Source organism: Phacochoerus africanus, chromosome 1 (assembly GCF_016906955.1).
Source record: "Phacochoerus africanus isolate WHEZ1 chromosome 1, ROS_Pafr_v1, whole genome shotgun sequence".
NCBI lineage: Eukaryota > Metazoa > Chordata > Mammalia > Artiodactyla > Suidae > Phacochoerus > Phacochoerus africanus.
In genome coordinates this window covers 11,852,274-11,996,452 of record NC_062544.1, presented here as the reverse complement: position 1 = coordinate 11,996,452, position 144,179 = coordinate 11,852,274, and positions in this window count along the sequence as shown.

Sequence of the window (144,179 nt, the reverse complement as noted above, 5' to 3'; positions counted from 1 at the left end):
AGCCACAGCAATGAGGGATCCAAGCCACATCTATGACCTGCACCACAGCTCATGGCAATGCTGGATCCTTAACCCACTGAGTGAGGTGAGGGATCAAACCTGCATCATCACAGAGACAACACTGGGTCCTTAACCCGCTGAGCCACAGCAGAAAATTCCCCCACCTCAACTATTGATTCCATCTATGTGACCTTGAGAAAGCTTTTTCACCTCACAAGCCTCAGTTCCTGATCTGTAAAACCCAAGAAATATTGCCCACTTCTTGGAGCTATTGCCAGGGTCAAATGTTCAAATACTCTTAGCACAGTTCCTCCCTGTCACTAAGAAAAAAAAACTATCTTAACAGTGCCATTAATAAAGTTTACAGTTCCTTCCATCAAACGATGAATGGATAAAGATATGGTACATATACACGATTGAATATTACATAGCCATTAAAAAAGAATGAAATAATGCCATTAGCAGGAACATGAATGGACCTAGAGATTATCATACTAAGTGGAGTAAGCCAGAGAGAGGAAGACAAATATTTTATGATATTGTTAATATGTGTAATCTAATAAATGATACAAATGAACTTATTTACAAAAGAGAAACAGACTCGCAGACATAGAAAACAGATTTATGGCTACCAAAGGCAAAAGGGAGGGGATAAATTAAGAGTTTGGGATTAAAATATGAATGCTAATATATATAAAATAGATAACCAAAAAGGACTTAACTGCATGGGCACAGGGAACAATATTCAATATCTTATAAGAACCCATAATGGAAAAAAAATCTAAAAAAGAATGTATATATATGTATGTATAACTGAATCACTTTGCACTACACCTGAAGCTAACATGACATTGTAAATCAACTGTATTTCAATAAAAATTAAAATCTCAGCAATCAGACAAAAAAAGTTTATGATTCCATATAACTAGAAGTGCGATGATGCCTTTCCTACTGAAAACCGTAACGGAAAGCTTCCTGGCAAAATGTTGGCAATACTAAAGATTTGGCCTTGAACATCAATGTGTTTCTAGGTTTGGTTGGTTTATTACCACATTTTTTAATTATCACTGTTCTTACCAAAATGCAGATCTGAGTAGTTCCAAGCATGTGTTGACAGCACAAAGGCTTGGCCTCAATCTGACTGATGTGAAAAGTCTGAGTGCCAACAGTAGAGCAGGTTAGACTGAAGCTCCCACGTGGCATCCAAGCCCAGTCCCTCTCTAGCATAACCCTGCATCACTGTGATACAGGAAAGATGTTACCAGAATCCAGGTTCTTGTTCATGCAGCCAAAGAATGAACTTCACAAACACACAGGCGGCAGGCAAGCAAAAGTCTTGGAAAACAAACAGCCCCGGCACAGACAGAGGGAGGGGGAAGAAGAGTCCCCCCACTTCCTGTTGTTCTATGGAGGTTTTTATTTCTTAAGGACAGGGGGTACCAACCTGGAGTCCAGACATCATTCCTTTTCCCATTGGCCTTGTCCAGTCACCTACATCAGGCCTTATTCAGTAGGGTTCTTAGAGATGGATATGCCTGATAGGTTTGATGGCTACTTTATTCTTCTCTTCCCTAGACTGGGAGTCACCATTTCTCATTCCTTCCCTATCCATCAAGGGGTGAGTTCGAGATTAACTGGGATCCACCTAGATGTAAAGCAGATGTACTATCTATAGAAAACAAGGCCTGAGAATGTTATTTCCTAGAACTCCCACATCATAGACATTCATCAACAACTATTTCAAAGAATACACGGAAGCCCATGTTTCTGCACCAACTGCCTAAATCATTATTCATTACTCTTCCTCAATTGCCTTTAAGGAGATCTCCTGAGAAACTTACACTTTAGCCACACATTAAGTCATGGCTGTTCTTTCTCAAGGATCATCCACCATCATTTGGATTCTGTCCAAATCATCAGGAGAAAACATGTTTCATCACCCATAGCTCTGCAGCTTAATAGTAATTCCGGCAAATATCAGGCCTAAACAGCATCTGCTTGGCCAGAAATCTTTGTTTTCCACCCAACAGTACGAAACCCCCAAGGTAGCTTGGAGTGGAATGTGATGCTATCATAGGAGTCAGGAAAATTGAGTAATTGTAGCTGCAGGTACAGTGGCTCCTTTTTGACTTGTTTGTTTGCTGCAAGGCAGCATCCTCAAAAGGAGTCTGTACTTGGTTGCAGGAAAACACATAGATCATTGCAATCTCTGAAACTCAGCAGCTCCCAGTGTCTTACACTAGGCGATTTAATGCACAATTGTACCCCATCTGGTGGCACCCTGTCTTGCGAGTTTCCAAGTAGAGTGGAAGGAACACCAGACTGAGAATTAGGAAACCGTGTCCCAGCCCCAGTTCTGTCACTAATGCTCATGGGCACATCCAGCAGCTATAGAGGAGCCACATGGACCACTTTTCAAGAAGGGATTTGCCACTCAACTGCAAGAAGTCAAGTTGTCTGACAGCCTGGAACTGCAGCATCTGCAGAATCTGCCTCAAGCTTTTGATGCTTTTCCCAGGCAGTCGCCGGCCAATGACTAAGCATGGTGAGAACACAAGGGCTTCGTCATTTTGACTCTACACAGAAATCCTCTAATGGGCAATCTGTGCACTGGAGCTCCCCACCTTAGCCTGATAGACACTGTGGTCTAAGGCTCTCACTCCCCCCAAATCCCACTTCCTCCCCTCTTCTTTTCCTCAGTGTCAGATGGACATCACAATCTGAAGCATTCCCTGATCATTCTGCTTTCTTCCCTTTCATCTTTCAAAAGGGTTACCCACCGCTTGTGCTCTGAACTCGGTCTCAGTAACTCCCTCCCGAGACACCCAGCTGGCATGGGATTACCTTTTCTAAATCTGCGCTGAATTTTCTTTTAGGCAGGTATAATCATAATAATAATCAAGAGGAGCAGTGAAGAGGAGAGGAGAAAGAGGAGGAGACATTTTTGCAGGATAGCGTCTTGAGATACAAACAGAGTCCTCTTCCCCCAATTTCCCCATACGCTCTGAGCACCCCTCCACCATCAACATTTACTCCAAGGAATTCTTCATGTTAGGGCATGGCTGATAGAAAAACAGACAAACTACTGGAGTTTCTAAGGCACACATTTAAGTCATAAGAGCGAGGCTTTTTGATGTTAACACATCTAAGCCCTGAAGCACTAAGGACAAAGCTTGTGTTTTAAAAGAGAGAGGGAGAAATTTTAAAGAGAAATGGCTATACCTAGTGATCCTCTAAATAAGGATCAAGGAGACTGAAGAAAGACGGAAGAGGAGGAGGCTATGGGGAGGGGGAGGTCAGTAGAACTTGGAATAGAAGAAACAGAAGAGCCACAGAAAGGTGAGTCAGCATCGTTGCTGTCATTGACTTGCATCTTGGAACTTCCCCTCCAGAAGACCTGCACCTCCTCCCATTCCTTGGGTCTCCGACCCACTGACTTCCCTGTCTCCGTCTGAGTGAGCCCCTCTGGAGCCAACACCATGCGACTGAGTCACCCTTGCTCTGGAGGACCTCCTACTGACCCTAGTCAGCAAGAGTGTCACCTCTCTGGGACCTGAGCTTTTACTCCATCTCCACTCAACTTCCCCTATGTGGACCCCCTCTTTCTCAACAGCGTGAGGTGCTCATCATCAGCCTACAGCTAAAAGGGCAAACCCCAAATATCTGGAGGAAGGGTGCTACATGGTGGTGTGGGAGGAAAAGGACCCCCCCCACACCCCAACTTAAGACAATGGTTAAGCAGAAATAGTAATAATTAACTATTTTATATAGCTCAAGACACCTAAATATATCAAATATCTACCTGGCTCTGTGAGCTGTTCTTTCCAGACATAATGCCCATGAGTCCTCACCACAAGTCCATGAGGTAGACTTGGCAGTACGAGGCCCATTTTACAGACAAGGGAACTGAGGCTCGGCAACTTGCCCACACTCACTTAGCTCTAAGTTGAAATAGCAGGGTTGCACTTAAGGTAGTTCCCTCCAAATCCGTGACATCACACTCCTTGAGGAAAATAAGCGTCTTCAACTATCCTAGCTCCTCCTTCTCTCACATGAAACTCAGCCTAGAGCTAGAAAGTCGAAGATTCTTAAGTATTTTTACTTTGACCAACCAATTTGGGTATTTTCCCCTCCAAGTAGGGGAAGGAAAAAAAAAAAAAAAAACCTGCTTACAATGTGTATCTCCATTTTCTCTATAGCAGTAGAGCTCCTGGTGCAGCCGCCAGGGAGGAGGTGGGAGGCAGTGAATGTACATCCTCAGAAGAGATCATATTTCAGTCTCTTCATTTCCTTTGACAGGAGAAATACTGATTAAAATCAGCTGCACATGTCACGAAAGGGTAACCGGGTTCTTCATTTTTCTCTGTGCAGAGGCAGCCCCAACTGTACTTCAGGAGATAACTCTTCATGCATAAAATTACTAATAGACACCATCTATCTGATGAATGTCTTCTCCTTAATAATTTATATCACTTGATCTATTTTCAAAGGTTAGTCTTACATTAAAATTACAATTCTGAATAGGTCAGCCTGTTATTTAAGGATAAATTATTTCACCCCTTCATGTTAGTGTTGTGTTTAGTTAATGATGAGGTTTTTATTTCTAGCCCCCAATGAAACCATGAAAGAAATTGCTTGTTTGACCTCACTGCTCTCACCCTGAATCTTATGCCTTGATTCACACTGACTCACTGTCAGTAACAAGCCTACCTGTTTCCAGACACTATGTTCCTATTCTCAGTCTCTTGTTACTTTTCTACACTTCTCTTCCTTCTTTATCTGGTCCCCTCTCCCCACTTTCCCTTGTCACCACACCACCCCACCCTTCCAACCCAGGAACAACCTGTTTTCAGGCCCTCTCACTGGACACACAGCCCTAGGTTGTCCCATTACTGGTCCACCCCATTCTGAAGAGGTAATAAACATGATTCACACAGCTTTTCCCAGACTTTCACTCATCACTCACTTAGCAAAGAGGGGAGAGACTCTGCAGTCAGTGGAAAGAAGACAAGAGAGAAGTTCGTCTGAGTCCCCTAAGACCTCACCCAGTCAGTGAACCACATCCAGTTCCCATGTTCTCAGGGCGATGGATAGAACACAGGCTTTGAAGTCCAATAGGGCCTGGGTTTGAATCCAATATTCCTTATCACTCAGCAATTCGGGGCAATAAACTTTGAGAGTAGGTTTCTTCTTTCATGAAACAAACATAGCCATACCTTACTCGGGATCATTTTAAGAGGTAACGAGTTAAAACAGGAAAAATATCCCCTATAATGCAAATATAATAGGATGCAGTTAAATGTTCGTTGAATGAACCATTCTGAGTAGAAGATCAATCAATAAATGACCATAACACAAATTGTTTCCCAGTGAAAAATTTGGTTGAGAAGACTGGGAGTGACAGGTTGAAGGACAGTAAGTTGCTTGTGTTGACGAGTGGTTATGAGCACAGTTCCTTCAGATCTGGCTCCAGAACCTGACCCTACCAGTAACCAGCTTCGCTACTTCTGAGAAGTCGCCTAACACTCAGTTTTCTAATCTGTCAACGTGATTAAGTCTCACATCATGGGGTCTGTGGAGGCTTAAATGACAAAGTGCCTATAAAAGACTTGGCATAGTGCCTGTTGTGGAATTAGCCCTTTCCACATGGAAGGTATCACTGCTAAGATGAATAGAAGTCCAACGGAATGAGAGGTCTCAGTGGCATCTACCTCAAGGCGCGCGTGTAGAGGTTGACTCAGAAAATGCTTTGTAACCAGAAGTACGTCAAGACAGAGGGGATTTTTTTATTACTATTATTACTAGGAAGAATAATAAACTGAAGAGATGACTTTATTGGAATAAGCACAAACTCCATGAGATCGCTCTTCAACTGACAAGTGTACACGCATGTAAATGCTCAAGAAAAGTATAGGACTGGCTTAAAGGATAATTTCTGTTGTTGCTCTGAGTGTACCAAGTCATCAAGTGTGGATGTTTGAAAGAGAGGCTGAAGTAACGCGTGGAGAACTTAATTGATACTCTCAAGTCGTTGATTGTAAATATGCTCAGGAGGTAGATAAGTTCACACTGTTTTATGGGAGGAAGGTATTTTTATTGGTAATTTCATGTAATTGTGAAATTGGAAGGATCACTGGACCGGAGATTTTCTATGGATGCAGCAGGGAGGGTTTCCTGCTTCCCAACCTTGAAGAGACCCCCTGGGAGCCACTGGCCATGACCTTCCATTTTCTGGGTGAAGAATTTTCTCTGAAGGAACCAAGAGAAGGAAACAGAGAAAGTTCTTCCAAAAGAAACAGGGCCTGTGAGTTGTTTCCCCAAGCTTGTTCCCATATTCCCAGGAGTACCCATTACCATAAGCCTGTGTTCCTTAGGGTTCTTTCAGCTACTGGCATCAGAAATCCCATAGGCACCCATGCTTGGGGACGTGGTAACTGTACTGAGTCCTCAAAACTGAAAGTACCCAAAACAGGACACCTTCAAGAACCAAGAGGCTGGCCTCCTCCTCCTCAAGCACGTGTTCCACCCTGGTGCTCCTTCCCTCTCTCCCACTGGTTTCCCAGTCTCTCCTCTACTTGTACAGCTGCTCCATCCTCTCTTGGGAGAAGGGCCTCTCTGCTCCTTCACAGAGGTGGCAGGGCGCAATTGCACCCAGCTCCTAAGTTTGACCTCCATTCAAACAATGAGCAGATACCTGGCTCCATGGTGAGGCACCATTGGGTCAGATGTACATTATCTTTGTCTGTTGGGACACATGGTGACAACATGGGTGCCAGAGGCTTCTGAGGCAGACTTCAGAGAAAGGTCTTAGGCTGAACCCATACCTAATAGGTACCCATGACACTGAGGTATGACAGATAAGACTTTGTGTGTGTGTGTGTGTGTGTCTCTTTAGGGCTGTATGAGTAGCATATGGAAGTTCCCAGGCTAGGAGTCAAATTGGAGCTGTAGCTGCTAGCCTACACCATAGCCACAGCAACACAGGATCCAAGCTGCATCTGCAACTCACACCACAGTTCACAGCAACCTTAACCCACTGAGCAAGAAGAGAGATCCTTAACCCATTGAGCAAGGAGAGGGATCGAACCCACATCCTCATGGATACTAGTTGGGTTCATTACCACTGAGCCACAGTGGGAACTCCTGAGATAGGACATTTTTAATTTCTAGAGAAGAGGATCAGTTCTTGTCTAAGTAGCTTAACAAATGTAGAAAACACTTAGCCATGGCTTCCTCCTTCCTCAGTCTTAATGGTGCTAAGAGGTATGCACTCTTCTCCAACCCAAGACCATTTCCATGTGTGGTCAGAGCGGTCAGGGAGGCAAAGGTGGAAATGGCCCCTCAGTTTTGGCTCTGCTAATGACTCAGTTTGGCATCCTTCCTTTTCATGTTGAATAAGACAAGTCCCTTACAGAGCTTATTAGAGTGGAGGTGGAAATACTCATTTGATGTCAGTGTGGGCTTGTGATTTCAGCTTTGCTCCAAAGCCAAAGATAAAAACCCAAGGATCTTACTATGGCTTCAGTTACATCCACAGAACACAAAACAAAGTGGAGTCCATGTCAACTGCATTGCTGGTGAATTTTTATAATGACCCCTTCCTTCAAAAGCACTGTTTTTATTCAATATTCTGTGATGGTCTATATGCAAAAAGAATCTGAAAAAAAATGGATATGTGTATATGTATAAATGAATCACTGTTGTAAAGCAGAAATTTACCCAATGTAAATCAACTATACTTCAATAAGACTAAAAAAATGAAAAAAGTGCATTGGTTTTAAAGTATTATCTCATAATCCATTTGGTTTCACAAGCCAAAGGCTATTTCTCCCCATGCTACCAGTGGCAAAATTGAGGCCCAGAAGGATGGCGTGGTTTACCAAAGTCAACTGACTAGTAAATGGCAGAGCTGATAAGAAAGCTCACATCTTTTCATTTATAACCCCACTGCCTCTTTGCTATGTTGCTTTGCTTCCCTATAGGCAAGCTATTTATTATTTTTTCCCTTTGCCCCTCCAGACCTACTGTCCATCTCTCTCCATCCCACCTTGTGCCTTGGGAGGATATCACTTGAATTGGCCTCTAGCTACTAGTGAGTGAAGTCAATGGGAGACACCAGCAAGAAATCAGAGCATGAGGTCAGGAGTGCATTTTCTGGATTCCTTCCAGCAGGATCTCCCTATCAAAGGCCACAACACCTATTGGACAGCCCCTACTTCCTCCAGGTCCCAGGAACTCCTTCCTGCCCTTGACCTTTCAGGGCTAAGGGTAGTACTATCTCCGGAAGCCCAGGTGCTACACCATCCTTGTTGGTTCCCCTTAACCACTGCCCCCCCACCAACTATTTAACTCTCCTGAACTATGCTGTTCTCAAGACCTTATCCTTTTTCTGCCAGAACTGCGACTGATCGGCCTACTAAGAGCGGGCCTTAATCACCTGATTACTGTGTGATTGAGGCTCATGTAGATATTGCTTCATTGTCTAAATAACAACCTTTGAGAGGGATAGACTTTACTGTCTTCTACTTGCCACTCACCTCCCACAGATACTCTTTGGATTTTAGTCAGAGTCCAAGAGTTTTTCTACACTGTTTAGGCTTCTCTCCGTCCATATGAAAGGCAATGTGTCCCTTGCTGGTCTGAGTCTTAAGCAGGCCATCTGGGTGGCTGGAAGCCATTGCCATGGGTCCCACCTTGCATGTGTGCAATTCTTTCCATTCCTTCACACAGACAGCTCAGAGGAAGAGACGATATTGAAAAGACTTGCCTGTCTTGGGGGAAATATGGGGGGAATGACTAAGACTGAGAGAAAAGAAGACACAAAAAGGAAGAGACCTTAATAAACCATACGTAGAATGACAGAACTGCACAACCACAAGAGACGCCCCTGTCCATACCGCCTGCGGATAGGTGGCAATTGTACCCAAACTTCAGCCAGCTGTTTATTTTCTGAAATATTTTTTTCCACAGAAGGCTAAATACAGAGAGTGGTTTATTTAAAAGTTGAGTGTGTTGAAACACCAATGTAAAGAACTTTTAAATGGGTCACCATATTCCTCTCTCTTCACCCAGATATACATACATAATAAGTCAACATTCCCCATGCAAATGACTCTATATTGCTATTTTGGAGTTTACTGATCCCTGTCAGCCAACTGTGCTCAAAACACTAGCAACAGTCATTCCCCAAATGACAAATTTACTCCATCAGAGCAGCTTTTCTATGTCTCCTGACTGCCCCAGGATCTAGCAGAGGGCCTGGCACACAGCAGGCATTCATGTAAATGTTTTTAGATTAAAAACTGAATGACGGTAGGATTTCAGAAAGTGCCAGAACAGTCGCATTGTGTTAGAGAAGAGAGAAAGACGAGGCCGGCTCCGTGAGAGAAGGATGAGCAGCCTACTGCCATCAGACTGTTTCTGGCCTCCCATCTCCCCCTCCCGCTCTTCAGATACCAGGGGTCAGAGCTGCCTTCTCTGAAGTTGCTACTTTCTCCCAGAGTCGCCCAACCCTGGCTGCTTCCCCAATTCTAGCTATAAATGAGCATCGACACAGGCAGTTCAACTCAAGGTGTGTCTGCCCTTACTGAGAAATGCTTAACAATGAAAGAAAACTAGTGTCCAATTTTTCCCTGAGGAGGGCACAGCATGGAACAGGCTGAGAGGCTGGCTCCCGCTGGATTCCATCCCTTTACACCAAGAAGCCACAAACCTGAAGGGCTGGAATCAAAGACAGTCAGCACCTGACTTCTTCCTGGGTGACTGAGAGACTCAAAAATAGTTTGCAGTCACTGTTTCGAGTCTCCACAAGGAATTCAGCATGCTCTCTGGAAAGCAGGGCGGCCCAGGGCATTCTTTTCTGTTGCCACACAATGTCTTATTTTCTCTGGTGCAGCAAAGGGAAAGTGCCGCCCCCATCACACCCTGCCAGCACCACCCCCGTGCCCCCAGGAGAAATCTTAGGCATTGTCACACCACAGAATCCCTCCTTATGCCTGACACTTCTTAATCCTCCAAGTCTGGAGATGTTACCTCAAGTGAATTCAAGACACATTTTCTGAGTTCAAGAGCTAAGGCCTACAGAACGTTTTAAGAGAAACAAATTTGGCTGTGGTAGGGCTCAGAGGGGGCTGGCTCAAAAGAGGCCTCAAGGACATATTAGTTATTTTGAATTAAAGTTACTTAAAGAACCAATGGACAAGGACACTCAGACCTTCCCTTCTGTCTCCTTGAAAGCACCAAATTCATCTCTCGTGGGAAAGGTTCACTCCCTGCATCTGGAGGTAAAAGGAAATCCTTATCACCAGAAATGGGGAATTCTGACCAGAAGCCTGTATCAGGAAACCTTGAAACCTTCTTTAATTCACTAACCCAAGCCCATGTTCTGCTTGGATTCTTCAATGATCGAGTGCTCAAAACCTGCATTTCAGTGGATAAGCAATGAGGTCCTAATGTATAGCACAGGGAATTATATCCAGTCTCTCGTGATAGAACATAATGGATGATAATATGAAAATATATATATATAGGTCCGACTGGGTAACTTTGCTGTAAAGCAGGAACTGACACAGCATTGTAAGTTAAATATCTTTTTAAAAAAATTTTTGGAGTTCCCATTGTGGTGCAGCAGAAATGTATCTGACTAGTAACCATGAGGTTGCTGGTTCAAGCCCTGGCCTCACTCAGTGCGTTAAGGATCTGGCATTGCCATGAGCTGTGGTGTAGGTCGCAGATGCAGCTCGGACGCTGCATTACTGTGGCTGTGGCAGAGGCCAGCAGCTCTAGCTCCGATTCAAACCCTAGCCTGGGAACCTCTGTATGCCACCGGTGTGGCCCTAAAAGGGAAAAAAAAATTTTTTTTAAAGGCAAGGATAACCATGGTAACTGGGGTGGTTGGTCTTGGTTTTGAATATGAGATTATTTGCCAAAAAAAAAAAAAAAAAAAAACCCGCAAAAACAAATTTCCTTGTCCTGTCAATTCCTCACAAAATTTGTTTTATAGTATGAAAGCTGCCTGCTTTGGCCATTTCTTAGGTCCCATTTCTATGAGACCTTCATGCACATGAATTAAAACGTGTTTTTCTCCTGTTTGTCTGTCTTGTGTGAATTTTATTATTAGTCTAACCACAAGATTTCAAGAGGAGTAGAGGGGGAAATTTCCTTAAGGAACTGACAAGCTAACATTTGATTTCCATTTGCTTGTTTATTTTCCCAACTAAAACGATGGAGGTGGCTTACAAAATGCAAATGCCATGATGAAGGAAAATCAAACTTAGAGTAAGTTAGTGAAGAAACCAGGAAAGAAATGAGGACAAGAAGCATAAGGTGAAGCTAGGAATGAAGTCAGCACCCAAATTACAGGCTGTAAGATCCTGTATATGTGCTAGGTGTGACCCCAAGTTGACTGTAAGATTTCTAGCAGATAAGATATATAATCTATTCAAGGAGACAAGCCAGGTCTCCAAGGAACTACTAAGATAAAAGGTATGAGCTCTGGGGTCGGATCACCTGGATTCTAAATCCTAGTTCCCAAGTATGTAATCTAAGGGAAATCACTCGATTTTTTCTTTTTTCTCTTTTTAGGGCTGTACCCACAGCATGTGGAGGCTCCCAGGCTAGGGGTCTAACTGGAGCTGTAGCTACTGGCCTACGCCACAGCCACAGCAATGTCAGATCCAAGCCACATCTGTAGCACACACCACACTCACAGCAACGCTGGATCCTTAAACCACTGAGTAAGGCCAGGGATCAAACCTGTGTCTTCATAGTTACTGCTCAGATTTGTTTCCACTGAGCCACAACAGGAACTCCCTCAATTTGTCTCCATTGCAGTTTATATGTAAACCAGGAATAACAGTCCCTATTCCACAGGGTTGTGAGGAATCAGAGAATTTATGTCTGTAGGAAGGGAAAGCACCCATTATACAGTAAGTGCTCCATGAGTGTTGGCATGTTCAAGACAGAATATGACAAATGTTGTACAACAGAAGTTGAAGTTCATGACTATGATAACCCAGAGGGTAAAGAGTGACTTGGGCTGGGGGTAAAGGAGGGACACAGATTGAGCGTCACTTTGTCATGGTGGCAGTAACCAAATGAAATGGAAGAAAGATCGTGGCTGGAAGACTGAAGGAAAAGGAAAGAGTTTAAGCAAAAGTACTAGTACAAGTGTTAAAATGGAAAAGGGCAGCAGGTGCTCAAGGACCATTAAGCATTAGAGAATCCAGAAATGAAATAGCTTTCTACCATCCCTGTATTAGTCAGGAAACTTGTGATGGCAGGTGACAGAACCCCAGTGTCAACAAGCTCAAGCAAACAAGAAAGGCGGGTTGTAAGATTTCCTCACATAAGCTCAGGGGCAGCTTCAGACACACCTGGATCCAGGGCCTCTAAAAACATATTATTGGAATTCGGTTTCTCTCCCTTCAGCTTTACTCTCCTCCATGTGGAATTCCTTCTGAGGAAGAAAAACTACCCAGAAGGTGCACATTTTCTCTTTCTTTTTCCCACAGTATATGGAAGTTCCCAGGCTAGGGGTTGAATCAGAGCTATAGCTTCTGGCCTACACCATAGCCACAGCCACTCTGGATCCGAGCCATGACTGCAACCTACAACACAGCTCATGGCAACTCCAGATCCTTAACCCACTGGGCAAGGCCAGGGATCACACCTGCATCCTCACAGATGTTAGTCAGATTTGTTCCGGCTGAGCCATGACGGGAACTCCCAAGGCGCACGTTTTCATCGACCCATTCTCAGGTCATTGGAAATGCCTGTAGATCCATTTCTTCAGAGCTAAGTGAGGAATTTGGGAGTATTCACCAAATGCTTCTCTGTGTTCTCTTTCTGGGCACAATGAACTGTTGTACTTCCCCAGCCCCCTGTGAAGGAGGTGGGTGTGAGACTGGCAATAGCCAAGGAAATAGGAGTGGATGTGACCTTTTCCACCTCAGGTGGGAGCTTGAAGAGACAGCCACATGGCCTCCCTTACTCTGGGTCACCAGTGCGCAGAACTCCCGAGGGGGCCTTCTGTGAACAGGCAACACAAGTGGGAAACAGGTTTTTGTTGCATTAAGTCACAGAATTTTGGGACTTGTTGGTTACCACTGCATAACCTCGCCTATCCTAATGAATACAGAAAAAATCTCCAGTGGGATCTGTATTTCTAGAGAAACAGAATATATACTGTGTGTGTGTGTATGTGTGTGTGTAAAGAGAAACAGAAATTTTTAGGAATTGGTTCCCATGATTTGCAGACTGGCAAGTCTGAAAATCTTCAGGATGAGCCAGCAGTCTGGAGACCCTTGAAAGCCAAGGGTCATTCCCACGACGGTGTCAAGTCCAAAGGCCAACCGCTGGCAGAATTCTTTCTAGCTCAGGAGAGATTAATTTTGTTTTATTAAGGCTTTCAATTGACTCAGTGAAGTTCACCTACACATTATGAAGGTCTTTACTGAAAAGTCCACTGATTTAAATGTCAACCATGTTCAAAAAACATCCTCACAGAAATATCCAAAATAATGCCTCCCCAAATATCTGAGTACTGTGGCCCATAAAATTAACCACCACAGGATCCGATCCACCAAATTGAAGGGAGTGTTTTTAAAGTCTTTGCAGGTACTTCGCGATAAAAACCTAAATAAAAGCTTCCGTCTCCTCTGTCAGATCATCCCCTTCAAATTCTCTAGTCTAGAGAAAAAGCCTGTAAGTCTCACTTTCAATGTTGGTTCACTTGGCAACTTAGGCATCAGATTCTGCTTGTGCCATCCTGGTTCAAGTCTCTGTGCCTCCCCTAAGCCAGGTCTCCTAAAACACCTCTAGGCTCCTTCATTTCCTCCTTGGCTTCCACAGATCCAGGTCTCAGTACCACATGGCCTGCCGCACAAAGCAGGCAAAAAATAGTGAACCTGGGGCCAGATAGATTCATACATGTTCCCAGGAGCTCGTTACCCTGACTCTTTTTATCAAAGCTTCCTTTAAACTGTGAGTCACTGGCAGATTTGGTTCTTTAAGGCTCCTCCCTTTTCATATTTGAATAGAGGCAAATTTTCAGCACTTCTGTGGCTCTACCCAGGAAAATAGCCTCAAGGTGTTTGTAAAAATAAACTGGTATTAGGCCTAGGTCAGGCGCCCAAGACACAAACAGGCCATGCAAATGGCCAGTACTTCCTGTCTAGCAGGGAGAATCCTCACCAAAATTCTAAGGTAGGCAGCATTACCTTTGCTCACCCGAAGCCTCAGCTTCCTGAGCTCCTCCCTTCTCTGCAGGTGCTGCCTCCCTGCACTACTGATGCTGCTCTCTGGCAATGCAAACCCCCACTTCCACCACAGGTAATCTTCTTTTTGCCTTTCAATACATTCATCACCTCAGCCCTTCTACCAGGTGGCTGGCAAACAAGAGCGTGGTTTGACCAATTCATTCCCATGACAGCGTTAATACTGATAAGAGGTTGTACAGACAAATCAATAGTGTACAGCATCACTTATAGGTGGAATCTAAATAATACAACAAACTAGTGACTCTACACAAAAGAAGCAGGCTTACAGAGAACAAACTAGCAGTTACCTAGTGGGAAGAGGGAAGGGGGGAGGAGCAATACAGGGGTAGGGTATTAAGAGATGCAAGCTATCAGGTATAAAATAAGCTATAAGACTTTATAGTACAACACGGGGAATATAGCCAATATTTTGTAACTCTGAACAGAGTATAACCTTTAAAAATTGTGAATGACTATTGTAGACCTATAACATGTTATATAACAACTATACTTCAACTTTAAAAATAAAATAAAAATAATGCTCAAGGAGAGAGAGAAAAAAAAAAGAGCTTCACTGTAAACTTTCTCAAAGGCATTTGAAAGTTAAAAGAGGGTTCTTTTAGGTGTCAATCCTTACAAAACTAAGCTCAAAATTGTGATGTGCTTTTCATTCCCCTCTGAGTAGCTCCCCTGCCACTGTTAACAAAGCCCAGGATAGTCCGTGATTTTCTAAGCCAAACCTTAACCAGCCAATACAAATGCATGAATACAGCTTTGTGCTTTTAGATAATTACGACTCCAGAGAACCTGAATTCCCCACCACCACCCCCCTATCCCCAACCCCCAACCCCAGTCTTCCACTCAGACTGTCTTCAGGCTAAAAAGCAATGGGACATCATTTGCTCTTTCCTAAGCTTGAGGAGTAGACTCGGCTTGTAAGCACAAATTACACCACCACCTGGTGAGCATGATTAAAGTGATGGCAATGACGCATTGGCAACAGAGGCAGGAGCACTAACTCGGCCCAAATGGCACTGTCCCCTCAAAACTCCTGCATTTACCTTAAATGTACAGGAATCCAAAGCAAATGATGACCATCCAAAAAGAGAGGTAGTTCAACAAGAACTCTGGCTGCCATATGGTACAAATCCAAGAGATCTCATTCACAAATAGCGAAGGAAATGGTCTGCCCCCTGCCCGGCCCCGGAGTTGTGCAACACAGCAATGCTGTCAGTAAGACACAGCAGAGTTAACAGGCTCTTTCAAAATCTCGCAACCAGTTCTATCCATGCTGCTGGACAGTCAACCTGCCCTGGGGGGTTCATGGAGATCCTTTTGAACTTCAAAAGCTTTGATAGATTTCTAGGGTGTAGCACTAACCAGGAGTGGACATGAAGCTTCCACATAGGTCCTAGTCTAGGAAGAGAGGAGCACTCCACGACATATCCTGATGTTCGATACCCTTAGTACCTACTAGGAATCATATCGATCTTAGTCAACATACTGTTTGGCTCTATGACATCTGCCCCTTAGGGTTAATCAGTATCCCGTGGCAAAGGTTTTGGTTGGAAGACCTAAAACTATTTCCACGTGGCTTAGCACATATTTCCTATAAGTTTCTACAATTTTTTTTATATTCACCATTTCTCAGCAATTCATGGTTTTCCCTAGCAAAGGGAGCTTTACCATCTAATTTTCCACTCTGTGTTCACGACACCATTTTCCTAAGGTATACTAGCCAAGCCTTCTGCTCTGTCTTTCCCAATCATCTTGTCAAGTCTGTCAATTCTACTTCTGCAAGTTTACTGTCACCTGTCTCCACTTCCACACCTCTAGGCATCACCTGCCTCTTACCTGCAAACTCTCCCTTCTCCAATCCTTCCAAAACACTGTTTCTTCCTTAAAATGGAGCCTCACTTCTACTGCTCTGTTCAAATACCCTCAACGGTAAGTAAGCACAACTCTTCATTCTGGCACAAAAGAATCTCTACAGCATGGCATCGGTTGTTTCATCATCCATCACCCCTTCCAGCCACTTTTTCTCAAAATATGGTCTGTGCCCTATTGTTCAGTCCCAAAGATGCCCCCATGGACTATGAACTGATCTAAAAATTTTAAGCGCTAATTTTGATCAATTCCATCGATGAGTGTTGTAACTATGACTCAACATTTCTATTGGAATCCATTAAGTAGGTAAGAGGACCAAGAGAAGCTATAAAGCAATAGCACTGGAAATTTTCTTAAGGATTCTAATTCAGTATGCCATTAATTCCTTGGCTGCTATGTAGCACCATAAAGCAACTGCATACGTGAACATATGGATAAATGGAATTCCCACGAATAGGTGTGGGTGGGATGGGTGGGCCGTGAGGTATGTTGATAAATGGTTCCCAGTTTTCAACAAAGTGTAAGAAACACTGTTCTAGGAATACTTTACTTTCTAATCTAACTAATACACTGTTCTCTCAACAAGTCTGTTTGCTTTCCTGACTCCCTTCTCTCTCGTTAAGAAAGCCTTCCCATAGCTGACATTGTAAATACACCTTCTCATGGGCCCATTTCAGAAACTCCCAGCCCCATCCAATCTGATGCTAAAGTCTCTTTTGAACCCCAGGTGGTCCTTGCACAGCTCCTATTAAAACAACTCACTCTATCATGCCTTTCCATTATTCATGTCCTTATATTGACACTTCTACTAGAATGCAGTCTCCTTGAAGGTAAGCATTGTGCTTAACATATATGCATCTATAAAAACCTAGCACAATGCCTTACACATAATAACCACCCCACATTTTCTCTCCCCCGCACCCCCCCCGCCCCCGCCACACACACACACACACACACACACACACACGCACGCACACCGCTAGTCACAAGGATATAATCTAAAATGAGTTTTCCTTGGGGTAGTAAAAGAATTTTTTGTAGTCAAAGAACTTTACAGCATAAATGGAACTGTCTAACTGTTCAATCCCCAAAGGTAGTTATCACATATGTAATTCCATTATAAAATTAGCAGTGGACAGGATAAAACATTTTAGGAAGGAAATGGCAAAGATGTCCAAGCCTGGGGCCTACTGAGAATTATAGTATCAAAAACCTTTTACTTCATTTTCCTGAATCTAGAAACATCTCCACAATTGGTCCTGTACCGACCCAGAATCAATCCCTCTGCCACACTTAGCTCTTTCACCTTCTCTCTCCCCATCTCCCTTCTTCTTTCTCCCCATCTCTCTTCACTGGCCCCAACACACACACACACATTTCTGCATGACCAGTTTAGGGAGCTCCCTCAACGTTTTTCTATTTGCCTGTGCCTTTAAAATGTCTTATAGATTTGAACCACAAAAATTACTATTTTATAATGGGCCACCATCTAAAACTCATTTCTAAGTTCTAGCAGGCAGCTGGGGCATAATAAAAAGAGTACCAGCCATGTAGTCTCGTTACCAGGGTTTCAAGTTCCACCCCTGCCTCTTTCTAGTAGCCTACCTTGGAAATCTCAGTGTCTCATCCTAAAGAGAGGATAAAAAGCAATCGCCCTACACTTCCGAGGCTTTTTCTAAGCATTCCATGCAATAACAAGTATGGGAAACCTATGTATGTGATCAGGTACTCAGGAATTATTTCTGCTCCATTACCTGAGAGAAGTTAACATAAACCCTAGGTATTTCATCTGATTTTCACTCAAGTGCAAAATATGTCTAGTTTTAGTCTGTAATGTGACTTCATATCTGCAAGGCAGCATGGCTGAGAGTCTGGACTACAAACTTAATCAGTGAGCAGAGGAAAAACAAAAAACACAGGATTTGTGGATATTTTTCTAACACTGAAAAATGACACCTTCAAGTCTGCAAGGACACATTTCTGGTTCCGATAGTCGGGGCATGGCTGCCCCAGTTACTCAATCTCCTGTCACGTGCACAGGAGGTGCTAAGGCTCCAGCTGAGATGAAGAGTCCCCCCTGAATTCACAGCCAGCTTACATAAGCTTCTGCTCTCTGGGAGTTCAGTCCTGGAAAGCAGTCCAAGAACTCCCAAGGCATTTCTGCCAGCATCACTGCTATTCCCTACCAAGGAGCAGGTGAGGAGTGAAATGGCAAACATTTCCCACCTCAAGAGTCAGGTGGCTAAAGCAACTACAAAACAGGGAGTCCCCACTGTCACATAGTGGAAATGAATCCGACTAGTATCCATGAGGACAAGGGTTTGATCCCTGGACTCTCTCAGTGGGTTAAGGATCCAAAAAGAAGAAAAAAAAAGGCAGCTATAAACAGACCTGGAGACGTGGCCGGTTCCCCAGACCCTAAGTACTTCAGGCCTGGTAAACTGGCTCCACGCTGCAGAACGTGATGTCAACGTAGATGCAGTTCTGAACAAGCCCATTATTTTCTCCCAGAGAAGAAGAGAAGGGTCGAAGTAGACAGACCCTCTCCAGTAATCTCACCAACATAATTTGGGTGGGGAGGTAAGAGCCACTCATTCACTTACGCATTCATTCTGTCAGTCAGTCAACAATTATCTATTAAGCCCTTATTAATGCCCTACTAGGAATTCTTTCAGGTAAGGCAAACAAACTGGACAAGAACGCCAGAGACTTTTCTTTCTACTGTGTGGTACAGGATGGGGAGAGTGCTGAGACACAGAAGGGAGATGAATCAGTGAAGTAATAAAAGGAGGTGATTCTGGACAATGACAAGTGTCATTAAAGATGATACACAGGGTAACAGGATAGAGATTGCAGAGTGGACGGGGGAACGGTTTTAGTTTGAGGATAAAGGGAAGCCTCTCCAAAGAGGTGACATCTGAGCTACGAATTAGAAGGATCCACTTGTGCTAAGTTCTAGGGAAAAAGCTTGATGGACAGAAGGGGGGACGTGCCCTGTGAGAAAGCCCACCCCTCCCTCTGAAGAGCTGGTTTGACTCATAGTGTTTCAGGGTGGAGTTTCCATACACAGCTCTTTGAGACTTAAGGAAGCATGGTGCTAAAGAAGCATCCTCGGAGTTCCAGTTGTGGCGCAGTGGTTAACGAATCCGACTAGGAACCATGAGGTTGCGAGGTCGGTCCCTGCCCTTGCTCAGTGGGTTAACGATCCGGCATTGCCGTGAGCTGTGGTGTAGGTTGCAGACGCGGCTCGGATCCCGCGTTGCTGTGGCTCTGGCGTAGGCCGGTGGCTACAGCTCCGATTCAACCCCTAGCCTGGGAACCTCCATATGCCGAGGGAGCGGCCCAAGAAATAGCAACAACAACAACAACAACAACAACAAAAGACAAAAAAAAAAAAGAAGAAGCATCCTCTTCCAACCCTCTGGAGGCACTGCTGCGGCAGCTCCACAGCAGATCTGGAGCCTCATTTTCCTCCTCCACTTGGCACGCACCTTCATCTTTCAGTGTCATATCACAGAAAAAGCATGTTAGAAGAGTAAGAGAGAGAATACCCTATGTGTGCATATATATGTAAATGTACATACACCCAAACACAGTAATTTAGCTTCTAGGCAAGTCTGTACAAGTTTGGAGTGGGCCTTCGCAATTTTGTGGAGGGAACCTAGATGGAAAAAATCAGGCAAATAGAGGACTATAGTGCCTGTTGATGATCTTGGCGCCTTTGATCCTCACCCACTACCTCACACCTCCCCCAGGTTTGGACAAGGATTTGTGTCTGAACCCCTCTAGAGCAGGCAGAAGCTGGGAGAGGCGTTTTAAGAGGTACCTGGAGCTGGGACTGAGGGGTCAGGCAACAATACACAGCTTAGCAAGGAACAGGACATTGTGGGCAGGGGACACGATCAGCTTACATCCAGTGAGAATTTGCACCTTTAGTATCTCAATAGAAAGCCTCTTCTTCAGGGGCATCTGTTTAATGCGGGCCTCCCCGCAATGCAGTGTCCACAAGGCTGGGGCTTTTGGATGTCAACCAGAAGATTGTCTGAAATATAACAGATTCACAAGGAACTTTTGGCGAATTTGCCCCAATCTTACAAAGGTCACTGGCAGTCATGGCAAAAGATGGACATCCCCAAGCAGTGTCAAGACAAGAGCACATGGGAAAGGGTTATTTACAAGCATGTCAGGCACTCCTTCATACACCCAGAACTACACAGAGGACAACTATCCAAGTTAGGACAGTGGCAAGAGGCAAGGCAAGGTAATAATCACCATTAGTCAGTTACCCTTGTGCCGCAGATGAAGCAGCCTAGAGATGCAAACAATGCAAGTTCATGTGGAATTTTAGGTGCTTGGGAAGGCCATCTCAATTTCTAGGGTTGAATTATGAGATGACTTGAAACTGTAAGGAAAATTGTTCTATTTGAATATACACTCTAAACTTATTCTCAGTTAGACATGGTATTCAAAGCCAAAGCTCAGCTAAGAACCTGACTCTAACTACCTTAATTTCTTCAATAGTTGCTACTGGGCTCACAACCCTACTAGGAAATGCCAATGATACTAACATCCATGTTTTACTCAACTCCGATGACTTGAGCTGTAGCTCTGTGGTCCCTGCTGAGAAGATAGTTTTTTTGTTTTGTTTTGTTTTTCCCTTTGGACAAGGCAAATTCGCCACTGCCTATGGCTTTGCCTAGGTTGTCAGGTTGGATGTCCTTAGGAGATCCTCCAGTGGAATTTTGACCTTGGTCACTGTCAGGAACCAACCATTTTCCTTCCATCTCAAGTACGATTTTCTTCTTAATTTACAGTAAACCCTCTGAGTGCTTAACCAGACAAAGGTGAGCCCTTCTGTGGTCCAAGTACCAACTTACATTTGCTGGAAGACCAAATGTGTACAAACTTCAACTGGGAGTGTTTACCCAGGACTTCAAAGTTCCCAAGTTTTAGAAGCCGTTGTTATATTAATAATGTAAGCTTCAGGCATACAGAAGGGGATCGAGGCCCCACCAAAGAAGAAGCAGATATTCAGTACTTCCTCTGATGATGAGTTCCTTGGTCAGCCAATGTTGCCAGTGCCCACCTGTGCTCCTGCTGCATCTCACATACACTTAGACGAATCATTATAATAAAATGGTGCTAGTAGTACAATCCTCTATCCATCTTCAAAAGCTGACTCCACCCCTGATCATCTATTTGGCCAAGCTTCTTGACTTTGCCTCAGTTTCTTCACCAGAAAGTCAATGTAAGGATGCCTGCCTACCAGAGTGGGAGAATAGATGATAAAATGAGATAATGGAAATCCCTTAGCAGTGTCTTGCATTCAGCAGGGACTCTATAAACATCAGCAAATTAAGAGGGACCTAAGAGAGTGCTGTAAAATTCCTTCCCACAGTCAGAGTCAAGATGACTGTGGAGGCAAGCAACATGCCAGGTATAAACCCCTGGTGATTCCAAGGAATAGCTGAGCAGGGTTTGTGGCTGAGAGTCAGCCAGGGATGCTCTGGTTCTCACTAAGGAGAGGACCCCATGAGTGCCATAGGCTGAAGGATCTGGGGACACAAGATCACCCAAGAATCAGGAAATCTGAGACCCATAACAGCAGTCACAAATCCACAAGCTAGTTTCCTCCTTGGACCTAGCCAGGGCTCAGAGGGAACACATCTCCACTTCTCCAGCTACCAAAAAAGGTCAAAGAAGCTGCCCTGTCCAAGGCCTCCTGCATGAAGATTTCTGAGTCCCCTTTCCTCAAAGACGCCTGCTCCTCCTGGTTGCCCTGATTCCTGGTATCTCTAGTTCACAGCCAACTCAGAGTTGAGCATGGGGCTTACGGCCATGAGTTCTGGAAATTGCACAGCCAGCTCAAGTCCCAGATGTGCTGCCTTCTAGCGCAGGGCCCCAGACAAGTCACCTACCTTTCCTGGACCTTGGCTCTTCACCTATCTGTAACAAGGAGAAAACAGCTAGCATCGACATCCTAGGGTGCTAAAAAGATTAAACAAGATCAAGATGAGAAAGCCCTTAGCTTTCTATGGAAACGAGCAACCGTCACCCTGGTTACTGCTGCTCCTTGAATCTGCTTAGGGCCAGAGTGCAGGGGAAGGGGCCAGAGTTCGCCCACCCTCAGCGGCCCAAGTGGTCAGTGTGAACTGGACCAGGCAAAACCTCCAAAAGCACTCTTCTGGCCGTATTCAGCGAGACAAACAGGGAAAGGCCCCTATGCCTGCCAAAACTTGGCCTGGTAAATAATTGATGTCCTGCCGTGTGTTCTTTTATTCAGAAACGCCTTTGAAGTCCGCCCTCGCCCTTGCTGCAGGGCTCGGGATCGTGGGGGAGGCAGGCCAGTAGGAGGGAAGGGAAGGAGGCACCGAAGAGGAATGGGCAGTGTGTGATCTGGAAGATGGAAAACCTAAAGCCATTTGGGGTATTTGTTCAGGTCTGGAGTCATTAACTGTAACTTTTAATCAAGCAGGATTCTTAGCAGCCAAGCACCAAAAAGGGAAGATGGGGAAGAATACAAAAGCAATTCCTAGTAACAGCTGTGGGTGCTAGACCGACAGCTCCCTCCTGGGGAGGTGACAGTTGGTGAAAACACTGAGCAGCAGGCATGAGTTTACCTGGGCAAGAGCAGCCAGCCGGGCCTCGCAGGGACTAATTATGAAAATATGATTACCATGGATTAGTAATCTTGTCAATCAGAGCCACATGCCAGGGAGCACCTGGCAGAGGGTGAAAATGCCACAGGACAGAGAATTTGATGTTGATGGGGGATTTTTTTTTTTTTTTTGGAGTGGGTTTATAAAACATTCCTTCCCAGGAGGGAGGGCTGGGCCCTTCAAGTCCAGGGATGAAAACGTGCAGAGGATGACCTAACAGGCATGCAGGATTCAGGATTCATGACTCGACAGTCCTAGCATGTCAAAATTGGAAATTCTGGATGACATCCTCTTATTGCCATCCATGAGAACAGGCTCACAGTTTGCTCCCTGTTTTGCCTAAGCCTGGAAGGAAATGAGTATTGTCTTCCCGTGCTCATCAAGGAAAGGTAAATAGAGGCTAAGAAATTATATTGGCAGAAAATACTAACCACAGCTACCTTTCCTGGGCACACAGAAATGCATCTGGCCAGGTGCCCAGCAGTTTAGTCTTTGTCTCATTTACTGCTTACAGAACCTTGTGAGCTAAGCATTATTTCTCTCCTAAAACACCAGAAGCTCAGGTGTTGTGACTTGGCCCATGCCATATCACATGAAAAAAATAGATCTCTGAACTCCAGGACTTATTCTCCCAGTCTCCAGCTTCTACTGCCTATTGCAAAAGGGAACCAAAAACCAAATCTCCTCCATCTCCCTTTCCTGTAGCTGTCAAAGCATCCTCCATGTCACAGTGACAGCCAGGACAAAAGGGAGGCAGCAGCAACTAGAGGACCAGACACTCAACTGGGCATCAGAGGACCGATGTTTCTCAACTCAACTACGAGCTACCCCTAACAGAGTACTTACTGAGCCCTGTCATTGTATTCAATGCTTTGATTACTTTAGATAGTTAACCTTCAAAGTAAAGGTACCAAGGAAGTATCGATCTATATCATAGATGAGCAAATGGTGTCTTAGAAAAGTTGGGCAATGGTCCATATGCTCAAGAGGTGGTAAGAGGTAGAGAAGAAACTCTAAACAGGTTGTTCTGATACCCAGGCTTGGTTTCCTATGACTACTCTCTTTGCGAGAGGCATGTGAGTATTTTAAATCCTCATCAACCTTCTCCATATCCTGTATGCACAGCACTGAGCTAGAGACTGATCAATTTTTCCCCCTGCAGAAACAAGATAACATTTGTCAAGTCATTGTACTGAGTCATCACCAGGAAAAGTGACCTGCAGTGGCAGGAGATAAAATTCTATCCAGACTCATAGAATTGTTATTACTGAGGAAAATTCTAGAGTGACCCAAATTTAATTCATATTTGACCATGCAAAAAGAAAACAGATCTGCCCCTTTCTGGCTTATGGTTGTTAGAGATGAAGAAATGGAAGCATGCTCAGCTTGATGTACAAAAGAGAATGTCTCACAATGTATATTGTATGTTGTAATCATTACGACTTCAAATGTACACTAAAAAGAAAAACTGAAAGACTTTTGTAACACTGCAATTGCAAAAAAAAAAAAAAATTAACACATCGATGGCATGGGGATTGGGCTGCAACCTCCACCATACTCCACTCTATTAAAGCACTTGCTGTCCACTACTGTTTCTATTTATATGGTTTACAGTTTTCTACCACTCATCTGTGAGTTAAGGCTCAATAAATCACTTCTTGTGCTTCTCCACATCCCTCAGCACTGAGCAGAGAGCCTGATGGGGTGCCAAGCAGATACTCACTTGGCCCAGTGTTGTTTTATGGGTTCCCTCTAGCTAGTCTAGTGGAGACAGAGAGAGAAACTGCAGGATCACTTCACTTCCTTTTAAAGCTTACCATCTTACCATCCTGGGAGAAATCCACATAAGTGATGTATACAAGGCATTCACTCGTCTGGTTTGCATTCTTCCCACTGTCCTAAAAGAAACCAACCTCTAAAATAAATCCTTTTTAATTAAAAATGAAGGAACCACGTGCAAACCGGCCTTTTGCAGGGACAGATGATGATGATGTCAGAGACCCAACAGGTTCATGAGCCACCCTGAGAAAGGATTCGTACATCAAGTACACAAAGAAACAGAAGCACATCCCTGCAACATGGACAGATGCCCCCATTTCAAGGATACCACCATCCTATCCCACCCCACCCCCTAGGACACTGCAAGCAGCCAAGACTGAAGGAGAGCTCCTAGAAGGGGCTGAGGAATGCATCTCCAACGCTGTGAGTGATAAGCATGTGAATCCCAGCAAATAGAGGTGGAGTCCGTTGGCAGACTCTAGAGAAACAGAAAATTCTGTCTCTCCAAAACAGCCTTTTTTTCAGTGTCTTCACAGAGAGTAGCAGCTGGTTGGTCTTGAATACATGATGCCCATTATGAGCCTCACTATTTCTGTACCTCCTCCTAAGCCTACAGAGTAAAATCACAGTGTTTCAGGGGAAGGAAGGGAAAAAAGAAAATCCTTCAGAGAACTGAATCATCCTTTGAAATATGCTAGTCATTCCTTATCCAGACAGTACCTTAAAAAACAAGGGTGTTTCAAGAGAAAACGCTCTTCCGATTTTGGGAGGAAAACCACTTTGTACTTTTAGGTCAAAGGAAAAGACCTATTGAGTTTTCCTAGTGGTGCCTAAAGCACTCTCTACTTTCCCTCCTGGGGGAGGTCTCATGGCTCCACACCATGCCTTCAAGGCTCTGCCTAACAGCATCCTCATCCATTGGCATCTTCCCCTCATAGTTCTCACAATGCGCAAGCCATCCCCTTCCATCTCTCCCAAGCATGCCAGGTGCAGTCTTGCCATCATGCCTCTATTTGGGCCATTAGCGTCACCTGGACTCCTCTCCAATCCAGGAAAATCTCAGCTATCGCTCAAAAGTACATCAAGTGTTTCCTCCCCCAAGAAGTTTTCCCAGATGTCTCACTCTATCCAGCTATACACTTTCCTTCCACCCCAAGTTCTTCTTTAGGCCCTTTATCTAATGGTGGGCTCCCCTGTGATTTAATGGTTCCCTATGTCCATGTATTTGATCAATCTAAACAAATAAGGAAATCAATAGCTACTGAGCACTTTATATATTTTAAGGCATTAAGCTAAACCCTTTATAAACACTTATCATATTTATTGCTTAAAACCCGGCCATGTGGTAGAAACTACTATTATCCCCATGTTACAGATAAGGAAAACTGAGGCACATTAAAGTTAAGTATCTTGTGGAGTTCCCATTGTAGCTCAATGGGTTAAGAACCCGACTAGTATCCATGAGGATGCAGGCTTCCCTCTGTGGGTTAACAACCAGTGTTGCTATGAGCTCCAGTGTAGGTTGCAGATGCGGCTCACATCCCATGTTGCTGTGGCTGTGGTGTAGGCTGGCAGCTGCAGCTCCAATTCAACCCTTAGCCTAGAAAACTTCCATATGCCATAGGGGTATGGCCCTAAGAAAAATGAAAATAAAAATAATAAAATTAAGTTAAATATCTTGCTCGATATCATACCACTGGGCATGAGTCCAGGTCTACTCGACTCCAGATCCTGCAACTTTAACCTTCAAAGTAACCACAGCCTAAGAATTTCTCAGATCTCACAAAACCTTATACTAATGTGTTTTTCATTATTTTCAGTTAGAGAAGCTAGTATGACCAGAATTTGAATCAGGACTTCTCAATGTTATTCACTTGAGCATTTTTCCATGTGCTAGGTACTAGGGATAAGATGATGAACAAGACACAGCCCCTGTCCTTAAGAAGCTTACAGTCACAGCATAAGGGCCCAGTAACTATTGGAATTGGATTACCACCAACACAAACCAATGCTTGGTGGCCTCAACCAGGTATTCAGGCAATGGCCACTTAGCTCAAAGAAGAATTAAGCTGTGGGGAGAAGACTGGACTGATACATAAGAGGTTTCCCCAGAGTGTCAGTGATTTGCTATGCCATCTAGCAAGCAATACTTCATCTGTCTGCACACAGATAAAATTGAGAACCTGAGCCCTATCTATGAATTCACAACCTGGCCCATCATGAGCATCCCCTGCTCACTGACTATTATTGACTGCCCAACAAGTACCTGGTTGAGCATGAAATGGACCAGAACCCTGTGGGGTTCTCCCAAGTACAACTCCATTCTGTGTTCCTCAGTTTCTTTGCAGGAAATAGGCTTCATTCAGCCTCCTTGACCTTCCCTGAGTAGCAAAAGGCAGATTCAGACAGTTGTGTAAGTTGTATATCTGGGAAGGGAGCAGATGCAGAGACAAGGGAAGAGCAGTCAAGAAACAATAGCGCAAAGCTGGGGCAGGGTCCTGGTTCCTCCTCAAGGAATATGCATAGCAGTGTCTTTGAGTTTTTCTGCGGTAACTAAGGCCCCCACCCAGGTGGAGGCCGGTAAATTTAGGCCGAGCACAGGATTCCTGGAGCAGGGCCCTGTTACCTCACCACCAACAAATCAAAAAAGAGTCTACACACAGCAGAAGACAACAAGGATAATGACCTCCTCCCCAAACGATTCTTCCTTTTTAGGGTCTAGTAGGATTTTGGAGTTGGATTTTGGATACAAGTCTGCCATCTCCCCAGGGGCCAGCTTCCTGAATAAAGCATCCTTTCCCTACTGGCACTTGTCTCTGAAGTATTGGCTTTCAAGCAGCATGGAGCCAAACCTAAGTTCGGTAACAAATTCATTAGGGAATCAATGGCTGATCACTTGGCTGATCTACTAGGAGATCTGGAACAACCCAGACGGAAGCAGGCTCTCCTCAACTACTGCCCTTTAAAGATGTATAGTCGATCCTTGTTATTTGTGAATTCCACATTTGTCAATTTGCCTACTCACTAAAATCTTGTAACCTCTCAAATCAATACTCATGGTGCTTTGCAGTCATTCATAGACATGCTTAGAGTGGCCTGAAAAAATTTAGTTGCCCAAGATATATGTCCAACATGAGGCCACACAAGGAAAGGCTCTGATTTCTCAGTTCAGCTCTCATACTAGACGTAAGTATCCTTTTTGCAGTCTACTTAATGCCACAATATTTGCATTTTTGCACTCTTTGTTGGTGATTTCACTATTTAAAATAGTCCCTGAGCCTAGTGCTAGGGCTGAAGTGCTGTTCAGCATTCCTAAACACAAAGCTGATATGTCCTAGAGATAACAGGTTTCATTAACATATGAATTATGTTAACTCATGGCTATTGGCCATGAGTTCAATGTTAATGATTCAACATGACATCAGGGATCTTGAAACAAAACCACACATTATATAAGTTTACCTGTTGACGAGATAATGAAAACGCTCTAACTAGAAGCTCACAGGATCCTCACCGCTAAATTCCCCTAGAAGCAATGGCTCAGTATTCTCTAATTCTGTGTCCAAAGCAATTTTATGGAATGTAACTATTCCCATAATGAGAATGAACAGTATTTCCCGTGACCATGAAAAAAAAGAAGTCTTTATAGAGGTCTCTAAACCAGTTCTCAAAGAGTTAAGAGAGACTATTAAAAGTGCGTTGGACAATTTGAAGTCTGACAGTTGGACAAAGTCACCACTAAAGACTGAGACTAAGGATGGGATGGGAGATTATTGCTTTCCAAAACAAACCATTATGCATTACTGGATTTTTCTAAACCATAGTTTGCTTAAACCATCACTATAAATCTATAGGGGGGAAGGAAAAAAATTAATTCATCACTTAAATATCTTTTCACCCCTGCCCTTTGAGTTCCAAGAAACATAAATCATTTTAATCCTGATTAAGAGACACTGTTCACTTCAGTTTCTTGATCTATAAAATGAGAAAGATAATAGTACCTCTCTTATGGTTCCTATATGCACTAAATGAAGTCATGTATATGAAGGAATTAGCACCATCCTATTAGGATGTAAGCCAGAGCTGTGAGGAAGGCACAGTGTAAGCTGAACAGGATGGGGTAGGAGGACCATTGTCTCTGAAGGCTTAACTCTGGGCAGAACCTCTCAGGCCATCAAAGTATGTTCCCAGCTGACTCCACTGATATCCTCCTCATGGCAGCTTTTTGGTTTGGGTTATCATCTTTGATTTTTCTGAAGTCCTTATCTGCATCAATCCATTATAACCAGAAGATAATGTTTAGGAGCATGAGATGTGAGCTCACTCAGATCTGGGTTTGTATTCTGACTCAAACATTTACTAGCTGTGTGATCTGGTGCAAGTTTGTCAACCTCTCTGAGCCTCAGGGTCCTCAACTCCCTGAAGCCCAGTGTCTTCATCGGGAATAGAAGGATAGCATATGCCTTAAATTTTTCATTTAATCTTCCTAAGAGTTTATTAGTCAAGATCTTCTGAGAAGCAGATGACAAGTCATAATTAAATGAGTAAAGAATTTATACTAATGGAGAATACTGTCAACTAGGCAAAGAGTTTCTGTTTGAAATGATGGAAAAACTGGAAATAGTGACAATGGATGTACAACACTGTGAATATAATTAATGCCATAGCATCATGCACTTTAAAATGTTTCAGCGGCAAATTTTATGTTATATATTTTACCACAATTTGTAAGAAATGAACTTACGAGGGGAAGCACCTATACAACAAAATGGGAAGGGACTTGCAAGAGGCTGGGAGAACCATCAGACTACAACGCAGGTAGGACTTCAAGTGAAGAAAAGAAAGGAAGATTGGCTGGAAAGGCCTTAGACTATAGCGCACTTCTAAGAAGAGCTCTTAAGACCAGTAGTGGGCCTCCTAAGAACCCTTGCAATGCCTCAGCCAGTTGGGAGCAGCCCATGGGAAGCATGTTGTTGGCACGAAGTCATTGATGATTTCAGAGCGCAGCAGCTAGGGCCATTAGTTATTCATGTCTTCTGTTCCTACAGATCTGCGAGGCACACTCTCATGGCTGGACTATCACCAGGATCCTCCATGTCAAGGTACTTACCATGAAAAGACAGCGGAGAGTAAAAGCAGTGGTAATTTCTATACTGATCATCAATATCATTGTCAATTATCATCTTGACCTTTATCTCACTAAAGTTTCTTGAAAGTAACATGCAACCAATTCAAATTAAATCACTTCCAACATTTTGTGCCAGTTGTAGTAAGGCTTATTGATTGTGATACTCATTGTATGGCATTGTAAACATTAGAATTATTAAACCTCTCTATTTCTTACAGGTGCAGGAAGATGATGAGGTGAAACTCAAAAATGACACACGTCAAGAATTATGAATGAAATTAAGCCTTAGACTTCAAATCTGGCAGTCTTCAATCACTTTATAAGCCCAGTATTGGCCTCCACTGTTTCAGGTGTGTCACATCTATCACTTAGCATCTGCCTAAACCACTTCACCACCTGCAATCCAAGTAACCAGGTGAGAGATAGGTCAGTGTGGACTTTCTGATATCAAAGGTGAACCAATTGGCACAGTATTGTAAATCAACTACATTTTAATAAAAAATTTTTAATTTTTTAAAAAATGAATCAGGAAGCAGTTTCAAAGTAAGTAATCCCATTCTCTTATTCACAGCGGCAAAATTATAACCCCACAATTTCCCATTTAGACACCTGGGGTGGTTCCTTTGCCCTGAAGACTATACATGTTTCATTAGAGTATTCCCTTAAGAAAGAAGAATATGACACTCAATCAAATATAATGGGAAAAAATCATTTATCTGTCTTACCATAAGGATAACTTAGTCAATTTTGTGGAAAAGTCAGGGTGGTTGACTGAGAAAGGTATTCAGAGAAACATATGTTTAGACAGAAATTCCACTTTTGCAACTATTGTCTTTAATTAAGCAGAATCCTGTATCTTTTACCTATACCTTTAGCAGAGATATGAATTGGTAGGGTAGCAGCAAACTCTTAAAGGTGGGTGTCCCTTTCCACTATTATGCTTTGCCTAGTAAGGGCTGCTGCTTATCTACCCACTATGACTCTTCCTTGTGAAATACCCATCTCCCTGACCGAAGAGATTAGGCACATGATGCCTGATTGGCCCAGGCCAGAGTCACATGACTCAAGCAAGCCAATGAGAGTTCTTCCTTGTTTATCTACTGAAGGGAAGAAGCTAGGACCCAAGGTCTTCCCTCTTCTGTCCATAGTGACCAACCTTGGATAATTTAAGTCTGAACTTTCCTTTATCACATGAAGAAAAATCATAGTGGTAGAGGATCAAAAAACAAAGAAGGAGAGATAGAGAATAAATTTTTTAAAAATAAAGATCAATCCTGATGATACTTCAAACATGACAGTTCATTCTGAAGTCACCTCTACTGTCCTCCCCCTTTTCTAACACCAAAAGATAAGCTGTATCACATAGGATGTCAAGAACCCAAAAGAAAAAGAGCAGCAGCCAGATAAAATTTCTGAAGACAAATGACCTTGAATTAGGTGAAAAGGTCACATTAACAGAGTATTTTTTTTAATATTTCCTAATAATTGCCCCTCTGCTGACAATAGCATTTGTGCTGATACAGTAAAGGGAACTGAAGCACCTCAAGAACATGAAAAACTGAGCCATCTGGAAGATGACAAACTATCTTAAACTTGGTCAGTACTTATTCCTTTGAGTTGAACTCAGAGATGGAACATTACCCTTGATTCAAGTGGGCACAATGAAAACAATTAAGTTTCTTAAAGAGTTTGCAAACCATATGGTTCTGAGGGAAGTCACAGTTATTAAGAGAGCCCATGATCAACATTTTTGGTCTTAAGAAGCTATTGATTCCAGAATTACTAGAACCAAGATTTAAGATAACAAGCCATAACTGGAGATTCAAATGGAGGGTTTCAATGACACAACTACTGCTCAGTTCTTCCTTTTGGAGACAGCAGTTGGCAACCACTTTCCACTTCAGATGGCAGGTCCAGGGTGATTAAAAAGATTTTCATCTGTCCAAGTAGGAAAGGAAACAAAATCTTAGCAGCTGGCTATCTTCCTTCTCACCCCCAAGCAGGATATGTCTAGGAAAACAGGTACAAAGAAGAGCAGGACTATACCACACTGAGCCCTTGGATGCAGATAACCTGATGGCTCTGGGTACAAGTGCAGCTAAGAAGACTGCTTGCTGATGCCATAGTGTGTCCCATTTTCTGGATTGTAAAAGGTCACTGCTGACTGGTTACACTGAGTGATGACATCTAATACAAAAAGGAACTCCAAATATAGAGCATGGATCTCATCTAGAAAATGTGGGTTAGACAGGACACTGTCAAATAATTATAGGAACCAAGAGATTTGGTCTAGTCGTTGGACACAAACCCCATGCTGTTCTCAATTCCAACCGTAGCGCTGCTATTTATCACCACAAAGCCATTATTTCAACTACTCACTTACCTTACAGATAATTGGCTGCAGAATGAAATGATGAAATGTCCCAATTTTCATAGTTACCCAGAATAAAAATATTTCCACTGGCACAAATTTGAGACGTATCATTCCTTAGAGACTATTCAGATATACAAGGCTCATGAAGAGCCCCTCTTCTTTAAACCACTGCCGCTTTCCCTGCTCTCTGAGAAGAACACTGCAGGAAAGATACGAAACCCAGCTGGCTGTATCTACCGCTAGTGCCATCGCAGCTGGGTCCTCACTGCTCTTGGAAATGCATTCACCAGCAGACCACATGGGCCTTTGCCTTGACTCCCAACTGTAGTTCCAACTGCAGTTCTTCTAAACCATGCACATCTATTTGAAGTATGCAGTATGGCTCTACCACTTTATTTTGAGCACAAGTCCCTCCTTCTGAGCTCTTAAAATGTAGGGTGCCTACTCTGAGTTTCCTTATCTCACATTTGTCCCCACTTTTCTGAATGCCACAACCCCACCCACCTCCATGAGATAGTCAACATAATAGTCTCTTAACTACACTCTTTTCAAACTCTTCCTTCTCCCAATCCATTCTGAATACACCCTTCCACGTTAATATTACTGTAGCACATTTCTGACCATTTCTCAAACATACACCATCGTTTTCATGGGGTCCTCATTACCTAATGTGTTTCTTAGTCTGGCTCTAAGGCCTCAACCAGAATCAGATCCCACTCTTCTAGGCATATTCCACTCACACCTTGGGCTTCCTTGCCTCTGCACCATTGCTTCAGCCATTTTTGCCACCTCAAACATTCTCTACTCATAGCCAGACATTCCAATTCTTCCCACCACCTCAGGCCCAAACCATGAACAGCTGACTACATGAAATATTCTGCTGATTACAGCTCTCACCATTTCACATCTGGAGATCTTGGTATCATTGTCCATTCGTATATAAACAAATAATTACTGAGAGGCATCCATATGCCAGGTACCATGTTAAGCACTATGTGGGATGGACAGTAAATAGATAAGAAGGAGTAAGTAAGACTAAGCACAGGCTGTTATGTGATCCACATATATGAGCCCATCAAGTCTTGATGGGGGTCAAGATTTCCGGGAGAAAGTAGAATATATGCATCTAAGTTGAGCCCTTTAGGAGAAGAGAGAATTAGCCAAATTAAGCAGAGAAATAGAGGACCAGATTTTAGCACAGAGAATGGCATGCTCAAGGAACTGCATGTGGTTTAATATAGCTGGGGCAGGGGATTAAAAGAGGTGCTGGAGTGATGAGAGAAAAGGCTGGGAACGCAAACAGATCAGCTAACTAAACTGAAGTTTGTGGACCATATACAAGAGCCAGGACTTGACCCTAGGACAGGGGAACTAATGAGGAACTGTAGAGCTATACATGATGCTATTTGCAAATGGCAAAACTTTCTGCAAAAGGATGTGAACTCCTCAGTCAAGCTGTGGTAATAACGTAGATGGAAGATAAATGATAGAAGATTCCATGATGATAGAACAAATTCTTTTGAGGGCTATTAAGGAGATGCAATCAACATGATTAGCCACTGATTATGTGAAGGTCGGAAATCTGAGTCAAGGATGATGGTCAGGTTTCTGGCTTGGACAACAATTTGGATGGGAGTACCATTTACTGAAATGAGGCAAACTGGCAGAGAAGCAGTTTGCAATGAATTGAATATGAAATGCCTGTGAGATTTTTCAAGGAATGATATCCAATTTGCCAAGATCTAGGTAAAAAGGTCTGGAGATGAAGAAAATGAACTGAGCTTAAGTTTTCCATTTGAGTATCATCATCCTTGGGTAAACAAAGTGCTGGCATGGTAAATAGATTAAATCAACCCAGAAAAAGTATATAGTATGAGGTCAAGGAGGCCCATGATGAATACAAATAGCTGAAGGATACACAGGGGATTCAGAAAGAAGACAAGAAAGAAGAAGGCTAAGATATAGAAGGAACACTCAGAATTTCAAGGAGAGACTGATAAGTCAAATAAAACAAGGCAGGCAATCACATCCTTTGGATTGCCTGATGACCACAGAGAAGGTCTTTTCTATGGCTTGGTGAGATCAGATGCCAGTTATGCTATGGTGATGCTTATCACCTAAGTCAGTCTATGTACCTCTGGGCATTCCTTCAAGATGCCCAACTCTGACCCAGGATCTGTAGGAGGTCAACCTGTGTACCTTACACAGCACCTCATATACAAGAAGGCATTCAATAAAAACTTATACGTAATAAATGTACATTGGTGTTCCAACTTTTCAAAAACTTCATTTGGAAGCACAGTAAAAGCGACTTGAAAAAGAAGAGAGAAAAAGATGCTCACAGCTGCTCCCTGACCTTGTGTAGCATTGGTCTATCCACTCTCCCTCATTTCCAGGCATTAAATTAATCATGCCCTTTCTTCCCACCTCTACTCCTGGGTCAATGCACAAGGCATTCCTGGTCTAATTAGACTCCTAAATGTGCTCCAGAGGCTTAAGGCAGAGCCTGGACCAAGGAATCCACTGTGCCCTTTCCTCTTCTGTCAAGTTGCATTTAGTTGATGCTGAAGGGGTGGGGTGGGGGACTAAGCTGATTTTGCTTCCAATTATTTCTGCCTGGGCTGTTCTGTGACCTCTGTCAGAGGGTGACCACTTTTCACTCAGAGGACACAGAGGAAGAGGCCAAGTAACCATCATTAATTAAGCACTTACTACAAGCCAGGTATGGTGCTGACCTTCTGACAGAAGTTCTTCAAACAAATCACAGTTCCACTCAAAATCCTTACTAGCTCTACATCATCCTAAGAATAAATTTAACTTGCTTCAATTCCCTATTCAGTGCCTTTAATTCATTCAAAACAATGCCAAATAAAAACAAACAGAAAAGGATGCCTTGGGTTAAAAGACTAATATCAGATTACAAAAATGCATGTGGACTCTACAAGTATCCTATTGTTTTTACCTCTAACAAGGACCATCCTAAAAGAACACCCTTGCTAATTACTTAAGACAGCCCCGAGTTCCCATCGTGGCTCAGTGGTTAATGAATCTGACTAGGAATCATGAGGGTGCAGATTCGATCCCTGGCCTCACTCAATGGGTTAAGGATACAGCATCACCATGAGCTGCGTTGTAGGTCACAGACACAGCTCAGATCCTGCATTGCTGTAGCTGTGGCTTCGGCTGGCAGCTGTAGCTCCGATTGGACCCCTAGCCTGGAAACCACCAAGTGCCATGGGTGTGGCTGTAGAAAAGACAAAAAAAAAAAGACAGCCCCCAAATTCCCTTTTTCTGGCTTAATAAATTTACAGTTGTAAAAAGGGATTAAGATGGTGGAATAGAAGGACTAGAGCCCAACTTCTCTCATAAAAACAACAAAATTTACAACTAAATGCTGAGTAATCTTCAACCAAATCAACCAGAAACTTTCAAAAAGATATCCTACTCCAGAAGACAAAGAGGAGGCCACATCAAGAGGTAGGAGGGGCTATCATGTGATATAAGCAACCCCATACCTCCTGGGTAGGAAGTCCCACAGACTGGAAAGTATTTGTATCACAGAGACTCACCTACAGGAGTGAGAGTTCTGAGCCCCACATCAAACTCTCACATGCGGGGATCTGGCAGTAGGAAAAAGAACCCCCAGATCATCTGGCATTAAGGCCAGTGGGGCTTGTGCACAGGAGGCTCCATGGGACTGGGGGAAATGGAGACCCCATTCTTAAAAGGTACACACAAAATTTCACGTGCACTGGGTCCCAGGGGAAAGCAAAGTCTCCAGAGGAATCTGGGTCAAACCTGACTGCAGTTCTTGGAGGACATCCTGGAAAAACCGGGGTGAATGTGGCTTGTTGTGGGGGGAGGGCATTGGAAGCAAAGCTCTTGAGTATTCATCAGTGTGCCTTTCTCTGGAGGTGGCCATTTTGGGAAAATCTAGCCCCACCCATCAGCACTAAGAAGCCTCAGGTCAAAGAACAATCCAGGTGGAATCACAGCCCCGCCCCTCAGTAAACAGGCTGCCTAAAGACCACCTAGGCACACAGCTGCCTCTAATCCCATCCAGAGACAAAGACCCACCCACCAGAGGGATAGGAATCAGCTCCACCTACCAGTGAGCAGGCATCAGCCCCTCCCATCAGGAGGCCTACAGCAAGCCCCCATACCAACTTCAGCCACAAGGGGGGCAGACACCACAAGAAAAAGAGGCTACAAGTCTATTATCTGGAAAAAGGTCACCACACCAAAAACTTATAAAAATGAAAAGACAGAGAACTATTACTCAGATGAGGGAGAAAGAAAAAACCCCAGAAAATCAGCTAAGTGATCAGGAGAGTCTCAGCCTACAGGAAAAAGACTTTAGACTGTTGGTGCTGAAGATGATGCAAGACATTGGAAATAAACTGGAGGCAAAGACAGATAATTTACAGGAAACACTGACCAGAGAGATAAAAGATATAAAACTTAAACAAGAAGAGATGCAAAATACAATAACTGAAATAAAAAATTCATTTGAAGCAACCAACAGCAGAATACAGGAGGCAGAAGAACGAATAAGCGAGGTGGAGGACAGATTAGTGGAAATTACAGATGCAGAACAGAAAAGAGAAAAACGATTGAAAGCAAATGAAGAGAGTCTCAGAGAACTCTGGGACAATGTTAAACACACCAACATCTGTATTATAGGGGTGCCAGAAGGAGAAGAGAGAGAGAAGGAGACAAAAAAAATATTCCAAGAGATAATAGCTGAAAACTTCCCTAACATGGGAAAGGAACCACTCACTCAAATCCAGGAAGCACGAGTACCATATAAAATAAACCCAAGGAGGAACACCCTGAGACACATATTAATTAAACTGACCAAAATTAAAGACAAAGAGAAAATCTTGAAAGCAGCTAGGGAAAAGAAACAAATAATATACAAGGGAACCCTGATAAAGTTATCAGCAGATATTTCAGGAGAAACTCTGCAGGCCAGGCCAGAAGGGAGTGGCATGATATATTTAATGTGATGAAAGGAAAAAACCTCCAACCAAGATGACTTTACACAGCAAGTCTCTCATTCAGATTTGAAGGAGAAATCAAAAGCTTCACAGATAAGCAAAAGCTAAGAGAATTCAGCAACACTAAACAAGCTTTACAACAAATACTAAAGGAACTTGTCTAACAGCAAAGAAAAGGCTGCAACCAGAAACAAAAATACCACAAATGACAAGGCTCACCAGTGAAGGTATATAAACAGTAAAGATACGAAATCATCCACGCACAATTATGCCACAAAAAGTAGAAACTGTGAGAAGGGTACAAATGCAGGACACTGGAGATGCACTTGCAATTAAGAGACCAACAACTTAAAACAACCTCATATATATATAGACTCCTATATCAAAACTTCAGGGTAACTGCAAACCAAAAGTCTACAATTGATACACACAAAATAAGAAAAATAAACTCAAATACAATACCAAAGATAGTCATCAAAACACAAGAGGAGACAACAAGAGAAGAATGGAGGAAAAAAAAAGCAACAGGGGAGTTCCCGTCGTGGCGCAGTGGTTAACGAATCCGACTAGGAACCATGAGGTTGCGGGTTCGATCCCTGGCCTTGCTCAGTAGGCTAAGGATCTGGCGTTGCCATGAGCTGTGGTGCAAGTTGCAGACGCAGCTTGGATCCTATGTTGCTGTGGCTCTGATGTAGGCCAGCAGCTACAGCTTCGATTAGACCCCTAGCCTGGGTACCTCCATATGCTGCAGGAATGGCCCCAGAAAAGGCAAAAAGACAAAAAAAAACAACAACTCCAAAACAGTTAATAAAATGGCAATAAAACATACATATCAATAATTACCTTAAATGTGAATGGACTAAACGCCCCAACCAAAAAACATAGACTGGCTGAATGGATACAAAAACAAGACCCATATATATGCTGTCTTCGAGACCCACTTCACTTCTAGGGACACATACAAATTCAAAGTGAGAGGATGGAAGAAAATATTTCATGTGAATGGGAATCAAAAGAAAGCTGGAGTAGCAATACTCATTTAGACAAAACAGACTTTAAGATGAGAATATTTTAAGGGACAAAGAAGGACACTACATAATGATCAAAGGATCAATCCAAGAAGAAGATATAACAATTTTAAATATCTGTGCACCCAACACAGGATCACCACAATATATAAGCCAACAGCTAACAACATTAAAAGGAGAAATAAACAATAACACAGTCATAGTGTGGGATTTTAACACCCCACTTACAGCAATGGACAAATCATCCAGACAGAAAATCAGTAAGGAAACACAGGCCCTGAATGAAGCATTAGACCAGATGGACTTAATAGATATTTAAAGGACACTCCATCCAAAAGCAACAGAATACACATTCTTCTCAAGTGCACAAGGGAACATTCTCTAAGATTGATCACATCCTGGATGACAAATCAAGCCTCAGTAACTTTAAGAAAATTTAAATCATATCAAGCATCTTTTCCGACCACAAGATTATACGACTAGAAATCAACAAGAAAAAAACTGCAAAAAACACAAATGCATGGGAACTGAACAACATGCTACTAAATGACCAATGGACCACTGAAGAAATGAAAGAGGAAATTAAAAAATACCTAAATGCAAAAGACAACAAATATACAATACTCTGAAACCTATGGGATGCAGCAAAAGCCGTTCTAATAGGAAAGTTTATAGCAATACAAGCCCCCCTCAGGAAACAAGAAAAAGCCCAAATAAACAAACTTTACATCTAAATCAGCTAGAGAGAGGAGACAAGACCTAAAGTTAGCAGAAGTAAAGAAATCATAACGATCAGAGCAGAAATCAATGAAGTAGAAATAAAGAAAACCATAGTAAAGATCAATGAAACAAAAAGCTGGTTCTTTGAAAAGATCAACAAAATTGATAAACCCTTAGCCAGACTTACCAAGAAAAAAGAGAAGACTCAAAATCAATAAAATTAGAAAGGAAAAAGGAGAAGTTAAAGCAGACATCACAGAAATACAAAGGATCGTTAAGAGACTGCTACAAACAACTATATCCAATAAAATGGACAGCCTAGAAGAAATGGATAAATTCTTAGAAAAATACAATTTTCCAAGACTAAACCAAGATGAAATAGAAAAGATGAATGGACCAATCACAAGTACTGAAATTGAAGCTGTGATTAAAAAACTTCCAACAAAAAAAAGTCCAGGAGCAGATGGCTTCACAGGCAAATTCCCTCAATTGACACAGAAAAAGCCTTTGACAAAATCCAACACCCATTTCTAATAAAAACCCTTTGGAAAGTGGGCATAGAGGGAAACTACCTCAACATAATAAAGGCCATATATGACAAACCCACAGCTAACATCATTCTCAATGGTGAAAAGCTGAAAGAATTCCCACTGAGATCAGGAATAAGACAAGGATGTCCACTCTCACCACTACTACTCAACATAGTTTTGGAAGTCCTAGCCACAGCACTCAGAGAAGTAAAAGAAATAAAAGGAATCCAAATTGGAAAGGAAGAAGTAAAACGATTACTATTTGCAGATGACATGATACTATACCTAAAAAATCCTAAAGACTCTACCAGAAAACTGTCAGAGCTCACCCATGAATTTGGTAAAGTTGCAGGATACAAAATTAATACACAGAAATTGACGGCATTTCTACACACTAACAATGAAAGATCAGAAAGAGAAATTAGGGAAGCAATCCCATTTACCATCACATCCAAAAGAATAAAATACCTAGGAGTAAACCTACCTAAAGAGACAAAAGACCTGTACTTTGAAAACTATAAGACACTGATGAAAGAAATCAAAGAGGACACAAATAGATGGAAAGACATACCATGCTCATGGATTGGAAGAGTCAATATTATCAAAATGACAATACTACCCAAGGCAATTGACAGATTCAATGCAATCCCTATCAAACTACCAAGGACATTTTTCACAGAACTCAAACAAAATATTTTAAAGTTTGTTTGGAAGCACAAAATACCCAGAATAGCCAACGACATCCTGAAAAAGAAAAATGGAGCTGGAGGAATCAGGCTCCTTGACTTCAGGCTATACTACAAAGCAACAATCATCAAAACCATATGGTACTGGCACAAAGACAGAAATATAGATCACTGGAACAGGATAGAAAGCCCAGAATTAAACCCAAGCATCTACAGCCAACTCATCTATGACAAAGGAGGCAAGGATATACAATGGAGAAAGGACAGCTTCTTCAATAAGTGGTGCTGGGAAAATTGGACAGCCACATGGAAAAGGATGAAATTAGAACACTTCCTAACACCATACACAAAAATAAACTCCAAATGGATTAAAGACCTAGATATAAGACCAGATACTATAAAACTCTTAGAGGAAAACATAGGCCAAACACTCTCCAACATAAACGACAGTAACATCTTCTCAGATCCACCTATCAGAGTATTGACAGTAAAAACAAAAATAAACAAATGGGACCTAATCAAACTTAAAAGTTTCTGCACAGCAAAGGAAATCCTAAACAAAATGAAAAGACAACCCACAGAATGGGGGAAAAATCTTTGCAGATGAATTGACTGACAAGGGATTAATATCCAAAATTTATAAACCCCTTCTGCAGCTCAATACCAAAAAACAAACAACCCCATCAAAAAATGGGCAGAAGATCTAAACAGACACTTCTCCAAAGAAGACATCTGATGGCCAAAAAACACATGAAAAGATGTTCAACATCACTCATTATTAGAGAAATGCAAATCAAAACCACTATGAGGTACCACCTTACACAGGACAGAATGGCCATCATCAAAAAGTCTACAAACAATAAGTGCTGGAGAGGGTGTGGAGAAAAAGGAACACTAGTACACTGTTGGTGGGATTGTAGATTGGTGCAACCACTGTGGAAAGCAGTATGGAAATTCCTCAGAAAAGTAAAAATAGAACTACCATTTGATCCAGCAATCCCACTCCTGGGCATCTATCCAGAGAAAACCATGACTTGCAAAGACACATGTACTCCAGTGTTCACTGCAGCACTATTTGCAATAGCCAAGACATGGAAACAATCTAAATGTCCATCGACAGAGGAGTGGATAAAGAAGATGTGGTACATATACACAATGAAATATGACTCTGCCATTAAAAGGAAAGAAATACCAGCATTTTTAGCAAAGTGGATGAATCTAGAAATTATCATGCTAAGTGAAGTCAGTCAATGAGATACCAACATCGAATGCTTTCACTGACATGTGGAATCTGAAAAAAAGGACACAATGAACTTCTTTGCAGAACAGATACTGACTCACAGACTTTGAAAAACTTATGGTTTCCAAAGGAGACAGTCGGGGGATGGGGTGGGGGGATGGACAGCGGATGCGCTGGGGTTGCGGGATGGAAATCCTATACAATTGGATTGTGATGATCATTGTACAACTATAAATATAATAAATTTATTGAGTAATAAATAAATAATTTTTTAAAAAGGCTCAGAGGACAAAAAAAAAATTTACGGTTGTGGCACTACCCCTATTTTATTACTATTGAGACTCATTCTCATAAGGAACTACACAGTCTATAATACCTATCACTTCACAAAGAAGAATAATTATAAGCTTAAACACAAAAGGAAAAGCAAGTATTTAGTTGGGAATGCTGAGCATTAATGTTGTGGGGGATACTCAAAGAGCCCTCATGCCAGGGCCTTTTTATTGCATTTCACCTCCAAAATCATTCCTCATTTATCCATCTATGAGAATGATCCATGGAGCTTTTTTTTTTTAATTCCCAGCTGGCACGTTGTTATTCTTTGTCAGTAGAGGGCGCTGAAAAGACACTTGAGCAGGAAGGGGATTTTCTTCTTGGCCCAACAGTGCTTACTGGGTGGGCATCTGCAGTTCAGGTGGCTGCCCTGCCTGCTGCTCCTGCTGTGCAAGTGGCTTCTCCAGCCTCCGACTTCATGACAAGCACAGATTCTCCTATGTCCAACTCCTCCAGTGCATTCGACTGCTGGGCATTCAGCCTCCTGTAGTCCACAGCGGTCAGTAGCACCTCAGGAGGTTTTATTGCAGAATGTCTCCAGAGAGACACCTCCCTGTGACAGCTTTCTTGAACACCAGAAAATGTACAGTGTCTAACCCATTCCAGAGGGTGGATTTCTAGCAGGTTTTGCCAGCACAGCACCACCGCAACTTCTCTGCCATTCACTCAGTCACAGCCCTGTCCTCACCCACAAGGTCTGGGTCTCAGCCTGGATACCATCAGATACCCTCTCAGCCCTAGCTGTGGAAGCTACTTCTATCAACTATGTCCATCTTCTGCAGAGCTCTCTTTACTCCTACGAGGCAAACTCTCAATACCTTAAGCTCCTGTAATAATATTTCCTTGTATTCAACTTTCTTTGTTCAAACTTCTGTGTGAATGCCATCTCCTGATTGCTGACAGATACAGCACTGCATCATCAAGTACACACACACAGTGGTTCCTAAGTTGTAAAATGAGTATAAACAGCTTTAAGGCTCTCCAGAAGGGAAAAAAAATACATTAACAACAAAAAATTTTTGCTAGGCTAGGGATGATTATATTTTTATCTTCATAATAGCCCTGTGAGACAAGGATTTTATCCTCATTTTACAGAGAGGGAACTGCCAAGTGGAATGCTAAAATTATTTACCCAAGTTCCCAAAACTATAAAGTCTACTGTAAGTAGGAGCATCAGGAAGGACAGCTGTGCCAAAACCGGGAAAGTTATTTACCCAAGATTAAGGATTAGTCTGCTTTATTTTTTCCTTAGCTCCAGAAACCTCTGCATTTAACAGCTATAACACATATTCAACTCCAAGGCTTGACATTTCTTCTGCTCTTTGTGGAATGCATGGGGGTAAAACTAACTTCCAGAGACCTCAAGCTTTTGCCCCGGACATGTGGGAGACAAGCACTTCATCAATGTCTTCTACTTCCACTTCCAGAGTTCCTGCAGTGAAGGAGGCACAAAGGAGGCCAATATGTCAATCCAGCAACTTCTGTGTTTAGGTCAACTTTCAATGACTAAATGAGAAGCCAGCCTCCCCAGTGAGCACTGCTCAGCCTCCCCCACTGAGCCACAAGGGAACTCCCTAGAAAACCAGCATTTTTAATACAGGGGACAATTAGTAGCTTCCAGCCCAACTGTGTCCCTCAAAAACTGGGAAGATATTTACCTAATATTAAGGATCATTCTTTTTCCCTACCCTCATTCTCAAAAAATAAAAAAAAAAAAATTTTAAAAATGACACCTGCAAAGCATTTGTTGGGGAATTTTTAATAACCTCTTAAATCCCAAGTCATTATCAAGAAAAGACTTGCATCTGCAAAGACTTAAATATTGTGATCCATTCTCCTTTCTCTAGAACTCACATTAACCTCCAAAAGAGTGGTGCCAGCAAATAAATGAGGCAACACCAAACAAGAACGTTTTCAAGCAAAATTCTTGCTTGGAAAAATAGCTTAATTTTTTTTTTTTCAGTTGCTTCCCGGCTTAGAACTCTGTCTTGCTTGAATGAAGGACTGAGGTAGGCTGCCAACAAGGATTGCCCGTGCCCACTGGAGGGAGTCCAACCCCACCCACCAGCTCAAAATCTAGGTGTTTAGAGAATGGCCTTGCCTCATTGGCAAGGTGATATCTTTGCACCCAGGGCTGAGGTTCAGCCAGGACTCCCCAGACTGGCTCCTCCCATTGTTTAAACATCACAACACTTCTGTGCCAGGTCAGGAGCCCCTTCCCCAAGACCTCATCCCCTACTCTCCCACCAACTAGTAGCCAGGAAGGTAGATGCCTGACACAACCAGAAGACCTCCAAGACCCATTTCAAGCTTCTGCCTGCATCATCTCTGGCTAATCAGTGCTCCTGCCCATCAGCCCCCCACACTAGAGGATTTTGTGTGGCCCTTTCCAGAGCAGTTGAGGACATCAACAGAAGAAAGGGGCATCCCTTATGTTGGTACCTATTACTGACATCGTGGGAGACTAGCAGCTATGACCACCCACCACCAGCCTACCTGGAGCCGGACAGTATGTGTTGCTACTGGTATTAACTCTGGCCTCCGGGAGACTATCTGTAAGAGATTCTAGGTTCAACAGGGAGAAATGGAAGAGAAGGTAGGCTGGCAGAAATAGGGTGGACTGCAGATCCTGGCCAAGCACTGTGGGTTCCATCAGTAGAGTGGGATATTCTTGGCACTCCTGCAACAGGAGGAAGGCTACAGATAGCAGACACAACCTAAGGGAGCAGGTTTAGGTCAGGAGGATGCTGGGTAGAAGCCCTCTTTACATTGGCTCCATTGAATTTCACCTCCATTTAATGGGAGGACTTGTTAAAACCTTCTGAATGCTCACCTACCATGAGCATTAGTATTTTATCCATAAAAATGAGAACTATCCCAAACATGGCATGAAACAAGCTAAGTGCATAGTAACTGTATTTGACATAGAAACAAACTCAAGCACAGAAATGGGTGGTTTCTGTTTGTTTTTGTTTTGTTTTGGCCATGCCTGTGGCATGCGGAAGTTCCCAGGCCAGGGATCGAACCCACACCACAGCCATAACCAGAGCCACGGCAGTGATGACACCGTATCCTTAAGCCACTGAGCCACCAAGAAACTCTCAGGTTATTTAAATTCAAAGTTTAAACCAAGCATTCCATTAGCAGAGCTGTGTTTCCCCTCATCTGGCCTGAGGGATTAAGTTTGACCTAATCAAATATGTTATTCCAATAAACTCTGTGTGACATGTATAATAGAGATATTGAGTATCTTAAAACTTCAGATGGTATTATAAGAGCTGAGAAATCTTGAATGTGGTTGGCTCAGCAGAAGCTGAAATGATTTAACATCATGGACACCAATGAGAGAGTCATTGGAATGATTTGATGCAGTTTTCCTATGTCAGTTCATGACCCAGGCAGAGGCACTGTTCAGCTAGTGCTAGATTAAAAAGATCCCAAAATTTTCCACTATTAAAGTTAGTATGGAAATTATCAGAATATCATGAATGATTTTTACTATAAACCATCAGTTGGCAAGCAGTTTTAAAACAAGTTATTTACATTAGAAAATCGAGGGGATACAGGTTATTAATGCTATATTCTTATTGATGTATTACCACATCAGTACCTCCTTTTTTCACTTTATTACTGAATGAAACATTCTTTAACATATATAGTGCTTTATAACTTTTCATAAGTATCACACACATGATTTCATATAATCCCATAATAATGTTTTCTTTTCTCCTATCCCTGTATTGGCTCCTCCCAACTTCCCTCTCCCCACAGAAAACCACTAGTTTGTTCTCTGTGAATCTGCTTCTTTTTTGCTTTCCTCACTGGCTTGTCCTACTTTTTAGATTCCACATACAAGTGATACCCTACAGTATTTGTCTTTCTCTGACTTATTTCACTTGGCTTAATGCCCTCCAACTCCATCCACGTAACCGCAAATGGCAAAATTTCATTCTTTATGACTGAGTAGCATTCCATCAAATATGTATGTATGGATATCTCCTATCTTTAGCCAATCATCTGTTTATGGATACTTGGTTGTTTCCCTACCTTAGCAATTATAAATAATGCTGCTATGAACATTGAAGTGCATTTATCTTTTCGAATTACCGGGGTTTTTTTGTTTTTTGTTTTTTTTCCTCAGATATATACCCAGGAGTGGAATTACTGGGTTACACAGCAGTTCCATTTTCAGTTTCTTGAGAAACCTCCATGCTGTTTTCCACAGTGGCTACCAATTTACATTCCCATCAACAATATATAAGATTTCCCTTTTGTCCACATCTTTGCCAACATTTGTTATTTGTGTTTTTTGATGACAGTCATTCTATCAGATGTGAGCTGGTATTTCATGCGGTTGTGATTTGCATTTCCTTGGTGATTAGCAATGTTCAATATCTTTTCATGTGCTTTCTGGCCATCTACTTTTCTTCTTTTGAAAAATAGCCTGTTCAATAATTCTGCCCATTTCTTAACCACGTTTTTCGTTGCTGTTGAGTTGGATGAGCTGTTTATATATGTTGGCCAATACCCATGTTTTAATTCTAACCTAGTCAATGCCCCAACATCATGATCTTCATCAGTCAAATTCTCCTATGCTTGTTCACTAGCCTTCACTCTACCAGTCCCATTATTTCACTCACTTCAACCACTCAAATCATGCCTAAAGCTCTTTCCTCCAGTTTCACTTAAACTGATTATCTTCATCTTAACTGCCTGTAGTAAGTTGAACAGTGTTCCCGAAATTCTTGTCTACCAGGAACCTCAAAATGGGACCTATTTGTACAGAGGATCTGTGCAGATGTAATTAGTTAAGGCGATAATGGAGTGTATAGAGTCCTAAATCCAATGACTGTTGTCCTCTTAAGAAGAGGAAAGGACATACAAAGAAAAAGAAGCAGACACATAAGGACAGAAGCAGAGATTTGACTGATGCAGCTGTAAGTCAAGGAATGCCCCCAAGAATACCAGGAGTCACCAGAAGCTAAAAAAGAGGCCAGTGCCTCCCTCGCAAACTCCAGAGGGAACCAACTGTACCAACACCTTGATTTTGGACTTTTGAACTGTGAGAGATGAAATTTGTTGTTTTAAGCCCCCCAGTTTGTGGCAATTGTTATGGCGCACATAGGACACCAATCTACTGCCCTTAACAACTGTCCACTAGTAGTTCCCACATTTTAGTGTATTAGAATCACTTTGAAGGCTTGTTAAAACAGTAGCAGGTTCCAGCCTGAGTTTATTATTTAGTAGATCTGTGGCGGAGTGTGAGACTTGGCACATCTAACGAGGTCCCAGATGATGGTGATGCTGCTGGTCTGGGGACCACAGTGAAAACCACTGTGTCCACACTAGGCATTTTAGCATGTAATTGCATTCAGTTTAGAACTTCATCACATCATGCCTTACATCACGTTTATCATCCATTCATACATACCAGGTCTGCCCTCCCAGTAATCCTGTGAGTACCACAAAATCCATGCTTTAACCTACTTTTGCTTATCCACGGGACCTAACATTGTCTGGCACAGCACCCCATTGAATACTCCAAGTATAACAGTTGAAAGCACCAACTTTGTGCACTTAAATCTCATTTCCTCTTTGTAAAATGGGGTTAATGGTATTCAAAAGGAATGCCTATGATATTGCCTGGCTTCTAGAATGTGCACAATAAATATTAAGTACCATTACTATTTTTTTTTTCTTTTTAGGTCTGCACCTGCAGCATATGGAAGTTCCCAGGCTAGGGATCAAATCAGAGCTGCAGTTGCTGGCCCATGCCACAGCTGCAGCAACAACAGATCTAAGCCATATTTGCAAACTATGCCACAGCTTGCAGCAATGCCAGATCCTTAACCCACTGACTGAGGCCAGGGATGAAACCTGCATCCTCACAGACACTATGGCGGGTTCTTAACCCACTGAACCACACCAGGAACTCTTAAGTACTATTATTATAGTATGTTGTTCATTAATTCTGTCTAGATGTAGACAATTTTCCTGCATTATCTCAAACAAAGGATATGCCAAGGCTGAAACCTAGAATTTGTCAGAATTCTTAACCGAGACGTTATGGACTTTGTACACATGATGTAGCCAGAGGGATTGCTACTCATGGGTCATACAACACATAAGCCCCATGTACATCTCCACTGAGTCTGGAATGGCAAGGCACTGATGCTTCAAGAAGGTTGCTTAACCTATGATATACCTCAGTCACTCTTAAGAAGGACTCTAAGTTGGAGAAAAATATGCTTAAGTCAATATATGCTTGATACCAAGACAGCAAAGGCTGAATCCCTCCTCCCAGGAGGTCGGCCACTTGGATTGAGAGGTGGAAGTTAACTTAAAAATTCAAAAGTAGAACATATAGTGTAAAGTTAGAGGTCACAAAGAGATGGGTGTCTCAGACAGAATTCTAGTTCAACAACTGAAAAATGGCAGTGCAGAGGTGAAAAATACCATCAAGGTTCCCACTCAGGTGAGTCTTAGAGTGAAACAGGGTTTGGGTCAACCTCAGAGTCACTCACCAAGCCAGAGAATTCAAATAACTCAACTGCTGGGCTGGCTGTCACTTGCCCCCTGGATTGAGAGCAATACTAGTCTCAAGGAGGAAAGTCCACTGCTCTATAGGTGTAAGGCAAGACTTCTCAGTCATTTCCCAATTAAGCATCAAGTCAGCTATCGGGCACACATGGACCCTCTTCTCTGACCCAATTACCCAACCTTTTCCCAGGTCCTTCATAACAAAACCTTTCTTCATATGCCAGTTTCAGAATCTCAGAACCTCCTAATTATTCCCCCTGCACTTGCTTTATCCAAGTCTCTACTTTGGGTTCTTCTCCCAAACCCAATTCTTTCCAGATCTGCATTCCCACTATTTTGTTCCATTCCCTGGAGCTGAGTCATCACTACCTTCCAGAAGCTCTATGTCCAACTCATCCAATCTCTATCTCCTACCAATCAGAAACCTGCCTGATGCCAACTACCCACAGCAGAGATCTCTCCAGTTTCATGGTCCCTCTGGTTTCTGAGACCCAGTCTTACTCCAGTTCATCCCGCCTGGCCAACTATATTCTCAAGCCTTGTTATAAAGAGGCCAATGTTTAGGGTCTCAGTACGACAGGAAACAAAACAAGAAACAGAGTCCAAAAGACACCAGAGGTAGGATCCCAGAGGCCACGATGAACAAAGAGTATGCTGGCAAAAAGCAAGAAACAAAATGCAAAAGGAGAGTAAGAGGTGAAAAATAGAGAAGGCCCCCACCCATAACTGGAACATTTCACTATATAGCAAAGCTCACCTCAGAGTCACCAAATGTCCAGCTCCCAGAGTCAAAAGAATAAGCAAGTCTTTCTCAATCACAAGACTGCATCGAATTCTTCCCCTACCCCCAAAAAGAATGATCTACTAGCTGGGAAAGAGCTCAGAGGAAATGGAGACTTTTCTGTTGCTCTTTCAACAGGTGCCACTGAAAGAGTGACCAAGATTCATGTGACAAGGCACTATGTCACACAGCCATCACAAAGGGAGGTAGATACTGAAAAAGAGCCAATACCAACCAAAAATTTCAAAGGCAGCATGTAGCACAAAGTGAGGCCATAGGTAATCCTCTGAACTGAATTGCTTGCTTGTTTCCAGAGCCAACTGCTGTCCATTGAAGAAGGAAGATGATACAGTGGGCCCCTGTATTCATGGATACAGAACCCACAGATGTGGAACCTTCAGACACGGAGGACCAACTATTCCATGGATGTGTTGAGCATCCTCGGATTTTTTATCCATGAGGGTCCTGGAACCAGTTCCCCTATAGAGACCAAGGAACCACAATTCAAAAAGGCAAAGAGAAGACTTACACAGCAGGTATGAAGGAGATGAGACCAGGGGTCTGTTTTGTTCAGCTTTTCCTTTGAAGCCAGCAATAGAAAGGGAAGGCAGGAGTTGCGGTCATTGCTCAGGGGAAACAAATCTGATTGGCATCCATGAGGACACAGGTTCGATATCTGGCCTCGATCAGTGAGTTAGGGATCTGATGTTGCCTTGAGCTGTGGTGTAGGTCACAGACACGGCTCGGCTCTAGCATTGCTGTAGCTGCAGCATAGGCCAGTAGCTGCAGCTCTGATTGGACCCCTAGCCTGGGAACCTCCATGTGCCATGGGTGAGGCCCCCCAAAAGATAAAAGAGGAAAGCATATTTTCATCAACTTCAATATTTGTCCTAGTCCTTTCCCTCTATTTATCCTGACCCAGCTATCTTGTTCCTTCCATCATGCTCAGTAAAAAGTCATAGCAGAGAGTGAGTGAGAATCATCAGGGACAGGACACATGTCCCCTCGGGAAGGGGGGTTGGCAAGATGGCACAAAAGCTTTATAGTGATTAATGACCTTGATCACATACATGCCAAGGAGGAAGGCAGGATAAAGACTGTCAAAGTAGAAGCTCCCCCTGTGGCACAATGTGATCAGCAGCATCTCTGCAGCACCAGGACGTGGGTTCGATCCTTGGCCTGGCGCAGTGAGTTAAAGAATCGGCACTGCCGCAGCATAGGTCACAACTGTGGCATAGATTTGTTGCCTAGCCCAGAAACTCAGTAAACTGAGGCAGCCTAAAAAAAAAAAAAAGAAAAAAAAGAAAAAAAAAAGTCCAAGTAGGTATGACACAGCCTGACTCTTCTTAACCAGAGACAAAACGGCTAAAACCTCTCCCCAAGAGCCAAGGCACAATGCTGATACATACCTTGTATCAACATGGGGTGTTAGTAATGTCTCCATCAATTTAATTAGCCAGGGATTTCCACTGGTTCACTTCCTTTGCTTTCCAGTTGAGCAACTTTATAGACTATTAGGATCTCCCACACCTTGCAAGGTAAGGGGACTAGACTTTCCTTTCAGTAGAGCCCTGGGATTTCCCCAGGACTTAGATACTGTTTTAGGAAATGCCTAAAGCATGAAACATAAAACCAAAAACCAGAAAGGGAGACGACTGCAAGAAATAGTATGGAGTTCTAGTGTCAAAAATTGAAAGAATAGGAGTTCCCGTCGTGGCGCAGTGGTTAATGAATCCGACTAGGAACCATGAGGTTGCGAGGTCGGTCCCTGCCCTTGCTCAGTGGGTTAACGATCCGGCGTTGCCGTGAGCTGTGGTGTAGGTTGCAGACGCGGCTCAGATCCCAAGTTGCTGTGGCTCTGGCGTAGGCCGGTGGCTACAGCTACAGCTTCGATTCGACCCCTAGCCTGGGAACCTCCATATGCCGCGGGAGCGGCCCAAGAAATAGCAACAACAACAACAAAAAAAAAAAGACAAAAAAAAAATTTGAAAGAATAGGAACTCCTATCACGGTGCAACAGAAACAAATTTGACTAGGAACCATGAGGTTACGGGTTTGATCCCTGGCCTCATTCAGTGGGTCAAGGATCTGGTGTTGCCATGAACTGTGGTGTAGGTCACAGACATAGCTTGGATCCGGCGTTGCTGTGCCTGTGGCATAGGCCAGCAGCTGTAGCTCCAATTAAACCCCTAGCCTGGGAACCTCCATATGCCATGAATGCAGCCCTAAAAAGAAAAAAGAAAAAAGAAAAAATGGAAATAATAAGCCTTAGATTTAATATAGATGATAATATCACCATGTGACACGGTTTTCACTCTGCCTTGGTTTTCTAAGCAGTAGCTTTGGTTTATTAATTTCATATCCAGGTTGAAATTGACTGTACAATAAAAATAATCTTCTGGAGTTCCCATTGTGGCACAGTGGAAATGAATCTGACTAGGAACCATGAGGTTGCGAGTTCGATCCCCGGCCTTGCACAGTGTGTTAAAGATCCAGCATTGCCGTGAGCTGTGGTGTAGGTTGCAGACACGGCTCAGATGCTGTGTTGCTGTGGCTATGGCGTAGGCTGGCAGGTGTAGCTCAGATTTGACCCCTAGCCTGGAAACCTCCTTATGTCACAGGTGCAGCCCCAAAAAGCCAAAATAAATAAATAAAAATAAAAACAATTTTCTGTAGAAAGGTTTCTTTTTATTTTAGTAAGCTCATCTAATTCTTATAGAATATTTAAAGCCACTGTGCAGGCAGAACCATGGATATGTACTAGTCACCATCATTCACCAAAGGACCTTTAAAACACCCAATCCAACAGAAAGGCTAATTCCTGCCCACAATGTATTTAACCTGGTCTAGCTCAACTTTATTCCTACATCCTCCAATCAGTCAGGTAGTCCATGAAATTTACTAGGCACCCACCAAACTCACTGTAAAAATGATCAAAACAAATAGAGATGTGGTTCCTTCCTTCATTCATGGTCTCTACATCTTTAGAAACAATTCAGTATTTCTTAAAATGTAGAAATGAAAACAGTGCAAATGAATGAAATAGATTCAGGTGGTGTTGCATAGCTGACACATAAAGTCACTCAAGAATTACTGAATGAAAAATATGAATCAGGAGTTCCTGTCGTGGCTCAGTGGTTAACGAATCCAACTAGGAACAATGAGGTTGTGGGATCGATCCCTGGCCTCGCTCAGTGGGTTAAGGATCTGGCGTTGCGATGATCTGTGGTGTAGGTTGCAGACATGGCTTGGATCCCTTGTTGCTGTGGCTCTGGCGAAGGCCAGCAGCTACAGCTCCAATTTGACCCCTAGCCTGGGAACCTCCATATGCCACGGGTGCAGCCCTAGAAAATACAAATATATATATATATATATATATATATATATATATATATATATATGAATATATATGAATATATATGAATCAGTCCAATCAAGCTTTATTTAGTTTGAGCCCCATAGCTTAGCAGTCTCTTCCCAGCTCAAAGTGGAAAACAGCCAGGGCAAAACAGAGTGAATGAAGGTAGAATCTACAAGGTAATTGCTCCTGGCACACAATGGGCAATAAAATTCAGGAAAATGCTATACAAAGTGCCAGTCTCCACGATGTCTAGTACCCATCTGCAAGGAGGTGCATGTAAATCAGGATTTACATCAATGCACTGCTTCCTTCATTAAAAGGGTTTTCCCCCACCTCAAAGAAATTGTCATCTAACTTAATGACATGGTTGATCTGCATGCTAGCAAGGCTCCCTATATCATCAAGGATGGGTAAAAGTTTAGAGACCTCAGCCAGTCCTCACACCTAACTGGTCTCACTTTCATTACAGCTATTTTAAGAAGTCAGAACTCAGACTCTGGAGTCCAGAGAAACTGGGCTTAAATCACAGCATCATTACTACTGGGTATGTTGACTCTGGGCAATTCTCCGTGCCTCAGTCATTTGTAAAATGAGGATAATACCACCCACTTCACTGGGCCACTGTGAGGATGACATGAGAAAATGTCTCAAACATGTGACCTCAAATGTGGCATATGATCAACAATAAGGGATTGTTACTCAACCTGCTTATTCGGGTCCTTAATATACCCCTTTTCCATACAGTAGAACATTTGAAAGAAACTCAGAGGTAACAGTATCAGACGCAATTCAAAATGACTTCTTTCTCCTAATGACTTACTCCTTGATGCATGGTACAAATATACAATGAGGTACAGGGCAATGATGGCTAAACTAAAGGCTGGAATTCCTAGATTCTAGTTCTAACTTACTATAGAAACCCCCAGGGGAATTTCACTTTTTTTTTTTTAAATCTTTTTAGGGCCACACCCATAGCACATGGAAGTTCCCAGGCCAGGGGTCAAATCTGAGCTGCAGCTACTGGCCTATGACACAACCACAGCAACACCAGATATGATCCGTGTGTGAAAACTATACCACAGCTCACAGCAATGCCAGATCCTTAACCCACTGAGCAGGGCCAGGGGTTGAAGCCATGTCCTCATGGATACTAATTGGGTTTGTCACTACTACGCCAAGACAGGAACTCCTGCCCTGGGGCAATTTTAATTTCTTGAGCCGTAATCTCCTGTGTCTTAAAGTAAGGTACTAAAACAGAGGGATAATGCTTCAATAAGAATATTATTCTGCTACATATGCCACTGCCATTGCATTCAAGAAAACTATGTCCATCAAAGCATTTGTTATTACCCACAGCACATGAATACAGATGTAGCTGTGCAAGGAGGAGCCCCCAGGTAAACATATGAGCTGCAGGGGCATTCGTGCCCTCTCTGGCTTATGGACACCCATTATCAAGTTCCTTCTGCTAGTGCCACACAGCACTGGACAGCTTCCGCTGCAACTTCCCTCTACATACCTAAGCCAAATAGGGGAAGAGCGGTGAAAGCAATTCCGAGGTTGTGTCACTTCTGATCAGCTCTCCCAGCTGCTTCCAGGAACCCACTCCATTAGCTTTATCCATTGTGGAAAAAGCTATTTATCCTCCAATCCTTGACCAAAGAGCCCTTTCAGGTGGGTACTCTCTTTTTTTTTTTTTTTGAATCATGTTTCTTCTAATTGGTTGTGAGGTCCACCTTCTCTGTATGCCATGAAATCGTCTCCCTTGCTCTTTTCTTCCTAGATTTCCATACTTGTATATATATTTTTAATTTTAACCTTTTTTTTATTTCCCCAAAACAATTTTTTTTTTCTACTGCACAGCATGGTGACCCAGTTACACATACATGTACACATTCTATTTTCTCGCATTATCAGGCTCCATTATAAGTGACTAGACATAGTTCCCAGTGCTACATAGCAGGATCTCATTGCTAATCCATTCCAAAGGCAAGAGTTTTCATCTATTAACCCCAAGCTCCCAATCCACCCCACTCCCTCCCCCTCCCCCTCAGCAACCACAAGTCTATTCTCCAAGTCCATGATTTTCTCTTCTGTGGAATTTGTGCCATATATCAGATTCCAGATATAAGTAATATCATATGGTATTAATTTTTAAAATTAAATTAATTCTGGGGTCTGGAGAATCCTCATGGACCTCAGACACTAAGAAAGATCTTAAAATGTCAGCTGCTAAGAGAGAAAAGAGACACGCAGACAGATGGACCAATTCATCTGCAAAGATACTGATCTCAAATTGGAAACACTCACTGTGCAGGAAAGGCACGGAGACTATTCAGATAAGGAGCAGAATCCAGTTCTACCCTACAGGTAGAAGTTGGTACCCAGACACATTAGAAAGTCCAACATGTGTGTGCATAAAAAAATGGCCTGGGTTGCCTTTCTCCTTATGCCCTTTACTCCTTGCTGCACAGAACAGAGGACAAATATATTATAAGCTACAAAGGAATAATAACTAGACCATGTCTCCATAAGATGCAAAGTCTAATTCAGTAGGTTGAAGATTCTGAATTTTTAAACAAGGTCCTTAGATGTGCCAGTGCTGCCGGTTCTAAGCAAGCGATAGACACAAGCAGCTAACAAAATGGATAAGCAGTAAACAAACAACATGAGAAGCAGCTGATAGTCTTCCTTGAATCAGGCTGAAACACAAGCATGAGGAAGAATCTACAGATACATGTGATAAATACTTGTAGATTCCTACTTTGTGCCAGGCACAGAAGCTGATGAACAAGGCAGAATTGCCCCTGCCTCATGAAGATTGTGGTCTAATACCAGACTCTAATTGCAATCCACTGGTAAGCAACAGGTGAGAGAGGCAGGTTTACCCTGGTGGGAGCTCAAGTGCTCCGTGTAGAATGCCCACATCACCCAGGCCCCTCAGCAATGCCTGCAAAGCAAAGCAAAACCTCAGGGCCTCTGCTCCATCCACCTCCTCTGCCCTTCCTGTTGCCCAGGTCACATCACAATCAATGCCTTCACCAGGATGACCACAGACAACTGCTCTCTAAGCTTCTTTTCCTCCCTGTTTCCAGTTCACTTTCCCGCAACATCCAGGAGCAGTCTTTCTCTATGTACTTTTAGAACTGCACCCACGGCATATGGAGATTCCCAGACTACAGGTCGAATCAGAGCTACAGCTACTGGCCGACAACACAGCCACAGAAATGCAGGATCCAAGTCACATCTGCCATCCACACAACAGCCCACGGCAATGCTGGGTCTCTAACCCACTGAGGGAGGCCAGGGATCAAACCCGTATGCTCATGAATGCTAGTCAGATTTGCTTCCGCTGAGCCACAACAGAAACTCCAGGAGCCATCTTTTTTAAAAACATAAATAACAATTCTGCTGCTGCCCAAGATGGAATAACAGAATGGATCTCCCCTCCTACTTGAAACAAATAAAAGATGAAATATAGGAAATGATCATTAGAAAGTTGCTGAACATCAGGCAATAAAAGAATGATCCCTGGGAGGTGGAAAACAGATGTAAGGCAGCCCTGGGATTCCCCCCAGCATGCTGTCTGGAGACAGTTTCCCGAAAGCAGCTTAGAGAAGGGAACCCAGGCAGAACCCATTGGACCTGCTGAGCTCAGAGTCTGGGGAGACCGAGGCAGGTGGCGGACAGAGAGGAGAGAGCTGCACAGATGGAGAGCTTGGCTGGATACACACAGTCTGCTTTGAGCACTCAGCACAGTACTGAACAGTGACTACATGGGAGGAAACTTCCTGTGACTGAGAGGAAAAACATCCCTAAGGATGGGGTAACAGTTCCCGAGATCATCACCTGGGAACCCAAGCCCACAAAATCTGAAACTCTCAGGGTCGGGCCCAGAGAGCTGTGTTTTAACAAATGCTCCAGGTCATATTCTGGTGCACACTCAATTGTGAGAACCGCTGTCATGCTCAAACTTCAGTGTACACCGGAGCCTGTTAAAAATGGAGACTACAAGTTTCCCTCCTGGATCAGTACCTTAAGGACCCAACATTATCTCTGTGAGGATGCCGGTTCGATCCCTGGCCTTGCTCGGTGATCACAGATGTGGCTCAGATCTGGTGTTGCTACAATGGCTGTGGTGCAGGCCTCAGCTGCAGCGCCCATTCAGTCTCTAGCCTGAGAACTTCCATATGCTGCAGGTGCAGCCATAAAAAGAAAGAAAAAGAGAGAGAGAGAGAGAGAGAAAGAAATGCGGACCCATGGGCCCCAATCCCAGAGCTTCTGACTGTAGTCTGGTATTGGACCCAGATATTTGCATTTTTATAAAAACCCAGTGTGCTTTTGAAGCTCTAGGCCACATACTGAGAGCTACAACCCCAGGACCTTGCTCTCAAGTTCACTATCTGATGAAGCATTTTCAGAGTAGTATTTTTACACACAGATACAGCATCCCAAGAACTTCCCTCAGAAACACTGAATATTCTAACATCACTTTTGTGCCAGCAAGGGTCTCTGCTATCTCCAGGTGGCCTAGGTATCAGGATGGCTCTGAGGTTTATACACAGAGAAGGTCTCCCACAGCCAGGGAAGGTCAGGCCCCCTCCTGCTGCACTGCTGGCTAAGAGCCAACAGACCCATGGCCTTGCTGATGGACAGAAACTGTATTCATTTTCTCTTACTTTTTTTCTTAAGTTTTCAGCCTTTTCTCTCCTCCTCAGTTCTTTTGCTCCTTCTTTTTATCCTCTAATGATGACAATGGCTACTGTTTGTGAAGGCTCTCTTTCCATAGCTGGCCCCTTACTAAAGTTACAGATGACACTGCCGTCACCTGGGAGTTCAGCCCTACTTCACAAATAAGGTGGGGGTAGTGGAAACCAACCTGCACAGGGTCACACAACTAGTGACTGGCATCAGTCATCTCGATCCTAAAGCTCCTGACCCTGCAGCCTATACTTTTGTTCCCCCTCTTCTTTCAAGCCCTTCTGTCTTCTCCTCTGCCTCACTTTGTTTTTTCTTTCTCCACTCCCTCTCCTCCAGTCTTGGAATGGCACGCACTGCTATGGCTGCCAGCAAGGAGCCCAGAGTCTGCAATTACAGAGTATTTTAAACTCATATGCCTGAGACAAAGGGTACAGGCCACCCCAGGTTATGAGCAAGTGCCTGCGTCATGGACCAAGGTGGGGATCTGTGTCCTTGGGACATTTGGGAGCCACCTCAGAGACAAGGGAAAAGCCAGTCGTCAGAGATCCTGAGACTTTGCCTGGATCTTGTCTGACATGCACATCCTTCTTAAATCACCATCCCATCCACAGAAGCCTGCCCCAGAAGTCCATTTCCTGCTTGCTAACCTGCGGAATCTTGGCCTTCCAGCAGAATCTTGGCCTTTTAGCAGAGGCCCATCTGCAGGAGGAACACTTACTGGGCACCAGAGAGGATAGCGTGGGTCACAGGAGTTAGCAACAGGAGTTAAGTCCTCCCAGACAGCTCGCTCGGCCCATTTAAGGGTGACGTACACAGACATCTGGCAGAAGAGCTTTCCATCAGCTTCTGTGCCAAGAAGTCAAGGCCATGCTGAGCAGAGCATCCCTGAGCTTTCATCTGTAGCATTTCAGGTTCCTTTAAGCTTCAGTTAATGGCCAACAACTCAGCCAGCTTACTCGGCATGGTTAGAGGCCAGACGGATGCATTTAGCTACAATTCTAACAATCACTGCCCCTTGAGCAGTTAAACGTCTTCTGGGCTCTCAGTGGAGCTCTCAGACCTGACAAGAATTCTTTTTTTTCTAGGAAGCCCAAGGAGCTATGGATCAGAGACATGTTATACAGAAAGCACTCAGAATGCGTGAAAGCATACCTGTTTTTTTCTTTGTTTTTTTTCCCCAAGGAGCAAACATTAGCATATCAGAAGGGAAATGTCCACTAAATACAAAGATTTCTCTGTCAACTCAAAGCTGATTTCCAAGAGGGACAAAGCAGCAAAGCTAGGAAGTTATGAGCCTCTTCAGGACTTTAACCTGGAAAATTACTTTATAGAATCTCAGCGTGGCTAAGATAAGTACTTCCTGACCATGTGAAAGAACCCGTTAGTGTTAGCATCCTGTGAGGATCACTTCATATTCAAGACCTACCTACATACTGGAGCAAGCCATTAACTTTCCTAATCCAGGTTTCTATAGAAGAAATGATATATCTCAAAGCTTCTTATAACCATGGGAAAATGTTAACCATTTGAGTGTAAACAGTGAATGCCACTTAGATTTTCACACTATGTATTTCTTAATTAGCCCATAAGAGGGTATAGTCATGTTCTTCAGAGAAACAGAAGAGGATATATATATAAGAGAAGACTGGATTTCCTGTCATGGCTCAGAAGGTTAAGGACAAAGACATTTGGCAGAAGAGCTTTCCATCAGCTTCTGTGCCAAGAAGTCAAGGCCAAGGACACTGTGTCCCTGAGGGTGTGGGTTTGATCCCTGGCCTCACTCAGTAGGTTAAGTATCTGGCATTGCCACAAGCTGCAGCATAGGTCACAGATGTGGCTCAGATCCAGTGTTGCTTTGTCTGTGGCATAACAGGCAGCTACAACTACAAGTAGAGCCCTAGCCCAAGAACTTCCATATGCCACAATGCAGTCATAAAAAAAAAAAATCAAGCAAATAAAATTAAATTAAAAAGAAGAGATTTATTATAGGAATTGGCTCGTGCTGTTATGGAGGCTAAGCAATCCCACAATCTGCCATCCTCAGGCTGGAGAACCAAGAAGCAGTGGGTATAATTCAGTCTGAGTCTGAAGATTTGGGCATAAAGGGCCCACAGTGTGAGTCCTGGTGTGAGGCTGAAAGCCCAAAAACCAGGAGCCAGAGAACTAAAAGACAATCCCAAGAGCAAAAGATGGACATCTCAGCTCAAGAAAAGAGCAATCTCATTTGGTCTTCCCCCTCCTCTTTTTTCTGTTCAGGCCTCCATGGACTGGATGGTGCCCAGCCACAGGGATAAGGGCAATCTCCTTACTCAGTCTGCTGATTTAAATGCTCATCTCATCCAGAAACACCTTGAAGACACACTCACAAATAATGTTTTCCTAGCATCCCGGAGCTATCTGGGATCATGCAGGTTGACACCCAAAATTAACCATCACCTAAGACTTTCCTTGTTGGTCATGGTATTATCCATGACCACTACCCCAGCCAAAGAAAACATCCCTACCCATGGCCTTTGATGATGGGGCAGTCACATTTGCTATTTCTACTACCCACATCGCTATCTTCAAATGACTCTTGCTGGACCTGGATGACAGCTATGCCCCAAGGTAGTCAACACATGAACCAATTGATGGCCCTGAATTATCATGAGAATAAAACCTTCTGGCCAGAGAAAATGATCAAGCCATCAGAAGAACAAGTATCAAGAAGCAAAAAACATGAATAAAATAAGGTGGAGAAAAAAACGCATTAGACTTACAACACAAAGAGTAACGGCAGTATATACACTCAAAGAAAAAGAGCTAGAGAGAAGATCTAATTTGGGTTAGTGATGAACCTGAAGAGTACAGATCCAACAACGTCTACTGCTGACATCTCTACTAATCACCTTACTCTGGTTCCTGCCTTCAAGGAGCCCAATTACCCCATGGTTTCTTTCTTTGCACTCCTGTAAAACCCCTGTTTCCTTTATTTCCATACATCTCCCTTCCTGATCCAGGTTTATCTTGGTCTCTGCCCATTTTGTCCAAGAGAATGTAACTCATCTAACATTAAACATCTGAGTATGTGAGACCCTGGTCAGATATGAATGTTCCAGGTATTAAGAGGGGTCTAACCCCAGTAATAACTGCAGAGATACCTTAAAAGCCTAACCATTTTTCTAGGAGTCTTCACAACTTCAAGCAAGAGAAAGCATTAGCTATCCTTACCCTTCAACTTCCTCCAGGCTGCAGTTTTGGTCATGAACACTTAGAAGAGGGAAAGTACTGATTTGCATAATAGTTATACCAGAGCTTAAATGTATTCCCTTTTCTCGAGAATGCATCATGTGTCCTTTAAAAAAATAATCAAGAGAAGAGGACTTTAATGATCTTTATTTTCTCCTCTTAGTTTAATGCAGGCAGCAAGGGAGATGAGAATTCGTGGACTAAGCAATTTGCTGGAGTGGCTATTAAAGTGATGTGTGGAAGGGGCAGCAGCAAAACCTGCTTAATGCTCAAAAACACCTGCTGGGAAATATTTTTTCTGCATGGGTTGCAAACAGTATTAAAACAATTTTCTTGCCTTTAACAAAAGAGGAGGTGGAAGGGGGCAGCTATGTTTCTGTAGGCTAGCATCACTGAACAGAACTGGACAGCATTAAGAGCGAAGCAAGAGGCTGGGAGAGTACACAGGGTAGCCAGCTCTGGCTAATTCTGGACAGAGGCCTCTGCCGAGTTGACCCCTGTTCTGCAGTTCTGGAGGGAACTGCTGGCTCAGTTCACAAATTCCCACTTGGGTGCCCTCATTTCAGGGTCTTGGGGCAGGGGATTCAGAGTGTTTCTCAGTCTCAATCCCCTTTCTCAGTCTCAATCCCCTAGGACTGGTATAGCAAAGGTTTTGTTGTTGTTGTTTTTGTTTGTTTGTTTTGTATTTGAGTGCAGAGAGCAAAGAAAATTGGGAAAGATCAAGAGCTGGCCTTCACTTTCTGGTGGCCACCTAGGTACTCTCCACGTCCCCAGTGTCTCCCACCTCCCACAGTCCCCCATATTCGTGCCAGAAAAGTCAAAAATGAACCTGATCCTATCAGGCCAGTGTCCAACAACTTTACAGCTTCCTTTTGGCCACAGAATTAAGTCCTAACCCACAGCTCATATCACCATCATGTGAGTTCAAGCCACCAATCCATCGTCACATCTTCCACTATTTTCACACCATCCATCTATGCTCAAAATTCATGATTCATCAAGTCCTCCCTGGGGAGTCCTGTCCTCTCTGCCCTTGTTCCTGCTATTTTCTCAAGATGGCCTTTTCCTACCTAGAGGAGTCTGAATTTCAAGCCCTAGGAGGCTAAAAGAATAATGGCATCATGACATAAATAGGACATTTGGAAAGAAAAGTAACAAGTTCAGAAACACATAATGTCAAGTTTAAAGATGGCATTGGGGCTTCAAAAAAAAAGTTCAAAAGACTGAGGAAATACTTAACAGATCCAAGAAGGAGATTCAAAGCCATTGAATTAAGAGTCATTGTTTAGAAGACACTCAGCAGATAAACCATCAATTATTTTATTATGTTCACTATGAGAATAGGTGCTTTTGAGATGGTTCACCTTTCCCAACTCTTGAGATATGTTTTTCTTAAGTAAAGCTCTCCTTTCAAGTGTTTTTCCTCTCAGTTTCATCAGGACAACTTGAACTTCCAAAGAACCTAACTCATCTACCAAGTATGGAAGAAAGAGTGAGAAGAGCAGGATAGTGGTGAAATATTTCATGAATTAGGCCAACACATATTCCAACATAGACTCCTCCTTTGGAGGCACTTGTGAGGGCATCATACAGAGGGAGGCTTGCAGCTACAAGCTGGCTTTTGCTTTAAGTCTTTTCCCCAACACACACACAATGTTCTCCCTCATTGTGTTCTCCTTGCCAACAATCATACCACTGTTGTGAACTTGTACTCAACCCTGAACTTTTCCTCCTCTTTGAATTGCTATCTCAATGGAAATAAGTAAAGAAGCTAGACTGCTTTCATCAACACTTATCCAGGCTAAGAAAGATCCTTGAAGTTTTTAATTTGTGAAATACATAAAGGGGTAACATCAATCCTAATAGGCAAGAATATGCTGATGATAAATTACCCCCAAAATTTCAGTGACTCACAAGCAATATTTCTCACTCATGCTACCTATCAATGGTTGACTTCAATTTTGTTTTATATTTTATTTGGAGACTAATGGTAAGAGAGAAAACCCTATCTGAGACAATGCTAATTTCATGGCACAGGAGGGAACGTATGAACAATGAAAGGGCTCTTTAAAACTTCTGTGCCGAAGTAACATCTGTCACTTGTGCTTACAGATGACACATTTGACGTCTTTTTGCAAACCAAAAGCAAATCACATATCAGTGTGGCAGGGATATATAGCCCCTCCCTAGAGGGATAGTAAATATTATGATCAATAATAAAATCTACCGGCAAGGACAAATATCACACTCCAGAGCATGTCTTATCTCTGCATAGTTTCAGTGTATACATTTAAAGCAGTAGCCACAAACTTAAGTGCCCATAGGGGTCAGGCAGGACACACAAATGTGTGAAGGGGACAAGAGGGAAGAGAGAGGCCTGAGGCAAATAAGAGCATTCTGTGACCTAAGAGCATTCAAACGTACTTATTAAATACCCCAACAAACAATTCTGGCAGAGAAATTCAGGACTCCTGAGTGAAAGGCAATCCAATTCTGTGGAAAGAGTATATGCAGTTGGATGACAAATAAAAACATACATAATTTGATGGAACATAAATTATTGCAGGTCTGTTAGATTTTAGGCCCTAGGCTAACCACTTCAGAAGTAGTAACTTGAACCTCCATATGATACAGTGGCCTGCGCACTGACTTTTTAAGTAAAACTGACCCGAGACCTCTATCCACATCCTCTAAGAAAGCCAATGACATTCTCAAGAGTACTGCGAATCCTTATTTATGTTCTCATTCTCATTTCTGCCTAGAGCTGCTGGCCCTGAACTCTCGATCTCCTTACCATCTCATTTCCAGGGGTCTTTCTCTCTGCTCAGGATGTCAGCACCCTTCCCCTGAGTGTCTCCCCATGTGCTCACATAACATTCAAGAGAAGTTTGAATGGTGGAAGAGGAGGGTTTTATCACAGCAACAGACAGACTCTCTCCCCATAAATGCCATCTGATGGCACATTCCCTCAGCCCCTATCACCGGCCCACAACCATGCCACCCAGCCCCATGGACCTTACCTCCTATTCGTCTCTTTTCTCTACCACCCCTAAAACTATGCACTTCTTACAGAGAATGGTTCAACCATCTATTTGTGTTGCTATTGCATTCAAGTGTTGCTCTACCAGTTTCTTTTTCCAAATGCAAAACTGATGCCAACCATTGATAGACAAGTAGCAGACTAAGAAATCAAGAGTCCACACTCTCACAGCCATCATGTGATCCTTCTTCTAAACACAATTCTATACCCAAGAGAAATTCTAAGACCAGTGCTTAAAATAAAAATCCTCACTCCATATACTTACCAAAACCTTTGGAAACAGATTATCATTCTACTTTTACAAGTGAGAACTTAAGATAGAATTTAGTTTCTTTTGTTTGTTTAAATAGCCATACCTGCAGCATATGCAAGTTCCCAGGCCAGAGTCTGAATCCAAGCTGTGGCTGCTACCTACCCCAAATTCCTAACATACCCCAAATTCCTAACCCACTGTGCCAGTCTGGGGATTGAACCTGCACTTCTGCAGTGACCTGAGCTGCTGCAGTTGGATTCTTAACCCACTGCACCACAACAGGAACGCCTAGAATTTATTTTCTTGATGTTAACCACATCCACCAGCCACATCCTGGTCAGTCATTAGCCTATGGAATGGGGGGGGAGACTCATTTTTCTTGTAAGCGTAATAGCAGGAACGTAGGGAGCCAATCTTTCACTCACATTGAAATACTTGGGAGTTCCATAAGAGCTTTTTTCTTCAATTTTCCTCGAAGAAAACATTTCCCCCCTTTTTCTAAGAGTACATCATCTCTCTGAACCAATCTGAGAGAGACTCTCTAACCTTACTAAGGCACATTGATTTAGAGTCAGGTAAGTTATTCTTTTCACATCTTCACAGAAAAGCCAGCATCACTGCATCCCCACCACATGCTCTGAAAGGACAAGCAATGAGATACAGGGATGCCATGGCCATTCACAGTGGGATGATGACAGGCTGCACAAAGACTCAACACCTCTCATGGCAGAAAGCCACTTACAGACACTGAGCAGCAGGACTAGTTCCCTGGTCCAGCCCTCAGGGCAGAAACCCTGGCAGGAATCTAGCCTGACCACCATCTCATTCTGGAATCCAAGTCTACAGCTACCTTTCCCTCTATTTAGGTGATCACCTAGTTGTTCCCAAGCACTTAACCTTCTATCCACTCCTTTATTTAACAAACTTTTGTGGTGCACCTCCCATGCATAGGTTCCCTCCTCAGGACTTGGGAAACATTAGCAAAAACACAAAGATCTCTGACCTTGAGACATTGCATTCTGGTGAATGAAGACATAATAAAAAAAACATAATAAATCAATGATATGGAATGTCAGAGGATGACAAGTACTACAGAGAAAATAAATAGGTCAGGGAAAAGCTATTCTATCTTCTCTGTAGGAAAACACTAGAAGTACCTGCGTTAGCTCAGTACTGCAACCTGGGCACTACTGACATTTGGGGCTGGATGATTCTTCACTGTGGGAGTGAACCTGTATGTTGTAAGATGTTCAGCAGCGTATCTGACCTCTACCCACTAGACATCATTCTCTGAGGTGTGACAACACAGACATAATCAAATGTCCCCTGCAGAGCACAGTCACCTCCAGTTGACAACCCCTAGGTTAGAGACACATAAAGGGTCTGGTCTTTAAGCACATATTCCAAGATATGTGCAAACCCTCACATCTAAACTGACTCAACTGAGTTCTGTATCCCAGTTTTATCATTTATCATGCCATTAAGTTTAGTTCCTTAACCTCTCTGAACTTCTCTTACCTATAAAATAGGGATAACACCACTTCTCTCCAAGGTTGGTATGAAGAATTAAGTAATGCGATATTAGTAAACCACCTAGTGCACATTACCCGTGAAGAGTTAAAAAGACTTTCCAGCTCAAAAATCAAAGCTTGTTTTTTTCACCTTTTATCAACAATTGTTTTTCTTTTTTATAAAAAGCATAAATCTAGACCCTGACAGATTAAGCAATGCATCCAAAAATCAGACAGTTAGAAAATGGCAGAGTTAAGACAAAGCAAGCTTGAATCCTCAAAGTCCCAGTTTTCCATGTCTTCTCACTGACTATATCACTCCCTAATTTTAATTTGCTTGCAACCATTTAAGAGCATGCCCGCTGTGCAGAGCACAAAGCATACTAGTAAAAGAAACTATCTGGCTTATATAACAGTGCCTGGAAATTGACTGAACTCACATGTGAAATTGACTGATATACTTTGCTGTGCCTCCAAAGGAATTCCAGGAGGAAGAGCTCCCAAAGGGGCCTCAGCTTGACCACCTCCAGCACTAACAGCGCCGAAGCCCAATTCAAAGAGCATCTTGTGTGCAGCCTCTTTGTCCCACTAAAATTCACTAAGGCAGAGCTGGCAGCACAGTACCTGTCCAAGTTTCCCTTATCAAGTTTCAGAAGCTCAGATGCAAGCAGGATTCCCTAGAATTTCAGAAGCTCAGATGCAAGCAGGATTCAAACAACCACATGGCTTGAGGACGGGAAAAAAAGAGAAAGACTGGATTAAACCTTAGCCAATGGCTTTGGGCAAGTTCATGCATCCTCCCTTTGCCATTTTCACAAAACCAGAGCCTTCTCTGAACACTAATTATTTCCTGGATGACTGCTTCCCAGAGCAATAACATAAATCCATCTAACATTTAAGCAAAAAGATAGTGAGCTTGGCAGATCAGTACAGAGTATATTTGCCTCCTGAAGTGATAAGGTCACCCATTCAAGACCTGCTAGGAAATGTGAGAGGAAGCATGAAGAGCCACAACATAAGGTGGCCAAGCCTTGGACAGAATGCAGAGAAAGACTTTGCAGAAACAAAAAAAAAATGACAGCGAATCAAGCCAGAGCCTTCTACAAAAGACAGGCTTGAAATGTCCAGCTTCTACTAAGAAAAGCAAAAAGTTAAAAACAAGTCAAAATGCAGTACTGGTACTGCAGTCATAGAAGAAAGGGGATTCTTACATCTGGAACCCCCACAGAGGCAGCTCTAGATGTTCAGCATCAACAGCTCACACCTCATCAGGTGATTTTTACATGTCACCTCACAGGCTCCTGAATCTAACTTGCACCCACCCACCTTATCAGACCAAACACCCCTGTTTTCACCATTGCAATATGTCCTGGAAGCTGACCAAAATCTCACCAAGAATGCATGACAACATCTTCCCATGTTATTGATAGGAGAATCAATTGCTACCTTTTTGGAGAAGAACTGAGCAATGTCTAGCAATTTCAAATGAACATGAATTCCACTTTGATGAATTTCTCCAAAAGATACGTGCACACGTGGCCAATTGTGTGTGTATGAGTTTTGTCACTGCAGTGTTTTTTGTGATAGTCAAAAACCAAGGAAAAGTCAAAATGTGTAGCAAAAGAGATCTGATTCTAGTGTGCCAAAGAAATACGAAACATCCAGTAAGAAGAATGAAACAAGTCTACAGATAGGAGGACGATCTCCAAAATGTATTGCTAAATGGGGGTGGGGGGAAGTAAGATCCAAGACACTATTATAGCATGCTACTGCTGGTGTACAACACAACCGAAAATGGGCCATATGTATTCATACATACTTATATGTACCCATGATACACACTCTCTATGATACATCCTCTCTTATTTATGTACGTGCATATCCTACCTCTTAGAGGATACATAAAGGTATACAAGATACACAGGGTAATAATAGCTGCCTTCCAAGAATAGAAGGAGACATTTCTTTTAGTATTTTACTCCTTACAGATACCAAGATGAGAGAAATTTTTTCATGTAGATTATTATGTAGGTTTCATAAGCATGGTAGCCCATAGAGAACCTTCAGATCTACACATGCATGCAAACAACCTCCAACCCAGCTGGAGCGTGTAGCAGAGCTCAAGAAAGAACCCTGCAAATAAATATTATTAAATTGCAATCATCTGTGTATGTTAAGTGCCATCCTCACACATTAGCCACTGTCATTCTTTCTTCATTGTCAGGCATGTGAAGCCTGACACCTTCAACAGCCTTTTCAACCCCTTGAGCACACCACCGGTTTGGAAGGAAAATTCATTTTCAAATTAGCCTACCAAAATATGATTTAGAAACATAGATCCACTTACCAAGGGACAAATGCTCAAGTCAAATCCAAGTGGTTTATTGGAGCTGATGGTGTGCTTTGAAAATCAGAGGGAAGGCAAACAGAATACATTGTGTAGTGACAGGTGAAAAAGGCTTGTACATAGTTTGGGATGCAACTTTGGGTAGGCAAGCTTCCCCAGACCCCCTAGCCCACCTGACGAAGACTCCACTTCCATGCTCCCTTAGTGCCCTCCAGCACACCACTTACCATGCTGCATTACAATGGCCTGTTTACACATCTGTCTCTCACCACAGACCATGAGCTGCTCAAGTTCAGGGGCCTCGGCGTCACCGTTCCCCCAGCCGCTGACTCGGTATGTGGCAAACAAAAGATGTTTAATAAACATTTACCAAATTGACTGCAGCAGGTTCCCAGCAGCACATGCAGCACTCATCAAGCTCACCCTGGGTGCTTCTAACCTTTGTGCAATATTGAACGTTGCTACCTTTCACTGTTATGTATCTTTCCGTGTCTGATACAGGGGGCTATAAATGATAGAATGCACAGGCAGAAGTTTGAGTCATCATAGCCGTGGGACCTGAGGCAAGTTATTTCATCTCTTAGAATCAGTTTTGTTCCCCATGAAACAGAGATGTTATCATCCACCTTGCCAGATTGAGGTGCAGCGTGCGACGATGTTATGCAGCCTGCCTTGTAAGCTAAGTACGAGGTAACTGCTAGCAGTTATCTCTTTACCCTCCACATCTAAAAGGTGAGCCCCTCTAGAGCTTTGTCTTACCTTGCATCCGTCACAGGCTAACCTTACCACAGTATCTTGTACCTACTGAATGTCCAAAACTTAGAGCAAATGCAGTTTCAATACTGGGGCTGGATTTCAAACAGATTGGACTGTTCAACTAAGTGTTCCTAGGTAAGTCACCTCACCTCAGAGTCTCAGTTTCTTATCTGTAAAATGGGTATGCTAATGTTTATCTCAGGGAGTTGGAGTAAAGTGTAAGTGAGATGATACCCTTAAAGTCTGTAGATACTCACACATTTTGTTACCACAGAAAACCCTTTGCACACAGGAGCCTTGAAGACTGCACATAACTCATGTTGTTCTCAGCATTTCCCTCCAGAGTAGAAAGGCAACGTGCAAATGCTGAGATTGTTCTGCTTGCAAAATTGTACAAAGTCTATCCTGAAGGCAGCCTGACTTTGAGGGGCTGTGATCAACCCTGGATGTGAAGAATGAACTGTCTGACTGACTACATCTCTTTGCTCAAAGCAGTCTAGGAGGATAGGCCCTAGCTGGTGACCTTGGAAGGTTACACAATGACCCAGTAATCTGGGTATGGTTTTGCCCATTTTATAGATGCAAGAACTGAGGTTGAAATCGAAAAAGTGGTAGAGCTGGACTTTAGATCAAGGTCTTCTGAACAATTAGCCCAATGTTCTTTCCACTACACCATCTGCCTTAGGAGAAATAAAACAAAAATGGTGATCATAACCTTCCTGTATAATCATGATAGATGCTATGTCTCCAAGTGTAATTTCTAAGGGTTAAAAATATGACCCCCCCACACACACACAGATGTAGAATTAACATACGTCAAGGATCTATTTAACTCATTAATGAGGAAACCAGTAGGATGGCAACACTGGTCCAAAGAGCATTTGAGGAAAAGAGATTCTTATAGATGGGAAAGACATGCCAAAATAAGTTTGTTATGTGCTAGGTCTGAATCCTAAGGACAATAAAATTGTGATCTTTGTGGTAATCTGCAATGGACAGAAGATGTTTTAAATCTCCAATGGACAAAGATCTACCAATTAACATGTAACTCCACAGTGTGAGGTTCATGATAAAATGTTAAAAAAAAAAAATGGCACATGCCCTAGTACTGAATAATTCTGGAATAGTCCTGTTAAACCCTGCTCCAATATGCTCCAATCCTAAAAGGATATGTAGGCATCCTTTTCCAAGTTAGATTAATTTTTTAAACTTTTATTAAGTTCATTTACATTTTGGTAGGATTGTGTGAGCACTTTATATATATTCATATGATCTTAACCACAGCCCTGTAAGATGCTTACTATAACTGTCCCATTTTGGAGATCCCATTGTGGGTCAGCAGGTTAAGAACCCGACACAGTATCCATGAGGATGTAGGTTCTATCCCTGGCCTCCCTCAGTGGGTTAAGGATCTGGCATTGCTGCAAGCTGTGGCATTGGTCGCAGATGTGGCTTGAATCTGGCACTGCTATGGCTGTGGCCTAGGCCGGCAGCTGAGCTCTGATTTGACCCATAGCCTGGGAACTTCAATATGCCACAGATGTAGCCATAAAAAAAAATAATAATAATAATTATCCCATTTTTCAGGTTATCAAAGTGAGTCACAGATGGGTTAAGTGACTTGCCCAAGGGCCAACAACTAGTAAATGACAGAGTAGCGATTTAAACGCAGGCTGATGACCAAGTCCCCATCCTTAACTAATGTTCCATTCTGCCTTACCAAGGTAAGTAATTTGACAGTCTACAATGACAGCTGGTATTCTATTTCAATGCCACTGAACCTCTAGCACCTAGCTCAGTGTCAGACAAACACTAAGTGTCTGTTGATGTTGCTTTTTGAACTGAGAGCTAGGACAAAAGAAAGTTTTCATAGAGATCATCTATCATTAAGTGCCACTGTGTGCCAGACACTGAGCTTGGTCATGGATTGAGAATTAAGTTGAGCTACCCAGAAGCATTTAACCTAATTCAACCTAAGGGACATGGGCAAACAAAAGTGAGCAAGGACTGACAACACAACATGACGCTTGCTGTGACTGGGAGAGTACAGGGTGCTGTGGAGGACCACAATAGGTGGGCTCGTGTGGTCCAGTGCTAAAGGTCACTGGAGAATGATACTTGGTCGTCTGCGGCCATTTACGCTGAAATGGAAACATACAGTTCCTGGGGGCCCAAGATCAGTGTGCTACAGACTTTATATTCATAGACATATTGAAATGAGGAGGATGAGTGGGGAGACGATAATTGTACACCCATCACTCCAGTGGAGCTGCACCTCCTTATCAGGATACCTAACAGCTATGTGCCACGGTGGATGTTCAAATAATGCTTGACAAAGTCACCCATTCAAATGGGTGGATTGATCATGACTTTTTTTTTCCAAAACCCAAAGAATACATCAGATACAATCAATAAAATATTAGATTTAATAGAGATTCTCATACTAAGGTCAAGTACATCAGAAAGACAAACACCATATGATATCACTTATATGTGGAATCAAAAATAAGCCACAAATGAACCCTTCTACAAAGCAGAAACAGACTCATGGCCAGATAACAGCCTTGTGGCTGCCAAAGGGGAGACGGGAGTAAATGGGATGGACAGGGAGTTTGGGATTAGTAGATGCAAACTATTACATTTAAGATGAATAAGCAATGAAGTTCTGTTGCACAGCACAGGAAACTATATCCAATCTCTTGGGATAGAGCATGATTGAAGATAATATAAGAGAATGTACATATATGTACAACTGGGTAACTTTGCTGTACAGCAAAAATTGGCACAACACTGTACATCAACTATACTTCAATAAAATTTAAAAATTAAAAAAAAATACGAGGTTAATTTAAAAAAAGACATTTGAAAACATCCTGAAGCAGAAGCAAGGGTAAGTTAGCAATGGAAGTGTTGACTATTCAAGCAAAGGGCCCCACTGCTGCTCCTGACTTTTTTAAGACTCTAGAAAAAGCATCTCTGATCAAAAGGAGAATGTATTTCTCCAAGAAAGATGAAATAATCATGCTTTTAGAAGTTCTGACTCATATCACTGCCTGAGAGGGGAGCATTTTGCCAGCCATCAAGAAGAGAAGGGGTACCTAACCATGGAAGTCAGAGAGAGCTCGGCAGAGAAGTCAATGACATATTTTATTCAATTAAACCTGCTCTCTGTTGGCACAAGTCTCTGTGGACTTTAGCTAATGCAGCATGTACCAAAGGACAAGAAGCTTCTGATGCTCAGGAGTTAGCTACTGTGCCATTGCTTCCTACAACCTGCAGACACCAAGCCCAGAGGTGCCCTCCACTCTCAGAATTTACATACACACACACACAGCATCCCAAGAGCCTCCTGGCACACAGGAGGGGCACCATAAATGCTTGCCCTCCCCAGGCATGTGCCTTCTGTGGAAGAGGTGGGTTCCTTTGACCTGGAAGTTCCCCTCATAGCAGCTGGGCAGAAAGGAGCTACAGGCCACGCCTCTCAACTTAAAGAAGAGGTTTGGTTACTTTGGGCTGGCAGAAAGTCAATGGGAAGCTATGTGATTTGTGGAGCTGGCTTTATCAAGCAGAGATAGATGGCCAAGGTCAGGCTGGCCTCTGGGGTAAGAAAGGTGGCACCAGGCCAATGAGCTCTTCTGGGAGCATGGCAATTTTTAATGCAGCCGTGAGTCCTTTCTGAAAGGAATTTACTTCCAAAGCTTTGATCTTGGGTCTTTATAGCTGAGGTCCACATCTTTCCATAGTGAGAATTCCAAGTTGGCTTCTGACAGGAGGAAGTAGAGGATTTTGAGGGGTTTGTGTGTTTGTTTGTTTTGGTAATTCTTGAGGTTTAAGCTAGATGCATCTAATTCTCAAGGTGTGCTCATGCAACACGGATAGAAAGCAGCAAAAGCATGCTGAGATTTGTAAATCCCAACTGGTGTCTGCTCTTTCCAAATCAAATGGCAGCTTTCAAAATGGTTTACTGACCATTTTGAAATGGTGTATCGGCTGTGTGAGTTTGTGTTTCCAGGTTCCAGAATTTTATGTAAATGAAATACCAAAATGCCATCTAGACCAGAGGTTAACACCTGTTTCTATAACACAGTTTTATTGGAACTCAGCCATGCTCCTTCCCATCCGTGTTATCTACGGCTGCTTTCACATAAGAGCAGCACAGCAGAGTCATGTGGGAAAGGGAGTGGGATCCAAAAACCTGACTTATTCACTACCTGTGCCTGACAGAAAAATGTTGCCGACCCCCTGATCTGGACATTCAACGTATTATGCATTCTGGAATTCCCATCGTAGCTCAGTGGTAATGAACCCGACTAAAATCCATGAGGGCAAGGGTTCAATCCCTGGCCTCGCTCAGTGGGTTAAAGGATTTGGCGTTGCTATAGCTGTGGCATGTGGCTGCAGCTCATATTCAACCCCTAGCCTGGGAGCTTCCATATGCCATGGGTACAGCCCTAAATATATATTTTTTTACTTTTATTATATATACATTATATAATAATATACATACAAACATATATATGTTTCTTTTCCTTTCTTTATCAGCAGGACTTTGTAGCCTTGGCTAAAAGGAACAAATGCTGAGACCACTTGTTCACTTTTCAGACTCTAACTTTGGGTTACTGCCACCTCCCCACACAGTCATTGCATCAGTTTCTATAGTCCCAGGCTAAATGTTATTCCTCTGGTCTCTGCTCAAGTACTCCCTGTTGCCAGAAGTCATGTGCAGATGCAACACACAATGGGTAACAAGGGAAGAAGTGTTAAAAAAAAAAAAAAATCAGCATTTATCAACACCAGAAAACTGAAAAATCTACTTATCACCCAATAAATGTGGTGAGTTCTTCATTTGCTCATTTATTCTTTCAACAGCTATTTCATAAGCACCTAAAACATGCTAAGCACTGACCTAAATTCTGTTGATTCAGAAGTTAACACAATAGGTGACAACTCTACCTCCTGGGGCTTATGTTGTAATGTGAGGACAACCTGCTATGAAGGAAGACACCAGGGTGAAATTATAGAGGTTAAAGGGGAACCTATTTGGAATTCCCACTGCCTAGCACCGTACCTGGTACACAGCATGTGCCCCTCCTTTTTTAATGACTGAAAGCAAAACTGAATATTTGCAGTGCTTTATTTGCTGTCAGTGCTATGTGGACAGGTCAAGGCAACTTTTGATGTGTAGAACAGCACTGAAAGGAAGAAAAGACCGACCTACAAGGCACTCCTTTTCTCCATGGAAATTATGCAGACAAAACAACAAAACTATTCTTCAGAAGAATTTTCAATGACAAGGCATGAACTTTATGAAGATCGGTTTCAACAGACTAACCTGGAAATTGGAAATCAGAATAGTGGTTAAGAGAACAAGACCTCAAGTCAGACATCCTGAGTTCAAGACCAGATTCAAGACCAGATTCTGACAAACACTTACCACGATTTAAGCAAGTTCTTAATTTGTCCAAGCCTCAGTGCCTGATCTTTAAACCGGGTACAAAAGCATTACCTGCTTAGTGTTATTAGGAGCATTCAGTAAGTTAACCTTACGTACACCACTTAGCCCAGAGCCCTGCAAGTGCTGTGCATCCAATAAATGCATAGTCCCTTCACCCTGTGTACCTGTTTCCCTATCTGTGCAAGGAAGATAAGCACCTCAGAGAGGTGTTGGGAGGATTAAATGAATTAATCCACATAAGGCACCTCTAACAGTGAGTATCACTATTAATCTGATTCACATGCTGGTGACAGTGCAAATAAACACATCCCATTTTAAAATCAAAATTAAGGAATGTGAGTCCTGGATGTCTGAGAAAATTCTGCCAAGGAATCTCATTAGCTGAGTCAGACCCACCTAGACCACTGATTCCCTTGAAATAATTTATTTATCACTTGTGGTTGGAGGGTGGGAGGCAGGCAGAAGGGGATGAATCCAGTGTTACTCTAAATATCTCAAAGTCTGTATGCCTATGTGCATTATCACCTCCTTCGAGAGGTTTTAATTTGTTCTACTTACTTTCATTTCCAGATCACACTCTTCTTTGTATTACTATACCATTTTCTCAGTTTGTATTTTTTGAGGAGGACTACGATTAGACCAATCATAATTTGTTTGATTTCTTCACACTGTGAGTCTATTTTTGCACTAGACTCTAAGTGCCATGCGGGCAGGGACCACACCTATTCAGATTGCACTGTGTCCCCAGCAATGATGAGGTGCATTTGGATTTGGGGCTGTGTGTCTCTCATAGGTGCATAAATTATAAGGATTCAGAGAAGCAGAAGCAATAGGCAGCATGGCTAAGAGTCTTTGCCCCACATGAGTCCCCTACCCTCTGATAAGGGGTGTACACATGACCCAGGCACAACCAATCATGGTACAGGGATGGGCATATGATTGCAGTGGAGCAAATTAGTCTTTTTTCCAACTTTTCCAGCTACACCGGTTGGAGAGTATCTTTTCCTTCACGGCTACAAGCTATGAGCACGAAAGCCTGGAGCTATCTGAGTGTACATTTTCCCCTTGCATGGGAAAAACCTTACTTGTGACAGAAGCCAAGAGGACAACTCACAGAAGATGCTAAAAGGAGAAGTGAGAGGTTTAGACAGTACTAATGTTCCCCTATCTTGTCAGCAAGGCCACCTCTATACCTGCCATTCCCACAATTTATTCATGTCAATGCAAATATAGAACTGGAGAATAGCTGAAAATGATTTAAAAAACAAAAACAAAAATTTCATTTACAACTATTGCAATTGGGGAAAGAAACCTCAATACAAAACCAGAATCATTTCTGAAAACAACATGGACAAGTGGGAATTTATGCCAAGGAACAGAGTGGGGTCACTGGATGGAAAATTACTAACAGAAAACATCAGGGTTAAGGGGGAATCTAACTAAACTGACCTTACAGGATCTTTGCTGAAGACAGGCCAGGATAATCAAACATCAATCACCTGGGGAATGAGGAAGGAGGAGTAACACAATTAAGTATTAAGGGTAATGAGATACAGAGAATGGAGGACTCTTGCTAAAATTGAAGAGTTTTAGCTAAAGAAACAACCCTAGCCCCTCCACCCCTGCCCCCAGCTGAGGAGGCAGCTATGTGCCTGACAGCAGCTTTGCTCCCCCCATACCACCCTTCTTGTCATCTTGTAGCAACTACATGCCTTATGTGCTTGCTAGCAGCTCTGCTAGCAGTGCTCCAAGCATTGCTTATCGGTTTCCTTTTTGTAATCTTATTTACTCAGCTTCTTAGGCAGGAACCTGTCTGCTCTGGGAAGGGTGAGGGCGGGGCTGTTTGGGCGGGGGGGGGGGGGGGGGGGGGGGGGGGGGGACAAAAGTCTGACTTGAATTAAAGCTATCCAGAACAAAGACCTGGTGCTCAGACTCTGGAGGCAACTCCTCTGAGCCAGCACCAGGACTGAATAAACCTTGCTATTCCGCATCTCCAAGCACCATTTGTCTCTTTACGATGCCACGGTTTCTGCAAAAAAAAAAAAAATGACTTAGCAAGTGTCTTGCTAAAAGTGGATTTTAAAAAGAACTACACAGGTAGGCCTAGGAGGAAGTATAAGGAACCTCACTGAAGTTTGGTCAAGAAAAGAATCTTTGTCATTTACACAGACCAATGCATTCCCCTTTTGCTTAAGCTAGTCAAGTTCCCCTTTTGCCTTATATTCAAAAAAGTCTAAATTGCTCAAAGAAAGGACTGTCCAGAACAATAAAAATGACAATATAACCACCACTTGTTTAGAGCTTACTCTGTGTCACACAGTGTATTACATATCTTTACATGAGTCATTGCATTAAATACAATTCTGTGAGGTAGAAACTATTATTATCCCTATTTCACATAGGGGAAAGGGTACAGAGATACCAATTAATTGGCCTGATCTCAGCAGGTGGCTAATCTGAGACTCAAAACCTGTCTGACATCAAAGCCCATCACAGACATGCACCAATGCCAGTATGTCTTCAGGTACACTTCCTAGACTACCCACCTTAGGATTACCCCGAGTGCCTGTTTAAAGTGCCGATCACCAGATTTCACCCTCATCCACTGAAACTTGCGCGGGGTCAGAACTACAGTTTGATAAAGTAGTGGAGGTGTCTTGGGAGAGACTGGAACATACCACTTTCTCCTCACCATTATGCTCGTTATTCACCAGAGTAGATGCATCAGGTCAGTACCAGTATCATTTCAATCCTTCACAGTAGGAGAGACAGTATGAGGAAGAAAGAGAAGGAAGAACTATAGAACAAATGGATACGACTCAAGAAACTGCCCACCTTGCCCCTCTCCTCCACCCCCAATTACAGCCACTGGCTTCATAAGAGCATGCCAAGGGTAAGTAAGCTCTGCAGTTTGGCTTAACGAGTATCATAAATAACCCTCCCTCTTCCCCACCTTCAGCATGTATCTTAGAACTCCAAGGAGCTAAGTCATCTCTGCTTAAGTCCTTTATTTTAACAAAATTTCAGACAGATCCTCAGAAAGCACTTCACGCTCTAAGAACAATCAAGTTAGATAATAACAAGAAGTTATTAAGTGTAGGCTCCATTCCACCCTTGCTGCTTTTTTTCTGAGAAATGCTTTGCTTTTCTCACATTCGGGAAGATTTTCTCATTTTCTTTTCGCATCTCAGTTTGGCTTTTGTCCCCCAAAAGAAATGTTTTCTTGCCTCTTCCTTCATTGAATTGTGTTTTATTTATTATACTTCACCCCCCATTAAGTTTCTCCCTGGAAAGGTTTTATCTGTATGTTGCAGATTCACTCTCTCCTGACCCACCACCAGGAGATGATGGGCAGCTGTCTTCATTATTTTTCAGTTATGCTCCAGCAGCAAGAACCACATGTCCACAGAAAGGGAAAGAGGCAGGAATAATGACCATGAATGCTTAAGTTTAGTACCTGGCTCTTAGGAGCAACAAGAAATCATGCCTGGCTTCCCATTTCTATCCTAAATCTACTCCATTTCATTGTTGTTGTTGTTGTTGCTGTTGTTGTTAACAGGTCCAGAATCCATTTTTTGCAATAGCTGTGACCCCTAAAATCAACCGAGTGGACAGAAACCCTCTGAACTCAAGAAAACATAAGACCTCTAATGGGGCACATGGTGGACAAATCCCATCAGAAAAAACAATTTCACAAGTTTTTCTAAATCCAAGTATTATAATATCTCTCCCTATTTCTTCTAAATCTCATAGCTGCCACCCCCACCACCAATCACCATGGCAACCCACCCAGGGACAGGGAAGCCATTATCTCATACATAATATGCTTGGGGTCTTGCTCATCATTTATTTCATAATTGACATCACCACCAAATAAGCCTCAGCCAGACCTGTGATTTTTACCAACACCAAATAGGTACACACATCTTTTAAACTCTAAATAACCAATTTAATGTATCTTATCAGATATGCCACCCCCAAGCTTTCAGAGTACAGCACAGACGTCTTAAGACAGTCGGGGAGTTTCCATTGTAGTTCAGTAGGTTAAGAACCCAACATAATGTTTGTGAGGATACGAGTCTGATCCCTGGCCTCACTCAATGAGTTAAGGATCCAGCATTGCCACAAGCGGCGGCATAGGTTGCAGATGCTGCTCAGATCAGGCATTACTGTGGCTGTAGTGTAGACCAGCAACTGCAGCTCTGATTCAATCTCTAGCCCAGGAACTTCCATATGCCACAGGTGTGGCCTGAAAAAGAAAAAGGGGGGGGGGGAGTCAGAAATAAAAGGAAAGTCATTGTACAAATATATGGCCATTCGAGGCAATTCTGACTTGAAGAAATTATGTCAACTGCAAAGTAGACAGTGTTGGGATAAGAGGAACTGGAAAACTGTCTTCCTTTTGTTTCATCCCAGTTCTGTTTGACTATTAAATCTCTGAAATTTTGACTTATTACCCAGCAACACATTTTCCTAACTTGGACTCCTAATCCAACAAGCAAAACAGTTAAGCATGTTTTGTTATTATTGTTTTCACTAGAAATAACAAATGAGAATCACCTCCCTCAACCAATACCGTTTAGCTATTTTTGCTGAAAAGGGTGTTTAAATTACAAAAATATTAAGAAAGGCATTTTTCACATTGACTTTTCACATGTAATAGGAAAATTCTTCCCGTCCCTGGAATAGGCATGTGCTATCTTACCCCCTAATAACCCACAACCTACTAACCCTTCTGAACCCAGCTGAGGACTGTTCTCAGTATCCACGACACAAGAACTGAGTAAGAGCCTATCTCAAAAGAGAATTTGCAGTCCATTTTTGATACAGAGGTTAGCATGCAGATGTCTTACCTTGGATAAAACTCTTTCTCAGGCTAGATCTAGCTCTCGTTTTCTGCTTAGGGAAAGTAAGGTTTCTTCTTTAAAGGATGAGCCTCTCTTGCCTAGCAAGTAATCAACACAATTTTGTTTTGGATTGCTTCAGCGGCCTTGGGTCCAGATGTTCTGTGATAGACCCCACCTACTCCTTTGATTCTATCACACTGTGCAACAGATAAACACAACCTCTTATGCGTTGGGACATCCATCTATCCATCCACCTACACAGCGATCCTTCCAATCATCCAACAAACACTTCAGTACTTCCCAACATTGTGAACATGATAGCCACCTAGTGAATGATTATTTCACAGTGAAGAGAGGAAGCTGCTAGAGGTGGGAAGAGACTGGCCCTGGAAACCTGGCCATTTCTGTCTCTGCCTGGACTCCCCTCAAGGACTGAGCAATCAGTACATCAGCACACCTGTAGCCCATCAGGACACACATGCGTGCCCAAGTATCAGGTTGTGGGTTGGGAGAGAGGGAGAAAAGCTATTGCATTTGAACAAAGAACCAGGCTAAAGCACGAGGACAGAGAATTAACAAGCATAGTTCTGGCCCTCATGAGATTGACAACCAAGTAAAGACAAACCTGGAACAAATTATCTCAAGAGTAACAAGTGCTATAAAAGGGAAATTGAGTGCAAGGGGCAGGGGCTTGAAGGCAAAGCAGGAGACCCACCTAATCTGTGCTCAGTGAATTCTGGAAGTGACTCAAAACAACTGAGTCGGGATAGAGCACTACAAGGAGAGGTATATTACAGAGGTGACCCTCCACTAAGACTAGCTGTGCTATTCTCCACACCCTCCCTTTTTGAAATAGTCACACCTGACTCCTTACTCTGAGATCATTAGCCATTGGACCATTGTTGCAATATGACACTTTCCAAGTATAAGTTAACTTTCCAAATATTTCACATTTTACTTCATGTTTACATGCCATTTACATGCTATCTATTAACAAGAAAACATCACCATCCTCATTCAAAAGCTGCAGAGTACCAAGCAGTGAACGAAGGATGCTTAACACTTATCAGGTACTTAAGGATGCAATCCAGTGTGCTAAACAAGTTTAAAGGAACTGCATCTTTTGAATCCCCACAAAACTCTGTAAAATAGATACTGTGTGTTTCTCTACTTTCATATAGAACAAATTTGAAGCAGAAAGTTAACTTAAGGTTGCAAGTAGCAGAGCTCAAGTTGAATGCAGGCAGCAGAAAGCCAGAGCCCCTACTAATACCATCAGGATGTTCTGCCCCCATTATGGGAAGACCAGGAAAACCCAAGACTACAAGGAAACGTCGACAGCCAACATGAATATTCAGTTTCCAGCAAGGATACTCACTCACTAAACATTCATGACCACAAACGTTTTTTGGCCCCTACAACTAGAGTTCCACGTTGGTAATCCTGCTGGAAGATTTTTAACATGGCACCCTTGCATTCAGAAAAGTAAACAGAGATTTGCCTTCTACCAGCAGAAAGTGTAAGAAATTGATAGAGAAATGTAACAATTTGTACCTTGCTCCCTAACAAAGGAGCAAGGTGCAAGGCCAAGTAGAACCTTGGAATCACATACTCACGGTTTGGATGTGACCTCCCAGGGAATCCGAAGACATAACTTCTTCGTTCTTCTACAGCACTAGCTCTGGCAGCCAAGAGTCAAGCTTTTGTAGTGGGATTGTTCACAACCGTTCTCAAAGCTGAGTGCGAGCAGAATCACCCGGAGGGCTTATTAAACCACAAATTGCTGGGTCCTACCCCCAGAGCTTCTGATTGGTAGGTCTGAGAATTTGCATTTTCTAACGACTTCCCAGGTGATGACAATAATGATGGCCAGGGCCACACTTCCAGATCTAAAGCAAGTTCCTCATTTAAAGATGGGGAAATTGAGGCCAAGCAGGACAAAGTGCCTGGCCTAGCATCACACCGTCAGTGTCTGACATAGCCAGGAGCTAGGTATGTTGTCACTACTATTTCTCCTCCCCCTCTTTTCCCCATCTAATTCTTTCTATGTAATGTTCCTCCTTTATAACAACTGAAAGCTTGTCCATCACTAGAATAAATGTGTCGAGTTAGGAAGTGATGACATTGAAAAACAGAGTAGGACCATGCTTCCACAATACACTATCTTGAAGTCATACTTAAATACCCTTTAGTTCTTCACTCTTATATTTAACAAGCATTCTCAGGCATTCTATTCTGCCCAAGGTCAACACCAAGGAAATTAAGGGAAATCCTATTTGGAGTCAGGCATCCTAGATTTCCGTCCAAACCTTAAGACTCATGTTACTTCTCCATGTGATACTGAGTCTGTGTGTCAGAGAAAACAAGAGCCCGTGTCCAGTCATAGCTGTGCCCTGGGATGTCGCTTGCCCTCTTCTGGCCTCGGGTTATTTTTTTAACTTATAAAATGAGGAGTATAATAACCTCTAAGGTCCCTCTTAAAGTTCCATCTTTCTAAAGAGCTAAGGAGAAGTGGGAGCAATGTGCCTGAAACCAAAGGAAGGCTGAATGACAATGAATTCTGTTTAAATAGAACTTCCATTATGTGCAACCACTGGGAAAGAAACACAGTCCCGGGAGAACAATGTCATGGTGATGGTGGTGACAGAAGGCGGGGCGGGGGGGGGGGGGGGGGGGGGGGGGGAGGGACCCATTTGGGGCTGGGTCTGAGAAGATAGGGACAAATGAATCAGCACATTCACAGCACTCATTCTGTTTACCCTACTTCCCCTTCTCTCCACCGTATAAATAGATCCATGACACAAGCAAGGATTTTTTTTTAAGACCCCTTTCATTTACAATGATTTCTCATTTATGCCAGAGAGGCAAAGGATGCTTGAACACTTTTACAACAAAAGAAGACGCTGTGAAGGGACACAGTGTATTGCTCATTAAAGGAAAAGCCTCTCCCTGTGTCTCAGTAAAACATATGCCAACCAGGAATATTATGAAGCCAAATTTGTCCCCATTTAGGTAACAGGGATGAAACTGTCAAAAGATTGCAGAGCTATCATTTTGGAATTAATACCTGTCAAGGAAAAAAGGAAAGTATCGTAGGTGCATAATCTATCTGAGAGTCAAGGTCAGAAGCAAACGGGTCCTTCTTATTTTATTCATTTTTCCACAGGTACGGAAAGATTACATCTAGCAGATGGAGGCTTTCAGCATAAAATAAGCTCCTGTGGCTGCATTTCCTTGCAACAACAAGAAATATATGGCTACAGATGGCCATCTGTTCCTTAATTTTAAGGTAGAGGGCAAAGAAAGTTTTTCAATTCTAGTTTTTGGATTTTACTGAATAATCATTATTTTTAAGCACAAGCATCATTAACAACTCCCATACTGCACTGTTTGCCATCCAAGGCCTCCCATATTGTATGAGGGGTTTTGTCAAAATGATAAAACCAGATATCAACATATAACTCAACAGCCCTTTAAAAAGGCAGGGGGTGAGGGGACCATGTTTGCAAATTAGCAGAGCACACATCCCTGTCGAGAGCTCCATTTGCGTTCATCCCTTTGCCTTCCTTGCTTTTTTTTTTTTTTTTTGTCTTTTTGCTATTTCTTGGGCCGCCCCTGCGGCATATGGAGGTTCCCAGGCTAGGGGTCGAATCGGAGCCATAGCCACTGGCCTACACCAGAGCCACAGCAACACGGGATCCGAGCCGCATCTGCAACCTACACCACAGCTCACGGCAACGCCAGATCGTTAACCCACCGAGCAAGGGCAGGGACCGAACCCTCAACCTCATGGTTCCTAGTCGGATTCGTTAACCACTGCGCCACGACGGGAACTCCGCCTTCCTTGCCTTAAGTACTATGTTTGTACCAAAATGGAACAGTTTCTAGGACTGTGGGTGATGAAAAGCTGATGGGTGTTACTGTCTTTACCTGAGACTCCCAAATCACTTCCAAGGGGATGAAGGACAGAAAGTTAGGACCTGAGTCCAGAAAGATGTGCACCTTGGGATGAACTGAGCACGTTTATGTTGAGGCCCTGCAGAAACAGAGATCTTCCCATGTGGCTCCTGGGAAATGGGCCCTAATACTGTGGAGTGGATGCTCAGCACCTGTTTGGATGGCGGCGGGAACAGCACAGGAAAGTCACAGAGCTGAAGGGAGTGGTGAAAAGGCCAAAGCGCTAACCAAAGCGATCAGGGGCGACTGTACTCAGAACCGAACTCCAGCCAAGCCTCGTCTGGTAGGTCCCCCTCCTGATTTCTTCTCCATTTCCCTACAGCATATCAGGACAATCCAAGTTCCCTGAGCCACTCAGGTCCTCAGTGAAACGCTTACAAGTGAAAGACCTGAAACAGCAAAATAGGACAAACGAAAATGCCATCAAGGAGTTCCGGCTGTGGCGCAGCAGGATCGGCACATCAGAATGTGGCGGCATCTCCACAGCACGAGGACAGAGGTTCAATCCCTGACCTGGCACTGTGGGTTACAGGATCCTGCATTTCTGCTGCAACAGCATAGGTCGCAACTGTAACTGGCTCAGATATCTGATCCCTGGCCCAGGAACTCCAAATGCTTTGGGGTGGCCAAAAAAAAAAAAAATGCTGTCAATATGCATGCTGCACACTTCAGAGGATATCAAACAAGACTTAAAATACAATTCAGCTAGTTAGATGCTATGTGGGGTTTTCCAAATGCCAATTTTAGAAGCCAGGCTACACAGTAGTCATGGGAAATCCTGCTGAAGGCTGAGCACAGGGGCTACCAGGATAGACTCCCAAGTTTCTCTCCCCCCAGCCGAGAATGTCAAGGACACAACGTCCAGCACGCTGTGCAATCATCCAGCTCTTTTTAGTATTGTCACCACAAGGGAATGGACTGGGGACATGGGCAAAAACTAAAATCACTTTGTTTCATGTCTCTGATGAAGCTCTCCAAATCTGTCAACTAATGTGAAGGAACTAAACGATCTAGAGAGCAGTGAATTCTTCCTCCTGAACCAAATTAACAGATGCAAAGGACAAAAATCTTCCTTTTCACAGTGGTAAAGCTCATCCCCAGTTGCTATAAGATGTACACGTCCTAAAATACCCTCGTCTCCTTAAACGCATATTGGGACAAAGCATTTAAATGAACCGAGTCCTGGAAACGAAAGATGTGACCTTATTACTGGCTCAGAGGGAAGTCATGATGGGCTCTTGCAACTAATGGGGAGCTCACTACTTGCACCTGCTGACCTTTGCCACCACAGGCCAGTTCTGCTTTCCCTAGCTTTCTTCTCAAGTTGGGCCAAAGATCTGAACCATTGTAACTTTTTTTTTTTAAACTTAAGATACCTGGTTTTCTTTATTTTTTTAATGATTTTTATGTTTACCATTATAGTTGATTTACAGTGTTCTGTCAATTTCTATGGTTACAGCAAAGTGACCCAGTCATACATTTGTGCTCACATGATCTTCTGTCATGTTCCATCACAAGTGACTTGATACAGTTCCCTGCGTAACTTCAGAAGAGCAAGACTGACTTGCAGTAAAGCAAGCTTGGGGCTGCATAAATCATTATTTCTCACAGGGCTATCCTTTGCACCAATATTTATAACACGACTATGTCTATACTGAACTCACACCAGGCTTCAACACCAGTTCATGCAAAGTAACTATAGCCTATTACTTCTTAAAAACAAATCAATCTGTCTATAGGGGGATAAGGTTTTGTTGACTCTTACCATTTAGGGGTATTCTGGGAACCATATTTGAGGTTCTGCAACTGTGCCATTCTCTACAGCAGCAACTAGCTACAGATGGTGATTTTCATTTAAATTAATTGAAGTTAAATAAGATTTTAAATTTAGTTCCTTACTATTATATTGCTATATTTCAGATCCCCAATACCTGTGGCTAGTGGCTACCATATTAGACAGTATAGCATAGACCATTTTTATTATTTCAAAAGTTATTTTAGACAGAGCCTGCTCTATGGAAGAACTCTTTCAGGACTCTAGTTCTATTTGCCACTTAGGACTTGCTGTATAAAACCCCTAACAGAGTCTGCAAATAAAATTTGAAGACCCATAAGCTAAAATGTTGAAGGCCTTTCTGAGAGCAGTTTATCAAAGTGGTTAAAACCCCAGGTTTGGAGTTCCTATCGTGGCTCAGTGGTAATGAACCCGACTAGTATCCACTGAAGATGCCGGTTCAATCCCTGGCCTCGTTCAGTGGGTTGAGGATGCAGTGTTGCTATGAACTGTGGTGTAGTTCACAGGCACGGCTCCGATTTTGCATTGCTATGGCTGTGGCGTAGGCTGGCAGCTGTTGCTCCAATTTGACCCCTAGCCTGGGAACTTCCATATGCCACCAGTGTGGCCCTAAAAAAGCAAAAAAAACAAACAAGCAAACAAACAAAAAAAAACCACCTCAGGTTTGAGCTTCATTCAAAACCTAGTTCTTCTACCTGCTGGCTACATAATATTAGCTTGTTCCCTCATCTCTAAGCCTTGACTTCTTCACTGTCCATGGCCTAGCTACAGCCTCACCCCTGCCTTCTTCCACAGTAACAGAACCCAATATATTTCAGTAGTTAGGAGGTTGGATCCCAGTCCAGACCCCAGTGAAGTTCTGTATAATGGGCTCTTAGAGAGGAACTCTGCCGGGGAGGACTTCCCCATCCAAATCAGAGAAACACCTTGTGTCTTTGACACCTATATTTCCTTCCTGCCTGCTATGTGCACATAATACCTGACACTAGTTTATGTGAGAAAATAAACCCTTATGTTTAAGCTTCCATAAGTTTTGTTTATGGTTACCTACCTCCAAAAGCACTCCAAATTGGTATTTCATCTTCTATCAGTTAATATTAGATTTAGCTGCCTTAATTCCCCTTCTAGGTGTATAGACAGAGAAAATGAAAACACTAATTCAAAAAGACACATGTACCCTAATGTTCTTAGCAGCGTTATTTACAATATCCAAGATATGAAAGCAACCCACATGTCCATCAACAGATGAATGTATAAAAAAAGATGTAAGATAAATATATATATGTATATGTTTTAAATGGAGTGTAATCTATTAAAATACTGAATTGCTATGCTGTACACCTGTAACTAATATACTACTTTAAGTCAATTATACTTCAGATTTTTTTAAGTTAGGCAGTTTTAACCAAAGACCTAAAGTAATTAAAGTTTATTTCTACTTCAGGTGAAAGAGATCTAAAGTAGGCAATTAAGAGAAAGAACAGGAGTTCCCGTCGTGACGCAGTGGTTAACAAATCCTACTAGGAACCATGAGGTTGCAGGTTCGATCCCTGACCTTGTTCAGTGGGTTAACGATCCGGCATTGCTGTGGCTCTGACATAGGCCAGTGGCTATAACTCCCATTAGACCCCTAGCCTGGGAACCTCCATATGCCATGGGAGCGGCCCTAGAAAAGGCAAAAAAAAAAAAAAAAAAAAAAAGAGAGAGAGAGAAAGAACAGCTCCATGATCATCAGGGACTTTTGCTTCTTCTTTCTGTTCCATCATCCCAGCATTCGACTTCTATCCTCAAACTTACATCATGTTCCCAGACAGCTGCTGGAGTGCCAGCCATCACAAAGATATTCCAGAGAGCAGGACAGAGGAAAGGGGAAGGACAAATGGACACTTCTTCCATGTGAACTAAATCCACTTAAGTAGCCAGTGTTAGAAGTTCCTCACAGCTCTCTTACAGCTCATCTGTCAGAACAGCCATGAGGCAGTAGTCTTTCAGCTGGGAGTCACTGTCAGCCCAATGAAATCAGAGTTCTGCTATTTAGGAATAATAAGAGAATGATTCTTGGACGACAAATGTTGTAAGATGAAATCGGATAATACAAGTAAAGTGTTTGGCACAGTGCACGATATATGGTTAACCCTGAATCAAAGTTTGAGAATAGGGTAGGAAGGGAGTGAAATATTTTTTTACCCTCACTTTGGGGTTGTTATATAACTAGTTGGTCTTTGTTCCATTAATACAGTGTTCCCCAAATTTTATTTTTTTATTGTTTTACTGAATTGCAGTTGATTTACAATGATGTAATAGTTTCTGCTGTACAACAAAGTGATTTGGTTATACCTATACACATGTCCATTTTTTCAGATTGTTTTCCCTTATAGGTTATTACAGGATGTTGGATAGAGTTCTCTGTGCTATACAGTAGGTTCCCATTGACCATCCTTTCTATATACAATAGTGTGCATATGCCAGTCCCAAACAATATTCCCCAAACTTTAAATCACAAATATTAATCACTTGTGATTTTCTCACTTTCATACACCATTTTTGCTATTATTTAATATTTTCTCTAAATCCACTCCACTTATGAATACAATATTATATAAGCTTTGGGTATACAACGTAGTGAAATAACCTTGGCTTTTAAACTCGAATGTAAGTATGCCATTTTCATAAATAGGAAACCAATATTCTCCTAATAAAAATTATAACTGTCATAAAAATGTTCATTTGGAATATCCCCTAAAACCATCTCACGTACAACATTTTAGAAAACATTTCCCTATTGAATGCTCTGGAATAAATGACTTTTGTGATTGATTGCCTGAAGTTTGCTTTGGTCATTAATCAATCCCTGCTGCTATTTATTTGCTTCATCTAACATAAGATGGAAATTATTCCTTAAATATCTTTTGTAATTAGCAAAACTGGCATTTTCTTTAGGTTCAACCAATCTTTAATAAAAATTGATGACAAAAACAATGTGGTTATGGGACTTCACAGAAGGCTGACACATTCAGTAGCTTTTTATTTCCTTTTTTTAAGACCTAGACAGAATGCTATCAAGAAATAATTATTAAACACAGTGTCAGTGTTAAGTACATCTTCCAAATCTTCTCTTTTCCGTCTCTAATTGATCTGTATTTAACTTTCCCAGCAAACTCTGCAACCTGACCTTCACTGACCTCCAGGATGGCTCCCTGCACCCCTCCACACACTCCCCCCATCTCATCAGAGCAGGCCTGGCATTTTCAAGGTCCCTGACATTCCTTATCAGCTACTGGCATCCTGTTTCCCTCACATGTAAAACTGGCAATTTTGCCTCCTGCCCCAGTTAACCACTATGCCTGTCACAAGGATAAAAAAAGACCATGGTGGAATTCCCTGGTGGCTCAGCAAGTTAAGGATCCAGTTGTTCACCTCTGTGGCTCTGGTTACAGCTGTGGCACAGGTTTGATCCCTGGCCTCGGAAGTTCTGCATGCCATGGGCACAGCCCCCACCCCGCCAAAAAAAAAGGCCATGTTGTGAGTTATTGGCAAGGTATGAAGTGCAACATAGTGTAAGATAATATCATCCTATTAAAATAAAATAGATTAAACTGCCTTAGTGACAAAGCAGTTCTGAGCATAGGTGCCACACCCAGAGTACCTGAATAGCCACCATTCATGTGCTGTGTGACTTTGGGAAGTTACTGTACCTCTCTGTATCTCAGTTTCTTCCTTTGTAATATGACGACAATACTTAATACCAAACAGGGTATTGTGAAGATCCAATGACTTAATACGCATAAAGCCTAGGACAGTGCCTGGCATATAATGAATTCTCAGAACATGTTAACTATTACCGTTATTATTATTGTCTACAAAGAGTGGGCTCTGGAGGCAGGCAAAATTTGTTTTCAAATTCTAGCCTCATGACTCTGTAATGATATGTAAATAGGTCAAGAATCTATATGCCACATGCCTAGGAAATGGGACTCTTTTATCTAGCTCCCTGACAGATCAGCACTTTCTGCACAATCCTGATACCCTAGGGAGCAGGAAACAAGCAAACAATCCACAGAACCTCAGGAGAGTCTACCCCAGCAAACCAAGACTGACAGCTGTAATAGGGAAGAACAAAGCCGATTCCATATTAGATCTGCTCCTTTTATTTTAACCTTATTTTAACCTTCATGCTCTGTTGCCTGTGTTTAGTCATGCTCTGAACCTTTTGTAACAGAATGTTGTTGCCTATAGCTTGAAATACACAGGATAGTCTATTCTCAAGGGTCTGACCTTTAAGAGTCCATTCATATAGAGGTAAAAAGTTGCAGAACAGAGAACAATATTTGTTTTGCTGGAGGTTTACAGGAACATAGTGACCTGACCTACATGAATAGATGTAAGAGCAAAGGATTCTGATAACAAGAAGTTCGGAACAACTAACAACCTTGCCTTTAAAAGTGCTTTGTTGCAAAAAAAAAAAAAAAAAAAAGGGCATTCCCATCATGGCTCAGTGGTTAAGGAACCCCAATAGCATCCATGAGGATGTGGGTTCAATCCCTCACCTCGCTAAGTGATTGGGGATCCGGTGTTGCTGTGAGCTGTGGTGTAGGTCACAGACACAGCTTGCGTCCTGCATTGCTGTGACTGTGGTGTAGGCCAGCAGCTATAGCTCCAATTCATCCCCTAGCCTTGGGAACCTCCATATGCCATGGATGCAGCACTAAAAAAGACAAAAGACAAAAAATAAATTAAAAATAAAAGTGCTTTGCTGAAATCCTTGTGGGGAGTTCAGGGCTTTTGGGGCACAATCCACCCATCTCTTTGCACAGCCCTGTGGCAAAGGGACGTTTTGGTTTTGTTTGGCTTCACTGTACATCTGGCACATGGACTTGCATTCTTTTAACACAGTAATTTAAAATGATAACCTATATGGGAAAAGAATCTGAAAAGGAATAGATACATGTATAACTGATTTGCTTTGCTCTACACCTGAAATGAACATAACTTTATAAGTCAACTATATTCCAATTAAATTTCAAACATAAATTCAATTTCTCAGGTAAGGCTCATTTGCTTTAAATATCAATGTTCTGTCACAGATTTCCACTTCTCCTCTGCTCCTCTCCAAGATGTTGACTGGGAATACAAGAGGTGGACTGATGTGAACTTCAGGCAGAGAAATGCCTCCTTAAATTTTATGACCTAGGCACCTCACTGACCTCACTCTAGTTCCTGCCCTGGGGCGAGAGCACCCCTGGGGTCAGGTTGGCCTTTGAGTACGAGCCAGCCAGTTGGGAACCTCATAGTTGTTCTGTCCCTTGAGTGTTCTGCTACTGCGGAAGTCACTGCTGACACCTCCCACAATAAAGTCTCTCTCCTGATGACAGCCTAGAGAGGTTCTCTAGTTTTCTTGATTCTCACCCAGGCTCTTGCTATGCTGCTATATCTCAGTCACATCCTCCTTTCATTTTTTTTTCTTTTGTTGTTTTTTCTTTTTTTTTTTTGTCTTTTTGCCTTTTCTAGGGCTGCTCCCGCAGCATATGGAGGTTCCCAGGCTAGGGGTCGAATCGGAGCTGTGGCCGCAAGCCTATGCCAGAGCCACAGCAACGCGGGATCCAAGCCACATCTGTGACCTACACCACAGCTAACGGCAACGCCAGATCCTTAACCCACTGAGCAAGGCTAGGGATCGAATCCACAACCTCACGGTTCCTAGTGGGATTAATTAACCACTGAGCCACAACAGGAATTCCTTGCATCCTCCTTTCAAAGCCCAGAAGAAGGTAGCCAATGCACATTCTCTGTAGCACAGAACTTTGCCCTTAGATCATCAAGGTTCACCCTCAGGCGTATGCACAACTACTGCGGAAGCAGGGGCGGAGAAGAAGAGCCCTCCACACCACAAGGACACTGAAGCTGAATGAGAAAAGCCTAACACTGACCTTCTCTTCACCCAACCATGCCAGGACACCAAGTCTCCTTTGATGCGACTGTCCCCAGTTTGGAGCAGGGAAGACTAGAGGCAAGAGCTCTTCCCAGACCTCCAAATGTGGCTCGAGTCCAAAGCCCATGACCTTGTCACTCCTCAACTAACCCCACCATCCCCTCTCGCTCCATCCCAAACTCCACAAAGGGAGATCAGAGTCCACATGCCCAGCCCCGTCAGCCTTGCACTTCTCCCCACACAAGCCCTGGCTAGAGGAACAGGTTCTTACCTTTCTCATCAGACTTGCCCATACCCTCCCTGGGCAGGATGCCAAAGAGCCTTGGCAACAGGTGAAAGAGGTGTCTTCTCCAACTATGGAAGAAATGATTTAAATCTTCCAAGTTTTCCTCTGGATATGCTAAAAATGATAAAAAATTAAATGTCCTACCCTCCTCCCTTTTCCTCAGCCTACATTCCCTATTTGTAGAACCTGACTTTTAATCTTACTATCTTGTCCCTAGATCATATACTGAAAGTCAGAAGCTGATTAGCTTATTATCTTTGCATTTCTGCTATAAGGTTCCTGATATCTCTCCCTCCCATCTGAAGTAAATGAATGACTAGAGGCTAACTGGGTGTCAGTCAAGTATATGAAAGAGCAAAAGAAGGAAGCATATTCAATAGTTTTTCAAAACATTACTCCTGTAGCATTTATCACCTTGGGCAAGTTTCATATTTTTTTCTTTTTATTGTTTTATTGGAGGATAGTTGACAGACAATATTATATTTGTTTACAACATGGTGAGTCAACATTTATACACATTAGGAAATGATCACCACGGTAAGTCTAGTAGCCATCCGCCGCCACACAAAGTTACTGGGATGTTACTGATTATATTCCCTATGCTATACATTACATTCCCATGACTTTTTTTTTTAATGTGTTTTTTTTTTCTTTTTAGGGGTGCACCTGCAGCATATGGAAGTTCTCAGGCTAGGGGTCAAATTGGAGCTGCAGCTGCTTGCCTATGCCACAGCCACAGCAACGCCAGATCTGAAACACATCTGCAACACATCCATCAAGGCAACACTGGATCCTCAACCCACTGAGCAGTGTCAGGGATCAAATTCTCAACTCTCATGGATACTCACTGGGTTTGTTACCACTGAGCCACATTGGGAATTCCCTCCCACGACTTTTTTATAACTGAAAGTTTGTACCTCTTAATGCTCTTCACACGTGTTGTCCACCCTCCTACTCCCTCCCCTCAGATGACCATCAGTTTATTCTCTAAATTTATGAATTTGTTTCTTCTTTGTTTTGTTAGTTCATTTGTCTTATTTTTTACATTCCACAGTTAAGGGAAATCACATGGTATTAGTTTCTCTCCATCTGACATTTCGCTCAGCATAGTACCCTCTAGGTTTGTCCATGTTGTTGCCAATAGCAAGATTTCATTATTTTTTATGGGTAGGTAGTATTCCATTGTGAGATATATATATCACATCTTCTTTATGCATCCTTCTGTTGATGGACACTTAGGTTGCTTCCATATCTTGGCTATTGTAAATAATGCTGCAATGAACACTGAGGTGTATGTATCTTTTCAAATTAGTGTTTTCATTTCTTCAGATAAATACCCTGAAGTGAAATTCCTAGATCACATGGTAGTTCTAGTTTTAATTTCTTAAAGACTCTCCATACTGTTTTCCACAGTGGCTGCACCAATTTACACTCCTACCAATAGTGCATGAGGGTTCCCTTTTTCCACATGTTCACCAATGCCTGATAATTGTCCTCTTTTTGATGATAGCCATCCTGACAGTTGTGAGGTGCTATTTTGGATTTGCTTTGCATTTCCCTGACAATTAGTGATGTTGAGCATATTTTCATGTGCCTGTTATTCACCTGTATATCTTTCTTAGAAAAATATCTATTCAAGTCCTCTGCCCACTTTTTATTTTTTATTGAGTTATAGTTAATTGATAATGTTGCATTAGTTTTGAGTATAAAGCAAAGTGTTCAGTTATACATATATTATATTCTTTCTCATGTTTTTTTTTTTTTTTTGCTTTTTAGGGCCACACCTGTGGCATATGGAGGTTCCCAGGCTCCACAACGGGAACTCCTCATGTTCTTTTTCATTATAGTTTACTACATCTGCCCATCTGTAATCAGATTGTTTGGATTTTTTTTGCTATTGAGTTGTGTGATTTCTTTATATATTTTGGACGTTAACCTCTAATCATATACATCATTTGCAAATACATTCTCATTCAGTAGGCTGCCTTTTCATTTTGTTGATGGTTTCCTTCACTGTTCAAAAGCTTCTTTGTTTGATTAGTCTCGTTTGTTTACTTTTGCTTTTGTTTCCCTTGCCTGAGGAGACAGATCCAAAAAAATATTGCTAACATCAGTGTCAAAGAGTGTATTGTCTATGTTTTCTTCCAGGAATTTTATGGTTTCAGATATTAAGTTTCATAACTTTTTAGCCTCAATTTCATTATCTGCAGAAAAAAGAAATTACAATGGTTCTAAACCATAGCGTAATTGGAATGATGAAAATTTTGTGTGTATACAAAGACTTGTAAGAAACTAGTCATAGCAACATTATTTATAATAATCCAGAACTGGAAATAATCCAAATGCCCTTCAGCTGGTGAGAGGACAAACAAAATATTCCATATCCTCACAAGAAAACACTATTTGGCAATAAAAATGAACAAACTTCTGATACATGCTACTACCCTGATGAGTCTCAAAAATACCGCACTAAGTGAAAGAGGCCAGACTCAAGATACCACATATTATATGATTCCATTTATATGCAATGTCCAGAAAAAGGGAGATCCATAGAGACAAAGAGTAGGCAGTCAAGGGCTTCAAGTGGGAGTGCGATTGACTGTAAAACGGGCACAAGAGAACATTTTGGGACAATATAGAAATATTCTAAAACTGGTTTGTGATGATGGTTGCACAACTCGATAAACGTAACTAAAATCACTAAATTTTACATTTGTGAAGAGTAAATACTATGATATGTAATTATACCTGAATAGCTGTTGTTAAAGTGTGTTTTAAAGTAAAGACACACACAGAAATATATGTGCTTTCATGCACACACACACATAAACACACACACGTACAGTGTCTGGCACAGAGTAAGCACTTAAAAGACCTTGCTCACATCTGTTATCATTATTGAAATACTTAATTAATGTTATTAAACCTCTTATTTCATATCCTTTACATAGTCATTGCACTAGAATAATTTGAGAGGCTGTTTATGTTTAGAGGATTATTTGCTTGGTTAAAATGCCTATTATCAAGTTCTTAGTATCTTCGAAAATTGTAGGTGCTACACAGAAGTTTAACAAACATCCTCATTATTGTAATGTACTTTATAACAATAAGTGAATAGACATTGGTAGAGTATTACTAGAATTCTCAGCCACTCTTTTTGCCTGTTATGAAAGTCAGTTTTTCAAATCACAATACTTGAGACTAAAAATAAATAAAAACTAAAGCATTTGGCACACCTGCTTCAATCAGGTGCTGTTGCCTTTTTATAGACTGTTAATACTTTTACCCTTTCCTTTAGCTTTATAAAAGATGCTTCTTTAAAGTTTAAAAGCATCATTATGTCACTTAGAGTTTACAGCCATTTGTTCCTATTCATAAGATAATGTCTGTTTCAGCAGGAAAAGAACTTTGAGGCACAGGTGCACCTCTCATTAACCAAGCACTCAGGCACATCATGCTCTTTCGTGAAGGCAGCCTTTTCATCTCACATTAGATACAACTGACCTCCAATCTACAGTTCCAGGGTCCAAGTCCTTGTTGGACTTTCTCTCCATTCAGCCAGTGTCCAAAACTCCTTCTTTTTGTCTCCCCAAACTGGCCTTTTCCCTCAGGGTAGCCAGGTTGCTAACTCCCCTGTCCCCTGATGCACACATTCCTTCCTGCTCACTCCGTGCCACTGAGATCTTATTCCTGCCCTCGACCTCACCACGTGTGCCTTCACTCCTCCAAGGGCAACAGAGGGCTTGGCGGCCTGCTTCAGACCCCTCCTCTGTCCTTCCACTTTCATCCTTTTACTTAACACTCAAGACAATTCATCCTCTATCATCGAGCATGCATTTATTTCAGAGTAAGGTTTTTTTCCTTCCAATATTAATTAGGTTACAAGCTGCTCAAAGACAACAATGAAGACTTCTAGTTCTTCGGCAGTCCTCTGATTCTGTCTGAAGAATTCGTCTCCCACTGCACCCTCCATCAGGGGCGCATGCTTACTAAGAAAATGGCATGCTCACCTGCCCACCCCACTTAAACTCGGTATTCTCCCATTCTCACTCTCACGCTCTCCCTCTTAGGTAAATTTTCCTAGCTCAGTGTTTCTCAAAACCTCTCCCCCAGCATCAGTATCACCTGGAAACTTATTAAAAGTGCAAACTCTTAGGCCCCACCCAAGACCGACTGAATCTGAAAAGGAAGAGTCCACCAATTCACGGTCAAAGCAGCCCTCCCGGTGATCCTGAACACACTCACAACTGGAGAACCACCTTCCTAAATTAAAGGCCTCTGTGATGCGACACCACTGTAATTGAGATCAGTGTAGCTACAGCCCTCAGATCCCCACTCTATTTCCCACACTTTCCAATTGTCAGCCGCCCTGTTAAAAAGACCTCTGTCACCTTCCAGAAATTTTGCCTTTACGATAGCCAGACAACCACAAAATAAGACAGAAAGTAAATCCACTGGTTAGCTTCCCACACTGTTTCCAGAGCTGAGCTGACATTGTTAATGACCATCATCAGAGATGCTGATGGGACTGAAAAAGTACCTTTGGTGAAAAATCATCTTAGCCTGTGCTCCGTTGGAAACAGAGGTGGGAAAGGGTCGGCCTTTGCCAGACGGATAAAGACGGGTCTCACAGGAAAGATAATTTGCTGCAAAGTTTTGAGCAGGACTTACAAAGTGTAATGCAGTGATTTGAAGACTTTCTTATTTAAAAAAAAAAAAAAAGGTGGAGAAGAGGACATAGACGATTTCTTTCAAACAGCAGACACAATGGATATACTAGCAGAATACAAAGTTATAATATTTTTTAATTAAAAATCCTCTTAAGGAGTTCTCTTGTGGCACAATGAGGGAAGGATCTAGCTTGTCACTGCTGTGGTGTGGATGGCTGCTGTGGCGTAGTTTCAATCCCTGGTCCAGGGAACTTCTGCATGCTATGGGCATGGTGGAAAAAAATCCTTTTAGGTATCATTCTTCTATTTTTTATTTTTTATTACAATACAGTTGATTTACAATATGACAATTTCTGCTATACAGTGACTTAGTCACACATAGATATACATTCATCATTTTTGTTTTAACATTTGGAGCCTCCAAGAAGACATCCCCTTTGCAGTGGTCTGAAAAATATATATATATACTTTCAAATTCTCCTAAAAAGAAAATGAGTGGAAGTAAATACATTTGCCTGAGGAAGGCACATTTTTACAGATATTAGGAGGGAGGAGATTGGGATGGAGGTGAAGGAAAGCTCTAAACATTTATTTAGCAGCTCTTGTATGTAGGACTCTCTGCTAGGAGGTGATCACCACCTCCACCAGCCAGTCAGCCAGTCTGTTTCTTGCTAGAACTATTGCAAGAACCTCCTAACAGCTTTCCCTGTTTCTATCCGTGCCTTGCACACAGAAGCCAGAGATATCACTAAACAATAAACCAGCTTATCTCACTCCCTTGTTCCACTCCCCACCCAAAAGACTGCCATCACACTCAGAATAAAGTCCACAGTCCCAACCCCGACCAACTCTGCCATCAGTGATCTGCCTCCTTCCCTCGGTACCTCTCCATTCCTGCCCTGTGACTCCACTCTTCCTCCCACCATTCAGCTCCTCTTGCCGTACCAATGTCATTTAAACACACATTCCCACTTCAGGGCTTTCATCAGCTGTTCCCTCTGCCTGGAACACTCTTCCAGATCACAGCACAGTGGCGCTCCACACTTCCTACAGGCTCTGTTCAAATGTCACATCAGAGAGGCCTCCCATAGAAAATGACACATGTCCACACAGCACTCCTTCCACTCTCTCTCCCTTTATTCTCCCTTGTTCTTCTTCATCCCTGATACATCATATTCTTATTTTTTAGCCTTATCCTCCCTCAACAATATTAGCTTCAGATGAGCAAAGATTTTCTCAGTTTTGTTCACTGCTATATCCTTAGCACCTAGAACAGTGCCTGGCAGATAGTAGGTGCTCAGTAAATATGTGTTGGAGGAAATAATTGTTAAATGGATGAGAAAATGTTAGGTACTAAGGATACAAAAAGACAAACTACAGATCCATGCCCTCGATGAGCTCGCAACAGGGTTCACATTTATGTCCTTTCTCTATTTGAAGAAATTAAAATCAGCCAATGTCCATCAGGCAAGGTATCTGCTTCTCACATTCACATTCAGAAAAAGCACAAACATGTTAGTGCTTTTTATAAACCATCTGTTAAGGCATATCCCTCTACTAGGACTCATGAAGACAACTGCTTTAAAATTGTTTGTCTCCTTAAAAACCAATCTGTCACTACTCACCAGAAGTGGCCACATTATTTGTCTCATGGTAGAACCAGGTGTCTAGAAGTTACTTAATAACTGACAGGTGACTTTTCTCAAATGTTACTCCCAAGAAAACAGGACTGATGCACTTTTAAATGCTTCTAACTGCAAGAAGGTCAACAAGATTTATGGTTTACCTCACATGTAAAATACTTCACTTTGTAAGTGATTTCCCACCCCACCCTGAGAGCTGGAGAATACCAATAACCTTCTTCTGTGAAGGAAAGCAAAATAACTGTTACTAATTAGAAATGCAGTTTGCTCATTAAGCCAGACTAACAATGTCATGAAATTGACATCAGTAATACTTTTCCTCTCTCATGGTTTGTTTTTCTTTTTTTTAAATATTTTTTGGCCATGCCCTTGACATGCAGAAGTTTCCAACCCAGGGATCAAACCTGCACCATAGCAGCAACCCTAGCCATAGCAGTGACAACACAGGATCCCTAACCCACTGCACCACAAGAGAACTCCTAACATGGTTTGTTTTAATGAATGTAATATTATGAAGGCATTCTCTCCCACGAACTGGTTGTGGGATAAAGTGATTTTAAAAAAACACTCACCCTCTAGATAAACCTCACTCTGTATTATTTGTTCCCTTGGTTGGTGTCCTTTTATACACTGAACACATATGATAACTTAGTTTTTGGCACAAAGCAGGATCTGTTGGTGAAATATTAACCAAACATGGCTTAGCAAAGCCCCTGCAGAGCCTAACTCAGGCACAGTTTTCAAAGATTGCCTGTGATAATACACCCCAGGATTTTAAGTCAGATCAAGTGAATATCTAATACAAGGATTTCTTAGACAAACCAAGATTCCAAATGTCACAAAGGTTGAAATTTAAGCCTTTGTGAATTGACTTTTCATGTTTTGCAGACTGCTGTCCCATCTCTGCACATACCCAGAGTAAGGGCTGAACTGCCTGTGTGCGTTCCTATCTTTCCAGGAGGAGGGCATCCACAGGGAAAAACGCCATGCCAAGCCAGGCAAGTGGGGCTCTTTCCAGTGAGAATCTACCCTCCAGCCCTCCAAAAGGCTCACTGTGGAGACTGACATGATTTCAAAACTTCCTTTGGACAAATAAATACAGTCACCCTGCCACTAGCCTGGCATCAATGATGATTCCAACAAGAATTTCATTCCATATACCCAGTGCTCCTGCCTCAGAAAGAGTCAGAAGTCTGAAGAGCTGAGGGACAAGATGTCCCCTTTCCCTCTCTTAGAGTGAATTCTATTGTGCTTCTGGTCCTGGTGGCTATAACTCTACAGAGGTGTCTCAGTGTTAAAAGCCTGGATGTTAAAGCTCCATCCATGCCAGAGGGGAAATCAGAACCTCCAGCCAGGTCCTGAGGGATCTAACTTATCATCAGCCTTCAGGTCCTAGCCTATGATCATGCTGGCTGCAAGACTCTGCTCTGAGTGTTTCTTTTGTGTGGCCCCCTGAGAAAATAGTAAGTAGCAGACCCAAGGACACATCAGGAGTGATCAAGTATGTCCAATAGTCTGATGCTCAAGTTGGTTTTTATTCTGAATGATTTGTTGATAATATTTCTGAATATATGAAATACATATATTTATAGTATCTGGGACCAACAGACCTTATAAATAACAGCAAGTAACATTAGGGAAATGACTTTTTAAATATTGCAGAAAGCACTAGGGAAGACTTTATGGTACCCAGAATTTTTATGGACAAAAACACCCCAGGGAGAACTGGCCCCAGCAGTCTATGATTATAGGAACAACAGTCCACCCCCAACAGTGCCCCAACAGAATGTTATAGTAGCATGAAATCAATCCAAGTAAGATTGGCCTTCGTCTTATGGGTGTATCCCATTATAAAAAGTTTCATGTATTCATTCAGAGGTATTTGTCTTATCCACCTAGGACCCTCAGTTTTAAGTGAAGAGAGTACTTAGCCACAGTTAGCATGAAGCTTCTGGACTCAGACAAATCTCAGTATAGGCTTCAGCTCTACCCCTCATGGGCTGAAGAATCCCAGGCAAGTTCATAAACCTGCAAAACTTGGTTTCCTCACCTACTCTGATTATGCCCATATTACAGATGTCTTTTGGGGCCATTATGAGAGTTAAGTGAGATAATGGGAATCAAGCATAGCACAGTGCCTGAAGAAGCAACCCAAGATGCCATTAAGAGAGGGGACTGTAGGAAGTGCTTGACAGAGCTGAACAATGGACAAGAAGTCAAGTGAGAAACATTATCCTCAAATGGAAGGAGGAATATAGAGTCATTTACAGATGGATTGACTGAAAATATTATTGGGATCAACACTGACAGGTGAACTCTGAAACTATGTCTTATTCCTCCTTTGCAGGAGGATTACCAAAATTTAGCCAGGAGAAGGGCTAAGCATATCTTTCTCAAACTGAATTGAATATTTAAACTAGGGCACACATTAGTCTTGTATCTAGCAGTATTTTCTCCCACTCAAAGGCCTACATCTGTTGTTTTTCATTTTTCAGCACTAGATGGAATATTTAAGGGCTGATTTATTCCTATAATTATTTCACTGACTAAGAATGGTGTGTGGAAATGACTAAATATTTTTTTAAACTTACTCCTAAGTAGTTCCCACATGTCGACAAAACACCTGCATCCAAAACTACAGAGAAAAGAAAGAGAAGGTAAGAGACCCCCATTTTAAAGAAGGAAAAGAATATCTAAATGGTACACAAAGTATCGGGAAAAAAAAACTGGAAGGAGCAATGTGGCCTTTTACACAGAAAAGCAATAATAATATACTGGTTTAAAACAGAGAAAATATCTCTTTAAAATCCAGCTTTTAAAAAAGGTCAGAGAAGTTTAAGTTTACTCAAGTGTAAATGTCAATTGAAGTAAGTGATATCTGTGAGAAAATGGGGAGACCACTGACCTTTTATCAAAAAGAAGGCTAGAGATGATGTCCAAGAAGAGTGAAATGAGGAAAAAAATTGTAAGAATTTTAAACAAGGGAAAGAAGCCAAAATAAAGGAAGATCTAATTAACCAAAACTACTAGTTCCACACACAGAATGTTTTCAGTTGCAAAGCCATGCTCAGTCTGGTTAAATTTTAAAAAGGGGTATAATCGGTTATTAAACAACCTGCAAGAGAGTTTCTACCCAAGTCTCAATGGAATCCCAGACTATGCCTCATCATTTCTCAATTTTTTTTTAACCTCAGTCCTGGGTGTGACTTTTCAAACACATTTTTCCCTAGTAGTGCCAGAAACTTTAATGTTTACACGAAAAGAATCTGCTCATTGGATAACTTAAACAAAATCCGAGAATTTGACCCAGATGATGTGCTCACCCCAGAGCCAATCACTGAGACCATGGGTATAGGATATGCTGATTGTCATGTGCCCTTCCGAAACCGTCCCTGAAGCTCAGAGTTACATCCACCCCACCCAAACCTCTTGGCTTTGAACACCAGGACACTAAAGAAGAAGGAAGTAGAGGAATGAACATAAGGGAAGCTACATATATCCCCTCCATATAATGACTGGGTTTCTGTTTGAAAACGAGTATTACACCTATGATTACACATCCTTCCTTCAAAAGTCTAAAATGAATTAGCTTGCCTTCTTAAGAGAATGACAGTCAAGAATCCTTGTGAACCTCACAAACCTATTACGAGCCATACTTATCATTTAAAGAAATTATATCTAAAAGGAAGCGCCACAAATCAACTTAGGTGAAAAATTCCAATTTTATTAAAGTTGATGAAAAAACTTTATTTTATCAAAACACTCGACATCAATAATCTAAACTACACTTTATGAAGTTGCTCATAATCAAATTCCTATATGCTTTGTTTTCAACATTTTCTCTTAACACTCTGTACTCACCCTATACTTTCCATAGAGTAAACATCTCACCATCTCCCCCAATCTTAATTTTTACAGATCTATGCTTTTGGATTTACCATTTGCTTTAATTCAATTTTACCTCTACTATTGGGTTATTACTCTTTCTTTCTTTCTTTCTTTCTTGTTTCATTGTTGTTTTAGGGCTGCAACCAGAGCATATGTAAGTTCCCAGGCTAGGGTTTGAATCAGTGCTCTACCTGCTGACCTACACCACAGCCACAGAAATGTGGGATTTGAGCCATGTCTGCAACCTACGTCACAGCTCAAGGCAATGCTGGATCCTTAACCCAATGAGCAAAGCCAGGGATCGAACCCATGTCCTCATGGATACTAGTTGGATTCATTACCGCTGAGCCACGATGGGAACTTCCAACTTATACTTCTTTCTAATATTTTTAGTTACTGTCTTAGGATTTAATTTATCAGTCTATCTTTAAATATAATACTACTTCATATAGAGTATAAGAATCTTATAACTGGGAGTTCCCATTGTGGCTCAGCAGGTTATGAACTTGACTAGTATCTATGAGGATGCAGATTCAATCCCTGGCCTCGCTCAGTGGGTTAAGGATCCAGCATTTCCTTGAGCTGTGATGTAGGTTGCAGACACAGCTCAAATCCCACATTGCTGTGTCTGTGGTGTAGGCTGGCAGCTGCAACTCTGATTTGATCCCTAGCCTGGAAACTTCCATATCCCACAAGCACAACTCTAAAAAGCAAAAAGAAAAAGAAAGAAAAGAAAAAAGAGTCTTACAATAGTATATTTCCAATTTTTCCCTCCCATCCTTTGTCATCACAAAAATATGTTTTTAATATATTTTACCTTTAGAGACATTACACTCCAAAATACATTATTACCATATTTGATTAGATGTTATCTTTTAAAATGAATAAGAAATAATAAATTTTATTTATATTTACCTTCATTTTTACCATTTTCAGAGCTCTTTATCTTTTTTTCAAGTTTCTGTCTGATGTAATATTACTTATGCCTGGATTTTTTTTAATATTTTTTTCTTGAACCCCATTCATTCATTTCTTATGAAACATTTTATGTTGTTGTTATGTTTATATTAGGTTTTAACGTTTTAACACAAGGAATGATGTACCCTCCACTTTGCTTACAAATAGCTTTTTAGCATTTCTTGTAGCACAGGTCCACTGGCAATAAATTCTTTCAAGTTTTCATTATCTGAAAAAAAACTTATTTTACATTCTGTTTTTAAAAAAAAAAAACTGGTAATTATGTTTTATTTTGTCTTTTATTTTGGCCATCCCCACAACATGTGGAAGTTCCAGGGCCAGGGATTGAACCTGTGCCACAGCAGCACTCAAGGCACTGCTGTGTCAACTTAATCTGCTGTGCCACAGAAAACTCCCTATTTTACCATCAATCTTAAAAGACATTTTCACAGAGTTCCCTTCATGGCACAGTGGAAACGAATCTGACTAGGAACCATGAGGTTGCGGGTTTGATCCTTGGCCTTGCTCAGTGAGTTAAGGATCTGACGTTGCTGTGAGCTGTGGTGCAGTTCCCAGACATAGCTCAGATCTAGCATTGCTGTGGCTGTGGCATAGGCTGGCAGCTGTAGCTCCGATTAGACCCCTAGCCTGGGAACCTCCATAAGCCGCAGGCACAGACCTAAAAGAACAAAAAGACAAAAAATAATTAAAAAATATTTTCACTGGGTACAAAATTCTGGGTGGCCAGAGTTTTTTTTCTCCCTTTCTGCAATTTAAAGATGTCACTCTTGGAGTTCCTGTTGTGGCTCAGTGGTTAATGAATCCAACTAGGAACCATGAGGTTGTGGGTTCGATCCCTGGCCTTGCTCAGTGGGTTAAGGATCTGGTGTTGTTGTGAGCTGTGGTGTAGGTCGCAGATGCAGCTCAGATCCCACGTTGCTGCGGCTCTGGTGTAGGCCGGCAGCTACAGCTCTGATTAGATCCCTAGCCTGGGAACATCCAGGAGCGGCCCTAGAAAAGGCAAAAAGACAAAAAAATTAAATAAAATAAAAATAAAGATGTCACTCTTTTGCCCAGTGATTAGCAAATCTCCTGAGAGAAGCTAGCTGTAATTCTTACCTTTATTTGTACGAATATTTTGTGTCTTTTTCTGTGGGTGTTTTCAGTATTTTCTTCTAATTACTCATTTTTAGCAGTTTGAATGTGTGCTCAATTGTGTTTGTTATTGCTGTTATTTTTATTGGTTTTTTTCCTTCTTGAGAGTTTCTGAGATTCTTAGATCTGTAATTTTGCATATTATTCTTAGAATATTCATAATCATGATCTTTTCAAATATTTCTTCTGTCCCATTCTCTCTCCATCTTTTCTTTCTAGTATTCCAATTGTACAAATGTCAAAATATTAGATGATGTTGTGTCATAGCTTTTTGATATTGTTACTTTTTTTTTTGTCTTTTTAGGGCCGTACCCGTGGCATATGGAGGTTCCCAGGCTAGGGGTCTAATTGGAGCTGTTGCTGCTGGCCTACACAAGAGCCACAGCAATATCAGATCCAAGCCATGTCTGTAACCTGCACCACAGCTGACAGCAATGCCAGATCCTTAACCCACTGAGCAAGGCTGGGGATCAAATTCGCAATCTCGTGGTTCCTAGTCAGATTCGTTAACCACTGAGCCACAAAAGGAACTCTGATATTCTGCTACTTTTTTCTCACTGTGTTGCAGTTTGGGTAATTCTGATTGACCTATCTTCAAGGTCACTGATTCTTTCCTCAGCTATATCAAGTCTACTGATGAGCCCATCAAAGAATTCTTTATGCTTATGTATGTGTGTTTCTGGCATTTCCATGAGACTCTGTCTTATAGTTTCCACCTTTCCACTGAAATTTCCCACATCTTCATATAGGTTTGTCCACCTTTTCCACTAGAACCTTTAACATACTAACTATAATTGTTTTAAAGTCCCTGACTGATAGTTCTAATATCTTGGTCATCTTTGAGTCTGGTTCTATTTATTACTTTGCCTCTTGATAATGGACTTTTTAAATTGATATTTTTAGTGATTAATCAATTATTAAAATTAACCTTAATTTGTTCATATATTATGCATAAATCAATTAAAATAATAGTATTTATGTCTGGAAACGGGTATGTCTCTTCTTTGGGCAGGCCATTGGCACAGGGATTGAGTCAATCTAGCAAATGTAATTCACCAGAGGCTAGAAATGTGTTCCTGCACTTAGACCTGATCTTTTGAGCCACTGATTTTTTCTCTAGCAATAATGAGCCCTTAGCTACTCCTGAAGGCTATTGAGTACTGCCCTTTTCCAGCAGTTTAAGTCTTCTGCTCTGAAGGACATATGGTTCTGGGAAGGAGAGTGGGATTTTGCACCTTTCTCACAGTTCCCAATCCTCTCCTCCATACCTGCACTAAAGAGGAGAGCTCTCTCTGGTTTCCTTCCCTGCCCCCAAACTTTCTTTTGAACACCTTGAAAATATTTATAGCATAAAGCCTGGAAATGAGTGCAAATTTCACTTGCATGAAGGTGTCTACGATTTCTCTTATTTCATGCTAGCCCATACTCAACCTACAAAAATTCATTAAAATGTTGATTTCTTCTTACCTATTTGTATGGCTGCTTCCCCTCACAGAAAATGTCATAGTCCACATATCTAATCTCTCCTTGGAAGAAGCTCATCCATCTCAGAATTAATGCTATTTGCCTTCTCTGTGACCTCAACTCTCTAACAGGTCCAAAAACAAGTTAGGATTTTGTAGTCAGATAAATTTTTCTCAGTCTTAGAACATGAGTGATTCTCTTTCTGGCTTTCTATCCTAAGTAGAAGTATAACTCCTCTGTACTTTTGCACACTAATAATAATAATGGCTAATACTTACTGCATACTTATTATGTATCTCTCATAATACTATAGAATACATGGAATGCCTCATTTAATCCTCACAATTATTACACAATTATCCATTTCCTAGACTGGGAACCAAGACATAGATAGAGCAGTTAACTTATTTGTCCAAGGTTTCACAGCTGCTAAGTGAAAGAAATTTAATGCAAACTCAGACAGTCTGCTCAAGAGCAGTGCTATAATTCTAAACTGTTGTCTCTGCCCTATGAGCACCCTGAAGACAGGGACAAGCCCTTTTTATCATGTCTATCTCTCCTCAGTGTTACCACAATGCCCCATTCAAAGGAGGCCTTCAGTCAATGTTTGCTGAAGGAAGGAGTTAATTGCCTTTCTACTGTCCCTGAAAGTCAAGGTGAAGTTTGGAAGCAGTAACCTGGGGATGTGCTCACCCAGTCTTGTTGTTTTCTTCTACGTCCTAGTCTCACACAACAACTATATGTCATAATACATGATGAGAAAAAGTCTCCAGTACCTTGAACAATCTCTTCCCCATGCTGAACAAGTCAATTCATGACAAGAAAGCAATGATTAATGACTTCTCTGCCAAGTGATGTTTGTTTGATTAAGAGGAAATGTGGTCTATATTTCATATGTTTCCCTAAACTTCAAACACAGAGATTGAAAATTTAGATTCTGCTCTATCAAGCTATGGATTCATACTATGTGTCTTTGACCTCCTCTCACTCCAATTAAACAATAAAAATTTAAAGGCAAAAATCTATAAATTGTATTTCTCTGTATCCCCCATATTACCAAGCACAAAGCTCTACAAGTACCTGTTGAATGAAGGAAAGAAAAAGATTAATTTCAACTGTTTCAAAGTTGCAATCTAAACCAACCTGGCAAAATCACATTCTTCCACTGAATGCTGGAAATTTTGGGGATATATATAATTCAAAGTCTTGGCAGCAAACTGTTTCAGGAGTAAGTCAGTTTTACCCAAGATAGGTGGATGCCAGTTCTGAATCTTTGTACTTGATATTTTCCTTCTGACTCTTCATTCTGAAAGGCCACTGGACTTGAGAAATATAAAATCTAGGTTCTTATCCAAGTTTTGCCATTTATTAATATTAAAAAAGATAGATAATATCTCACACGCTGAGTTGTGAAAACTGAATGAGGTGACACTTGCAAAAGCACCTCAGAAATTATAAAGAACTATACAGATGTCTGTATTTTTACCATGGTCATTCCCTCTTAGGCTAATGCATTTAAATTCTGTGCTTAATAACTGGAACAACAACAAAAATAATAATAAGCAATTTTTATTTAAGGCTTGCAGAGCTCTAGGCTATAATCTTTACTAACCCTTAAGAGTTCCCAGGTGAAAAAAAGTCCCTATGTGTAAGTACTATCATTAGCCCCATTACATAAGGAAACCCTGAGACTCAGTGAGATTAGAGGACTGGGTTAAGATCACATAGTAAGTTAGAGAGTTTGGATTCAAACCCAGGCAGTATGATCTCAGTGTCCCTGCCCTTAAGCACAACACTCTGCTGTCTCCTAAAGGGAAAGCAGAGATTCTGTTAAATCTAGTTATGAGAAAGCTGGTGGGATCATAGGACATTTAGTGAGTTCTGTCCTTGACTCTCATCTATACACTATTCCCAGATGATCTCCTCTCGCCTTATTTCTTCTCACCTACATGCTAAAAGTATTCAAACTTCTATTACCCTGGCCTCTAGGGCCATCTATCTATGCAACCACTCAGTAATACATTCGGCAAATACTCTGTGAGCATCTATGTGTCAAGCCTGAGCTAGATAGTGGATGGAGCATAAGAAAAATAAGACACCTGATCTCATGGGGTTTACTTTGTATTAGGCAAGGAAAAACAATGAATATAAACAGCATTTCATTCATTCACTCATTAAAACTAAATACAATAATTTCACATAGTATTATACCACATAAATGTTTCAAAGGTAAACATCCTAAAAGACAGAAAAGCCTCCTAGAAGCTCTATTGCCTTTTTTAGCTAGACTCAGAAGTCAACAGTCATTCAACTCACTCTATTCATTAAAAGCAGGTCATTAGGAGTTCCCATTGTGGCTCAGTAGAAATGAATCCAACTAGGAACCAAGAGGTTGCCGGTTTGATCCCTGGCCTCACTCAGTGGTTGGGGATCCAGGTGTTGCCATGAGCTGTGGTGTAGGTCACAAATGTGGCTCAGGTCCCACATTGCTGTGGCTGTGGTATAGCTCTGATTTAACGCCTAGCCTGGGAACCTCCACGTGCCATGGGTGCAGCCCTTAAAAGGAAAAAAAAAAAAAGTAGATCATTAAAGCCAACCTATGCACATTCAAGGGTAAGAGAATTAGGTCCCATCTTTTTTTTTTTTTTTTTTGTCTTTTTAGGGCTGCACCCTTGGCATGTGAAGTTTCCCAGGCTAGGGGTCAAATCAGAGCTGCAGTCACTGGCCTACACCACAGCCCCAGCAACACTAGATCTGAGCTGTGCCTGTGATGTATACCACAGCTCATGGAAATGCCGGTCCTTAACCCACTGAGCAAGGCCAGGAATCGAACCGGCATCCTCATGGCTGCTACTTGGGTTCATTAACCACTGAGCCACAACGGGAACTCCTAGGTCCCATCTTTTGATGGGAAACATGTCAAAGATTTTGCTGACAGACTATAAAACCATCATAGCAGACATTTTCCCAGCCTTCAGAGGGATATAAGAATTACAGCTCCCATAGTCAAATCTGGCAGTTTTCAGAAATGCTGCTCTGACACAAAGTATAAATTCAACTACATTCTTTGAGGAACAAGTCTGGAATTCCAAGAAGCTGGCTTTGTCCACCCTGCCCAATGTAACCCACTTCCTTCTCTCTTCTGAGCTCACAGGACCTACTCTCTCATCATGACACTGCCTTGATGGTTATTTCATATTTCAACTCATATCAATACAGAATTTTGTCTTTCTGGTTTCCTCATTTGGGCCACAGTTTCCTAGAGGGCATTAAATATGTAATGTTCATATCATTTCTGAGTACCCTTCATAGTACTTTAAAAGAAGCTGTACTCATAGGTCATGGAACAGAGAAAAGAAGAAAGCAATTTTTTCTCTTCTTTTTAAGAACACCTATTCCTCTAAAACCTACGTTAGTATACATGAACTATATGATACCTATATACACATTGTGTGGATCACTATGCAGGTTACATAAAGTATCAGATTGTGGGAGTTCCCATTGTGACTCAGTAGTAACAAACCTGACTAGTATCCATGAGGATGAGGGTTCGATCCCTGGCCTCGCTCAGTGGGTCAGGGATCCCAAGTTGCTGCAGCTGTGCAGCTGCAGCTCCAATTCTACCCCTAGCCTGGGAACTTCCATGTGCCATGGGTGTGGCCCTAAAAAGAAAAAAGCAAAAAAAAAAATCAGATTCTCTGAAACCTAGGAAGTCATTAAAGATCAGCTTGGATACAAACATCCTATTTTACCCTCAAATCTTATGAATATTGCTCTATTTAATTCACATAATAAATCCATAAGGAAGATACTATTATTATCTCCATTTCTTACATGAGAAAAATGAGTCTAAAAGCATGATATTCCCAATTTTACATCAGTCAGTAAGTGGGAGATCAAATCTGGTTCTTCCCGAGTCCAAATCCAGGGACTCCATCAGTTAGGAAATCTCAGGTCCAGAGAGAGGCAAGGACTTTACCAAGACTAGGATTTGAGATTCCTGATTCCCAATCCAATGTTCTACTCAGATTAATTAAGAGGAAATTCTTTCCTCGCTTAATTCAAAATTATAATCAGTTCACCCCTGCCCTGAAATTTCAAACCGTATCTTTTGTCTTCATTTTTTTCCCTCTTGGAAGTGAATTCAAGTAAGTGGGAAAGGGTGAAAGGGCCAAAAAAATCACAGAAGGGGAATTCTGACAATACAACATTTTGCCACCTGAAAAGGTCAAATGGTGCTCTGTTTCAGTCTGTAATAGGCTGCAATTTGAGCAAACCCAGCCATGAAATACAGGGCAATTTCCTGACCTTTTTAGCTGTGACTGCAAGTGCTTTGATTCTTGGGACATTCTGTATCTATGTTTGAAACTAACAAAAAAGAAAAGAAAAGAAACTGTTTCTGTAGCAATACTCTGCTCTCATGATATAAAATATAATTTAAAGTCATGTGTTGTGGACACTGGTTGTTGGTTCTTTGGTTTGTTTACTATGCTTTGCTTTGGCTGCCAAGTACATGAATGTCCTCCTTATAATTACGAATGTCCCTTCTTAGGAATGTTGGTGGGAGGCAGGGTCCATGTCCCACTAGAGAAGCTGAAAAGCATGACCCTTCGATCCCAGCCTCCCTTTAGGAGGCTCCTAGGGCATACGACCTGGGCTAGTCGAACCAGACACTTCTACCCTGGACTTTGAGTAAGGACCTAGTGATACAAATAAGCAGGAACAGAGGAGATTCTATTCTGGATGTGGTAGCAACGACAGCAGCAGAGCTTTCAAATTTCCACACATCAGAATCAGGGGCTGCAGTCCCTGTACATTGCCAGTGATAGTACAAGCCAACATTAGCATTCCAACATTCTACAGAGGAACAGTAGTGTCTTCACAAACTGGTTCTTAGCATGATTTTGGTCATGGATGTGGTGGCCACTATCTATCCCCTGTTCCTGAACATATTTGTAGCCTGAATCTCCAGTCTTTCCAGAGAGTCTGTGAGCAAATTACTATCACTTTAATAAATCCCTTTCCTGTTTAAGTTAACCAGAAGCAGTCTCTTTTGCTTGTATCTAAGAATCTTGATACATCAGAGAATAAAACTGAAATGTAATAAAAATACTAAGGGAGTTCCTGTCATGGCTCAGCAGTTAATTAATCTGACTAGAGGACACAGGTTTGATCCCTGGCCTTGCTTAGTGGGTTAAGAATCCAGTGTTGCCATGAGCTATGGTGTAGTTCACAGACACAGCTCAGATCCCACGTTGCCGTGGCTGTGGTGTAGGCCAGCAGCTATAGCTCTGATTCACCTCCGAGCCTGGGAACCTCCATATGCAACAGGTATGGCCCTTAAAAAAAACTGGGGATGAGTGGGGGTAGAATTTCTTAAAGAAATTATATTCAAATGCACTTGAAAATTTCATTCAACTGACTTGTGTATGAAGGAGTTGACACATCTGCCTATTAGCACATTTTCACAATTTGTAAAACAGGATCAAGATCTAGACTTATTCCCCATCCATATCCAGGTCTCCCTCTAGATAATCTCTAGCTCTGTCAAGAATACTGCCAATTTCCTCATCACTCAAGCTTGAAACCCCACAATTATCTTCCTTTCTTTCTTCTTCCTCATATCCATTAACCAAATAATTTCTCTTTTCCTTAAGAATGACCTCTCAGGTCTCCTCCTGCCTTCATACTCCCAGTAGACAGCCCGACTACAGGAAATTATCACCCCCTACATGAGCTACTGCCATCATTTTTTAACTGCCCTACCTGTCTCCATTGTGTTCTGTGCCAAATTAATTTTCCCAAGACACTGTTTGTGCCTCATCACTCACCAGGTCAAAATCCCTGATGGCCGTCCATTGCCTGCTGGATAAAATCCAAATTGTTCAGTATGACATATGAGACTGCTCATGATCTGATGCCTTCTTACCTTTCCAATTTGGCCACCATGTGTTTCTATCTATTCACTCTAATAGTATTGGACCCAGGAACACATTTTTAAGCACAACATACTGATTTTTAAATTAAATCAAGACATATGATATACACCTTAATTTCTAAAAAAATTTTAAAATACAGAAATTAAAAATCAAAAAAGTTACAAGAATATTTTTATAGCTTAATGTGAAAATAACCAACTCTAGAAATAACTATGTAAAAAACATTTATTATGTGCCAGACAATGTTCTAATTGCCCTTTTAGCATTGTCTATATAAATATTACAGAAACTTTAAAAGGTAGGTGTTAACAGTCCCATTTATACATGGGAAGACTAAAGTTCTGAGGGACTGAGAAATATATCCAAAATCATTCAGCCAATAAATGCATAGCCAAAATTCAAATGCCAATAAGTCAATTCTTTAAAAAGGAGCATATTTTCTTAAAGGCAGATTATCACAGGAGTACAGAAACTACTTAATAAATGCATAATTTTATATGATATATGTTTTAAATCAATTATAAAAGGAACAATACAGCTAGCATCAATTTTCCAGTGGAACCTTAATAACACTTTGTGGACTATCAGTGTTTTATGCACAATTCTTAGGCCCCACTCTCTAGGAATTATATTCCAGTGAGCCTGGTATGGAGTTCATTACCATGCATTTTTATTAAGCACCTGGATGTTGCTGATGTGATTTGTCCATGTTTCCAGCTTTGAGAAATCCTGAAACAAATAATTAATGTGGCGTATTAGTCATGAGACCTGGGTTGTGTTTCTTCTGGCTCTGCTACCCACTGTTGAATGACCCAGAATAATTATTTGACTGCTGCCTCAGTCATAACATCTCTAAGGAGGATGAAGTAAACTATATGACTTTTTAGCACATTTCCTACTCACCAATGCACTGGTCCAGGAAAACCAAAAAGGCATATTTCATACACTCAAACTGTTCAATTGGCTACCTGAAGTTCTGTGGTAGGAAAGATTCTGAGGTGCTTAACCTTACTAAAGTAATTCCTCTAGTTTTAACTCAAAGGCACCATAAATACTTTCTCATCACCCCTCTCCACATTCCAGTTTTTTTTTCTAAAAGGTAATTGCTTCATTCTGCCTTTTAACATGGGTAGAAGTTGATCTGCTTATCTCTTCCTCGGAAGAAAGACAGGCCACTGAATTATTGTGGGGCTGTAGTGAAATCACATATCTAAAATACCTAAAATCTAGTAGAAATGCGATTACTATTTATTGCAATCTTTCAGCTTTCAAATTCTGAACATCAAGGGTGAAAGTTATTAAACATTGATGATGAGTGCAGCAAAAACGCAATGAGATGAACCTGGAACTCAGCACCATGAACAGCTCTAAAGGCATTACAGAATTCTTGCTGCAATTCTGGCACAACCTCCAATAATTTCCAGGCCCACCTCTCTGTAAGGACAATCTAGGGGCTTTCTGCCTTACAACTATGGGATCTGCCAGTCTCTGGGAAGAGAAACATCCTTGCCTATTCAGCATCTTTAATGTATGCCTTTGTCTAACCAGCTCTCTCATAGCAGAATAACCCAGGCACTGGGTCAGACTACCTGATTTTGAATCATGACTACTACACTTACATCTGTATGACAAAAGACAATATGTGTGGTATCTTAGTAAATAATTTATGTCCTCTGTTAGATGAGAATTATTATCTAATTCATAGGCTTTTAGTGAAAATAAAAGAATATAATTTACATATAGTATAGCTTAGAACAGCCTAGCTCATAACAAATTTTCAGTAAATGTTAGCTGCTAGCTGCCACTATGAGGTGGCAAAACTGTTTCTATCCAGACCTGCCATAGACTCATGTGGCCTCAAAAAGGCCTTTACTTCCTCAACTGTGAAAAAAATAGTTGCACCAGAGCAGATATTCCTAAAAATGGAATCCACGAAACTTGAAATCTTCTTTCTTGTGTCATAACCATTTTTCCCTATTTAACTACTTTCATTTATTCCATTATTCTTGGGTGTCGTCAAGAGTCAAACCTGAAGGGGTCTTGGGGTTCATGGACACCATAACCCTAGACTTTCAGTTCAGACCCCTTGACTAGCATCATGAATTTTAGATGACTCAAAAGAGGAAGAAGGAAGAGGAGGAGGAGAGGGAGAAGAAGAAGAGGAAGAAGAAGGAGAAGCATGATGATCTCAGCATCCCTCTGGCCAGGTTTCCTGAGAGTTCCTCAGGCCTAACTGCAACCTTAACATTAAATGCTGAAGAAGGGACCCTCAGAAAAGGGAAAGAGCCATGAGACACCAGTGTTTAGAGGCCATTGCCCTGCTCTCTGCAACTCACCAAAATCTTCCTTGATCCCTCTAGTCATTTATTTCAATAACACTACACTGTTGTTTCACGTGGTTGGATGGCCTGCATATTTCAGTTGTTTATCACACCTTTCTTCCTGAGAGTTTCTAAAACAAAACCATGTAGCTCCAAGTCCAGTGTATAGACCTGCTTATAAGTTTTCCCTTGAATTCCCCAGCATTTTTGCCCAAGTACTTTAAAGTATTACAAAGTATTATAAACCCAAACAGCTTCCTGGCCCACTGCAGCTTCTAACATAAGATCACGGCTTTAAATCTCAAAATCACAGTATACCTGGTTATTAATAGCAGGGGATTTCAGCTCCACACAATGCTCTGGTAGACTGCCAGCAATCCAAGTTTAACATCCTCCAGGGTGTGAAATTAAAAGGAAAAACATCCTAAAATCCTGAGAGCGCCTCTTCATTTGAACTAGAGTTTTTTAACTTCTTCACTATATATTCTGTTAAGTGTAAGATCACTACACTTTTGGTTCAGGATCAATTTTTTGAGTGCTCCTGGAGCAAATGACTGTGTCTTATTCATTTTTGTAGCCTTAGTGACTAGTACATAGTAAGTGTTTGCAGGAGATTGGATTATTGTTCAATGATACCTACTTCCTCCTCTTCACTCTCATAGGAGGAACATGTTTTATTGATGTTGGGTTTGGCCATCTGTCTTGCTTTGGCCAATAGGATGCTAACAAGTGCAATGCAGCCAAGGCTAAAAATGTGTTCATGCAGAGTTGGACCTGCTCCCTTGGACCTCTGCCGTGCCATTAGAAGAAAATTCCTAGGCTAGCTCACTGGTCCCAGAAGGAGTTTGAGAAATATGGATGAGCAGAACTCAATGGCTCCTGCTGAGCCCAGTCTATATTAACCAAACCCCAGCCAACCCAACTCATGAACTAAATAAAAGCAGATTTTTTTTTTTTGCCATTGAGATTTTAAAACCATTTGTTACACAGTGCATTGTACATCATAAAACCAATAAAGGTCTCAACTGGTGAATAAATAAACAAGCATTACAACAGCAAAATTGTCATACATCTTCTAGAGAAACAAGAGAGAAACTAGGTCATCTATCATTAGGGAATTCTTCCAAAAACTTTTTCTCCTACAACTGGAGAGGATGACATAAGTGTGTCATGGCCACAGGTGAAAAGTTAGTAGGCATGACCCTAACTTGTTCTTACATAACACCAGGTTAAATAAAGGGACAAAGTTTTCCATTTGTGTTATATACTCTCTTTCCTCCACTGCTCTCCTCTCTATTCCACAAAAAAAGAAAACTACTCCTTTTGAGAAGGGTAGAACTCTCCTGAAGTCATGCTGTGCCCAGGGAAAAAACTAATCTCTGCTGTAATAAAAACACTTAAGAATTTATAAGAATCAAGAATTCCCAATAAGCATATAATTGAGCCTATCTTTACTACTGTGGTAAAACTGGACTGAAAATTAAAAATTCATTACCTAATGCACTTTACAGAAGCTATGTTTCAGCTTCTTGGAAAAGGTTCCCAATCCACTCAATATAGCAAACAGAATAACACAAAAATTATCAAACCAGGTCAGATCCCTAGTACCCATCAGCACAGAGTTCTCTGAGAGTTGAAAAAACAAAGTCATCCTTGATGAAAAGTTAGGTGGCAATCAAAAGACCCTGGATGCCCTTAATAAATCATCCCAGATCTTTCATTTAAGTAAACCTCCCAAAGAAGTGCCTGGTACCCGACTTTCCCAATGCCACAAGCAACCATTTAAAAAAAAAAAAAATGAGAGTTCCCATTGTTAAGAACCCAACATAGCGTGTAAGGATGCAAATTCAATCCTTAGCCTCACTCAGTGGCTTAGGGATCTGGCGTTGCCTCAAACTGTGACATAGGCCGCAGATGCGGCTCAGATCCCACATTGCTGTGCCTGTGGAAAGAGCATCAGCTTAAGCTCCAATTCAACCCCTAGCCCAGAAACTTCTGTATGTTACAGACGTGGCCATAAAAAATAAAAAAATAATAAAAAAATAAAAAAAGGAAGCCACTTTTCTCAAGCATTGGACAATAGGCAGTTCAAAAACTGTGACACCTAAGAGACAGGAAATGCCTAAGTTGCAAAATCACTTCAGCAATGTTCCTGGGGATAATTTCCCAACTAAGGTGCAATGAGCTGAAATCCAAGCAGAGCACAGTAGTCGTGCTGAGCAGAAGTGACCAAAAACTTTGGGGCAGATGAAACAGATAAAAACTATGAGAAAGAGAAATGGAGAGGAAAAAACTATAACAGAAAGGCATCACAGAAGTTTATACTGGGGTTCCCAAAAGTCCTACTTCAAAGGCTGAGCTCACATACACAGGATAAGATTGTGCTTACCAGAGACTGGCTAACGTGAGCCTGAGAATGGAAATGAGATACTGAGATCAAGTAGTGCTAGAGGACACTGCAGAAACACTCCATTAACTCTCTAGGCAGGAAGCTGACATGCCAGAAAGTTTTCCTCTTATGAGTAAGAATCATGTCTACTCTACATCTATCCTTCTCTAGATCCACCCAAACAAAGCTCTAAACCAAGCCCCAACTACATCCACAGAGGAAAGTTTAGAACCTGAGTCCCACCAAGTTAGAAGTGCTTGTGAACGACCTTAGGCTTTTCACAAACATGGCATAACAAAATATAAAACCCAATGTCCACAATAACGAGGTAACTGTCTACTAAGCAAAAATAAACCATCTTTAGGGAAGAATACAGAATCCAGAATCTATAAAGTATCATCCATAAACAGTACACAATAAAAATATTTTTGAAAAATGTAACCATAGTAAAAAAAAAACAAAACAACCAAGATAAACTGGCACCCAGGTCAATAAAAATAAAAATTATTTTCACACAAAAACTGCTCTATTCATAATCACCACAAACTGGAAATAGCTCAAATTTCCTTCAATGGGGGAATATATAGATAAACAAATTTTTGCGCATCTATCCAATGGAACGCCATTCAGCAATAAAAGGAAATGAACTATTGGATACTTACGACAATAAGGATGACTCCCAAAGGCATTATTCTGGGAGAAAGAATCCAGCCTCAAAAAGTTTCATAGTGCATGCCTCCATTTACACTATGTTTGGGAAAAAGCAAAATTAGAGCTTCAGGAACAGAGCAGTAGTTGCCAAAGTTTAGGAACGGGGAAAGGGTTGACTTCAAAGAGCAGCACACAGAAATTTTCTGGAACCTTTTTATATCTTATAAATGGATTTTTGAAGGTGGTCACACAAATCCACATATGTGTTAAAACTCATAGTACTATACTCCAAAAATGAAAATTTTAATTAAATAAAGCTTAACCTCTGAAAGGAAAAGGGATATAAAGGGAATATTGTAAACATCTTCATACTAATAAATTCAATAAAGGAAAAGTATTATATGTCTAAACTGAACAAAAATAGGCAAAGGTTATAAACAGACAATTTACAGAAAAGGAAACACAAATTACTCTTAAACATATGAAGAAATGCTCAACCTCACTTTTTCACCCACTGGATTGGCAAAAATCAGAGTCTGTGAATATATGGTGCTGGTGAGGATTTGAGGTCAACATTACTGGTGAAAGATAAATTGGTATAATCTTAATAGAGGGAAAATCAGCAAAATCTATCAAAATGTTTTAAAACTGCACGTCATTTCACCCAGCAATTCCACATCCAGAAATTTATCCTACAGATATATTTGCACATGTGCTAAATGACCTATGAACCAAATCATCTATTGAATCTATCCTCCTTTGATAAGCAAAAGGTATGGGGAAATCTAAATGTCCATCAATATCATATTGGCTAAATAAACTATGATATCTACATGCAGTGGAATACTATGCAGCCATTGAAATGAAAGAATGCTCTCAATTTCAAAAATGAAATACTGCAAGGTAAACATCATTAACTGAAAAATACAAGATAAAAAAACTGAGGTAAACTACCATGTATGGAGGAAAAAAGTTCCAGAAATGGCATAAAGTGTGTTCAAAAAGATACACAAGAAACTGGTTATATTTTTTGCCTCTGGAGAAAGGGCCTGAATGGTTAGAGAACTAGGGGGGTGGGGGGAGTCAAGAGGAAAATATTTTACTGTACATTTTTTGTTCCTTTTAAATTCCGATCCTTATAATTGAGTAACATATCCTAAATAAAGGAAAAATTTAATCCATCAGAATCATTGAGGAAATCATGTAGATTATTTGACATCAATCCTCTACTGTCTAAAAGTATTCATTGTGCTACCATGATCTGCCACACAGGACAGGGAGCAAGGTCAGCCTAATCCTACCAATTACAGCTTTGCTCATAATGATGGCTAGACCACTATGACTCAAAGCCAAGCAAAAAACATAACCAAGTACAAAAGAATCTCCTTATGTCAAGGACACACATGCATTTTCCATTTTTTCAATCCACGAAGTTTGGTATTCCACAAAGCCTTCCACAAAGGCTTATACTCTCGTTTTTTAAATTAACCTCTGGAGCATTAATCCTACTTTCTGATAGACATTAATAGCCATTTTCAGGGTCTAATATAAGAGATTTCATACGAGCACCTAAATTTTGTTCCCAAACATGTACCTTTAGCATTTGCTGATAACTAAAATTCTTAGAATCATGATAGCAACAATGACGACTAAAATTTATTGAGCACTTATCATGTGCTTAATACATGTGTTAGGTGTTTTCTTATCCCCTTTCCATTAATCATTTCAATTTCAGCTTCAGTTATCATTCTTTGAGGTTACGCAGCATTGCAAGTGGTTTACAGATTAGAAGAAGATAAACACACACACACACAAAAAAAAAACCCACCCCATTTTTTTGGGGCCACATCTGCAGCACATGGAAGTTCCTGGGCCAAAAACTGAACCCACACCACAACAGTGACTCGAGCCAATGCACTGACAATGCCAGATCCTTAATCCTCTGAGCCACTACGGGAACTCCTCCCACAACCTTTTTTAACATGAGCAAACTGAGATGAAAAGAAGTCAGCTTGCATAAGATAATCTTATTTGTCGTAGATCCAAGATCTCCATATTCAGACGTGGCACCCTGATGCCAAAGTTCATGTTCCACCTGTTACCAACAGCACCTGTAATACAGAATTTTTGAACAGGAAAGTCTTGAAGTCTTCTAGTTAAGTCTCCCAATCACTGTAAGACTCACAGCCTTGACAAGAAGCCTCAGCTGAGTGACAGGGATCCCATAGTCTCCTGAAACATTCCATTCTATCACAGATAGATCTAATTCTAAAAAAAAACCAAACAAAAAAAATATCTTCCCACATAGCTCAAATCCTCTGCTTCCCTGGCGCTCCCTTTGTCTCTCCTCTGGGTTGATGTGAAATGGGTGTCTAGTCCCTTCATCCTAGGACAGCCCTTCCAGTCTGGGAAGTCTCCTCTCCTGCCTTCTCTCATCCCCCTCCTCTTCTAGCTGGGTCCTTGGACATCTTGTGTGAATGCTCTAAGATTCTTCAACATCCAAAAGGCCCTCGTGTCAATACCTCTTGGTGTTTTAATTTTATAAATCAATCCAATGAGGTGTATCTTTTATACTTAGAAAGCACAAACTTTAAGGATTACAATCTGGTGAGTTTTAACAAAATGTACACCTCTATGAAATCCATACCTCTATTAAAATACAAACTATCCCAATGTCTGTGAGCCTGTTTCTATTTCGTAGATAGGTTCATTTGAGCCATATTTTATTTATTTATTTATTTATTTATTTTTGTCTTTTTGCCACTTCTTGGGCCGCTCCCGCGGCACATGGAGGTTCCCAGGCTATGGGTCTAATCGGAACTGTAGCTGCCAGCCTACGCAGGATCCGAGCCGCGTCTGCAACCTACACCACAGCTCACGGCAACGCCGGATCGTTAACCCAGTGAGCAAGGCCAGGGACCGAACCCTCAACCTCATGGTTCCTAGTCGGATTCGTTAACCACTGCGCCACAACGGGAACTCCCTGAGCCATATTTTAGATTCCACATGTAAGTGATATCATGTGGTGTTTGTCTTTCTCTTTCTGACTTCACTTAGTAGGGGATGCACAGGGAGTTCGGGGTTGGTGGATGCAAACTATAGCATGTAGAATGATAAGCACCAAGGCCCTACTGTACAGCACAGGGAACTATATCCATCTCTTGGGATAGAACATGATGGAAGAGAGTATGAGAAAAAGAATGTGTGTGTGTGTGTGTGTGTAGATAGATAGATACATAGATAGATAGATACACAGATAGATAGATAGATAGATAATGACTGGGCCACTATGCTGTACAGCAGAAATGGTACAATACTGTAAATGAACCATACTTTAACTTTTAAAAATTCCCATACAAAAAAAACACAAACTATCTCCTCAGAAAGTTTTCTGGTCTCCCTTCCCAGGGAATTCTGATACCACCTTCGCCCTAGAGAACCAATGATCTGATTCCTATCACCATAAATTAGTTTTACCTATAATCACGCAGTAAGGAGTTCCCGTCGTGGCGCAGTGGTTAACGAATCCGACTAGGAGCCATGAGGTTGCGGGTTCGGTCCCTGCCCTTGCTCACTGGGTTAACGATCCGGCGTTGCCGTGAGCTGTGGTGTAGGTTGCAGACGCGGCTCGGATCCCGCGTTGCTGTGGCTCTGGCGTAGGCCGGTGGCTACAGCTCCTATTCAACCCCTAGCCTGGGAACCTCCATATGCCGTGGGAGCGGCCCAAGAAATAGCAACAACAACAAAAAAGACAAAAGACAAAAAAAAATCACGCAGTAAGTGTTCTTTTGCATCTAGTTTCTTTAACTCAGCATGATGTTTGAGGGATTCGTATTGTAAACTATAGCAATGTGTTCATTTTTATTGCTGGATAGTATTCCACAGTGAGAATATACCATAATTTGTTTATCCACCTCCTGTTGATGAACATTTGAGTATCTCCAATGGGATCTATTTTGAATGAATAAAGTTTCTATGAACATTCTTATACAAGTTTTCACTTGGATGCATGTTTTTATTTCTCTTGGGTAAATACCCGGGAGTAGAATAACTTGCTCATGAGGTAGGTATGTATTTAATATTCAAGGAAATGCAATTAAAACCACAGAGAGATATCATTTCACACCCAGTAAAATAGGTATAATTAAAAAGACTGATGACCCTAAGTATTGGCAAGGATGTAAAACAAAACTCCTTTTAAAGGGAGACTCTACAAATTGCATATTCAATTTATGGTGTTGGATTCCAGGCACAATTATCTCTTCTCTTCTGGGGCCTCAGCATCTACTCACTAATGCAGCTGGACTGTGTCCTGGTTCCTACAGACCTAACCATCAGCTGACGTTCTGGAGACCCTTCCATGCTTACTACTATTAACCTTATTCCCTCAAACCTCTTATGTGCAAATAATTTTTCTAATCCAGATGCTGAATGTAATCTTCCAATTTTAATAAAGCTTTGTAATAAATTATACTTTGTCCCTATTATAAAGGAGAAACCACTCTTTACGATCCAAACACATAAGAAAAATGCAAATCAAAATGTTTATAAAATAGCTGTAAAACAAAGTCTGTATAGCAAAACACATGCACCGAACCACAAAGGAAAAAAAAAAAACCTGAAAAATAATAAAAGAGGAATGCAAGGGCTTGGTAATAAAAAAATATATAAATTATGTTTTAGTCTAGAAAACATTTCCTAGACAAGATCTCATTTAATATCACAACCACTCCATCAGGTTGTTGTTCGTATGGCTTCTATTTGGTAAATGAGATGTCAAGTTCTAAGACGTGCTCAAGATCACACAACTGTAACCAAGCAGGGCCCTGTGGGGCTCCTGGGCACACAAGCCTTCCTGTGTCCTCCCTTTCTTGTTTTTAGGGAATAAGCCTCAGCCTCTATGACCTTCCCTGAGTTCCAAAAGGCTGTTGCTGTTCAGGGAAGGGAGGGGATGCAGAGATCAGAGAGGGGCAATCAAGAGACAATAGCGAAGCCTTGGGGCAGGGTCCTGGTTCCTCCTCAAGAAATACACACAACAATATCTTTGAGTCTTTCTGCAGAACTAAAACCCCCAACAAATGGAAGAACTACTTGGTGAAGGAGGGCCACCAGAACCAGCCCTGGGGCCACTAAACACCAGCTTTGAAAGACAATACAAGCTTGCCTCTACCCTGATCCTTATCTGTGGCCCTACTGCCCACTCCCCAAACTATAAAGCACCTCCTAATCCCTCCCAAGGGGGGCACAGTTTTTAAGGCATTAGCCTGCTGTGGCCCCCTTTGCCTGGCAAAGCAATAACGCTATCTTTTTCTCCTTTGCCCAAAACTCTGTCTCCGTGTTTCTATTCAGCAATGGTGAACAGAGGCAGAGTTTCAGCAGCACAGCCAATAAGGTATCAAATAGTCACCTAAAACCAGAGTTCATGACTGCAAATTGTGTGATTTTTCTGCTACATTGGCACACCTCACCCTGACTGCTCTAAACATCTCCTGAGTAACCTGAATCCATGTGCCCTGTTGGCAACAGACTTGCTGGGGATGATCTTTGGCCCTCGTTTTAGGAGCCTTGATGGTTAGAGTTAAAATACGATGTGTCTTTTGAAGCACTTTGATTAGCATTTCCTTTCTTCCTTTGTCTGAGTTCTGCAGTAGCCTGCCAGGGAGTCAGGAACCCTGACAGAAGGGCCCGGAGATTTGCTTTCTGATCCTGCCTCGGGCAATGACGTGCTCTAGGACCCTGTGTAGAGGTACCGCAGTGGGAAAAAGACCCAACTTTAAACCAGCTACTGTGTGGCCTTGATGACATCATTTCACCTCTCTGAGCCTGTTTCCGGGTCTGTAAAATGGGATACCAGTACTCGTCTTGCCAAGTCATTATGAAGATTAAATGAGGTGACATGTGTAAAGGGTCTACCATAATAGATGCTCTAAGAATGCCACTTACATCATCATCATCGCCATCTTTATTTCTGTCTCAAGGTGGGACTAGATGAGCTTTGGGCTCATAACCAGCTTCATTTGATAGGCCTGGGCCTATTTATGGCATCTCTGTATGTAAACAGAAAACTAGTTGTTTGGGAATTCCTTTGACTGGGGTTCCAGATAATTGAATGATTACCCTCTCATTCTCTGGAATGTTCACGTAGAAGCATTATCTTGACCCGCCCACGTGTGCATCCACGACTGCCAACCTACTATGTGCCCAGCACTGGGTTAGGCAGGGAATGAGTATCTGTGGAACCTGACAAGTATCCTGTTTACAGAAATATGTGTATTTTTCCCGGCAGGGGGCACTAAGACACCAGGGCAGATCCTTCCTAAAAGTGGTATCACTCTTTTAATGTCTGTAAATGTTTATCCACTTCTGACAATTACCATTCGGCTAGAAGGATTCATCAGAGAAGCTCCTTATTGTTCCAGAGAGTGCATGTTTTGTGAAAAGGAATTTTTAAAAACAGGCATTAATTTGACAAAGCTGTATATTTGTTCAGATTAGAGACGGCTTATAATAGGACCCATAAATACAGAATTAATGAAATTGAAGTTGGATGCCAAGGGCAATACCCATCCTAAACACAAATAAAGCAGAATTCAGAAGCATGTTATTTCTCTTACAGGGACGACAGGTGTACCTTGCTCTCTGCACAAAGAGGGCATCCTGAACAACTGTGTGCAAATTGATTGCATCTTAAATGAAAGTCCACTTCAAACATACCTTAAAAGGCTAGTTTTCTAAAAGAAACTGTACAAATGCTTCTGCAAAGCTAAAACTCAGCTTGAAAAGTAAGTAATGATTGCTGAAATATATTTTATAAATCTAGGGTTTCACGTATCAAGGTGACCAAATAAAACAAGGTATTATGTGTGTTTTTCTATGAAATTCCCTTTAAACCTTCCACGCACATGATTATTTATCACTGTGGTCTGCAGCCACCAACAAGGTCCAAAAATAACGCCGTTTGATAAAACAGGCACATTATGAATTTGAGGCAATAAATGACAATTTTCATAACATTTAGCTTCTCATACAATGAATTAGCAGGAACTGAGAGTATCTGAAGGTTCAGGTCAATGAACAACTCTTTCCCTAATTATGAAGGATTTGCAAGATGGGAGCAGCCTGAGGAGGGCACAGTGACAGGACTGGGAAGAACGGCCTGGCTTCTAGAACAGGAAATCTATTTGACTATCAATCTGCAAACTGTATTTTATTAAAAATGTAATTACCCACAGGACTCTTATTTGCAGAAGCCATTGAAGGAATATTGACATTTGGAGCTGTGTTAAGGTCTCTGAAGCCATCACAGAGCACTGGAACCGTCCTTATCTGGTTTAGTGTTTGTGGAAGTTTTCTTCTCAAAGGGCACGAAGACCTGGAGGAAAATGTTTTGTAGCCACAGCTCCTCAGGTCACTTATCAAAAAGGAAAAAAAAACGATACAGGGTCTCAGGATCCCCTATTTTCCTCTTGCCCAGCCCCTGTCCATTCTACACCAGGTCCTGGGGCCAGTTTCATAAGTAGGTGTGCAACTTGTACACAGAGGCTTCTGCTATCAAAGGCTCTGTGTTTGCTTTAAAATTCTGTTAGCCTTTAAACTCTTCATACTTTTTGAATATGCGATCCCACATTTTCATTTTTCACTGGGACCCACAAATTATGTAGCCAATCCTGCCAAGCCTCCCCCCAAGACACACACACACATACACCAGAGACATCTCCTCCAAGCCCTCCTTAGAACCACTTGCTCTTATCCCTATCAGCTCAAGACAGTAGAGAACCTGTTGGGCATTAGAGGCTAAGGTGAGCTGCCTGGGTTCAAACACTGCTTCTCTTGTCACCTCTGTGTCTGTGATTTTCTCATTTGTATCCTGAAGATAACATTCACACCACCTCTCAGGGCTGTTACAAGAATTCGATGAGATAAGAGATGCAAAGCCATAAGAGGAGTGAGCGCTCCTTACAGCTATGTTTCTCTCCATGGCCATTATGACATGAGAAATGGAAGAGAAGAGGGAGAAAGACCACTGCCTCATCCCTGCCCTCCCAGGCTGACTTTACAGGCCTTGTCTCTATTTATAGGAACCACACTGAGTATAGCCTGCTGACCATCCTGCCCAAAATACAGCATTTGCTAACTTCAGACACTCATGTACCACTTCCAGGATTTCACTTCTATTTCACCAGCTAGAGAATAGTGCGCTATGAACAGCAGCTTCTCCAGAGCTGTTTGCTGAATGAATACTTGTTAACAAACCGATAAGAGTGATAGGCCCTTACCAAGATGCTGACACTTTGCCTGGGGACTTCCAAAGGCCCTAAAACCTTGATATCCTAAAGGCAATACATTTCTTCAATGCAGTATTTCTCAAAATAGGGCCTGAAAACCACTTGCATCAGAATCACCCAAAGAGCTTGCTACAAAAGGCAGATTCCCTAACCCCAGTCTGAATCTACTAGACTGGAACCTCTGCAAATAAAGGAGAGCCTAGTGGAAGAATTCTAGACACTGATGTATAGTAGTAGCAATAGCTGTACTAAAAACAACTAACGCTCAATTGTGTCTTTCATAGGTACCAGGAATTATGCTAAGCATCATACATACATTATCTTACCGAACCCACTGAACAAGTCTATGAGGTAGATACTTGCCGAATTCACAGAACTATTAAGGGGCAGGGATGGGATTTAACCCAGGTAGCTCATTTCGAGAACCAAACTCTGGATAACCATCCTGTACTCCTGTGGGGAGGAAAAGCCTATGATGAGAGCTCTTACCCATCTATGGACCTTTGGGTCTCAGTGTATATTTTTCAGCTTATATGCAAAGACTGGTCTGCAGTACAGTCATTACCCAAGCAGAAAACATCACCAAAAAATTCTGTTTCAGCTCACTGTGTGCATTCAAACTGCTCATGAGTCAGAACTGCCTGAATACACTTGGAATAAGAAACAGTCCTTTATTATCAAGAGCATGGGGAACTACATTACTGGAGAGAACAAAGCCACCACTTTCAGATTCAGAAGAACCCCACGGAGGAAGCCTTGGAGGTCACTTAGCTCCAAGGACGGGGGAAGAAAATTCTCATTAAGTGAGCTTGTCCCAGTCTGAGCTAGTGAATTCCCTGGCACTGCAGACAAACAAGAAAGGACTAAACAACCACTGTCCAGATATTCTAAACAACCACTGCTCCAGCTGGGGAGTTAAAGTGGATCAACTCTTAAGATCTCTTCCAAATCTAACTAGACTTCTACGATTTTGCAACTGACAAAAAGAAAAGTGATTTAACATATTGTTTGAAATAGCTGCATCTGTGTTGTGTTTGAAAAGAAAAGAGGAGGAGAAGAGGGAAAGGGAAGGGCAGGGGGAGAGGAGGAGAAGGAGGGAGAGGAGGAGAAAAAGAGAAAAGGAAACCCACTGGCTGGTGTTAAGAATCATTAAAGTCTCTTGAACATGAGAGCAGTGCAGACCAGGTGCAGGCATCGCTGAGCTGGCACGTTATTAATCATGAGTGAAAAGAAAAACAACAAACCCACTGAGTCGGGCGACATCCATCGCAGAAATTCTTGGTGCAGCATGGTTCTTGCTAAAGTCCTGACGCGGGAATTTACAATTCAATGGGCAATGGAAACATTTACCTTAGCAAAAGCTGAACACCGTGTGTGTCTCCAATCCTGCACAATTATCGCACTCTACAGCGGCAAGAAAGATTTTTAAATAAATAAGAATGTAACACTGCCTGTTCTTGAGTCTTCTGACTTAATTCTGCCACAGGGATGGGAGCCGTCTTCGTGTAAACTCAATTAGTAATGGACAGGCTTTGCAGGTACAAGTGGGTGGAGCGTCCTAGAATGAATCCCTTTAGGGTTTTTCTGTCACTGAGAACTGGGTTTGGAAGCTTTATCCAGAGGCTCAGATGAAAAACTACATATAAGCCATGTTCCCAGGGCGCCTGCTAGGCTGGAAGTTTCAAGAATATTAAAAGTCACTTTTGAACAAATTGTTATGACTACACAAAACGTTCCTCTGTGCTCAAGGGTTTTATGTGACTCAAGCAGCTTCCTGCTTATAGGTGACGATAATAAGCCTGGCCATTCTTTTTCTCCTTGTTAGTATTTTTGTAAGCTTAGCAAGTTCTCTAGCTAGTTACTGGGCTATTGCCATTTTTTTTCTTTCTGCAATTTTCTCATGTGTTAGTTTGTTTCTGGTTTAGCTATTTGTGGTGTGAAACATTTAGAATTACTTTGAAAAAATGGAATTATTTGGAAGGTACATTTTCTGAGAGTTTCGCATAGCCTTTGGATTCCTTGGTCAAAGAACACTATCTTCCCTGGATTTAAAATTCTTGGGTCTTGGCTGAATTCTCTTGGGACTCTGCAAGTTTTATCCATGCTCTTCCAATGTTGGTCATTTATAGGGAGAAAACTGAAACCAACTTGATTTATGTCCTTTTAAAGTTACTTCTGTTCTTCTGTTTTCTCTAATTTTCTGTTTCAAGGCTTGTAAAACTCTCTATTCATCCCTGAAATTTAAATTCCTTAACAGGATGTGTCTTGGCAGAGATTCTATTTCAGGTTTGCCTGAAAAACCCATGAAACACTCACTTCCCATCCAAGTATATTTTAGTTTGGGGAAATTTTCTTCTAGGATGCTTTCAATCACTGAATCTAACCTGTTTGCTCTATACTGTTCACTGCAAAACCTCCTATTATTTGTAGGTTAACTTGGGACCTCTGGCTTTAGGTCTCCTCCCTTTTCCAACCCTTATCACCCTTCCCTGGAGAACTTTATAAAACATATTCCCAGAGTTCCCATTGCTGTGCAGTGGAAACGAATCCGACTAGTATCCATGAGGATGGAGGTTCAATCCCTGACCTCGCTCAGTGGGTCAGGAATCTGGCATTGCTGTGGCTGTGGGGTAGGCTGGCAGCTAAATCTCTGATTCGATCCCTTGCCTGGTAACTTCCATTTGCTGTGGGTGCACCCTAAAAAATAGCAAAAAAAGAAACTTAAAATTAGGAGTTCCCTTCGTGGCTCAGCAGTTAACAAATTCAGCTAATAACCATGAGGTTGCGGGTTTGATCCCTGGCCTCGGTCAGTGGGTTAAGGATCCGGTGTTGCCGTGAGCTGTGGTGTAGGTTGCACTCAGCTTGGATCCCGGGTGCTCTGGCTGTGGTGTAGGCCAGCAGCTACAGCTCCTAGCCTGGGAACCTCCATGTGCTCCAGGTGCTGCCATAAAAAGGAAAAAAAATAAAATTAAAATTAAAAATAAAAAAAATAAAATGTATCCCCTGTTCCTGACTAAATTTTCAGCAATGTAGATTCTACATTCCCTGCTTCTGGTCAGCAATCTGGGGTGTGATTTTCATTTCTGGGTACTTTCTTTTCATCCCAGACATTTAAAGAAATGATACTCTTTTTTTTTTTTTTAATCTTATTCAAGACAGATGCTCTCCTACATTTTGTTTCTGTTTGTTGGAAGGTTTATTCTTTCTGCTGAGTCTCTGCCACTTCACTCTCCTTTCTTCCAGTTGCAGGTTTTCTCCCTCCCAGGCCCCTCAGGGACGGAGCTGTTTTCATGGGTATCTGTGCAGTCTCCGCTACTTGATCGTTCTTGGTGCTGGTTTGGACAGTACAGTTTTAAAATGTACAAACTCTTTTTACAAATGTTTTTATTATAGTTGATTTCTAATGTTCTGTCATTTTCTGCTGCACAGCAAAGTGACCCAATTATATACATATATACATCTTTTTCTCACATTATCCTCCATCATGTTCCATCACAAGCGATTAGATATAGTTCCCTGTGCTATACAGCAGGATGTAAACTCTTGCTCTTTTAAACCCTATGCTCACAGCAACATGGAAATCTTAATGAGATGAAGCAGTTCAGCTTGAAGGGTGGCAGAATAGGCCACTCCAAAATATGCCACTTTGGCATTAAGGATTATTTTGAGCTTAAGGCATTTTAAAAGGCCAGTGTAAGAAGGGCATTCTAATCTCCCCTTTTCTTCCTGAAGATAGGAGGTGAAAACTTGCATGTGAAGGATACTCTCCCTGTGCCAGGAGAAGAGAAACATTTTTCAGAGGAGAATCATAGCTGAGAGAATTCTACAAGCAGAACTTGTTAAAATAATTCTTACCTGCCTTCGGCCTCCTCTCATAGTTTACTTTTCCACAATTGCTGCTCTTTGGTCAAAATAGGACAAAAACATTCAGTTTTGCTGCTTCTTTGTGGCATCATTTCCTTATGAGGACTCCCTGGCCACGTAAAACTTGTCTTAAATATATGTGGATGTGGCGTTCCCATTGTGGCTCAGTGGTTAACGAATCTGACTAGGAACCATGAGGTTGCGGGTTCAATCCCTGGCCTTGCTCAGGGGGTTAAGGATCTGGCGTTGCCGTGAGCTGTGGTGTAGGCTGCAGACACAGCTCGGATCCCGCGTTGCTGTGGCTCTGGTGTAGGCCGGGGGCTGCAGCTCCGATTCGACCCCCTAGCCTGGGAACCTCCATATGTCGCCGGAGCGGCCCAAGAAATTGCAAAAAGACAAAAAAAATGTGGATGTTTTCTCCTGTTTCTATGTCAGTCTTATGTCAATTTCATTCTCAGGTCCAGCCAAGACATCCTAGGAGGAGTTCCCATTGTGGCTCAGTGATAACAAATCCAACCAGTATCCATGAGGATGTGGGTTCAATCCCTGGCCTCGCTCAGTAGGTTAAGGATCCGGCATTGCTGTGAGCTGTGGTGTAGCTCACAGACACAGCTCAGATCCTGAGTTGCTGTGGCTGTGGTGTAGGCTGGCAGCTGCAGCTCCAGTTCAACCCCTAGCCTGGGAACTTCCATATGCTGCAGGTGCAACACCCCCTCCCCCGGGAAAAAAAGCAAAACATCCTATGAGAATAGAGGTAGAATTTTCTTTCCCCTCTTGTTAAAGTTTCCTAATTCAAATGCCCACAAGGTCAGGCAGATAGTTGAAAGGGATTTAGGTCCTGACCAAAAAGGCTACCACTCAGCACTAGTCAGAAATCCGGATAGTTCATGGGTAAATCCACGTTTACATATTAGCAATTAATTTGGGAATTTTTAGAACCATGGTACAAACCATGTAACACACATAGATATTCTAGATTCAGCCTGAGGGCTGCCCACTGATCTCCTCTGAGTTAACAAACCCTGCTAAACTGGGTTTCTGTTAAGCAAATCCACACAGGCCTCACACCTCAGGAACGAATATCCTCACTTAGTAGGACTTCTAAGAAAGGGTTTTTAACATCAAGTGTGGGAGATGGAGGTTGGATTTCAAAATATTTGTGGTCTCTATTAACCTTAGATCTAAGGTTCCTTGGCCCTTCCACTCCGGCGGAGAATCACCTGCCAGCATCCCGGGCCTCTTCCGGAAGTCCCCTCCCTGCCCTCAGGGGCCAGCATTATTAATCTGGTTTTGGGTCTTTCCTTCTACAAAGCACTTCTCTACCTCTTGTTTTAACTTTCTTGTGGTTTTTCACTCTAGGCGTTATCATATCCACGTGGAATGAACAGAAAATGTATCAGTGAGATTTTATATTCTTTTTCTATATCAGGCCTTCAAACCTTTCTCCTTGCAGATTTTCTGGTTTTCCTTGCCGGGGTCTGTAACTGGCTTTTGAAAAAGACTTACTAAAAGTATAAACACATCTTTGGAAAGTATGTTTCTGCCACTCTAGACAATGAGAATGAACTTTCTAGTTCCCTGTTTTCCATATTTAAAGGATGGGATACATCTCTACACCCAGTTTCCCATCAAATCAGAGCCCCAAGTGCTGAGCAACAGCTGGTGGTCCCTGCTGCTGGGGAAGCCTTGGGCAGCTAGGGCTTTCCACGTCTACCAACTGTCTCTGGCACCACCTGCTGGCCACTCACTGCATCCCTAAAGGTGACCCAGAGTCCATTTGTCTGCAAGAGCAGAAACATCCTAAGGTTCTGGTGAACACAACAGGAAGGTGTTCCCAAGAAACTGCCTCTCTGCTCTGCTCATCCTCTGCTTGCTGGGATTGTAACTTTCTCTCTTTTAATAAAGGTAGCCGCTGTGTTGTGAATGGTAAAACCACAGCCAGGAAACCGCCTTTACCTTCCAAGCAGAGTTTAAGGGGCCTGCACTTCATGACCTCACAATAATCCAGAAGTAGAAGGAGCTGTGTCCCGGGAGCTGTCCTGAACCCACCTGTGTGCCACCGCTCACCATATTTCTCCCAACCCGCATGGCCTTGGGAAAGGAACTCCTTCTTTCAGTGCCTTTAGCTCATACTCCTCTCCAGCTCTCCAAGTCTGTGAAGCTGTGATTCTTAGAGTTCTAGACCTTCCAGTTACCATCCAGACTCACGCTGTCCAATGAGGAAGCCACCAGCCACACGTGACTAGAGACCTTGAAATGTATGAACCCATAATCACTCGTGATGGATTACTCCGCATGACGGAGGTTCATGTGAGAAAAAGACTGTATACATATGTATAACTGGGTCACTTTACTGTATAGCAGAAACTGAAAAAACATTGTAAATGGACTATAACAAAAAATTAGGAGTTCACTTTGTGGCTCAGCGGAAATGAATCTGATTAGCATCCATGAGCACGCAGGTTCAATCCCCAGCCCCGCTCAGTGGGTTAAGGATCTGGCGTTGCCGTGAGCTGTGGTGTAGGTCACAGACGTGGCTGGATCTAGCATTGCTATGGCTGTGGCTCTGATTCAACCCCTAGCCTGGGACGCTCCATATGCTGAGGATGTGGCCCTAAAAAGACAAAAAAAAAATTTTTTTTTAAATGTATGAGCCCAATCTGAGATATGCTATAAATGCACCGTGCACAATAAATTTCGAAGGCGTAGGATGAAAAACATATAAAATAGCGTGTTCATAATTTTTATAGTGTTGAAATGATATTTTGAAATTGGGTTAAATAAAATAAATCAATTCACTGGTTCCTTTTTTATTTTTGTATTGTGGCACTAGCAACTTTTAAATTGCATCCATGGCTCACGTTATATGTCCACTGGACAGTACCAACTAAACAAATGTTTAAAGCACACAGTTATTTTATGTATCATCAGAAAAAAAGAGGATCTCAATCTCTAGGATCTTTTGAATGTATTTATTTTGTCCTTTTTGTGCAGGAGTCTCTGTGATAAATTAAACAATGCCTGGGTCTCCTGTTCACAGGATGGTCAATTTTGTCTGTCTGCCACTTTGAAACTTGAAGAGGGCCTTCCTGGACTAAAGTCAGCCTGTCCTGGAAATCTTGTGAAATCTAAGATGTCTTAAATAGGTGTGAGAGATACTGGAAGAAGCTCTAATTCAGAGATAAAAATACATGGAATCAGGGGAGTTCCCATCATGGCTCAGTGGTTGCAAACCTGACTAGCATCCATGAGGACGTGGGTTTGATCCCTAGCCTAGCCTCACTCAGTGGGTTAAGGATCAGTGGCTGTGGCATAGGCTGGCAGCTGTAGCTCCAATTCAACCCCTAGCCTGGGAACTTCCATAGGCTGTGGGTGTGGCCCTAAAAAGACAAGCATACAAAACAAACAAATAAATAAAGAAGCAGGATCAGGAGCAAATCCAGAAGAACTAAACATGACCCACACGCTTATGAAAAATGTTCTCTCATTCTGACAATCAAAGACATAGAAATGAAAACATGAGATCTTGTTTTTTAGCCTATTAAAGACACAGACTTTTTAAAAAATGATAGAGTTGGCAAGGGTGTATGGAAATCAGTACATTGATTCCCTGCCTAGGGGAGCTGAAATTTACATAGCCTTTCCAGAGGGTAACTTAGCAATATGGAGAAACGGTCTTAAAGCTGTGCATGCCCTCTGAGCCAGCAATTCTTCCTCTCGGGCGTCCATCCAAGGCAATCAGCATCGCACTGTAACTTGCCTGTAGGGGACATTCATTACTTTGAAAATTATAGCCAACACAACATCAAACCGACGAAATTTTTAAATAAGGCATATTGAATATATGACTAGTATGTTGCCATTAAAAATCATGTTATACAGAAAAAAAATTCATGGGCTTGGTGAACTGGAGGATGGTTGCCGGGAGATTGCCGAGGAGAAGGAGGAGGAGGAGGAGGAGGAGGAGGAGGGAGTGGGATGGACTGGGAGTATGGGGTTAATAGATGAAAACTATTGCCTTTGGAATGGATAAGCAATGAGACCTGCTGTATGGCACAGGGAACTATATTGAGTCACTTGTGATGGAGCATGATGGAGGATAATGTAAGAAAAAGAATGTTTATATATACATACGTGTGACCGGGTGACTTTGCTGTACATTAGACAATTGATAGGACACTGTAAGCCAACTATGATGGAAAAAATAAAAATCATTTAAAAAATAAAATGTGCAGGAAAAAAACTGTTACACAAAATTTAATAATAAAGCCTTCCTCCCCTCCTCCCCACACCCCTCAGTTTACCCTTTGTGATCTTTTTACAGTGACACAGAAAATGTCACTCCCCTGTAAAACCCTTCACAGCCTCCACTTGTTGTTAGGATGAAGCCCTAGTCTATATACTCATCCTGAGGGCCCAGGCCTGCCTTCCTCTCCAACTTCGCCTCCTGCCAGCCCCCTTCCTCCTGCTCACCTCACTCTCGCCACAGGAGCCCCTTTCAGCCTAACAGCCCTAGAAGGCTCTTGCTGGCTCTAGGTCTGCCCTCCTATCACTCTGATGAGAAGCTGCCTACCCCCTGCCCCATTCTTTTTCTGGCAAAGACATTATCATCTTAGAGGACCCCGGTTTGCTTGGGGTTTTTTTGTTTTGTTTTGTCTTTTTGCCTTTTCTAGGGCATATAGAGGTTCCCAGGCTAGGGGTCGAATCGGAGCCTATAGCCGCCGGCCTATGCCACAGCCACAGCAACGTGGGATCCGAGCTGTGTCAGCAGCTGACACCACAGCTCAGGGCAACGACGGATCCTTAACCCACTGAGCAAGGGCAGGGATCAAACCTGCAACCTCATGGTTCCTAGTCAGATTCGTTAACCACTGTGCCACGATGGGAACTCCAAGAGGACTCTGTTTTTTGTTCGTTCATTTGTTTTATCTTTTTAGGGCCGCACTAGCAGCATATGGAGATTCCCAGGCTAGGGGTCAAATCGGAGCTGTAGCTGCTGGCCTACACCACAGCTCATAGCAACACTGGATGCTTAACCCACTGAGCAAGGCCAGAGATCGAACCTGTGTCCTCTTCGATGCTAGTCCGATTCGTTTCCACTGAGCCACGAGGGGAAATCCAAGGACTCTGTTTTAAATGCCACTTCCCCAGAAAGCTATTCTCTTACCCCTCAGTCTAAATTAGGTCCCCTTGTTTCCTCCCTCCCAGCATTTTCTTTCATTCTCCTCCCTCCCTCTCTTTTCTTTCTGTCACTTCTCGTAGTTACTGACTCTGCACTTATTCCTGTGATTATTTGTTGAATACCAGGCTCCTCACTTGACTGTAGGTCTGAGCTCACAGTCTGGCATGTGGGGAATGTTCCGTAACTGTGTGATGGATGAATGAATGCATAACTAAATAAATGAAGGATATAATCAGTAAATGTAGGTTACAGTAAAATAAATCAGAGAAAGACAAACAAGCTAAGATTTTGCTTACACATAGTATCTTAAATGAATAAATAAATAAATAAACTTGAACTTAGATACAGAGAATATATCGGTGGTTGCCAGAGGCAGGGTCAGGGTGGGGTGGGGTGAGCAAAATGGATGAAGATGGTCAAAATAAATGAGTTTTGAAGATGTATATACAGCATGGTATTATTAATACCATTGCATTGTATATCTGAAAATTTCTAAGAGGGTAGATCTTAAAAGATCCCATCACAAGGAAAAAATTTTGTAACTCTATGTGGTGACAGATGGTAACTGGACTTATTGTGGTGATTATTTTGCAACATATATTCTTATGTTGAATCATTATGTTGTACACCTGAAACTAATACAGTGTCGTATGTCAATTACATCTCATTTAAAAAGACAGGTTATAGGCGTTCTCATCGTGGCTCAGCGGAAACAAATCTGACTAGTATCCATGAGGAGGCAGATTCCATCCCTGGCCTCGCTCAGTGGGTTAAGGATCCGGCACTGCCATGAGCTGTGGTGTAGGTCACAGATGCGGTTTGGATCTGGTATTGCTGTGGCTTTGGCACAGGCTGGCAGCTACAGCTCAGATTCGACCCCTAGCCTGGGAACTTCCATATGCCACGGGTGCAGCCCTAAAAAGACCAAAAAATAAAATAAAATAAAATAAAATAAAGACAGGTTATAAAATGGTGGATGGAATAGGATTTTGATGTTAATAAAAATGTATATATGTATATAATTGTAACATATCTGGGCATAGGCATAAAAAAAAAGACCAGAAGAAAACCCAATTTGTTAACAGCAACCATCTCTGTGCCATGATTTTACTTTTCTTCTTTTACCCAGATTTTCTGTAGGGAACATATCTAACTTTCAAAATCAAGAAAACTTTTTTTTTTTTTTAATAGTAAAACCCAAAGCCCTAGGTTCACTCAAGTCTCCACTCTTAACAACAGTTAGTTCTTGGGGAAACTCAGCTCTTTATAGATTCTGCCTTATAAATGGGGGCGAGGACACTTCCCCTAACTATCTCAAAGAAGGATGAATGGAATAACGTACATGTAAAGTTTTGCTCATATTTCAGTAATCACTCTGGGTAGTTTGGGGGCATCAGAGGCAAACTTTGTATGGGGTGATGGGCACTTGTCCAGTGGTTGTGTAATTTGCAAATACCCTCATGGTTGAAAATTCCTTGAGAAGATGGAACCTGAGCCTTCTGACTGGCACATTGACACTTGTCACCACCCAGGGAGGTGAGAGTTAAGAGACCTGGGAATGCAGGATGAGAGCTCACCATGGAGAAAGGGATGGGAGGAATTTCACAGAAACAGGGACAACTCCTCTCCTTTCCCCAAGACCAAATGTAAGGAAACAGATGGCCTCCAGAACCCCAGCGCAAGTTCCTAGCAGAAGTGAGAAGAGCTCCAGTTGAAACATGGAGTTCTTGGGAGCGATGGCATTTTTCATGCTGAGTAACTCAACTTGGTGGACTCTTGCTGCATGCTCTTGGCAGAAACCCAAGTGATTATAGGCATTCTCTTTGGATTCTTTCTCTTTAACCTTCTACTTACTACATGCGACTTCAGAGAAGAGCTGCTCTCACTCTGAATGAAGATGGCAGCTTACCCAGCTTATCCCATAAATATTTATTGAGCATTTGTATTGTTAGGCACAAGGCTAGAAGCAGAGACTAAAACAGATGGACAAAGCACTGTCCTTGCTCTCAAACAGCATATGATCCAGCCACTATGATCTTCTAGTCATAATGTTCCCTCCACCTTCCCCAACACTGTCCACGTCATGACATCTTGCTTTGGGTCCCGACTCCATCCATGTTCGCATTTATCCCACTGAACTGCATCCACTCACCTTGGAGCCTATCCCCATCCACCTGCAATCTCCTTGAGGACACAGAGCCAACTCGGAATCCACATCTGTAGCACAAGTCGGTTATATACGGTACTCAGAGAATAAGCAAATGAACAAATGATCTAATTGCCTGAAGAACTTCATAAGCAAATGCCAATTAAACAGTGAGGATTACCTAAAAGGTAAATGTTCGGTGAAGCTTCATGCTTTGCAAACTGAATAGAAATGTGTGCTACCTTTGCACGTGTGTCCTTTCTATAGCAGAGGCAGTAGATGAAATAAGAAAAGTACAGGAAATACAGGGAGCTGCTTGTTCAAGGCTCTTTCTGGCACAGATGTATCTCTGGTATAGATACCTCCATGCCCCCAGAGAAGTTCACAGCTCACAGAATTCCAACAGACTGAGTTCTCCCTAAGAGAGTAATTGCATTTAATGTCAGAGACGTTAAGGCATCCTTACCCCCAATTATCTTACCACAAGGTATAAAACTGCACAAAACTGGTGTACACAGGAGTTCCCGTCGTGGCGCAGTGGTTAACGAATCCGACTAGGAACCATGAGGTTGCGGCTTCGGTCCCTGCCCTTGCTCAGTGGGTTAACGATCCGGCGTTGCCGTGAGCTGTGGTGTAGGTTGTAGACGCGGCTCGGATCCCAAGTTGCTGTGGCTCTGGCGTAGGCCGGTGGCTACAGCTCCGATTCGACCCCTAGCCTGGGAACCTCCATATGCCGCAGGAGCGGCCCAAAGAAATAGCAAAAAGACAAAAACAAAACAAAAAAAAACCAAAAAAACAAAAACAAAAACTGGTGTACACAGTAGCTTGTGTCAATAAGTTGGTGTATGCAGAGTGATCAGAGTAGGGAAAGGATTTAGAAATGATTAACTCAAAAGAGACAAAATTCAGGGGTAGCATAATAGCAAAATGACCAGGCTATAGAAAAGAGGTGATACTTGTTCCTTAGGACTCCCAAGGTCAAAGCTAGGCCCCACAGGTGGGCATGAGAGAGAAGAAGGTTCCTGGCTCAACAGAAAAGGCACATGTCAGGAAATTACCATAAATGATGCAAGTTTGTAACTCAAGGTCAAAGGCAGTAACACAGAACAGAACTGCCTTTGAAATGCTGCTTTCAAAGTTTACAAAAAGAGTACTGGATACGCATGCTGAGGATATAAAACGGAATCATTTCACTCCCTGTCTACTAGGAAAGAATGCTAAACCAACACGTGAATGCTCTTCTCAAATTGATAGACTCCTGGCCCTCTGAATGACCTTGGCTTTTCAGTGCCTTCCTTGCTCATAACAACTCTCCTTAGCCTATTCAAGACCACAGGGCCCAGCTAACATCTTCTAGAATGAAGCATCCATGGGTCACTATGGGCCACCACCACCCCTCCATTCTTTAAAACTCTCGTCACCAGGGTCCCTCTACTTTGACTTTTTTTGGACTTGTCATTGCAACTGTTGAAGAATTTCTATTTTACCCTCCCAGGAGATTCCTTAAAGGCAGATGCTTTACGCTTTTAATCTACAGGGACTAACACAGTCTCTTGCAGTGAACAGGCCCTCAGTAAATGTCCACAGATCTGGGGCTGCTGGATTCAAGCCAGAGAATGGTGGGAGCCCATTCTGTTAAGGTCTTGGAAAACATCTGTGTTTTTTCAGCACAGCATTTGCCATCCATCACAGAGGAGACTGAAACAGAAAGAAGTCAAGTAAAGTACAAGGTCATGTGCAGGAGCCCCAGCAACTCCATTCTCCAAGGTTGGAATGTTCTTTCCCTCTCTCCAAACAGCAGACCAGATGGTCTCTTAAATCTTGCCTTTTGTGGTTTAACTCTAATTACAATGTTAGTTAGCAATGAGTTCGGTGATTCAAAATCACTAGTAGATTCTTTCCAGGCAGTCGTGCTTTTTATCAGGCTCTCACTACAAATAGGGTGGCTTTGTCTTGCTTTGTACTTGTTTCCTGTATTATAATTGCTTAGATGTTTAGAAAATGAAATGAGCCCAAGACTACCAAGTCTAGCTGAAAGCTATGAGTGCTCCAGGACACAGGAGGTAGCAGCAGCCAGATGGCTAAGTAGCCTCCGATAAAAACTGCAGTCAAATGGGGAGGCACAAATCAGAAAATGCTCCTCAATTGTGCAAATGCCACATGCCAGGTGTTGAACTCAGAGGTGCACATGTGTTTGCCTAAATGTTTTGTGAAAGTGGTTGAGGAGAAACACCCTTAAAAGTAAGCCCTGGAATTGTAAATGTTGGAAAAAACTTTTCAAGGTCGTCCCATCCACACCTTTCCAAATACTTGAAGGCCCCATTGAAAGAGCTCACCCAAGTTCTGTTCAAACCCTCCCCATAAAGGGAACTCATGACCTCCAGAGGCAGCCCAACTGGGGACCGTTATTATTAGAGCCTGTTTTTCCTAATAAGCTTATCACCTCACCTCAGCTCCCACTTACTGGTACTTGCCATACTCTCTGGAACTAAACAGAAAAAAATAGATCTCCTCATCCATGAGATAACTCTTTCAAACAATTAAGGAGGTTTTCAAGCGCTCCCTAAATCTTTCTTTCTTTAAATATTTCCCAAGCACTTAGTTGCTCATTACCAGATTTAACCTCAAATTTCTCAACTTCGCCTGCCCACATCTTTCCCCTGGGGGAATTCATTCCCAGTCAGAGCTCTGCTGAGCTCTGGTCACATTTGATTGGTCCAGGGATGATGCCTGACACAAGCACAGCCAACCATCTGCATACTGTAACAAAAACTGGCCAGAATAGATGAACTGGGCCAATCAGGTTGCTCTCCTGAAAACTGGGAACTAAGTAGCCTAGAGATTGTTGTCATTTCACTGTGGACTGCTGATCTGGAGGGCTATGCAGAGTCAAAGCAGGAGTGGGCATTGTGAGCCAAGAGTGAGATGATTAAGCAAAGGAAGGAAGTTTCTGGAAAAGATAGGATATTGGAACAGTTACAGAGAAAATCATAGACCCCTGAGGAAGAGAGACTGAGATGAGAGGGGGGTCTTCCTCTTCCTGCCTTTCCAAAGTCTTGAGTTGCAGCTCTTCTGGGATCCTAGGAATCTTCAGCCTTTCAATAAAAAATGCTGGACTAGGAGCACTTCACTTTTCTACTGCCTTTCCTCTTGGAAGGCAGTCACACATTTCCAGGCTACTCCAAATGTGGATTTTTTTCAACTGTGTTTCATAGATATTGTAAAAAGCTGGGAGTTCCCATCATAGCTCAGCAGAAACTAATCTGACTAGCAACCATGAGGACGAAGGTTCGATCCTTGGCCTCGTTCCGTGGATTAAGGCTCTGGCATTGCAGTGAGCTGTGGCGTAGGTCACAGATGTGGCTCAGATCTGGCGTTGCTGCGGCTGTGGCGTAGGCCAGCAGCTACAGAACCAATTCAATCCCTAACCTGAGAACTTCCATATGTCTTGGGGTGGCCCTTAAAAGAAAGAAAGAAAGAAAGAAAGAAATTTAAGATAATTTGAATATAAATGAATCTAGAAATATGGAGAGATTGTTTTTTAAGTTCCTTCTCGAAAAAGTGACAGTTTTCATCTACCAAGCACTTTTAGAATAGATAAGAATTTCTATTCTACTCTATAGAACAGGGAACTATATCCAGTCTCTTGGGATAAACCATAATGGAAGATAATATGAGAAAAAGAACATCTACATATATGTGTGTGTGTGTGTGTGTGTATGACTGGGTCACTGTGCTATACAGCAGAAATTGATTCAACACTTTAAACCAACTATACCCTAATAAAAAATACATTTAATTAATAAAAAATACAATAAAGTAAAGTGACAGTTTTGTTTGTGCTATGTTGGCAAAGTGAAATTTGAAGTGCGATAAACATGTTTGGTATCACCCTGAAATGTGAGTCAAGGCACCTGTGACTATCTTTTCATTTATTTTAAGCTAACTGACACTCAGAACGTTTGATGGCAGAATTGATTTAGAGTATTTTTTCCTAATTTTATTTTTTTAATTAAAGTATAGCTAATTAACAATGTTTCAGGTATACATCAAAGTGATTCAGTTCTGTATATGAACACACACACAGATTCTTTTCCATTATAGGTTATTATGAAATACTGAAATATAGTCCCTGTGCTATACAGTTAAGTCCTTGATGTTTACCAAGGACTTTTATTTCATTTACAGTAGTGTTTTTCTGTTAACCCCAAATTCCAAATTTACCCCCTCTCCCACTTGGTAACCGTAAGTTTGTTTTCTATGTCCATGAGTCTCTATTCTGTAAATAAGTTCCTTTGTACCATTTTCTTGAGATTCCACATATAAGTGATATCATATGATATTTTTCTGATATTTTCATTTGGGGTAGGATCAGGAGTGGAGGCTTATATGAGAAGCCAGCAACCAAATAAGTATACAAAGTTGAAGGCAGAGGTGGGGTCATAATATAAACAGTATCAAAAACTTTATCTGTAGTTTGACCAGGCAAAGGTGATGGTGGGCATGCGTCGGAACTTTAAGGAGGTTTTGCTGCTTAAGCGTGTTCCACTTGTAAATACTGCACTGAAACAGGAATTTGCGAAGTATTGCCTGCTTAGCTCTGGTCAGCTGAAAAGATGAACTTCTCTAATATGCCAGAGCCCATAAGGACTTACAGAAAAACCCAGGGGTCACAGTTCAGCTGCCGCCAGCCTAGAACTCAGACCCTGCACCAAACCAACAGACCTTTTTATTCCAGTCCTTGGCCAACTTTCTATCCACCTGGATGGCACTTTGAAGCATTCAGTGAGGTTAAAACAGCCTGCAGAAATTCTTCACTTCCAGACTCAAAGACTGCATACAGAAAGATGAGCCACGGTCCTTGAAAATGACCCACTTTATGCACAGAATAATCTTGTGTTAGCCCCCCCCCCCCCCAGTAAAAACCATCCATTTGAAAAATGTTTGAGAACATTACTGTCCACACAAGAGATCATGAAACAGAGCTAAGTTAGAGATAGGAGTGTGCAGGGAGGGGTAGGGAAGGCATTTCAGAGATAGGAATTACCATATTTGATGGTAAGCAGCTCTGGGCAGGAAAGTCCTCATTGCAGGAGGCATCCTTCTGTCTTGTCACTGACCTTAAACTAGGCACCTCCACACTCTGCTCATCTCCAGCCCTAGCACACCTTTCAAAAATTTCAGTCACACAATACCTTGCCTAATCTGTTGGTTCTTCTGTAGATCAAAAAAATAAAAATGAAGAATAAATAATTAACAGATACACAGATCTCTTCCCTAGCTTTTCCTTCAATAATCTTGAGAACAAGATAGCATTGAAAGAAAGATCACGAAGATTTGACAAGTCTGCAAACAAGGGCTTGAAACAGCACCAGCTGCCAGTCTACACCACAGCCACAGCAATGTGGGATCCCAGCCGGGTCTACAACCCACACCACAGCTCGTGGCAATGCCAGATCCTTAACCCACTGAGTGAGGCCGGGGATCGAACCTGCATCCTCACGGATCCTAGTTGGGTTCGTTACCACTGAGCCACGACAGGAACTCCCTGGAGGTGGTTTTTTAGGGGTCACTGAGTCCACCAACTCCCCAGATTGCCAACATTCTGATTAAAGGCAAATTCCCTTTCTACCAACATTTGCGAGTATTGATTTTGTAAGTGGCATGCAGTGGGACCCAATATAGTAATTTTATGGCCCTGTAGAGATTGAGAGAGGCAAGATGGCACCTCCACGCAGTTAAGAATTAGGCCCTATATGCCCACTACGTGCTCAACATAGTGCTGGGTGTGGAGGTTGCAACTATGTAACCCACTCTTTGGTGGACATTTCAGACATAGGAGCAAAGAATTACAGTCAAGTTGGGCATACAGGGGATGCTGTAGAGATAGCTAGAAGGACAATTCTAACATAGTCAGGAGGCATCAGCCAAGATTTCCAAGAGGAATCAATATTAAAGTTAAGACCTGGAGTTCCCAGTGTGGCACAGCAGAAATGAATCTGACTAGTATCCATGAGGATGTGGGTTCAATCCCTGGCCTTGATCAGTGGGTAGGGGATCTGGCGTTGCTGTGAGCTGTGGTGTAGGTCATAGGCGCAGCTCAGATCTGGCATGGCTGTGGTGTAGGCCAGCAGCTACAGCTCCAATTCAATCCCTATGAATTGCCACAGGTATGGCCCTAAAAATGCAAACAAAGAAAAAAGTTAGCACCTAATAGAGGTAGAAAACAGACTTAACGGTTGCCAAGCAGGGCAGATATGGAAAGGAAGGATAGGGAGTCTGGGGTTAGCAGATGCAAACTAGTACATTTAGGATAGGTAAATAACAAGGTCCTACTACATGGCACAAGGAACTATACTCAATCTTCTTTGATAAATAATAACAGAAAAGAATATGAAAATGAATATATGTATAACTGAATCACTTTGCTGTACAGCAGAAATTCACATAACATTATAAATCGACTATACTTCAATAAAATAATTTTTTTAAAAAAGGCCCAATAGAGGAATGGTACAAAAATTAGCCATGTAAATGGGAGATCCCAACAAAAGGTGATTCAGGGATATGTCCTGTGTCAGGCTTTGCCGATTCAAATCATGGCTCTGCCCTTTGCCAGTTGTGTGACCTTGGGCAAGTTACTAATTCACTTTGTGTCTCTCTGTCGTTACACAGTAAAGAGGGATAATAATTCCTTCTTCATAGGGCTATGGTAAGGGTCAAATTAGGCAACATTCTTGGCACAGTGACTAGAACATGCTAAATGCTAAGGGAATGGTAGCATTTACTTATTAGGAAGGAACAGTATGTGCAAGATTGAAAGGTAAGAAATACATGGCAACTTAAGGGAAGCAGTTCAGTGTTGCTGGAGCAAATGACCTGTGTTGGGGGAACGGTCAATGATGAGCCTCGAGAGAAAAGCAAAGGTGAGTGGGGGAGGCTCTTTGAATAAGGTTTAGATAGACAACAGGGTGTACAGTGATGTCAAGAAAACCAGAGCATTCTTCTGGGGACAAAAGTCATAGCAATGCCTAGACAACCATCCTATAAAAGCTTTTCTGAGGTGCATGTGTTTCCCAAAAGGCAAACAATAGAAATGAGATTCGGCAAAGAGCTACAAGTGTTGGATCAATAAATGAAAAGCAGGTGTCAGGAGAAGATAGCCAAGTCTTTGGACCAATGCTCTTACGCAGGAATGGGGCCCAGGTGAACAACGTGGTGGAAGAAAAGGCTACCTTCTCAAGACGAAGGAGGAATTTATTTGGACTCCACTTTGACCCCCACCACTTCCTCGCATGTGAGGAAAACATTCCTTTTCTATGTCCTAGTAAATAGGAGGTGGCCTAGGTTAGTCATTCTCAACGTAGGAACCACAGACGCCCAGGAATCCATGCAGATGCTAGAGGACATCACACCTATTCTCAGTATACTTTATAAGACCCCAAGGCAATACTGCTTCTTCCAGGCAGATCCAAAGCTTCATTGGACGATGCACATTTTTATTTCATTCATAGTAACTAGGAGAATAAATTAATTATAACTTACTAAATCCAGTTTGTTTTTTAAAAATTAAAATATACATTAAAAGAGGGACCAGTGGTAAAAAAAAAAAAAAAAAGTCCAACAGTGGACCAAATGATTTCAAAGCTCTAGAATCCTAGAATCCTTCTCTCACCTACTATTGGATATATGGTCAACAGAGGTCTATGTCCTTGAGGTTAAAAACCTGGAATTCGGCATCAGACAAGCCTAGGTTCAATTCTCCTCTCTCCTCTACGAGTTGAATGAACCTGACCAAATTACTTAAGCTCTTTAAATCTCAATTTCGTAAAAACTAAATTGAGGAGTTCCTGTTGTGGCACAGGGGAAACGAATCTGACTGGGAACCATGAGGTTGTGGGCCCAATCCCTAGTCTCACTCAGTAGGTTAAGGATATGACATTGGCATGAGCTGTGGTGTAGGTTGCAGACATGGCTTGGATCTGGCGTTGCTGTGGCTGTGGTGCAGGCTGGCAGCTGTAGCTCAGATTTGACCCCTAGCCTGGGAACCTCCATATGCTGCAGGCATGGCCCTAAAAAGACAGAAAAAAAAAAAACTAAACTAAGATTAAAATAGCATTTTCCTGATAGAGTTGTGGCAAGAATAAAAAAAGTACAAGTTTTAGTAATCGGTATACTCCTTCCTGATCTCTGCCATATCTACATAAAATCTGCAGATTAGGTAACATTTTTCTTTAACTCAATCTATGTTTTTACTTAATGTCCTCTAATAGGAAACAATAAATTGCTATCATAAATAGAAAACCAGTATCACTGTAAATTGACAATAACCTGAAGAACAATACCAATAAAAATCATATTGAACACTTTTTCCTCAGGAAACAACAATTAAAATTTTGTTAAATTCTAGCTAAGTATTATTTTCTGTGCCTGAGGCTGCCTTCTCTAGATTAGCACACACAAAGATGGTGTTAAAAACATAGCAGCTTCAAACTGAGACTTTCCCCTTGAAGCAATCAGAAAGTTGGAAAGAGAATTTAAAAAGGAAACTCTCTATAGGACTCAATGTTATTCAATGCCTCAACTGGGTTTCACCTAAAAATAATCTCTCATAAAACATAAGCCACATGGGGGGCGGGTCACTGAGATACTGTCATCAAAGCAGTTGTTACTAAGCTTGTCATAAAGTGGATAAGTGTTTTCATTACTACTCTTAAAAGAGCCAAGTCACATGGCCGGCCCTATCACTGCAGAGAACTCTGTAAGTGGCAGTGTCATTCCCTCTTCCCTGCCTTTCAAGACCATGCGTCAATTTCTTCTCCATAGTACATCTTTTTTAAGAAATGATTTTTATTTTTTCCATCATGGCTGCTTTACAGTGTTCTGTCGGTTTTCAACTATACAGCAAGGTGACCCAGTCACACATACACGCATGCATTCTTTTTCTCCCATTACCATGCTTCATGACCAGTGACTAGATAGAGTTCCCAGTGCTATACAGCAGGATCTCATTGCTTATCCATTCCAAAGACAATAGTTCGCTATAGCACATCTTTAAATCAATCCTCTCTGACCATTTCCATAACGACCACCCATCATATGGCTCTGGTTCTTCATCATCCTACCCTGCCTCCTTACCTTTCAGGATTCAGCTGGAAACACTACGCTAAGAAGGCTTTCCCGAACCCCCAACCCCCATGCAGACTGAGGCAACAG